The 136,341-nt window shown below is 41.3% G+C and overlaps 4 protein-coding genes across 7 annotated transcripts in view; 1 reads left to right on the top strand and 3 right to left on the bottom strand.

Moving 5' to 3' along the window:
* ERCC3 (ERCC excision repair 3, TFIIH core complex helicase subunit) overlaps nucleotides 1–2,766 on the bottom strand; it is a 26,978-nt gene extending 24,212 nt beyond the window's left edge. Inside the window, exons 1-2 of the mRNA XM_042438067.1 lie at nucleotides 2,625–2,766; nucleotides 880–1,085 (exon numbers count right to left, since the gene is read on the bottom strand). Of these exons, the coding sequence (XP_042294001.1) occupies nucleotides 880–1,085; nucleotides 2,625–2,643 (225 nt within the window). The 5' untranslated portion in view covers nucleotides 2,644–2,766. The remainder of the gene's footprint in view (nucleotides 1–879; nucleotides 1,086–2,624) is intronic.
* Nucleotides 2,767–17,014: 14,248 nt separating this feature from the next.
* MAP3K2 (mitogen-activated protein kinase kinase kinase 2) lies at nucleotides 17,015–73,749 on the bottom strand. The gene is made up of 17 exons (XM_042445433.1): nucleotides 73,523–73,749; nucleotides 58,268–58,341; nucleotides 54,881–54,999; nucleotides 54,489–54,529; nucleotides 53,456–53,555; nucleotides 48,013–48,126; nucleotides 47,176–47,263; nucleotides 38,915–39,045; nucleotides 37,858–37,937; nucleotides 37,672–37,739; nucleotides 33,271–33,363; nucleotides 30,340–30,546; nucleotides 28,801–28,949; nucleotides 27,774–27,905; nucleotides 27,143–27,272; nucleotides 25,437–25,614; nucleotides 17,015–18,460 (listed from the first exon to the last, which is right to left on the bottom strand). Exons 2-17 carry the CDS (start codon nucleotides 58,269–58,271, stop codon nucleotides 18,235–18,237), a joined length of 1,860 nt encoding a protein of 619 aa, XP_042301367.1. The 5' UTR covers nucleotides 58,272–58,341; nucleotides 73,523–73,749; the 3' UTR covers nucleotides 17,015–18,234.
* Nucleotides 73,750–80,932: 7,183 nt separating this feature from the next.
* PECR (peroxisomal trans-2-enoyl-CoA reductase) lies at nucleotides 80,933–109,650 on the bottom strand. The gene is made up of 8 exons (XM_042479714.1): nucleotides 109,472–109,650; nucleotides 98,608–98,741; nucleotides 89,204–89,369; nucleotides 87,793–87,874; nucleotides 87,275–87,371; nucleotides 85,848–85,955; nucleotides 83,469–83,580; nucleotides 80,933–81,392 (listed from the first exon to the last, which is right to left on the bottom strand). The coding sequence occupies exons 1-8, from the start codon at nucleotides 109,605–109,607 to the stop codon at nucleotides 81,304–81,306; spliced, it is 924 nt and encodes a 307-aa protein (XP_042335648.1). The 5' UTR covers nucleotides 109,608–109,650; the 3' UTR covers nucleotides 80,933–81,303.
* Nucleotides 109,651–110,262: 612 nt separating this feature from the next.
* TMEM169 (transmembrane protein 169) lies at nucleotides 110,263–131,373 on the top strand. 4 transcript variants are annotated; one of them, XM_042439796.1, is made up of 4 exons: nucleotides 110,263–110,605; nucleotides 116,433–116,547; nucleotides 126,807–127,242; nucleotides 129,873–131,373. In XM_042439796.1, the coding sequence occupies exons 3-4, from the start codon at nucleotides 126,939–126,941 to the stop codon at nucleotides 130,493–130,495; spliced, it is 927 nt and encodes a 308-aa protein (XP_042295730.1). In that variant the 5' UTR covers nucleotides 110,263–110,605; nucleotides 116,433–116,547; nucleotides 126,807–126,938; the 3' UTR covers nucleotides 130,496–131,373. The 4 variants fall into 4 exon arrangements, with proteins under 4 accessions (XP_042295730.1, XP_042295723.1, XP_042295737.1 ...); XM_042439803.1 differs by lacking the exon at nucleotides 110,263–110,605 and adding an exon at nucleotides 113,969–113,999; XM_042439789.1 differs by lacking the exon at nucleotides 116,433–116,547.
* Nucleotides 131,374–136,341: the final 4,968 nt, after the last annotated feature.

Consider the following 136,341-nt stretch of genomic DNA (forward strand, 5'->3'; position numbering starts at 1 on the left):
ATACTATTTACAGTCGCGTGGGGGGCGCGAAATGTTTTCTTCTTCCTAGGGGGGGCATGACAGAAAATAATTGAGAAGCACTGACTTACAGCAACACCATTAATTTCATAAGGTTGTCTTAGGTCAGAACTACTCAGAGGTTGTTTGCCATTGACTCCTACAGCACCTGGGGGGGGGGGTCTCCCTTCCAAGTACTAACCAAACCTGTTCCTACTTACATTCTATGATCAGACAGTATATGGTGCCTTCAAGGTATTTAGGCACTTGTCAGAAGTGTATTAGTCAACTGATGCTCAGCAGACAGGAAAATATCCACTAGCTTTAGAGTAATTTGTGTTTCTCACCCTGTGACAGAACCTATGCCCTTGTGCCATAAAACAAATAATTTTCAGAATTTAATGAGTCAAAATCAGCTCATAATCTAGCATTTGGAGAAAAGGAAGGAGACAGAAGCTTGATATTCAAAGCATAGGGGGAAGTCTCAAATGTTTCACTAGATACATACAGGCTCTTAGGTATTTCAGAAGCAGCTAACTAGTGTTTATTGAAAGTGCTGGGTTCAACTTTCTCTTCCACTATGAACCAAGAATGAAAGTTGGGAAATGTAGGTGGGATTTCAGCTCTGCAGAAAACTAGAGAATCAATGAGGTAGTGGTTGCAGAGGGTGAGGACCCTTGGGCCCTCCAGCTATTTTGGACTTGAACTTCTAGAAGCCCAAACAATGGTTAGGGATTGTAAAAGCTGTCCCCCAAAATATCTGCAAGGCCAAAGCTTCCTCATTCACTCTCGTAATAAGCTTCAAGGTCCTTCCTTTCAGTTTAGCCACACATCTCTATAGAACAAAGTGCTCTCAAAAACTCTGTGTTTCTTGGGACTTACCACCCACAATGGGCGAGAAGAATGATCGGCCTTGAGCAGCATCTGGCTCCTGTAGTCCTTTGCCCCATATTCATCTACTTTTTTCCCAGAAACTTCCACTTGCTTCCCTGCTGCCGAGGGAACTGCTTCCTGAGAGTCCTTGCCTGAAATATCATACTCTTCTTCGTTCTCCTCTTCATAGTGTCTCTTCTTAGATTTTTTCTTATCTGAAAACCAAGGCAGATGTGTTTCACACATACTCTTCAAAGCTGTATACACTAGAAATATGCAAAATTGCAAAGGATTTTAGATTGTACAACACCATATCACTGGCTATGCTAGTCAGAGCTGATGGGAACCGCAGTTCAACATCGTCTGGGAGGCCACATACTTCCCATGCCTGGTTTACACAACAAACACATCAGAGGCACACATTGTAAATAATTAAAATGCCCCCAAACTACTCACAGCTCTTTCCTAACAAAAATGAGAACAGAGTATCAACACATTTCTATGCTTTAGGGATGATGGCACTTTTTAATTGCTCTAGGAAAATCTTGGGACCAATCTCTCTCTACTCTAATTAGCTTCACTTGGAAGATGATGTTACAGCATCTCCCCAAGAATCTGGAACAACTCCCAATATTTTTAAAAATCATTTTTATTAAACATAAACATAATCACAACAAATTTCATAGATATATCTAAAACATAGTCAACAATAACAGCAGTAACAGGTCAATAGTGTATGTTTCATTTTTGTTTCTTTTAATATTATGAGCCACTCTGGGTCTTAGTTTTGGGAAAAGACTGGGATACAGATGATAATAATAATAATAATAGAATTCAAAGATATAGCCATGTTAGTCTGTATAATCAGTACGTAGAGAGATCTTGTAGCACCATTGAGACTAACTGAAAGCAAGAAATTGGCAGCATGAGTTTTCATAGACTTCAGTCTACTTCCTCAGATGCATTTGGTGGAGTGGAAGACAGGCACAGACATATATGCCATTGGTGTGTCAGGATGTCAATTCAAATTGCAAATCCTTTGTGTATGGAAATGAAGATGCAAGTTCAGTTTTGATGCAATTTTAGGCTGCATCAATAGAAGTATAGTGAATACTTGGTGAAGGGTCTGGAAGCCATGCCCTATGAAGAAAGACTTAGGGAGCTGGGTGTGTTTAGCCTGGAGAAGAGAAGGTTAAGAGGTGATATGATAGCCCTGTTTAAATATTTGAAGGGATGTCATATTGAGGAGGGAGCAAGCTTGTTTTCTGCTGCTCCAGAGACTAGGACCCAATGGAGCAATGGATGCAAGCTCCAGGAAAAGGGATTCCATCTCAACATTAGGAGGAACTTCCTGAGAGTAAGGGCTGTCCGACAGTGGAAGACACTCCTTCCTTGGAGTGTAGTGGAGTCTCCTTCCTTGGAGGCCTTTAAGCAGAGGCTGGATTCCTCCTAATGTCGAGGTGGAATCTCTTTTCCTGGCGCTTGCATCCATAGCTGTCTCTGGAGCAGCAGAAATCAAGCTTGCTCCCTCTGAGCATGGCCCCCCCTCTTAACTGCCTCTTCCCCAGAGAGAGCGCTCTGGGCCCCGGCAGGCTTCCCTAGTAGTGAGCCAGGGCAGGGAAGTGTGTGGTTGTCCTTGAGGAGAGAGAAAGGGGGGAGGTCCCCCCAAATGGCGCCTCTTCAGGGGAGGAAGAGGAGGAGGAGGAGGAGCTCCCTCCCTCCCTCCCTCGGGGGGGGGGGGGGGTGCCACTCACCCCTCTCCTTCTTGCCCATGGCGAAGCCTGCTCCTAGGCCCCAGGGCCAGCCTCCCTCCGCAGGGCCGCTTCCGGAGTAGGGCCAGCAGCAGCAGCAGCAGCCAATCCCCGTTCCCCGCCTTCGCCAACCGAGGAGGAGGAGCCCCGGGGAGGGAGCCTGCTGCTGCTGCTGCTGCTCTCTCTGGCCAAAGGCCTCTCTGGCAAGAGCCCCCTCTCCCTCCCTTCCAGGGCCTGGAGCTCCGGGAGCCGAAGAAGCCCTGGCAAACTGGGTGCTTTCTTCTTCTGCTGCTGCTGCTGCTTCTGCTGCAGTGCGGATGCAGCCGTTGTCTCGGCCTGGTCCCGCCCTCCTTTCCCAGGACGCGGCCTACATCCCCACCCTCAGTTTTTGAAATGCCCAGCGGAACAAAGAAGCAGCACGGCTGATGTCACCGGGGGGGCCTCCGGTGGCCACGTCCTCCATTGTGTAGGACGCTGTGTAGAGATATGTGTGTGTGTGTGTATAATACTCGTGACTATATGGAGTATACTCAGGGTGACCAAATGTCCTCCTCTCCAGCCTTCTCTCAAAATGTCCTCCATTTGGAGCTTGACTAAGAAGCATGGATTGATATTTCTAGGAGCGCATGGAGTTTTTAAGTTATTATTCGTATTAACCTTTATTTACAGAGCGCTGTAGGGTTTGAAATCAAAATGAAATGAGAATAAAAACCTGCCAAACAGCATACACTCGAAAAGCATCAATATTACAAAAGTTTAAAAAAATCACTAAAATAATACATTAGCTTGTCATGTCCTCCATGTTTCTGGAATGCCCTCCATTTTGCGGTGCTTTGCCCTCTTCTTTGCGGCTAATGATGTCTGGGCATCCTGATCACAAGGTTTTCTTGTCATGTTTCTTCCGAGGGAGAAACCTGAAGCTGAGAAAGTGTGACTTGTCCAAGGTCAACCCAGCGAGTTTCCATGGCAGAGCCACAGTTCAAAAGCCCTGGTCTCCTAGGCCGCATCCGCACTGTAGAAATAATCCAGTTTGACACCACTTTAAGTGCCATGGCTCAACGCTGTGGAGTTCTAGGAATGGTGGTTTTGTGAGATATTTGGCCTTCTCTGGCAGAGAGCTCTGGTGCTCCAAACAAACTACAGGTCCCAGGATTTCATAGCATTGATCCATGGCAAATAAAATGGTGTTCAACCAGATTATTTCTGCAGTCTGGCTGCGGCCCAAGTCTTAAAGGTGCTTTACCTGATTCTTGTGCATCGATGGGGAGGTGATCCCTTGTTCTTTAAGCAAGGTAACATGAGCTGCCAGGCTTTCAAACTACCAATCAATGGCAGTCACAATGAAGAGCTTTCTGTCTTAATGAAAAGCTATGCTTGGTTTTTTGGCATGCCTCAGCAGTCCTGAATCAGTTTCAGTCACATTACAACTGCCTGTTTTCGGACACACTTCCTCTCACCACTTGGCCCAATCTGTTCTCAAAATGGCCCCACACCCAAGCAATGGATATTTTGGCATCCCATTCAGTCTATGGAAAAGGACATCCATTCATTCCGTAAGGGACAAGACTTCCAGCTTTCAACATGTGGCATCCCTTGTAATAAGGGACACTTGGCAACTCTACAGAAAGGGAGACCTATACTTGTTTACTTAGAAGTAGGTCCAGTGAGTTCACGGTGTGCCTTCAAGTCACCTGTTGACTTATGGCGACTCCATGAATTTCACACGGTTTTCTTAGGCAAGGAATACTGTGTGAGGTTACATGGGAACATCTGCACCCCCACAAAGCACACCACAAATACTACTCAGCCAATACAGGCTAAGTGTCCCTTATCCAAAACCTTTGGTACCAGAAGTGCTTTGGCTTTCAGATTTTGGAATATTTGCATATACATAATGAGATGTCTTGGAGATGGGACTCTAATTGAAACATTACATTCATTTGTTTCATATACATTGTCCTGAGATGTTTCATGAAAGGCCACACATATAGAAACATGGAGTTATTGATAAAAACACTGGAGAGTAATGTTAATTAATGGAGAATTTTGGGGTAATTTAGACTGAGTAAGTTTGTATTTATAGTCAAAGGCGCGTTACAGACCACCCCTTTGGGGCAGCCTGTAAGTGCACCTTTCCCCGGTGTATCGGGGCCTCAGCGGGCAGAACGGCAGCTGCTGAGGCCCCAATCCGCCGCTTTCCAGGCTGCGGGGAAGCGGCAAAAGGCCACTTCCCAGCAGCCTGGAAAGGGGTGTTCTTGGGGCTTCAAGCTCCAAGGACACCCCATGGCGGCGGGGAGGAGGAGAAAGGGGCTGCTTGGCCCCTTTCTCCCTTGTGTTGCTGGGCACAGCCATCTGAAGGCTGTGCCCAGCGACGCAAACCAGCGACGCAAACCAGGAAGGAGCTCTGAAACGGAGCTCCTTCCTGCTCCATGCAAAGGGCGCATTAAGCACCTTCGCATGGAGCGACATCACATCCACACCACCCTGTATAGAGGCGGCTCGGTCGTGACGTCGTGATGGCGGCCCTCATGTGGAAGGGGCGCTGCCATTTTGTACAGACTCAGTCTGTACTAGGGTTAGGGGGGTGAGGAAGCACCGCCCCTTCCTAACCCTAGTACGGACTGAGTCCGTACTTAAAGGCCCTTTTGTAATGGGCCTATGACTGTATTTATAGTCTAGGGAATTTGTCTTTTAAGTGGAGGGTAGTAGTGGGGTAAGACTAATGGTATATTAGTTTGTTGTTAGTATTTCAGTGGTGTTTCATATGTACACTGTATTATATGCACATGTTTTCTATAAGTGTTATTCGTATATGTAGTTTGCTTGTTTGTTACTTGGATTATGTATGTTCTTTTTTCATATTTCAGGGTTTTGAAAAAAATATATTTTAATCCAATACAAACATTAAAGAAATTTTGGCAGGTTACAAACCGCCATTAGGGACGTCCCAGTTTGGAAAAGGGGCGTCTCTTCTAGACGCCCCTTGCCCTATCATGGACTCAGTCCATACAAAATGGCGGCGCCCTGTTCATACGAGCTCCGCCATTTTGACGTAATGGACGCTTTGCGTCTGCACGTGGTACACCGGAAGTGACGCTGCGAGTGCGCCCTTTGGCACTTGCGGGGCCTCTTCCGGGGCCTGAGAAGGAGCACGATTTCCGCGCTCCTTCTCTGCAGTGTCCGGGAGCCGCGCTGTTTAAAGGCTGCAGCTCCCAGATGCTGCAAGCGGCGACTGAACCAAACCGCTGCTTTTCAATGGTCTATAACCCACCATTATTACTTCCGATTAGTTTTAAATATGCTGTATCAGAGATATATAAAAAAAACAAGAGATGTTTGGCACATTTTACTTGTTGCTTAGGTTTACTTCAAGTGCCAAGTAGATGTGATTTTATTATTTATTATTAGATGATTTTGGTTAAAAAGCAGCGGGAAAACTGCATACTTTAATAATATTCTACATACAACATAAAAGTACAACTGGGAGAATAGAGTTCATAATAAGGTTGAAATCCATTAGACACATCTCAACACTATTTAAGAATTATTGAACTAATAATGGTCATGAAGCACTTTGTATATTAACTATCACTATTTATATACTTTTTTGAATGGAAGAAAACACACACGGGAAATAAATATTTGTTTTATTAACACTTAAAAGTGCTATTATCTATAGTCATTCCATAAGTTCACAAGGTTACATCCAGTAAACCTTTTCACCATAGCCTTTCCAGAATGAATTAAACTTGGAAGAAAAAAAATCTTTCATTGTATTAATTCTTGCAGGTCCTCATGCACAGTCGTCCTAACGAAGATGTGTACCGGCAATATACACATTTCATAAAACAAAGTCATTTGGTCAAACACAGAATATAATATAAACATGGCTTTTTATATTTGATAAAAATCCCAAATAAAATAAAAGCCATTTACCAGCAAGAAAATAACAGATAAATACATAGGTGTTTTTTTTTTAAAAAAAATCAAGATGATTTTATACATTTTGTACAAGCACAGTTTTGAGACTGTAACAAGGTCAAAATGTGCATGAATAATGGAATAAAACCACACCGTTATCCGGCCATTGTGGGCTCTTTTAAAAACAAAACAGGAATACCACTTTCCCAAAATGGATGGTTTTTGATATTCACCAGTGTGCTATTTACCCAACATGATAATTTTTAGTTGGTACGTCTTAAGCATTATACAAAGATCCTTTCAAGCCACAAACTCGGTTGTCAATTTAAAACGTAAGCATTACTAGGTATTCTACTAGTAGCTTCAACATGCTTTAATTTTCCCAGTATCCAAAAACAAAGAAATTGTTACGATTAAGAGAGAGACATTACATTCAATGTAACCAAAAAGAACAGGCAATAAAAAACATCTGACTTCTCTAAGACTGGTTATGTGTCTCAGTTTTCTTAAGCAGCTATAAATTCAAAGATTGCCTTCACCTTTTCAGAACAGTAATATTATTATTTTCCGTATTATGGAAACATTTTTAGCTTTAAAAAAAAGACAGTCCTTATAAGACAAACTGTACCGTTGTCCAGCCCGAGTGTTTTAATATACAATTCATGTCCAATTTTGGAAATACAAATACATTTTGAATGGTTAAAAACAAAAATTAAAAAAATATTTTCTGAACATCAGCCAGCTGAAAATATATTCATCTAGTAAATTATCTCTCAAAGCTTTTAATATATTTATCTAACTAAATGCAGTACCCTTAAAAACAATTGTTTAAAAAATGTAGAAATGAAATTGTGGAATAAGTCTGTGGGATAGAGAGAGAAAGGGAGAGAGAGACAGTACATAGAAGACATTTTTATGTACCTTATATTTGGGTAGCTTTTAGACACATTTGCCACAAGCCAAACTCCACAGAAACTCTGATAAGTACAGGAAGCTTCAGATGAGCGGTGGCTTTCCTATTCTCTTCATACTTACAAAAAGTTCTATATGCACCCTGTTCATACCAGTGTCAAAGGGTCTGGCATTTGGCCACTCGCCCACTCAAGCAATGGTGAAGTTTGAACTGTGGCTTCAAATGGCAGAAGTGATGCTTATGCTAACTGTAGCAGACAACCAAGTCAGTTTACTGCTATTCTGAAATAATGAAATTATGTGGTGGTCATCTGACAATATTTGACTGGTCAATCAGCCAATGTCCCAGCAATATAAAATGAACTGGCAAAACCCTGTTCACACAGAATTCCACATCAAAATTCCTGCAGGTGCAACCAAGTTGCTAGATTACGGTTATTGTGGGGAACTAGTAAGCAAAGCTAATGTCCTGAGTTCCTCAACCAAGATAAAGCCAGAAGCTGACACCCATTTATACTGAAGTAATAAAAAAAACCCTCACACATTCAAGACAGTAGTACATTGCACGCATACATAATTCGGATACACTCATAACAGTTGGTCAAAGTATTAAATCAGTGTACAAATTAAACATTTTCAAAAAATGTGCAAAAGAGTCAACATCAATAGGAAAAAAACACATTGTGTACATACATTACAAACTGTGCCCAGCATTTAAACAGAGTAAAAACATTACATACAGAAACCAAGGGATTCAATAGATAATTTGACAGCTGCATAAAAATGTACATTATTAGATCAAAAGAGTAAGGTTTATACATTATTATTCATAGCTTTTTGAAAAGTAAAAGTCCATTATCAGCTTCAACCAACTCCTCTTCCCCATACCTACAGAGATACTTGCTTTACATTGTAAGATGGCAGGCTGAGCACATTAAGACTGCTATGATCCATTTATACTTTCTCATGAAAATCAAGATTTAAACTGGTGACAGAAAAAAAGGCAAAGCTTCACAAAGTTTACAAAGTTTAGACCCTATTCCAAAAAGAAAGCACAATCCTTTTTGTACATAGTTCATGATTTGTGTCATATATGGAGTGGAAAGGAATCATATGAAATAATTCTGGTGGATAATCCCATCAGCAAGCCAGTTTTGTGAATATGGCCAGCATCTGGAAGCCAACAAAACAGATGGTAATCCACACTGCACTCCTACCCCCAAAATGCAAACTTCCCAGTATTTCACCATCCTTGGCCAAAATGGCTTGAATGTATTACTAGCCAAATGACCAGAGAGAAGTTTAGTAGCTTTCTTTTTATTGTTGCTCCTTGGCTATTTGCAAAAAGCAACTGCATAAAGAGATAAAATATGCCTTTTTCTATAAAGTTTATTTCCACTCAACTCCCCACTCTTTGTTTTGTTTATACTCGTTTGAGATATGACAAAAGCACATACAAAACAAAAAGCTTTAGCTGCCCAGAGTTTCAGTGGCTTAGGAAATGTTCACCAAGATGCAAGTCTTTCACTTCCACTGCATCAAGGGAGTTAAGGGAGAACTATGGTTCAGAAGTGTTTGGAATGAGATGGATTATTTCCTCAACAAACTAAGCTATGGTCTAGTTTGTTATGGCACAAGGAATACTTTGGCCCATTATACTGATTTCAAGACTCACTGTTCAATCCCTTCCTTGCCTTCAGCTGCAAATTTTAAAACTGCAGAAAAGGGCAGTACAATTTTTGATGGTGTATACCCTGGGGGGAAAAAGGTACAGAAAGACATAAATGGAAGGTGAACAAGGAACTGAACAGTAATGAATAATCTATCAAAATCCAATGAAATCAGATGTAATGCCTGATATGACTACACATACAAGCAAAGGGCAAACTATGATGTGAAATATATTTCAAGTATTTTAATGAAATTTTAAAGATCACCCTGTATAATTAAAAGTGTCTGGGAATTCTTTCATACTTATTTTATTCATTATATATTTTAATTCATTGTACGTAAAACCTGCCCTAAGTACCATTGATGTGATTGTTTCTTTGGGACATCCAACAATGGGCTACAGAACTACACATGGCATTTTGTTCATGCAAAAGGATTTCCTGCTACCTTCTCTGTGCTAAACCCTCGGTGTCCCCTGAAAAGCTAAGTCTGAGAGGTAAGGATCCTCAAGAATAATGTACATTGAAGCTGAACTAAACAGAGCATTTCTTCTACTGGTTTAGAATTTTCAAAAAGATTTCAGATGAATTTATAGGGAAACATAATGACAAACATTTTTCATTCCAATCTATTTTTGTTCTAGTTGCCTCATAAAGTACATTTGGGATAGGGTGTTTATATAAATCCACCTTTCATTTGAGCCCTTATTTGCTTCTATAAGTTTTTTCTCTCTTGAGGTATGGATATATTTTTAGTTTCTGGTACAGCCTTAAAACCACCTTGCTGTTTCAATAAGACAAAGTTTTTACATCATTGACACTGAGTACAAGTCAGACAGTGCTCACTGAAAGCACCTGACTAGCACCTGCAGTTATGGGGCCAGTAGGTTTTGTGGACTGTAAAAGGGCTGCACTGTATTATCCCAGGACCCCTGGAATTGTCACTGGGGATACTGGATACAACTCTTGGATTGCACACGGCTTCATTGGCACCTCTAAAAATATTGCTGGCCAAGCAACCACTTGGACTGAATGTGCAACCAGGCCAACCCTGGTAGTTGTTATATTCAGCACAAAGCTTGCAAATAGATGGAAAACTAATTAACAGTCACTAAGCTAGAGAAATATCTCTTTGGGCTTTGTACAGGGGTAGAAAAGCTTTGGTTTTCAGTGATTTGCAAATGCATACACGCCACACTTATGAACAAGGAACTGAACAGTAATTAAGTACTGGTATATTGGCAGTAATACTTTTGCTAATCCAAAAATCATCATGTGGACTTACATTCAAGCACACAAAACCTGTTTTAACCCACAAGTGTGATATATTTGAAAAATTAAAACATGAAAGATAAAAGGAACTATGCTCACCAATTATTTTGAATATCTACCATGGTAAGATGCTGCTGCAAAGTTGGTTGAAAGGATTGCCAGTGCAACTAACTCATTAATGCAACATTAAATCTGGACAATGGCAGGAACAAGGTTTGCCCCTGTTTCGGAACTATGTTCTTTGCAAACCATTTGGCTGTATAGAAATAGTACTGTCCCATGCTTTAAGCAAACACTTTCCTTCAGAACAAGCACCTTCACCGAATAACTAAGGCCCCATACAGACAGGGCAAAATAATGCTGCTTCAGGTCACTTTGGAGGTATGCTATTTAAATGATGCATGTGTCCTTAGAGTCTGGAAGCCGTGCCAAAGCTACACTCCAGTCCTGAGGACTGCAGCGTGGCCTTGGTGTGGCTTCTGGACTCTTAGGACACATGTTGCATTTAAACAGCATACCTCCAAAGTGACCCGAAGCAGATTTATTTTGGCCTGTCTGTATGGGGCCTAAGTAACCATCTGAAACTCATCAGAACTACTGAATATTAAAGGAACATTACTGCTGCACTGGAACAGAATGCAGTCAAAGAGCAGGATTTATTTAGAGATGAACGATGTGATAAGAGAACTTCCTACTTTCCATTCAGATTTAATAACACAGTGAAGGATAAATAAGGAAACTTTCTACTTTCCATTTAGAATTTAGAACAAAGGGGAAACTGTTCTTGATTTTCAATGCAGAGTTAAACATATGTTCAACACTCCTGAAGTCAATGAGAAGCGTAGCTGTGGCAGGACTGTGCCCACATATTATATCTCTTTATAAGATTAATAAAGGCTTTATAAGATTAATATTTGTAAGATTTGTAGTGAACCTGGAGGGAGTGGATGACCCAAATTTTTTTGAAAGCACTTGTAGCTGTAATGCTTGTACTTAATTTAAAAAATAAGACAACTGCAGATCATCAAGCAATATTAACATCTGAGATGTAACTCTCTGTATTTCCAAGAGCATATCTGTCGGTCCTTAACTCCTATTAAAACTGACAGGTGAGTAAATAAGGCAGATCTATAAAGGCACTCAAATTCATTTGAATTCTGTTGAAATAATAACTAAAAGGAGCCAGTTTTACATATCTGAGTGTGTATCCTAAAAAAGGAAGTAGACTACACAAAAATAATAAGCTTTAGAAATGTAAGGAATACTCCCACTTCCTTCCTGCCTTTTAACTTATATTACTGATTCAGATTTCTGCAGATAAAACGTCTATGATTTGAGGATCTATCCCTTTTAATTTTTTTAATCAAGTGAGATAGTTCTCTAATTTTAAATATATTACTTTCTTTTACTTATCACACATTTGAAGACAATAGAATGCAGCCCCTTTCATCATAGTCCTTTTCTTGCATTTACTAACAATTTATCTAGGCAGATGAAGTAATCCTTTTAAAATAACTATGGGGTGAAACAGACTGCCCCAAGAAGGTGGTTTGAAGCCACCCAACAAAGCCGGATTGGGGCTGCAGGAACTGCAAACAGCCACTCCTTTTTGCACCGGCAAAAAGCCGGCTTTTTGGCCCAGCCGTAGCAGCCGTCTTCTGGCATGCATCATGTGTACGCCATGTTCCCAAGCTGGCTGGAAGCCGGCTTTTTATGTTCCGGCTTTAATTTGGAATGCATTTCCGAGACTTGAATGGTGAGCTTCATATATACTATGAACTTTTTTAACAGCTGTCAATGCTACACCAAAGGATTTATCCACAACAGACTTGTCAAATTGGTCTTACTATAGACAGAAGACAGGAAGTGAAGGAATGAATGACTTGAAAGTAAAAGTATTTGTGCCCTTCAACAATCTGTTTTCATGGCTACAGGCTTGATTGAAATCTGAAAAGTTTGTGAAATTGATTCTAATGCAGTTTAGAAGAACAGAAGAAACAGAAACCAGGGAGCATCCAACAAGATCCATGCATGAGACATGTCTTAAAATGCTGTTTTAATATTAAAATGCCTAACACTTTCCTAAAGGAAAATAATTTGCAGAAATTTCTGATAAAAAAAGTCCTCAAAACAATTGCAGGGTTTATCAGAAATTTCTGTAGACATTTTATCAGGGTTATCGGGTATGTAAAATTTCTGCAGATTCCCTACAGAACTTAAAATATTAACAACTGGGCATCACTACAGAATCCGGAGGTGTGTTGTTGTTTTTCCATATGTGAATTCTAATGCAATTTGAGAAACATGCTAAGTTTGTTTCCACTTGACTGAGACTGTTCAAGCTGATATGTGTACAGATTTAACTGTACAAAGATTTAACCAGTTAGACAGATTAAGATAAATGAAGGCACTGTTATTACCACATCAACAGCTTATTCTTGAAGATAAAATTTACTCTGCCATGACAACTATTTTATTCATTTTTTCCTACAAGTTTCTAATTTCATATTAAAATATTGTAATTACATACATTAAACTGATCTTTTTATAATGGTCAATTCCCAGACCATTCTCTCATAATTGTTCCCAACGAAAGTACTTGTGATTCTGATATACTATAAAACAGCCTATGGAAAACTGCAAATCTCTTCATATCCTTGAAATGCTAGAAACACAACTGTTAGAGAGCAGATGCCTATATAAAATAGGGCAAAATTAAAAATAAACTGAGTTTCATAAGGCTGCAAATATGCATCATGCCCAGGTATTAGGATTTTACTTATAACTTCTACATGAAACTGCTCACTACTCGTAATTACTTGTTGGGATAGATACCTGAAAAATAACCTAAGTACTTGTCTGTCCTATTTAGCAAAGGCTTAATTGCAAACAAAATGGCCATTGCCAGACTTGCTGCCAACCCTGTGCCTTTTGGTTCTGCACTTCAATGAGAAGATCACACAGGAACTGTATCTAAAATGTGCATGTTGTTAAAGTCAACACTGCTAGCAATTAAAATACTTTCGATCCACCCAAGGTGTGGCCTGTGACCAAACTAGAAGTTGATAGAAGCTGGGTATATCATAGTAGTCGTACAGCCCAAATGGCATTAAACACAGTTGCTAAGAGGCTGCAACTCCCTAGACATATTTATCTTTTACATCACTTTTTATATTGCCATTGTCAAGACAAAATGCAGTACAGAACAAAGGCACAAAATGCAATCACCTTATTCTGATAAGTTCTCCCCTACTTCCCAGATACAGTAAGAAAAATGGCACTACAGTTTAAAAAAGCAAGCTGCACACAGCAATCTGAGTAGATCATTATAGAATTTGAAAGTTGTCAAGCTTCAGTTAGTTCCTTTTGACCATTCAGAAAGAGATTAAAATTCATATGCCACATTTACATTCCTTTTGGAGTCCATTTTCATACTTTTTTGGTAATTTAAGAATCCTTATTAAAATTACAGAAGCCTTTGCATGTTGTTTAGGCATAAGTATTCAAAGCACAAAAGAGAAATGGTTGCATTCTTTGGCTCTCTGTTGAGTCTCTAACTTTAAACGGGCAGCTGAAGTTCAGTATGTTAAGTCAGTTACAAATAGGCTTAATGCAGCTTTTGGGTTACTATAAGATGTTTCAACTAGTAACAAAATGTGGAAAATATGCAGCAAAGTAAACAATATAACCAAAACCCATAAGGCATTTTCTCACATCTGATTTAGACTGCAGAAAACACTAGAAAGGCAGAATCCAAATCTGTGAAGCCTGCCAGAGGTAAATATCTACTTGTTTTGTCCTAAAGAAATATACTTATCCAGGTATAAAAAAGCCTGGCCACAAAATAACTTTTGCTTGAGTTGCCTGTGAACTCTGAATGCCTGAAGCTGAGGAAGTTTGCATATTTTTTTTCTAAGTGACTAGTGAGAGATATTGTCTCACTCTTTATGTTTCTTGTTCTACACACACACTCCTAATACTTGGATAAATAACCTTTTCAACCTATTAAAGAACAAGCCCTGTCGTACCTATACACTATGAATAACTGTAACGTTTTAAGGAACCTTCTAACTGCTTTAAAGTTTTAGAGGTCTCTATGGGCCTGAATAGACAGGCCAAAATAAAGCAGCTTCGGGTCACTTTGGAGGTATGCTGTTTAACTATTGCATGTGTTCTAAGAGGTCGGAAGCCACACCAAAGCCACTCTCCAGTCCTATGGACTGCAGCACAGCTTTGGCACAGCTTCTGGCCTCTTAAGATGCACGTGTCATCTAAACAGCATACCTCCAAAGTGACCCGAAGCAGCTTTATTTTGGCCTGTCTGTTCGGGCCCTATGTTACACAGTCTCATTAGATTTCACAAGCAACTGGTCTTCGGCCATTTGTCCAGTCTTTCCTCCCCCCCCCCAAAAGGTCTCTCAAGATGGAAACCCTGAACAAAGGGGAAAGAAACACAGCTCTCATATAATCACACCTGCCCTCTGTTCCAAATACCAACATTAATAGCACTGATATTGGTAAATGGGGACCTGCTGGCAATAAACAAGTTAAGGCAGATGCAGACTTCTGAAAGTAATCCTCTAATGCAAGATTTTAATGAATCTTTTTCTCTGTTTCACTTCTTAGGTATAACTCCTGGAATTCTACATTAAGATGCTTGTTTTGAAGTTTACTCTCCCAGCTAACTTGACACATGGTTTTTGTGCATCACAAACTTCTAAAGGCAAGGAGTAATGGAACAAAACCCAATCTTGATGATGTCAGATCAAATTACAAAAGAAAAGCACCAACACACACTGTTCTCTGAACACCTAAAAAGTAATGGTCACTAACCAGTGACTTTATTCCAGTACCATCAAATTTTTGTTCTATAGCTTAAAGAGGGTCCTAGTGGGGGGGTGGAGAGTTCTAACAGCCCAATCCCATGCATGTTTACACAAAAGAAGGCCCTACTTAATTCAGTAGGGCTTACTCTTTAGTGTATTTAGGACTGCTGTTTCAGTTACCATTTGCAGGAGGTTCATTACACATGTTCCTCAAGTCTCTCCTTTGATCAGTCTTCAGCTGACACACTTAGGCCACTTAGAGGCTGCAATGATTGTCTGTCTGCTAGATTTTAAACATTTCAAACACTGATAATTGAACAGAGCAAGGAACTGTGTCAAAATGTTAAACATACATACATAGTTTGGTTTAGCTGGGAGGGAGGCTTCCATTTTCATCTATTATTCTACTAGTGGACCAAACAATGCATATCTGCATGTTTCATGCTCTTTGCATAGTTGCAGCTTAATCGAAGTCTAGCAGAATCTGAAATCTTATGGATTTTCCTATAAGCCTCTGGCTTAAAACCATAGGGAAAATGTACAAGAGAGGAAAGCAAAGATCTGCAATAGAAGACTACATAACTGTGGGCTGATCGCTATGATAGGTGAAAGAAGGCAAAACATTCATCACTTGAATCCCATCCACGCCATTTTACAATACTTCTAGCAAAAGCTGGCTGCTTTCATCTGAAATCACCAAGACTTGCTTCTTCTTTTTTTAAAAGTTAAAAACTGAGATATTTAAAAATCCACTCAAGCTCCTAAATTCCATATCCAAGTTCTACAGAAAATAGTAAGAGACTCTTGCCATTGTGACCTGTCTCAATTTCGGTTTGATTCTGACACTTCAGTGCTTTTAGTACACAGGCAATATTCTCTGACCCCTTAATCATGTTCACAGCATCAGATGATCTTTTCTTAACACCGCCAGCTTCTACACTGTGCAAATGAATGTAACGGTCAGCACTTTCCTCAGCTATGGAGTTGAGAACATGAGTTACTCTTATCTTTAACCAAAGTTAATGTATTGGTAGCATTACATATAGGCCAACTATGTTGTTTTAAACTGGTTCAGGTCTTCAGTATGTTTGGCTTGCCTTTCCTAGCTTTATACAGGAGGACCTCAAGGATTTCCTCAGGAAATATTAAATAGCAGTGTTCAGCAACATCACTTCTGGAATACAGGATCCTTCAGTGACTGTTACTGTCTTGTGACACTAAAGTAGAATTATTTATCTGCAGTTCTTTCAAAATTCCTGAAGAGATAGAAAATATTCAAGCATTCTATAATCATTATATTCAGATGTCCAAATTGGAGTAAATACAGTTCAGATAATTCTATCAAATCTGTTTTTTAAAGATTACTTAAGTCAGTTAAGGCATACATTGTACAGCCTTCATCCCGACTGCAGGGTACCTAATGACAGGAAAAGCACCTGTCTCTTATTTACCCAGCAAAAGCATCTCCTTCTCTGTGCCTTGGTCATAATCAGTGTGTTGAAACTGAACTATATTGTACATATGGAGACTTCTACTGAGATTGCTTTTCCTCTCTTGATTGTAATGAATAATGATCTTCTATGTTCCATATCAAGATAAAGTCCACAATATGGAAAACCCAATTCTGCATGCTTACTATGATGTTTATCACACTATGCTCTTAAAGAGCTACTATTCCAGTGTGACTCCTCTAGCAGCCTCCTGTTGCATGCTGGGATTGGCAGTTTTAAGGAGCTGAACTTCTCTGCCTGAGAATTCTAAATACCCCTCCTTAAAACTGCCAATCCCAGCATGCAACAGGAGGCAGCTAGAGGAGTCACACTGGAATAGTACCTCTTTAAGAGCTCGTCTGATAAACACCTATGATTCAAATTAACAAATCTTGCCCCATATCAAGATTAAGTCCACAATATGGAAAACCCAATTCTGCATGCTTACTATGATTCAAGTTACACAAATCTTGCAAATGCTGTTTGACTAGCAAGTCAAATGCCCACCTTAGACACGGGACTCTGTTCAGTTTCATGAGAAGTGATAACAGCTTATTTTAGACACTGCTTTGCAATCTAGTCTAGACACTCTAAAAAAACGTTTTTAATGCAAGTGTGTTAATAAGAAAGAAAAAATGGGTCTCATGAAATAGTTTAGGCAACAAGCAGGGCAACTAGGACACTATAAAAGACAAGGAATTCTTAATGAAGACAGTCTTTGCCCTAACCACTAAAGCCCCTCCAGACCCAGAGATCTTAACCAAACTAACAAACTAGCTTGTTGTATGGTATGTGTAAACTATTATTTAACTCTAGAAGAGTAAGGATCGACAATAATCTGTTTATCTACAATTTCTGACCTAGGACATTCATGCACCAGAACTACTTGACTTCTCCATCCATGATCCTTAAAACTACTTAGCTAGGGGGTCCATGTGTTTATTCTTTTACAACTATAAATACCTTCGTTTGGTTGCAGTTGATGTGCTAGTCAGATGGTTTCGTTTCCAGAATTCAGCTAGCTTAGCAGTCTGGTTTTTCAGCTTCTGACTCTGTTTCCAATACTGTGGATTAGACTCGTTTTCAAATCTGAAACACAGCCAAGACCCCTATCTACACATTACAAAGCACAATTGAACACATTTTCTTTTTCTACATCTGCTAGCAACATGTACGTTTCCCCTGCATCCTGAGTAAGTCAGCAGTGCTAGGGGAAAAAAACCTTACACACAATTCTTGATGGTTCAAATAAGTTGCCTTTACCCCCTCAAATAAGGAATGAATATGTACTAAAGTGCTTTATGCGAACCACATCAGTACATTATTGAAACAAAAAGATTCTAATCCTAAATGGGAAACATTCTGCATTCTAAATATGCAGAGAGATTATTAACAATCTATAGGAAAACAAGAATCAAGAGAAATAACTTCTCTCTTGTCTTTTCTCAGCGTTGTGTAAAAAAAGAAAAAAGTGCAGTCAGAAAATAAATGCAGTAGGTGAGAAATGGGTTGAGGCAGGCCATCAGTGATAATGTGCAAACGTGTGTCTTAGCAGTTCCTCTGCAGATGGTCGCAATTTAGCCTCAGTAAATATCCGCTTTAGAAAATCCCGCCCGTGGTCTGAGACATGAGGTGGCAGCTGGGGATTGGTTGGCTGTGTGGCAATTTTAAAAATGGCAGCCATTGCTTCAAATTCTGCCCAAGGCGGTTTCTCTGTGAGCATTTCAACCACTGTACAGCCTACGCTCCTGCAACAGGGAAAAATGATCAGTTAATAACTGTCAAGTAGAGAAATAATTTCCACAATATCTGCAGAAGCAAGCAAAGAGCAGCATTGTTTCAATACAACATTTTACACATGTATCTGAATTGTATGCATTAAGTCAACACTTCAATTTAATAAGTGCCTTGCAGATACCAGATACGACAAACCACTGGTGGAACACTATCAGCAACAAAAGCACCTTTTACATCCACAAAGATCTTGGAATGTAGCTATGCAATGTTGTTGTTAGCTGCCTTCCAGTCGACTTTGACTTATGGTGACCCTATGAATGAGAGTCCACCAAGTCAACAGCCATGTTCAGGTCTTGCAGACTGAGGGCTAGGCTTCCCTACTTGAGTCTATCCATCTGATAAGCGGTCTTCCTCTTCCTATTTCCCTCAACCTTAACATGCATTGTTGTCTTTTCTAGTGAGTCATGTCCTCTCATCATATGGCCAAAGTACAACAGCCTCAGTTCAGTCATCTTGGCTTCTAGGGTGATTTCATGCTTTTTTAGTTCTAGGACCCATTTTTATGCATATCCAAGGATTATATCCTTTCCTAAACTCCCACCAATCATTGAATACTAAAGTAATGATTGTCCATACCATCCTATTTCCCATTTCTATGTATGGTTGTGAAAGCTGGACAGTGAAGAAAGTTGATAGGAAGAAAATCAACTCATTTGAAATGTGGTGCTGGAGAAGAGTTTTACAGATACCACAGACTGCCAAAAAAAAAAAAAAAAAAACACCTTAAATGGGTATAAGAGCAAATAAAACTAAAACTTGAACTCTCTCTAGAAGCCAGGATGACTAAGCTAAGGGTGTTATATTTTAGCCGTATCGTAAGAAAACATGACTCACCAGAATAGACTATAATGCTTGGGAAAGTAGAAGGCAGTAGGAATAGAGGGAGACCACATTCTGGTTGGATAGACTCAATCAAAGAAGCCATGGCCCTGAATTTGCAGGACCTAAACAGAGTGGTTGATCATAGGGTGACTTGGAGGTCTCTCATTCACAGGATTGTCATAAGTCGGTTGTTAGCAACAACAAAAACTTCCACCCAAGGATATTCGAGGGGGGTGTTGTCTTGTAATCTTTATATCCTAAAAACCTGCTTGAAAAGACAGGACATCTGCTCCTCACCTGCCATACAGAAAGCTGAAGTGAAACAGGGACACTAGTCTCACACTGGACTCAACCATAAATTTTCCCCTGGATGGATTTAGACTTGTCCTTCCAGAAATGGTAAGTATTTAGTAGAGGATCTCCACTAAATTACCAAATCTCCCTGCAGTTCACAGTGGCACTCCTTGCCATTATTCCCAATGGCCCTCCCCCCACCACAGAGCTGTTTTTTAGAGAGTACAGGGTCCTGCAGGAGAAAGGTGATGACTGCTTCCTTCCCCACCCTACTTTTTCCAAGGGGAGATTCCATTAAGAACAACTCAAGTCACTGGAAGCCTGCTGTGGCATTGTGACAAAGACGACACTGCCAAATCTCTTAAACCGCTTTACACTGTGTACCACCACTGCCACCAATTATATAGAGAGACCCTCGAACACAGATCTCTCATAAAAGACTGCCACACTAGAACTCTCTTCAAATGCCAGCATCTGGGGTTTTAAAATCCCCACAGCTTGGCCCCGATTGTCAATTGATAACTAAACATCCGCCATCTGGATGTTCTAAAAAATAAAAGGACTTTTCTCGCTAAGTAGCATGTATGATGTTACAGTATATTTAAAAACACTTCAGGCAACTTTTTGTTGAAACAAAGAAAAGGACTTTATTTACAAACAAAGCTTATTATTGTATCTTTCTTAGTGGATGTTATTCAAGCTTGTTACAGTGTATGAACTGCTTCAGCAGTTACAAAACTTATCACTTTCTTTCACTTGACACTATATGTACATTTCCTTTCACTCTTGGTTCAAACAGAACCTATACCCAGCTTCTATAACAGTTACAGCTTCAATTTATCAGTTACCCTAACAGTAACTAAAGCTCAGTGATGGCCAAACTCTGGCCTTCCAGGTGTTTTGGACTTCAGCTCCCAGATTCCCAGACCATTATCCAAGATGGCTGAGGCTTCTGGGAGCTGAAGTCCAAAACACCTGGAGGGCCAGAGTTTGGACATCACTGCTACAGCTGAACTTCCTTAGCTTAACTACTATATATACTTGACTATAAGTCAAGATTTTTTTGTGCAAAAAGTGACCCCAAAAAACCCTGGGTAGACATATACAGAGCAATATGGTAATAGGCTTGCCCCTCAAGCTTCTTCCACAGTTGGATGTCCCCTGAAGGGACAGCCGGGCTGGGGAAAGTCCTGGGTGCAAAGGCTTGCTCCCTCCATTTCCCTGGTCCCTGTGTCATGCAGAGGCTGGAGGATGCTAGGATTGGGGAAAGTCTTGGGGGCCAAAGGCTTGCTCCCTCCTTTTGCCCAGTGCCTGTGTCCTCCAAAGGAACAACAGAGCTGCAGAGGAGGAGGAGGAGCGATCACTAGCCTCTAAAGCTTCCTCCCCAGCTTGGCTGTCTCCCAAAGGGACAGCTGGGCTTGAAGAGGGAAAGGAAGGGCACTGAAACCCAAATTATACCCTCAATTTATCTAGGGGTTATATCAAGTATATATGGTACAGTTAATTTCATCTGTTCCTCAGGTGGCTCCTAATAGCTTCCACAGCCCTCCTAGTTGTAATCCCACAGAATATCAACAGACCTTAATTCTGGTCTTCCCTTGTCCCTAACTTGGGTAACTAAAACTCCTCAAACTGCACCTCACATCAGTCCCACTCAGCCTCCTACAGGGTCTTCTCCAACAAGATTCCTCCTCACTACTTATACTCAGTCCTGGGAGCAGCCACCACCTTTTCCTATCTTAACTCCAACTGGCTATTCCTAACATTCCAAACTGCTTGTTTTCTCCACACCTGCATACTACCCTAAACCAGTAGCAAAATTCTGTGTTACTGCTGAAGAGGTACTCTCCTCTAAGTTAGTGGGACACTGGGGAGGGGATTACAAGCTCAGGACTGCACTAATTCTTTTGAAGTCCTCCTTCAGTTTAAAAGTGGTCCTCTCTAGTTTGTGTGTTTTGGTTTTATTTTAAGCTCCAAGTTGAGACAGAAAAACTGACTTAACACTGAGACAGAATTTTTTTAAAATGGCTAAACTAAAAATAGATTTATATTCTCCTTCTGAACATGGAAGGGGGGCATGTCTGAAACAATCACTAAAAAAAAAGCAAGTGATGGCTTTCATTTAGCTTAACCCAGTGATTAAGCAGCTTCTAGCAGAAGAATGAGAGAGCCCCGCTATAACCTCAAAATCTGTTCAAAAAAGTTGGATGCACATTTCAAAGCAGATTTTAGTACATGCAGGAAATGCAGGGGAGAACGCAAGTAGCAAGTCTCATCACACAGGCAGAAATCCATTTGTGCAAAACTGGGTTCTACCCCAGGTTGAATTAATTAACAACTTCTGAAGTCAAAATAGTCAGAAGCCTATTGTTACACTCTCTCTGAGAAATGCGTGAAAAAAAGAGGACTTCCAGAAGAAAAAGATGAAGACTTGATTTGCAAACTTATACCGGTCTTGACATATTTTTTTTTGGACAAAGATAATGTGATGATGGAATATGAGATCGATAGGCTGTTTCGAATTAACTCTCCAATAGCTACACAGAGAGAATTCCCAAGGGAAGTTATAGTTTATTTTTTGCGTTGACATGTGAGAGGTATGTTACTCCAAAGACACAATGAGAATCCGATGGAATTCCAAGGGATAAAGTTGAAAATATTTCACACATTACAAAAGCAAAAATTGGACATCATCTGTCTTGAAGAAACAAGAATAAAGGAAAAAGATATTAAACATCTAAGAAATCCCAAACTGAGTCTTGAATTTATTTCTGCATCCGAGTCAAAGAAGAAAGGGGTGACAATATACGTAAACGCCAAATATGAAGCCAAAGAAATTAAATGTGATGTAAAAGGGAATTTTATAATGACTGAAGTGGAAATACAAGGAAAAATATATACTTGTGTGGGAATATATGGACCATTGGAAAGAAAGGGATGTTTCTATAAAAAATTGTTGAATGAGTGAAAAGAAATTAACCAAGAAAATCTAATTTTGATGGGAGACCAGAATGGAGTAATAGACCCTCTACAAGATAGACACTCAGATACTAAAATTAAGAAGAATCAGGGAAAACTTCCCAAAGAATTTTTTGAATTATTAGAAATCATGGAAATTCAAGATACATGACGCTTTAAATATGGGAATTCAAAGGATTTTACCTTTTTTTCTAATCGGCACAAATCCTGGTCAAGAATTGACTTTTTAAAAACATCTTCTCATTTATGTCCAAAGATTAAGAAAATTGAGGTATTACCCAGAATTTCGTCGGATCATAACCTGGTGATGATGTGGATGGAATGAGGTAAAAAAGAATTTCATTGGAGATTAAATGTGAATTTATTGAAAAATCAGAAATTGGTAAAAGAAGTATCAGAAGAAATTAACTTTTTTTTCAAGGAGAATATGGAGAATGAAGTATTGACCCAATAGTATGGGATAGTTTCAAGGCAGTGATGAGAGGATATTTGATTTTAAAAAAGCTCAGAATTAAAAAAGAACAAAGGGAATCTGATTAACAATGAAATTTTAAACAGAGAAAATTCTCTCAAGATTAACCCTAGAGATGAAGAAAAAATAAAGATGGGAGATCAATTATTTATAGAAACAAGTAAAATTAAACAAGTATTTCATCGTTGTTGTTGTTTTCAAATTTATACAAGGATCAATTAATTGATTAGGAGAAAATCGTGAATTTCTTGGAAAGATGCAAGATTCCAAAATTATCTAATGTACAGAAAGAAAGTTTAAATAAACCAATAACAGTGGAAGAACTAATATTGGCAATTAAAAGAGGAAAACCAAGAAAAGCTCCAGGCCCTGATGGATTTTCCATTGAATTCTATAAAACTTTCTTGCACCAAATACTAAAACCGCTACTTAAAACAATGAATGGAATTATAGAAGAAGATATACCCCTTACATGGGTTTTTTCAAATATAACAATTATACCAAAAGAAAATACAGACACAACGGAACCAGCAAGAAATTCTCTGCGAATACATTCATGAAGACCAAAATGGATTTTTACCGAAAAGATTAATTAAAGGAAATATAGGGACCATTTTAAATTTAATTGAATTTCATGAAAAAAATATTGACAAGCAATTATTGTTAATTTTTTTAGACGCCGAAAGGCATTTGATAAAGTTAATTGGATTTTCATGAAAGAAGTGTTGAAGAGAATGGACATTGGTCGAAATTTCTTAACATGGCTAGACAAAATATATAACAATCAAGAATCTAATATAATAATAAATGGAACCAAAACAAAAGATTTTAAAATACAGACAGGAGTCCGCCAAGGATGCCAGCTATCTCCGCTATTGTTCTTGATAACTTTCGAAATAATACTAACACAGATAAGAGAAGAAAATTAAAGGAGTAAAAATAAAAGGATGGGAATATAAAATAAGTGCATTTGCGGACAATTTAGCGATCTCTGAGTAATCCTGTGGAAGACATTGATTTGCTTATAAGGAAACTAGAAGAATATGGTGAAGTCTCAGACCTCTTTCGGCAAGAAGGAAATTCACTGGCTTGAAGAGAATGTCCTGTAAGGAGCGTAGGCAGGAACAAGACTGAGGCCCGGGGGGGCTAGCTCCTCCCTATATAGGGCCGGTCTTTTGTTTCTATTGTCCCTGACTACAGGAGCAAATTGGGAGGAGATAACCCAGTATACAAGATGGTAGGACCGTGTCTGCTGTGAAATCTGTGATGTAGAACATTCATTAATCAGAGCTCTTATTTGCACTATGAAACTATACAAACCTACACATGGTTACTCAAACAAAGGTTTTAGGATCTGACATGCTGGAAGGTCTGGATTATATCAAAAAGTCTGGATCACCCTATATCACCTGTATCAAAATTGTTTAGCCCACTGAACACATTTGATCAATAACACTGTTCTGCCTACTTATGCCTGTCTATAGCTTTCCAATGAGAGCAAGCATGGTGTAGTGGTTTAAACATTGGACTAAGACTTTGAAGACCAGGATTTGGATCAGCCTTGTAAACCCACTGGGTGACTGTGGGCAAGTCACTCTCTCTTAGCCTCAGAGCATGGTAATGGCAAACCCTCTCTGAGGAAACTTACCAAGAAAACCCCATGATAGGTTCGGCTGAGGGTCGCCATAAATTGGAAACGACTTGCAGGCACACAACAACAGCTTTCCAATATGTGAATGATGGGATCAATCAAGTTGCCAGCCTCAACTAGAGCAAACTCACTGAATCATTGGGATTTACAGAAGTGCTGGCTTATCATTCATCAGCTAACTTAATAAGTCTACCCCTTCTGGGATCACCAAGCAGACTTAGGCTTGTTTAAGTGTATACACCAGGGTAGACAACCTTTTTGAGCTGGGGGCCGGGTTGCTGTCCCTCAGACAACTGGGGGGGTCAAAGCCAAAAAATAAATAATTAAATAATTTTTAAAAATTAATTAAATAAATAAACCGGGACAAATGTAGGATAAAATTTTCAAATGGTGGACACTTTTTTAAAAAAAGTGGAGGACATGCGAAAAAATTTGCTGACTTTTTAAAAAATGTTAATATAAATGCATGTTTCCGAGGCTTCTGTAGACAATTGCCCCCCAAAGGCCCCGGCGGCAATCGGCGGCAGGACTGGGCTGGTCCCAAGGCCTCGCCGGGCCGCATCTGGCCCACGGGCCGCAGGTTGCCTACCCCTGGTATACACAAACATAAAACAAGTGTTTAGTAGAACAGGATGGAATCCACTCAGCATTTTTTGGTAGAGGAACCAAATGGGCAATTGTTTTTTTTGGTAGAACAGAACAAACATACCAGATATCGGCTTTTCTCCCATAGCCTTCTCCGCTAATAACTTCTGGACTCATCCAGTATGGAGTTCCTGTGGCAGATTTCATTCCTGTACCAGACAGGCAAATTGTCTGAAGCCGCTTGCTGGCACCAAAATCACCCAACTTTACATTGCCGGCAGAGTCCCGGAGAATATTTGCTCCTGGAAAATATATAAAGGTACATTGTGCTGTATATGTCTGATAGTAACCTGTTACCACTCAGGACTGATAGCAATTATAGATTAAGTAATTTATGGAATCAAAAAAATTAAACTGAAAATCATATGTGATTTTTTTTTCAATGTGCAGTTTTATTAAGTGTGCCTTGATTCTAAGAAAATACTGTAGATTTACAATTAGATACTGTATATAAAATACTTTAGATCTCCTGAAGAATGATCTAGTAGTAGCTGTCTTGGGATGCAACCCACACAAGTAGGCCAAGCCAGAGGAAACAGGATGAGGAAAAGATCTGAAATCAGTGAAGTCCTTTTTGTTTGCTTTGTAAAACACTATGTCATTGGTTCCCAACCTGTGGGTCGGGACCCCTTTGGGGGTCCAATGACCCTTTCATGGGGGTCACCTAAGACCATTGGAAAACACCTATTTAATTATAGTTATGAAATAGCAACAAAACTAATTTCATGGGTTTGGGTCACCACAACATGAGGAACTGTACTAAAGGGTTGCGGCATTAGGAAGGTTGGGAATCACTGCACTATGTGCTCATGCCATTTGATGTTCAGCTTGTCTAGACATTTCCAAAAATACTCCAGGAGGGAGTCACTAATAGTTTGTAAGTGTGATATTTTATGTATGTAAAGACTATGAGCTGGGGGCCAGAACATCCCTACTAAAAAGTTATCTCAACCATGTAATCCATCCTTTCAAGATTTAGACCAGCCAGTATTCTTTCACCCTTGTTTCCCTATCTGCAATGTGGGAATAATACTAAACTCTGTCTCAGTTACAGGATACTTTTAAAAACCATTACAGTAAGTAAGGTGTTAAATGCATGTAACATACCTGGAACAATTTAACCACTTAGAAAAACCTTATATAATAATTATTTGCCTCTATTTTTAGGCAGTTTTTTTTTCCTGCATCATCTTTACTTTTTATACACTGCTCAGGAGCAAAATACCTGATATTCCAAAAATGCAAAGAATAAAAAAGGGGAAGGAATAATCTATTGTAAATGTAATTAATATTCCTGAACAACTTTTTCTGAACACTGGAGGTGGTTTAAGATTGAATTTCTATTTCTATTTACAAAGCAGCAGGAAAGAAAAAATATTAGTGATTCTAAGTGAGCTTGCTTATAACAAAGTGTTTTTTTGTAGTTGTTGTTAAACTTGAAACACTGGCCATGACTGAGATACTTTTAACTGAAGAGGAGTTTGATAGAATCACTGATAACAATCCATCAGTGATACCTTTATTAGCCAACTGAAATGCACAATATACTTATGCATTTTCAGTTGGCCAATAAAGGTATCACTGATGGATTTTTGTTTGTATTTGGTAAATGGCCAACACATCTACCTCTGCATGTTTTCTGACAACAATCCAGTATTTTATCATAAAAATTCAAGTCACCCAGGCATTTCACAATAGAGCTTCACAAGAAAACCATATTTTATATCTACAGTTCATCATGTAGATTCCTGATAATTCTTTCTTCATTACCTTTAATGTCTCTGTGTACAATCATATTACTGTGCAAATAGTGAACTCCTTCCAAAATCTGCCGGGTGTACTTCCGAGTCACATTTTCTGTGAGCGCACCATATGCCTTCAACTGATCTTTTATTGAGCCCTTCAGACAAAGAAAAGGTGAAATACTGTAAAACCATATCATAGTAGTAAAATTATTCTTCTAGCAGATACGAAAAGTGCTGCATTTAAAAACAATTGTCAACTGTATGGATCAAGGCAGTCATAACTGCCAGGGTTTGACAATGGCACCGTACACAAATCTAGAAGGATGCACTTTCTCTACTGTGCTCAAACCAATTTTTGGAACTTTGGGGAAAGGCTCTCCCTCACCCTAAAACAGGTTAGAAGATCACAAAATGTGGCAACATTTCGCCTGCCCGCCCGTCCCCGTCCCCTCACAAGAGTGACTTTTCCACAAAAACATGTATTAAAAAGTTTTTCCCCTAATTTTTTTTAAAAAGGGGGTGGGGTTTTTTTTGGTTTGTTTGTTTGTTTGTTTTTTGGAAGGGGGGAATACCTTGCCAATCCTGGTATGTAAATGTATGAGTGTACATAATTAACAGAAAAGAAATTACTGACTACCTGACCATCTCTGCCTTACCCCTGGCATATATTCCATGAATATAGAGAGTGTTCTTTCAGGTGGATCCCTCAGGCAACCATAGTACTGGACAATTCTCTCATGTAGCAGGTTTTTCAGCAGCTGGATCTCACATTCAAGAGCATTTACCTCCTGAAAAGCAAGAGCACAATCGTAAACAATTCAGTAGATTCTAACAGAAAGAACATACTGCACTGAGTCATACTGACACACACAAAAAGAGACACTCAACTTGCATTTCATAAAATCATGGAGTTGGAAGAGACCACAATAACCATCCAGTCCAAACTTCTGCCATGCAAAAATATGCCACTAAAGCACTCCTGAAAGATGGCCATACAGTCTTTGTTTTTAAAACTGCAAAGGAGACTCCACCACCCTCTGATGATCTGTCGAACAGACCTTATAACTTCCCTCCCCTAATGTTTAGCTGGAACTTCTTTGAACGTGAAGACAAACAGGTGCCCATCATCTAGTTAACTATACCAATCTAGCTAACTATACCTCATTATATGTCATTATGGAACTTGGAGTCCACATTAAAACACAAAATCATTACAGATTTGAGGTCATGATTTGTTCAGCAACTCGCCAATACCCACCTTTAGGGTTATGGATTATTGTCATGCACAAAAACACTCAATGACTCTACTCTCAAAATCTCTGTTAGGCATCCTTGCAAATGTGTGTGTATGCACGCTCATACTAATGATACATTAAAATATGGACAGAAATATATATAAACATATGAAATAAATAATTATCAATGAAGCTAGCATATGAGCCTGGTACTTTAGGAGAGAGGCAAGCCAGAATATGAAATTTGGATGTCAAAACCAATTTACTAACCAATTATAGGAGGCTCATGGTAACAAACTATGAATCTTCACCATTTGCAGCAGGAATGGCCAAACAGCATATTGATGAACAATAAACCAGCTTATGGTAAAACGTGAGGCTCCCATTTCACTTTAGACCACCCAAGAAGTGTGACAAAATTCTGAAAAATCAATTCCAGTTCTCTTACCTTACTGGTTTCTGGGCTGTCAGGATCAAACTGAACTTGTTTAACAGCTAGCTCTCGTCCTGTGTCCGCATCGTAACACAGATAAACTCTACCAAATGCACCCTGGCCCAGCAGTTTACCAAGTCTCCAGTTAGTTGGAGCTCGTGGGGCTGAAAACAGAATAATAAAAATTTAATATACACTTGTCCCTCCACATTTGAGCCTTTGACTTTTGCAGATTTGATTATTCACAGGTTTTGTTAATATGCTCTCTCTAGGAATACCTAGGTCCTCCAGAGCAACTCTATGGTCAACTTTAACCAAAAGTCACTGAATGACATGGAGATTCCTTCATAGACACATAGACATAGAGAGGACATGCCACTAGACATTTGTAGCTACTTCAGCGCAATTCTATAGTCAATGTCTAACAGATTTTGACCACAGAGTTGTACTGGAGGACCTAGAAATTCCTAGAGAGGTATTCTCTCAGGTAAAAACATAAGCGCGTTACAAAACGCCATAAGGGACGTCCTCAGGACGTCGTAGATTTAAAAAGGGGCGTCACTTCTTGACACCCCCAAGCCTAATACTTCCTGAGGATGTACAAGATGGCGGCGCCCCATCTACATGGGGGCCGCCATGATGGCGTCACGAACGTGCCGCCTCCAAACAAGGTGCTGCGGATGTGACGCTGCCGTGCGAGGGCGCTTAGTGCACCCTTTCGTCTGAGCAGGAAGGAGCTCCAAAACAGAGCTCCTTCCTGGTCTTGCGTCGCTGGGCGCAACCTTTAGATGGCTGCGCCCAGCGACACAAGGGAGAAAGGGGCCAAGCGGCCCCTTTCTCCTCATCCCTGCCACCGCGGGGTGTCCTTGGGGCTTGAAGCCCCAAGGACACCCCTTTCCAGGCCTCGGGGAAGGGGCCTTTTGCCGCTTCCCCGCGGCCTGGAAAGCAGCGGATCGGGGCCTCAGTGGCTGCCGCTCTGACTGCCAAGGCCCCGATCTGGCAGGGAAAGGGGCAGGTGCATGCCACCGCTTTTCAGCGGTCTGTAACGTGACATAGTGTTTTTGTTATTTGCTGTTTTTCCACATTCATGGGGGTCCTGTGCCCCTAACTCCAGCAAATGTGGATGGATGAGTGTATTCTATTATTCAAGGAAAAGTATCAAAAGAACAAGCAATTCAGAAGATTTTCAGGTAAACAGACCTACTTGCATACCTTCCCCCCACTATGTTGGAGTTTAATTCATTTGTAGTTGGAGAAGAAAATAACAAAACATAAGCACATTTTGCTGTGAAGAACTCAATAGTAAATATTACCACAACGTGCCACAAAGCAAATACCAACACAGTGTTTCCTTAAGCGTAGCACAATGTCATCAAAGCACAGACCATGAATGGTTCTTGCTATTTATCCATAACAAAGCATTACATTATCCATAACAAACTGCTCGGATTCCCAGTGATTGGGCGGTATATAAATAAATCCTATTATTATTATTATTATTATTATTATTATTATTATTATTATTATTACATGGAGTATCATTTATTTCCTTACAGCGGCTAGGTGGGCTGATATCCATTACTGTCAAAGTAGGATTGTCTATGTCACTTCCTCTTCTCCGCATCCTTCCATCTTCATATTCTGGAGTGAAAATGCTGCTCCCACTGCTAGTGCTCAAGGAGTGATCAGTTGGGCTGAAGCTAACTGGAGAGCGTAAGCTGTTTCCCTGTGTCCTTCTAGCCCTCGGGAAAGTTTTACGACCTGCAGGAATGAGTGAGGAAATCCTGCAGTACAGTATCATGAAAAATAACTTTGTTTATTTTATTCATTTGCAATATTGACATACCACTTGATATCATTGAAAGCAAATAACAACTGAATGTTGAACAGATCAGGAGCCATATTACAAATCTCAGTGGCAATCACAATTGAACACTGGTTCCTCCTCTAACTACAAAGGAATGTAACTGAAGAAAGACATATCTCTCAGAAGGGAGAGAGAACTGAAGACATATCTCCCAGGAGGACCATATCTGACACTGTATCTTCAAACGCTGTCCTTGCATTTAGTATACCAAACTCTAGCTCTTAAAATCTAATGTACCGTATATTTTTGACTCTAAGCCCAGAAACCTATGCCTCAAAATTGACCCTAAAATCCTGGGTTGACTTATATACAGGTCAATACACTCATATTGCTTAAAAAGGGCCTGAAACATGCACCGCTGTCTGTTCCCCACTCCTTGTGCCTGGAGGCAGGGGAGAGAGAGAGAGAGAGTTTCCCAATCTGATTTTAAACCCTCCCTTTCCTATCCGATTTTAAAGCCTTCCCTTCCTGTCAAAGAAACACCCCGTTTAACTTCTTTCCTTTCCCAATCCGATTTTAAAGCCTACTCTTCCCATCAAAGAAACCCCCCTTTAACTCCAATTCCTTTCCTCCCCTATCTGATTTTCACACCTCATGTCCAGAACCTGGAAAGTAGTGTCAGGTGGTCAGGAGAAGTCCAGAGAAGGAGAAGGAGGACAGAAGTGGTGTTTTCCCCTTTGCATCTTTTGTTATAGCCCCTTAAGTTTTATCCTCAACTTATACACAGATCATATCAAAATCCATGATTTTTACCCTTAACCCTTCCCTCGACTTATGCATGAAGTGTACTTTTATACAAGTAGATACGGTAATTCTGATAATAGAGACAATGAGAATAATCTGAGTTATATTGTGACTTATATTGGGTGAGAGAAAGGATATAAATTACACAAAGAAACACTCTGGAAGCTTGACAGCTTGATTTTCTGCATACAGAGTCATCTATTTCTTTTCCATCCATTTGTTTAACAACTAGCTCTTGTCCAGTGTCTGTACCATATCACAGATAAACTCCTACCAGAACATGGTTATTATCCTTACCAAAACTATAAATATATTAACAAGGGAATGTACGGAAAAATAGCTCTGGAGCCAAACCATAATAACGATGATTCAGGGAATTACACATTCCAATTTATGTTCCGTAACAGAGAGAATTCTGCTATCTTTATTAAAGCTGGGGACTGAATTGAGATTCAGATGTTGTACTGGTAAATAGCCAGAAGTAAGTGAAAAATATTCCAGATATCTTAACCGGAAAGTCATATGTCAAGTCATCAGCTATGACAGTTTTAAGATAGATAGAAAACTCAGCTTTTTGCACAATTTGTATTATTATGTCTAAAGATCTATTGCCCAGCCAATATATTTTAAAAGTAAATTCAAATTCAATTTGTTTCACCGACAAAATGATTTTGAAAGAGCAGAGGCTTCTATTAATTGAACAGTGATGCAGGTTATTTTCTGTAATTTTCCCCTGCTCCTGCAGTCTCTCATGTCATCTCACACACCGTTTCAAAAGGTTACCCAATTGGAAGAGCACAAGAGGCTTCTGGAAGTGAGTTCACTGAATGTCACCTCCTTCCTTGTTCTAATGGAAGCCTTCAATAGAGCAAAAAGTCTTTCTTCACAAGAATTGCATCTGTTGGATACACAACACTAATTTCAGAAGCAAAAGTGTAGCTTATGCTCAAGTTTTGGTGATCATCATCATCAATTTTTGTGTGCAGGGCAACCCCAAGAATCATGGCAATCAATTCTGTTCTTAAATCTGCTGCCCTTGGTTGAAATATGTAAGTCAGACCAGAAATTAAGAATCATGACTGTTCAGACAAGAAAAAATCCTAATGCCAGAATAAACACAAATGACGATAAAGCCAATGTCCCAGGTCCTATTCAGCACTTGTGCAGTATAAATACACACCCATGTGATTACACTAAGTGGTGACGACACGAGTAATTACACAACAACAAACTCAAGACAGTGATCCCCACCGCATGGCCACTTACTGTTAACAACACATGCTAGTTAAGGTTTGAACACATACACACTTAGGGAAAGTGCAACTATTTGGAAATCCTTTGAGCAAGAAGGGGCCTTACTTGTACAAACATGTTCTGGACACTGCCCTTCCATCAGAACCAAAAAAGTGCAACTGTTACCACAAAAAGAGTTATGCGAACAGGATTCTAGCTTTTCTCTCTAAAAGTAAAGGTAGTACCTTGACATGTCTAGTCGTAATCAACTGTAGGGAGCAGTGTTCCTTTCTGTTTCTAAACCGAAGAGCCAGCGGTCTCCGAGGGCTGTTCTAGTGGTCATGTGGCCAGCATGACTGCACCAAATGTTGTTACCTTCCCATTGAGAAGTGGTACCTACCTACTTGCATTTGCATGCTTTCAAACTGCTAGGTTGGCAGAAGTGGGACTAGTGGCAGGCACTCACTGTGGCCCCTAACTGCACACGGGCCTCTAAATGCCAATCTTCCGATCATCAGAACTGGCGTCTTAACCACTAAGACACTGCATCCCTCTCCTTTTATCTCTAGTTTTACTCTATAATATAGTTTTGAACAAAAAGGTATTTACCAAGGAGGGCACAAACTGGAAGCAAGACTTACCATCACTGTAGTCTTGATGGTGGTAAGAAATATGATATCTTCGAGGGTAAGTTCCACCTTTTCCAAATTTCTCAAATATTGGGAGGTCATAATCTAAAGAAAAAATAATACCATCATTGTTTTCCATTCAGTTTGTCAGAGGAAAAAGATGACTGAGCTGGTCAAGGTTGCATAGAAACTTACAATTTCCAATCTGAAAGCAGCACATATATTGCAACATAGCAAAATTCACATCTCTTAGCCTGGGTTAGTACATTATTTATTATGTACAGAACTTTGGACAAAGAGGATTTCACACACTACAAAGTATTTTCCTATTTCAGCAGCTTTTGGCGGGATACACACCGCCATTTAGTACGTATAGGATACGTACTAGGGTTAGGAAGGGGCGGTGCTTCCGCACCCCCCTAACCCTAGTATGTATCCTATACGTACAAGATGGCGGCGCCCCTTCTACATGGGCGCCGCCATCTTTACGTACTGGACGCACAGCGTCCAGACGTGTCGCGGCGCCTATGACGTCGCGAGTCCGCGCCAGGCGCCTCGCGACGTCATAGATGCGCCGCAGAAAGAAGCTCCGAAATGGAGCTTCTTTTTTGCTCCGCGCGGGAGTCGCGCGGTTTGGCTGCTGCGGCTCCCGCACGGAGCAAATGGCGGCGGTGGGAAGCGCCGCAAAGCGGCGGTTTGTACCCCGCCATAGTTCATATCTATGTTGTATTCTTATATCTTTACTACTAGTCAGTGATTCTGACATTTAGGATATTTTCTCCCACACAAATACTCTATCACTAAATTACCAGATTGCTTCAGATATACTATTTAAATAGCACTTCACCTTTGACAGTAAGATGAGACTTTTGATTTGTTGTTCTGCCCTCAAGTTAGCCACGACTCATGCTGACCCTGTGGATGAAGCATCTTCGAGACCTCCTGTCCTCCACTGCTCTACTTAGGTCCTGTAAATCCAGGCCTCTGAACTCCCTGATTGAGTCTAACCATATGCCATGCAGTCTTCCTCTCTTTTTACTACCTTCTACCTTTCCTAGCATTATTATCTTTTCCACTGAGTCATGCCTTCTCATGATGTAGCCAAAGTACGAAAGCCTCAGTTTCATCATTTTGGCTTCCAGAGTGAGTTCTGGCTTGATCTGCTGAAGGACCCATTTGTTTCTCTTTTTGCTGTCCATGGTATCCTTAGCACTCTTCTCCAGCACCACATCTCAAATGAGTTGATTTTCTTTTTATCTGCTTTCTTCAGCTCTCATCCATAGATGGCTTGTATGATTTTAACTTTAGCGCTTCTGAGTCTAAACCTGCTCTTCATATGATATATTCTAAATACAAGTTGAACAGGTAGGATTTGTGAGTACTCATCTTTAAATTCAGGACAGCAATATACAATGACTGCAACTACCATCAGTCCCAGCAAGCACAATCAATGGTGAGGAATGTTGGGAACTCATTTCCAACAATATCTGGACAGCTATGCTTTGCTAGCTGAATTTAGCTGAATAAACTATTCAAAATCTAGAGGAACTAAGCAGAATAAACTATCATCTAATGTAAAGTCCATGTTCTATTCCCTATTGTATTAAATTTTAACATCCACTTTTCAAAATTATGTTTAAATGTACATTCAAAGATGTAGAAGTGTAAATAGACATTTTACAGTATCTAGCTTTTGTGGAAGTCTACGTAAGATCTGATGCACCTTTAAAGCTGAAGTACCAACAGATATAAAATCATCAAAGTCATAGAACTATAAAATCAACAAAAGCTCATGCTACCAGTTTTTTTCTTTCAGTTAGTTTCAAAGCTGCTACAAGGTCCCTTTGCATACAGATAAAATATTTAACTACTCAGGTTAACATACAGTGGGCCCATGATTCTATACAGAGTTGAGACTGTCCTGGTCGCTTTGTTGATTATCTCTATCTGTGCATCGAAAGGGGAAGTGTGGCCCTATTGGTGCTCTTGGACCTCTCAGCAGCTTTCGATACCATAGACCATGGTATCCTTCTGGAGCGCTTGAGGAAACTAGGAATTGGAGGCACTGCTTTGCAATGCTTCTGGTCCTATCTCTTGGGCAGGTTCCAGATGGTGTCGCCTGGTGACAGTTGTTCGGCCAAGAGGGAGCTCAGTTCGGCACGATACTGTCGCCAATGCTATTCAACATTTACATGAAGCCACTGGGTGAGATCATCCGGAGACATGGGGCGGGTGTTATCAGTACACTGATGACACCCAAATCTATTTCTCTATGTCTCAGACTGTTTCAGTGACCAAGGAGGGCATCTCTCTTCTGAATGACTGCCTGAGGTCGGTAATGGATTGGATGAGGGAAAATAGACTTCAATTGAATCCAAACAAAATGGAGGTACTTGTGATAGCTAACCCCAACCTGGGTATGGAGATATGTTCGCCGGCCCTAGATGGGGTCACACTTCCCCTGAAGGACTGCATTGGGGGTGCTCCTGGATTCGTTGCTTCATCTGTCCTCTCAGATAGATGCGGCAGCCAGGAGCACCTGTTATCAGCTTCGGCTGATATGTCAGTTGCACCCCTACCTGGAGCAGTGGGACCTAGAAATGGTTGTACATGCCCTGGTAATCTCTCGTCTTGATTTCTGTAATGCACTCTACATGTGGCAACCAGAAGCTTCAATTGATACAAAACATGGCAGCCAGACTGGTCACCGGAAAATCTAGGTTTGACCGAATTACACCTATTCTAAAGTCATGGTGGCGCAGTGGGTAAATGCCTGTACTGCAGCCATTCACTCAAGACCACAAGGTTGCGAGTTCAAGACCAGCAAAAGGGCCCAAGCTCGACTCAGGCTTGCATCCTTCCGAGGTCGCTAAAATTAGTACCCAGACTGTTGGGGGCAAATTAGCTTACTTGCTAATTAGCTTACTTGCTGTTCACCGCTATGATCTTTGGAATAGCGGTATATAAAAAAAAAACAAATAAAAAAACAAATTATACTGGCTGCCTATTAGCTTCTGGGCTCAGTACAAGGTGTTGGTTATTACCTACAAAGCCCTACATGGCCTGGGTCCAGTCTACTTGAAGGAACGCCTCCTCTCATATAATCCTTCTGTTCCTCAGGGAAAAATCTTTTACATCCAAAAAAGACCAGATTGGTGGTGACCTCCTGGAGGTCTTTTTCTGCTATGGCTCTTAAAGCTTGGAATGACCTGCCGGAAGAGATTCGCCAATTATCCTCATTGGAAATTTTTTAAAAAGCAACAAAAACCTTTCTCTTCTGGCAGGCCTTCCCTGAGTGATAACCGCCCAGAACTGATCCTTCCTATATATCTCTTCATCATTCGCGGATTGTAAAATAATCCTGTAGTGTTGTATTGTATTCTTATATATTTTAATCATGTTTTATGTTAATTTTATAGTTTGGGAGGAAGGGCTGGGTCAGGGTTTTGCAGGTTTTATTGTTTTTATATAGTGTATCATAAACTCTGTTGTTACCTACCTCGATCCCCAAACGGAAGAGGCGGGATATAATTAAATATTTTATATTATTATTATTATTATACAAGAGAAAGGTGACTGAGCTGGTCAAGACTGCATGGAAACATACAATTTCCAGTCTGAAAGCAGCACATAAATTGCAACATAGCAAAATTCACATCTCTTTGTCTAGGTTAGTATCCACTGGACTTTGGTTCCAGGACCCCCCATGGATACCAAAACCTATGGGTGATCAAATCCCATTAAATATAACAGCACAATAAAATGATGTCTCTTATATAAAATGGCAAAATCAAGCTTTGCTTTTTGAAATTTATATATTTTTAAAATATTTCCAAACTGTGGGTATTTGAATCCATTGATAAAAAATCCATGGATATGGAGGGCTGATTGCAATACCTACAGGACACACTTAGTAAATTATAACGTGGCTTTCCACAGGACACAATTACATTAAACAATTGGAAGATTAACACATTTACTGACTTGTATTTCTTATCAATGTATAAAACATACTGTGTATTTGCAGAGTTCCAATTATTTGTTAGCCATTCACTTCAACATGTAAAACACTAGTTAAAATCAGCATCTGGAGCTATAAATGTATACACTTTGTTCCATTTAAATCTGATCTGATACTAGCAAAAGCAAAAATTTGCAACACTGATTATCTTTTGTATGGAAGAATTCAAGATTTATAAATATATGCTTTATCTCTTTCAAAAAATGTTGCACTTTAAATTATTGTATGATCACACAGCTGTATAATTGCATTTCTATCTGCAGCTGTCTTGACTATGATAAATAAATTAGGACTAAGCTACACTTCATGCAGTCATCCAGAGACACATTAAAGTTACAATAGAAAAGTTCAGAAGAACAATTGTGGACACTACACTCCTCTGTTTTACCCACCAGAAAACTCCTGGTGATTATCAGGATAGCTCTGTGCTCTTGGCATTCGGGACTTGGGGTAGTTGTCTCTGGAACATAAAACAAGGGTCTGTTACAAAAGAGCCACTTGAATGCAGTTACAACTTTTGTGACTATCAGCCTTCAAGCACATAGTACAAAGAAGTGCGAGTTTTAAGTATTTCCTACCCATCTAAAGGGCTGTCGAGTGAAGGACAGCTTCCTGAGCCTGAGTTTTCGGGACTACTCAGTGATAATGGATCCAACATCTGGGGAGGAAACATACAAGAGATTGGCTAAAACCCTGTCATGTTGATAGCTCATAGTGATTTCAATAACATATTAAAACTATTTAAAATTAATAGAAAACATATAAGGCAATGTCAGGCAAGCAAAAATTATCTCAAACTCTGCTAATATCCTGAACAAATCTTGCCAAGAAAACCCAATGATAGGGTCGCCATATGTCACAATCGACTTGAAGGCACACAATAACCATGAAGTACCAATCTTTTAGCAGTCAAAGGGGAAAAAAAAAACACCCAACACTTCTGTTAGCCATTTATTAATTTCCAAGAAATGGGCACATAATTCAAAAGAACATGCATGTCTCTGAGTATCAAAGAACTTTCTAATACCAAATTTACTTATGTGTTACTTCCTCCCAAAATGTAGCTACCATCAGAGAACTCCTAAACATATGACCAAAGGAAGCATTAACAGTATTACATATCTAACAATCTGCTGATTTAGAAAGTCTTTTCTTGAACAAACATTATGGTAACGGATGTGCCTGAAAGAGCACATTTTGCTGTATAAAGACATAGTCAGAACTCTACAATGACACTAGTTATAACTGTTAAAACCAATGGCTATTGATTAGTCAGAATTGGATATTCCAGTTCTCTATTCCATTCTTGCTGTAAATCCCAACTGTCGTATTTATTTATAGATAACAAAAATTTATATATATATATATATGCATGCATCAGTTTTTGACTTGGTTGGTCTCAATTCGTGTCTCTAATATTAAGGTAATCTCAAATGCCCTTAAAACTGTATGGCCAAATCTGTATTATAACAAACTGTATTTGTAACACTGTAATATTCTTGTTGGTTCCCTTCCTATGAGCTATAAAGCATGTCAAGACAATGAAGAAGCAAGGTGGCAAAAGGTCGTAATCTGCAAAATCTGCAAAGTGTTACCCCTCTTTCCTCCCAAGAGCAACATGAAATCATTTCTTACTTGATCCATGCTTTCTGGAATGAACTCGCCTTCACTGTTGATACTCGTGAATGATCCATTCCGTGCCACCTGGTGAAGCTCATCAGGAATGTATCCTGGAGGAGGAGAGCTTCTGTCCCGCGTATAATAACCTGTTCATTTTTAAATGCAAGTAAGCAGATCATTAAAATCCCTTTCTCTCCAAGAACCATCTATTTGCACAATTTTGAAATAAAAAAGTGACTCTTCTTTGAACTTCAAAATATTGTTTGCAGAGCACATACATGATCTATCAATACAGCAATAATAAACATTGGCTTACCTGGTGAGATGTTTGTTTTAAGCGATGAAGACGAAGGCATCCTTGATGTATGGGTTAGACCCTGTGGCTCGCTCTAGGTCAGTCAGGAAGTACACAAAACTTTAGAGGCGTGTCCACAGGATAGGACTAACCCCCAAAGCAAGCTTCAGTTAATGTAACAGCCTAGAGAAGGAAGGTTTATAAGAACTCTCAAACAACTAAGAACCAAATTTTAGGGCATCTGAAAAAAGGCCCAGTAACCAAAAAACTGTAAACGTCCAACGGGACGAGAAAAAACACTAATGGTTGACCTCAAAAGCTGGGTGCCAGGAGATCAAGACCAATCAGAGGGAGGGAAGGATGCCTTCGTCTCCATCCCTTAAAACAAACATCTCACCAGGTAAGCCAATGTTTATTTTTCCAGCGATGGAGAGAAGGCAACCTTGATGTATGGGATATGGCATAGCTCCCCAAAAATAAGGGTGGGTAGAAGGAGATTGAGTTACTGAGGTACTACAGCCTGTAGTACCCTTCTTCCAAAAGCTGCCTCAGATGACTGGAAGGAGTCCAGGCGGTAATGTCGGACAAAGGTAGATGTTGAGGACCATGTAGCTGCCCTGCAGATCTCTTTTAGAGAGGCATTAGTGGAGAGTGCCGCCGAGGTTGAAGCACTACGCATAGAATGAGCGAAAACAGTTCCAGGAAGAGGCTTTGCAGCATCTGTATAACACATGGATATGCAGGACCTGATCCATCGAGAAAGTGTAGAAACAGACACCTTTTTGCCCATGGAATTTTTGTGGAATGAGACAAAAAGGCTGTCAGTCAAACGGAACCTTTTAGTTCTATTAATATAAGTGCGGAGAGCCCTCCGAACATCCAGTGTATGCCAGGTCTTTTCCAAGTCTTTTTTGGGTTGAGGGCAAAAAGAAGGTAGGATGATATCTTGGGACCTGTGGAATGTAGAGTTTATCTTGGTTATAAAAGCTGGATCTAGTCTTAGCAACACAGAGTCTTCTCTGAACACGCAGAGCTCTTTGCGTATGGACAGGGCGCCAAGTTCTGAGACTCTCTTGGCCCAGGTGATGGCTGTGAGGAATAGAACCTTCCAGGTAAGGAATTTTAAGTCTATGTCTTTTAGTGGTTCAAACGGAGTTTTGGTAAGAGCCGAAAGTACCTTGTGTAAGTCCCAGTTAGGGTATCTGTGTACTGTGGGAGGTCGGATGAGAGTGGCTGCTCGAAGAAACCTTCTGACACAGTAGTTGTTGGACAGTTTGTTAGCGTGTTTGTGAGGAAAAGCAGAAGTGATGGCAGAGACCTGTCTTTTGAGAGTGTTGGGCTTAAGACCTTTATCAAGTCCTTCTTGGAGGTAAGAAAGTAGAGAGCTCACAGATGCCTTGAGTGGGTTAAGTTTGTTTAGCTTACACCAACGGGCAAATGATCTGAAAGAATATTCGTATATTCGTCTGGTGGAAGGTCGTCTAGCATTAATGATGGTGTCTATCACCCTAGACGTGAGCCCTTCTTTTATCATATTTTGGCGTTCAACCTCCAAGTGTGAAAGTTGAGCCAGGCTGGATCTGGATGGTGAAACTGACCCTGGGATAGAAGGTCTGGGCGAAGCGGGAGCTTGAGAGACTCTTGAGCCATTGTCAGGATCTCTGAGAACCATGGTCTTCTTGGCCAGTATGGGGCTATTAGAATTATTGTCGCTCTTTCTTTTCTTGCCTTTTTTTAGGCACTTGTTGATCATGGACGTTGGAGGGAAGGCATATAGAGTCCCGTCTGGCCATGGGGCATGTAGAGCGTCCATTTGTTCCGCTCCTTGAGTTAGGAACCGAGAGAAGAAGCGTGGCAGTTGATTGTTTATGGGTGATGCGAAGAGATCTACCAGGGGCATTCCGAGCTTGTGTGTCACCATGTGAAAGACTTGGAGATGTAGCTGCCACTCTGACTGGTCTATGTCCTGTCTGCTGAGCCAGTCGGCTCTCGTATTTAGAGTCCTCTTGATGTGTTCTGATCTTATCGAGAGGAGATTTGTTTGTGACCACTTGAAAAGAAGCTCTGTCTCACTCATTAGAAACTTTGATCTTGTGCCTCCTTGTCGATTTATGTGGGCTTTTGTTGACATGTTGTCTGTCCGAATCAACACTGGTTGTCCTTTGACCAGGGATGAGAATTGTAGAAGAGCCAGGCGCACCGCTCTGAGTTCTAGGAGATTTATGTTGTGGCTTTGTTCTTGGACGGACCATCTTCCCTGTGTATAGGAGTTGTTGAGTGTGGCTCCCCAGCCCCGCAGACTGGCATCTGTCGTCAGTTGTAGTTCTTGAGGAGGCCAGAGTGGCCAACCTGTTTTGAGATTGGGAGAAGTCCACCAAAGGAGGGAGTGTCTGACCCTGTGAGGGAGTATCAGTCGTTTGTTGATCTTTGACGAATTGTGTTTTTGATGAGAAAGGAGAAACCACTGGAGAGGCCTTGAGTGAAATCGGGCCCAGGGTGTGCAGTCTATCGTTGATATCATTAAGCCTTGTAATCTCGCCAGGAGCAAAAGGTTTGTCGAGTGAGAGCGGGACATGAGGTTGATGGTCTGACGAAGTTTGTTTATTCTTTCTGGTGAGAAGTATACCTTGCCTTGTAGGGTATCGATGATCGCCCCGAGGTGGAGAATATGTTGGCAAGGCTCTAGGTGGCTCTTCCCACAATTGACCAGAAAACCATGTCTTGTCAATGAAATAGGACCAGATGGACATCCTGACGGTTGGAGTGATGGTGAGCGAATTAAGATGTCGTCCAAATAAGGATGGACGTGGATTTCCTGTAGTCTCCAATGGGCCACCAGCGATATCATGATCTTTGTAAAAAACCCGAGGAGCTGATGAGAGGCCAAATGGAAGGGCCTTGTATTGGTAATGGTTGTGGTGGTAGGAGAACCTCAGAAATCGGCAGCGGAGAGGGTGAACAGGAACATGAAGGTAGGCTTGAGTTAAATCCAGAGAACAAAGAAAGTCGTGAGGTCTGATGGCCTCTAGGATGGTCTTTAGAGTTTCCATACGGAAACGACGTTTTCTGACAAATTTGTTGACCCATTTTAGGTCCAGTACAGCCCTCCATGACCCGTCCTTTTTTGGCACTATGAACAAAATAGAGTAGCAACCTTTGTACATTTTCTGAAGATGGAACTTGTTCTATCGCTCCAATTTGTAGTAGGTGGTCTATGGCTTGTAACATCAACTTGTGTTTTTTGTGACGTTGGGACATCGGTGATGGAACAAAGTGGTCGTGAGGAAGGTTGTAAAAGTCTATCAGATAACCGTGTCTCAGTGTGGTGAGAACACATTTGTCTGCAGTTGAGGCTTCCCAAATGTGGGCGAAGTGTAGAAGTCTGCCGCCCACTAGGTGTGGCGGCCAGTCATTCTCTGGGGGAATTACGGTTTTGTTTGGAGATAGATGGCCCCTGTTGTTGGTTGGAAGAGTTGTTAGGCCTTCCGAATCTTCGGGAGTGGTATTGTTGTCGGCCATATGGCTTTCGGTCAGACCACTGATTTTTGTTGGACCTAGGGTCTCTGGAACGAAAGGAAGATTGATTGTTTTTGTATGAGCGAAAGGAACCCTGTCCCTGGCGAAAGGATCGCTTTTCATCTCTTTTGGGTAGTGAAGGTAAGGCTTTTTTCTTGTCCTTGGTTTCTACGAGGACGGGTTCGAGTGCGTCTCCAAATAGTTTTTGTCCGCTGAATGGGGCCATGGTGAGGTTTTGTTTGGACTTGGCATCAACCATCCAATTTTTTTAGCCAAATCTGTCTCCTTACTGGGACAGATGCTGCTTGAGCCCTGGCACTCAGTTGCATGATGTCAAGAGAAGCATCAGAAGAAAAAGCCAACACCTTGAGAAGTTTATTGATGCCCTGGCGTAATTTAATGTTGTCCTTAGGTACCTCTTGGATAAGGTCTCTAACCCAAGTAAAAGTGGCCCTGGAGAGAATGGAGACTGTAGATGCAGCCCTGATGACTGTGGAGGAGGTGTCAAATGATTTTCTTAAGGCCAAACGGCTCTTTTGTCTTCGTGGTTTTTTAGGGCATCATCTCCATCTTTGCAGTAGACCGCGGATGTGGTCAAAGCTGCAACGGGAGCATCAACCAAGGGGACTTGGAGCTTTGACATGACCGATTGGGGAAGGTTATAAAATTTTTTGAATGATTGAGGATTTGGTCTGGCTGTGGCTGGCTTAGACCACTCTTCCCTAATAACCTTCATAAGTAAAGGGGATCTCGATAGAAGGGGGCCCAGGTTGTGGGAAGGAGTCGCCCTTTCCTGGGGAAGGTCTGTGTCTTGAGTTTGAGGGATGGTAGCATTTATAGGCAACTCAAGAGTTTTTATTGCTTTTTTCAACAGGATTTGAAAGTCCTCTTGGGGGAAAAGTCTGCTGGAGGAGGGTGTGGGATCTTCTCCATCATCATCATCAACAGATAATTCGTCAAGGGTGAGTAAGCCCTCTTCACTGTGAGATAATTTGTTTGAAAGGTCCTCTGCATCATCCTCATCATCAGAAGAATGCAGAATAATGGAGGCTTTGGGCTTTTTTTATTTGTGTTGTTGGCCAGTAGGTGGCACTGGTCGCTTAGTTTTTGTCTTAGCAGCAGCTGAAGAGGAGCCCGGGAGACTTTTCCCACCCTTTTTGTAAGGCTTAATGGCAGTTTTCCTGGGGGTGAATTTTCCCCTTTCAGAGGGAGGGATGGAATCCAGGGAGGAGCGGGCAACTGGAGAGGAGGAAGAGGAAGACCTTGTCCTGGTTGGGGCTCTCTGGGCTGAGGCAGGGACGCACTGGGCTGGAGCTGGCTGAGAGGTAGGGAGGGAAGGCTGTCTCCGGTGTTCTGAAATGGTGCAGTCTTCCCCAGGGAGAGGTGAAGGGCTGCAGGACAGGGCTGTTGGCCAGATAAAGCTGCAGCTTGGAAGGAGATGAGGGAAGCGATTATGGAGGAGAGCTCCGGTGGCAATGCTTGCAGCGGGGGGGGGGGGGGGGGGGGGGGGAGTAGTACTCACACCCTGTTCTGAGTCCTCCAATGTGGCCCGGGTCCGGTCTTTTTGCTGGAGGGTGCAGTGGGGCCCTGTAGGTTCGGAGACGAGGGTTCTCCCTCCTCCGACCTGGCCCTGGCAGTCCTAGCAGCAGGCTCCTTGTCTTCATAGGGGCTGAGAGAGTGACTGGGTTGCTCTCTAGCCAAGTTTAGGGAATCACAGGACATGCCTCCTGATCCCCAGCCCCTGACATCGTTGTTGGTCCCTTGGCAGTCCAAAGAGACAGGAGAGGCGACAGATAGGAGGCAGAGGCAAAAGGAGCAGGAGAGAAATAAAGTTGTTGTTGTTGCTGAAAGAAATAGAGGAGGAAAAGCAGCAGAGCTGATCTGAAAGCATCTGACCAGAGCAGAGGCAGAAACGAAACTGAAACTTGCTTTGGGGGTTAGTCCTATCCTGTGGACACGCCTCTAAAGTTTTGTCTTCGCTCTCTTTAATTTTGTTGTATTTTATTTATTTATTGTATTGTATTTTATTATCTTTATTTTTACTGTTGTAACCCGCCTGGATTCCTTGTGATTGGGCGGGCTATAAATAAATCATTATTATTATTATTATTATTATTATTATTATTATTTGTCTACTTCCTGCCTGACCTAGAGCGAGCCACAGGGTCTAACCCATACATCAAGGATGCCTTCTCTCCATTGCTGGAAAATATTTGAGCCACAGGAGAAAATAATTGCAAATATTAAATAATTCAAAGTGTATTTCAACATGTTTGTCTCACAGTGTGCATACAGGTCTTTGTAGGAAGCTGTTCAGGACCCTCCACAGACAGACAGACAGAGCAACTGATGGTGCTTGTGCTACATCTAGCTGGTAATGTTTAGCAAATTAACCTTTTTTAAAAAAAAGACCTCATTCTTTCAGATAAAATTTCAGCCACTGAAACTGCATTTTCACAGAGCACAGCCCATAAGCTGTTGCCATTGGGTATATGCAATTTACCCTTCATCCAGTTCAGTTGTGGAATGCCAGGTTGTACGTATGACACAGAAAGCAACAATATCAGTAATCAGTAACATATTTCCCCATCACTAGCCTATTGTGAAAGTCAAGATTTAAATGTACCCTTCCTATTCTTTGTTCAGGGTAAAATAGCTCCCTATTGTATCACTCCAACTGAAACATAAGGGGAAAAAAACCAAACACACCAATACTAACTAGTCCTATGGCAGTCTGCCACTATATGAAATTTTTCACTGGTTTTAATAGTCTTTTCTGCACCATCTTCCTAGATTTGGAGTACATATATTCCTTTCTAAAGTGACAGAATATAGAGCAGGCAAACCCTCTCTTCTGCAACTAGCCCAACTGACAGCAGTTCCATAGCCCACACCTGATACCCATTTTGATGCTGAAAGGGCAACACCAGCCATTTTTTTAACTGTCCAGTTCCAGGAGCTGAATCTTTTCCCCTTGCACCATCTATAGCCTTTTCTATTTCTCCTAGTTAAAAAAATATACTGAAGAAATAATCCAGTTTGAGACTGCTTTAACTCGCCTGGCTCAGTTCTAGAAACTCCCAATTCTGGGAACTGTAGTTTTGTGAGATATTTAGCCTTCTCTATCAGCCACAATGAACTACAATTCCCAGGATTCCCCAGCACTGATCCAGGGCAGTTAAAGTGGTCTCAAACTGAATTATTTCTGCTGTCTGTTTTGGGCATAAGACTCCTTGTTCTTTTTCACATTTGGTCGTTTCAAGCCAGGTGTCACCCATCCTATATTTGTGCATTTCCTTTTTACTGCTTTACCCCTGGTGCAAATTCGTTTTATTAGTTTTGGCTCAGCTTTCCAATCTGTTAAAATCTGTCCCTCTGGGATATTAACTGGGCCTCCAGGAAAGCCCCATGCTTTAACTGCCCTGGCTCAATGCTGGGGAATTCAGGGAACTGCAGTTTTGTGAGACATTTAGCCTTCTCTGTCAGTGAGCTCTAGTGCCACAATAAACTACAATTCCCAAAATTCCCTAGCACTGAATCAGGGCAATTAAAGTGGTTCTGGATTATTTCTACAGTGTGTTTTGGACCTTAGATAGTTAAAATGAAAGGCAAGGCATGATTTTAAAAAATCCATTCTGCAGGACTGTAATTAAAAGCTATAAAGTCAATTTCAGATATGAATCCATCTTTTAAAATGCCTAAATTGCAGTATGTTGATGATATAAAAACAATGGGCATTATGTTCTTCATACTTAGAACATCCTGTATCATAGATGAGAAAGCATATAATGAAATCTCTCAGGTTTTGAAGTTTGAGAAACCCCTTTGTGAATGTTCACATATTTAATCAGAGAAGATGCCAGCCACAGATGCTGGTGAAACGTCAGGAAGAAAAGCTTGTAGAACATGGCCACATAGCCCGAAAAACCCACAAAAAACCATGGATGCTAGCCATGAAAGCCTCTGACTTCACAATTCATAGACACTTTTGCTGGTCTGAAAAAAAAATTGATGTACAACCTCCATTGCATGATGTTAATTTTGTCAACCATTTCAGATAATTTAAAAACATTGATGCATTATGCAGACAATGATCTTCTGTCAGCTAGGAGAATGTGAGACTTTCTGAAGCACACAATGAAATGGAAAATATATGTTCAAAGGAAAGCTATAGAACATTTTGTGTACAAAAATTATGCATAATTTTTACAGACATATTTTCCAACTAAATATTTGTTACATTGCTATGTTTCATCAAATGGGGTCCTCTCCTGACTAGCAGAAATCTAATGTAACAAATCTCTTTGCAGACTTTTAAATAATAATAATAATAATAATAATAATAATAATAATAATAATAATCAACATCAGTTAAAAACACAGATCAACATAAATGAACCTATGATTTACATAACATTTCCTGGAACCCAACAACTTCAAAAATGGAAATAGAAAGTTCTATTACCTATCACAGAAAGCCTGTTTTTCCTTTCCGTCACTCTGAAAACCGTATTATCCAAATCTTCCAGTGATGGCAGAGGCTCCAAGTTACTCTGGAGGTGAAAGCACAGAGTTGTTTATTCGTTTAAAAATAAGAAATCCTTCACTCTTATAAAAGGAAGTTACTTTTTGCCAAGAATAGGCCTGATGCAACTTTTCAGTCTGTAATGTAGTTTAGTTCCCAGTTTGCAAAGAACAGAAACCCTATGCAAGATATTTCAAATTTACATGCATTGAAATAACTCTTTATCAGTGATGGCAGGTAACAGCAAAAGCAGTCTGTGGAGTTGGGGGTGGGGGATGAATTTTTCTAGGGGGTTCCACTTGACATCATAACTAATGCTTCACTAAAGAATGCTGTTGTGCAACAGACCAAAGGATTTGGACTCAGGTGGATGTTCATTAAGATGGCATTAACAATCATGTTAATACAAGAGATTTGTATCTGTAATATTTTGTTGGTTGGATCCATGTGAAAGATGGAACTGTGAACATAAAAACTTCTACCGTTCACTGAGGAAACTGGGATCCAGCTGTTTCTCTCTTTAGAGAAAATGGGAGGGGCAGCAACATTCACCAATTTCCCATTCAACCTCCTCCACCACCTTTCACATGGCATTTTGGAAGGCCCATCTATCCTCCAAGCCACCGTTTTAGAGGGTAGCAAACGTAAGAAGAAATTGGTAAAAACCACCACAACTCTTTCCCTAGCATGAATAGGACACCACTCAATGCAGGCAGGGATCCAGCTCTAACTGTAATTATAGAAGTGTATTACATGTTGACATGATAATCTACATACCTGTGTGTTTCCATGGGCAACAAGCAAAATCTTGAGGCTCTTCATGTGAATGCTTCGATCAAGGAGCTCTACAGCTTTGTCCAAATCATCCTGTGTAGTTAACGGGATTACCAACTACATGAGGAAAAACAGACAAAGAGCAAAATTACAATGAAGCCCATTTATAGATAGTATGTGCGGTTAAAGCACAACAGTTTCTCCAGTCTAAACAACTGAGTTAACCAGAGCAAGGACCAAGTGCTTTCCACGACTGTTTGTCAGAATGTGGGTTAGCAGCAAGATACAAAGAGGAAAGAAAATACCCAGTCCGTGTAATCACAGTATGCATCCATGTTTCCAAGCTTCCCACAAGTATAAAATGTGTTGTTTTGTTTTTGCAACTCTGTGGACTATAGTATTTTTAAATATCCCAAAGCTGCAGAAAATCACGTTCTGCATATAATTGTACATGTTAGATGCTCAAAAGGCAACACAGAGATTAAATGTAGAATTTTCTTCTGGATACAAATAACCAAAAGAATTTTACCAAGACAAAATGCAGGCAAATTAGAAACAAGCAGCATCACACAATACATTTTAGCTTTCTTACAAAGTACATTAATACTCCAATCTAGTTGACTACATATCACATACTAAGACTGACTGACATCATGACTAAACTATGATAGTCTGTGCAGCTGCCATTTTAGAGTAGACTGGCTCAGATACACTGCCTAGGGGCAAGGTACAACACTTAAAGAGTCACTGAAAGAGACTGTGCCATCCACAATAATGCCATCATGCACAAACTGAGCACATAAACATAGGTACAATTTGCCACTGACTGCAATCCATGTCTATGTAAAAAAAGAGTAGCAGAGTCACACTCATGTCTGTAACACCTGTTCCAGATGACCTTGCATTCCCCATGAAGGAGCAAGTTCATAGCTTGAGGGCTTCCCTAGATGCATTACTGCCACACTTGAGGCACAGTTGACCTCATTGAACAGAGGTTCTTCTACCAGATTTGGCTGTACAAAGATATTCAAGTTCTAGTGGTTTATATCCTTTGCCCTGGTTAGATTACCGCTATGTAGTGTGTACTTCAACACAGGGGAGTGAATTTGATAGTTCTGATGAGTAATTTGTGCTCAGGACACGAGAACACTATTAGAACAGAATATGGAGAATCAGAAGTGTCCTAATTGAAAAAGGGGTCAGGCAAGGCTGCAGTCTAACACCCTTCTTTTTCAACTTGTATGCATAAAACATCATACGAAGAGCAGGATTAGACTCAAAAGAAAGAGTGAAGACAGGAGGAAGGAACATCAACAATCTAAGATATGCAGATGCCTTTATATTACTAGAGGAAAATATCGTAGACTTGGAACAATTACTAAAGAGGGTCAAGGAAGAAAGTGCAATGTCAGGATTAATGTTGAATATAAAGAAAACAAAAATAATTACCACAGAGAACCTACATACGTTCAAACTAGACAATGAGGAAATCAAAATAGTTAAAAATTCTTATACCTTGGATCAAACATTTATCAGAATGGAGACTGCAATCAAGAGATAAAAAGGAGACTAGGAATGGGAAGAGCAGCCATGAAAGAACTAGACAAGATATTAAAAAGCAAAGATATACAATTGAGCACTAAAGTTGAACTCATCCTAGCCATGCTATTCCTCATCACTAATTATGGATGTGAGAGCTGGACAGTGAAAAAAGGAGATAAAAAGAAAATCAACTCATCTGAGATGTGGTGCTGAAGAAGAGTGCTAGGGATACCACGGACAGCAAAAAGACAAACAAGTGGGTCCTTGAAAAGCCCAAATTCCCCTTGGGGAATAATCAAACTGAGGCTGTCATAGTTTGACCACATTATGAGAAGGCATGACTCACTGGAAAAGACAATAATGCTAGGAAAGGCTGAGGGAAGTAGAAAGAGAAGAAGCCTGCACATCAGATGCACAGACTCAGTTAGGGAGGTCATGGGCATGAGTCTGCAAGACTTAAGTAGAGCAGTGGAAGAGTGGGGGTCTTGGAAATGTCTCATCCACAGGGTCATGAGTCAAGGTCAACACATGGGCAATTAACAACAAGACTGTATCCAGATGATGAGCTGGAAAATGCAGTTTGTGCAGAATTTAGTGGACAGGTTGCTCATAGATACCCATCTGAAAGTCTAATCTGATCCGGTCCAGCTGCACTGGCTGCCAAAACACATCTGGAACAAATTCAAAGTGCTGGGTATAATCTATAAAGTCTTGAGGTTTTGAGACCCTAACACCTGATAAGAATGACTCTCCTGCTATGACCAAGACCATAATCTGAGATTATTATCTGAGGCTTTCTATAAAGTACCTTCTCCAAGAGGAACTTAAAGGTTGATGAGAGGGGAGACAGCCATTTCAACTGTGCTCCCTTAAAGCCCTCCTCTACAGAATACTCTTCCCCAGGGAGGCCTCCAGCATTATCCTCCCAAATTCTTAACGGGATGTGAACAGTGAACCATAAACACTGGCAGCAGCCTGACAACAACAACAACAACAACAACAACAACAACAACAACAACAGCTCTTTTAACTTATTCTTGCAGGAAAGCATTGTCTTCTATTATGTATTGTTTTTAACTTCCTTATACTTTATTTGTGAGATGATCAGAAGCTTTTTTAGAAAAGGGTATCCAAGAAACTGAGACAATAATGATGAAGGACATAACATTTGCATACTGGAAAGTAAATTTATTTCTAAAGTTCAGGTCTTTTCTGAACTGTACACAGCCCTCTAGAGACTATGTGCAGAGTCTGACCCATGGGAGAATGTTTTTTACTTGCAATGAGCTCATCATATGTGAATGCATCTTTCAACTCCAATCTTGCCATATAAGTTCCTTTGGCAAGATTGTCTCCCTTTTCAATATTTTTAACATTCCCCATCACATACTATTACATTTTTAAAACCAGTTTTTTGGCTGCACATGATATAGGCCTAAAAACAAGGGTGCTCAACATCGCACACATCTGTTAACTATTTTAAATTGTAAAGTTGTTTGGTTTCCTCTCCTTTTCCACAAGCTAAACACAAAATTTTAAAGTCAGTGGGGTTATATTTAGAATAGGGTTGTTGCATGGGAAGAGTGTCTAAACTAGTACCAACATTTGTTTATATATGGCTATTTATCTCATGGAACAAAAGTTCAGAGGTTTAACACATCTTAACTTTAATAGCCAGAGTGACAAATAACACTAAGTAGGGAGAATCAATCCTCCGGAGGTAGATTCCACTGAGCTGTCCAAAACTCTTGAAGGGCAGATGCCATGTCTGTGTAATCTGAGTCTGACCTATCACAGACAGCAAGTTTTTTTAAAAAAAAAGCTGCTACTACTGGTGAGTTTGTTCCAAACTTTAACCATAATAAAATACCAGTGGAAGAGTTCTCATCTGATGCAGATTTTGTAATAGTGCAATGTGGCACATGTGCAGCTGCCTTAACTGGGACTAGCTGTAAGGACCACACCACTGCCTTGTTGCAACAGCTCTACTGCCTGTCAGTTTGTTTCTGGGTACAATTCAAAGTGCTGGCTATGATCTACAAAGCCCTATTTGGCTCAAACCCAGGTTAACTGAAAGACCTATCCTCCCATATAAGCTTGCCCCTGTTTTGAAATCTCAGGAGGCCAGTCTCTCTAGCCCACCACCCTCACAGGTACATCGGTGGGAAGACGGAAGAGAGTCTTCTCAGTGGCTGCTCCCAGGGTCTGGAACTCCCTTCTCCTACAGAGGTTAGACTGGTGCCTTCATTATTATCTTTCTATAGACTGATGAAGACCTTTTTGTTTTTGCAAGCCGGCTGAGGGGAAAAGGGCCTTTCAGAATGTTCTGTATGATTTATTTCTTTTTATTATTATTGTTTCTTTTTTTAAAGGTCTTGTTTTTAATGGCTTTCAATTATGTTGACTTATATTTTTAGTTTTTGTGATATGAATTTTAAAGCTGTATTTTTAACCTTTGTAAGGGGCTCGACAGACCGGCGGGAAAAAGGCTGATGCATGCCCCAACTCTGCCCCCAGGCCGGCATGACACTGTGCATCGCTCCACACAGTATGCAGCATCATGGTGCTCCTCTAGTGCTGCATCTACATGATGCACTGCCAAGGGAGAGCGGAAAAGCCTTGCACTGGCAGTTGTGGTGCTCTTTCCAGGGCACAAAAAGGTGCCACTTTTTGCGGCTCCTTTTTGTGTTGTGGAAAGCAGAGATCAGAGCCGTGGCATATAGTTGCTGCGGCCCTGATCTGGCACTAAAAGATGCAGCCTGTTGAGCCCCTAAATTGTCTAGCGTCCTGAACTGGGGAAAAGGCAGAATATCAATATAACTGTTGTTGTCTTGCTTGCAAGACATTTGCTGCTTCACTTTTACACAGTGGACATGTCTGCACAGCATAGTATATCTGGATTCTGGCAAATCCAAACTTAGCATGAAAAGCTGGGTGATGGTTGTTTCACTTGGCCCCTACCATATCCAACTAAACTAACCAGAAAGAGAAAGCTTACTGTAAAGTCCAAGTCTATGTTCCTGGTTTGTTGTTCTCTTGTAAACCGAATTTGTACTTTGTTTGCAAAACATGGCTCATTTGGGAGCAACAAGCCAGGATTTGAAGTTCAGATGTTATGGTGAATTTTCTATTTCTTATTATTCAGCTGCTTGCGGGCATAGCCAAGTTGGTACCTTTTTCACAGTAAGCCAGGATTTGCCAGAATCTGGTTTACCACTATAAAGCAAACATTGGCAGTATACTCACACTTATTATTATGCAGGATCAAGTAAATCCAGTATATGTTTTATATTTAGAAATATAAACATTTTAGTTCTTACTCATGCCTTTTAAATGAGCTGTGTTCTCTTTCTTTAAATATGAGGACAGAGGACCACAAATGGCATTTAACTACTTATGGTGAGCTCCCTGTTTCCTTGACAGTTGTGAAGAATACTTTTGTATCACCAACTGGGTGTATATTCTCAACAGATGAGAAAACCATGTTCTGACTCTCTTCACTGCATAGCAAATCTGGCACTAGAATAAAATATGGTGTCTTGGCAAAACTGAATGCAAAGTATTTGCCGAAAGTCATGTTGCTTCCATAACTATTTGAGAAGGCCATCTGAAGGTGGAAGACTAAGGTTATGTAAGCAACAAAAAAAAATACATATGGCATAGATTGTATTGCATCTTATTAGCAAGCTTTGAAAGTGCACCCTACTTTCTTTCTTTATTTAAAAGATGTATAAATCAACCTATTATAACAAGTTTATGAGACTGCTACATGTTTAAGTATATGTATGTATTATGAGTTGACTTATCACTTTAATAATTTATAAGCACTTCACCCACAAGTTTTGCTGTCAAGCTTTCCAAGTGTGGTGTACCATGAACAGCAATTCAGGAGCCATTATCTTACCTCATTATTGCTGTAATGCAAATTCATGGGCTGTCCAAAGGCCACTTTAGCTTTTGAAGCAAGATCTTCTAACTTGACAGGTCTGGAAAACTGCAAAATTCTGAAATACACAGTATGGTTTGATGAAGAAAAAATCTACTAACATGAAAGCAAGTGGTTTTTAACTACAATTATCGCACTTCAACTTTTATTCATCCGATAGGGACATCTAGATAAAAAATGCAAACTGAAGTAAAATTTAGTATTTTGTCTTAATAACTGGTTGTGTGAATGGAAGGTACTTCATAAATTCTTTCATAAGAAGGAGGTTAATGATCTAACCTCCAGCAAAAGTAAGAATTCATAAAGGATACACAGATTTTCTCGTATTAGAAAGCCATGCTCAGAAGTTGTCCATTTATGACTTGGGATACTGAACTGTGTAAGTCAGTACTGTATATCATTCAGTAGAACTGTCCTGATTTGTGATATTTAAAATCAAGCATGTTGGAGCTCTGAAGCTCTTAAACACATGCTACGTTATCATTTCAGGTGAAACACAGGATACTGCCCTTTGTTAAGTGGTTCCACAAAATAAGTTTGTCGTTGGAAGAAAAAAAAACTAGCTAGTTTGAGATTTGTTCTCTCTAAGCATTAATAATTTACTCAGCTAATGTGTACTCCAACCACCTTCTTGTTCATGAAGTTCACCAAACTCTTTATCTTCTTTGATATTACTTGGGGAGTGGCTGAACAGCATGACATAACCATCCCAGGTTAACATTTACATTTCTGGGGAAGGGGGGACAACGAGTAAGAATTAAAAAGACACCTTTAACATATATTCCAACCAAATGGCTTCCTCCACACATGTCTAGGCATTTCTGTCAAATTCTCATGCTTCTGAATATCTAAGTTGTTTAGGCATTTCAAACTAAATCAATGAACTAAAAACCTATAAAATAATCTGGAATTCTGAGGAGTTAAAAAATAGTGTTCAACTGAAGTCTTAAAAGACCAACGGGAAAATGGTAAAATTGAAAATAATTTTTACCTTTTTTCGCCTCGATGTTCAAATTTGACACGAATATCATTCTGTAAGGGAAAGGCATATTTATCAAAAACACAAAACAGGTAACAAAGATCATTTGTGAAGGAGAATTTGTGAGTACCTCTCTCTAGATTACTGAGGGTTAACAAATTTGAAACAAAATCCTTTGGTAATGGAAAAAACAATTAGGAAGTGGGAATTCGGGAAATGCCTTGGTCTAGTACACAGCACACATCTGTTTAAGATCTGTTCTGCAACACTATACTCCTTTCATTTCCCTCCTAATTTTAAAAATATGTACACCACAAGGTGGAACATTCCTAGGAAGCGAAAATCACTCACATCAAATGCACACAGATTCATCTTTGTGTAAGGCAAACATATTGCAAGTTTACCTGTTTTTTTGGCGAAGATGATTTCGCTTTTCCTGTTTCTTGTAGAGGCAATGCAGGACGACTTGCCCTATGAAGGACAGCTAAATCCTGCATGATTGAATTCAAAGCTTGCTGCTCATCTGTTTAGAAATAAAATATCCATATTCACTAAATGTAAAAAATCTATATTCACTAAAAATAAAACATGATGTTTAACATAATTAAATGATCAAATTATCACAATACCTTCAATAAAACAAGCCAGATAAAAATGGTTCATATGGCATGGCAGGTTTTAAGACCATACAAAAAGTGTATGTTCAAAACTTGTCTGGCAATCTATTGGGTACTTTGAATTCTAACTTTTTGCTGTTAGGATAACAAGGTTCTGAATGTCACAAATCTTAATTTACTGCATAAGAGTATGTTATAAAGCAAGATACACTGCCATAACAATACAGTTGTCCGATAAAAGCTTCTAGATGATTTGTCTATCTCTGGAAGCAAACTAGCAGTCAATCCTATAATGTTAGGGGGGGAAAAGAGTGGGAACCTGTGACTAAATTCCATGTTAGTCATAGAATCATAGAGTTGGAAGAGACCACAAGGGACTTCCAGTCCAACCTCCAGTCATGCAGGAACTCTCAATCAAAGCATACCTGACAGATGGCCATCCAGCCTCTGCTTAAAGACCTCTACCACTCTCCGAGGGAGTGTGTTCCCCTGTCAAACAGCCCTTACTGTCAGGAAGTTCCTCCTAATGTTGAGCTGGAATCTCTTTTTGTCAGAGCTCCAAAGCCAATAACTAATCAATATTCCCATCCACTGTAGTTACTGTTCATATTATTGTTGTAATGGCTTAAAATTGTAGTCTGCCAGCTTGCTTTGCTATGGGGGTTGGGATGCTTTGGCGGGATAATTGCATAGGTCTGGAATGCACTGTTTAATTAGTAAGAGACATCTGCAGAGCTTCTCCAAGGTCACCCTGCTTTCTCTAGCCTGGGAAGCAAACGGGAGGGAGAGGTGTGGGGAGTAGAAGGCGGGAGAGTAAAAAAGGTGGGGGCCAGCCAGGAGTGCTTTTAACTTGAGGCTTGAGATTTGCTTTTCAGAGTTCACTAAAAAGTCTGTCTGATCACTTTCATTCATATCTCAATAAACTTCACTGCTTTTAAGCAAGTTGCTGTTGGAGATTATTGGTGAGGGTTGTTGGATCTTACACTTTTCCTGTAGCTTGCATCCATTGCTATGGGTCCTAGTTTCTGGAGCAGCAGAAAACAAGCTGGCTTCCTCCTCAATATGACATCCCTTCAAATATTTAAACAGGGCTATCATATCAGCTCTTATCATTCTCTTCTCCAGGCTGAACATCCCCAGCTCCCTGAGTCGTTCCTCATAGGGCTTGGTTTCCAGACCTTTCACCATTTTAGTTGCCCTCCTTTGGACACGCTCCAGTTTCTCAACATCCTTTTTAAATTGTGGTGCCCAGAACTGGACACAATATTCCAGGTGAGGTCTGACTAAAGCAAAATAGAGTGGCACTATTACCTCCCTTGATTTAGACACTATACTTCTATTGATGCAGCCTAAAATCGCATTGGCCTTTTTAGCTGCCACATTGCACTGTTGACTAGTCCTGACTAGTCCTACCTAGAAAGTCCTACCTAGAAAAGCTCCACTGAAATCAGTGGAACTTAAGATAGTTGTGGGGAGGGGAAAATGCAGTCCATGACATCCATGAGTGGCCAAAACTGGTTTTTTGTACTCTGAAGCTTCTTGACATGTCCCATAAAACCGATTTTTTTGCCAGAAGTATAGGAATAACTCAATAAGCTGCCTCCAGAATCCCTTACTGTATGAGCAACAAAAACAGTCCTCCAGCATGTGAAAAAAGTCTAAATCTGTAAGTTTCCCCCCACTCCCCAAATCATAAGAAAAGTGGAGACCGGTGAAAGAAAAAAACATTCTTGGCTGCAGACTCTAGAAGGTTCAAAATGTTATTGTTTACTTCTACAATGTTTATCTGACCTGGCTGTTTCATTTCACATGTGCATTATGTTAGTTTTGAATAAAAGGTTTGCTGAAATATGTTGAATTTATCTTTTTTTTTCAGGCGCAGGTTCTTTCCATGTTATTTTTGCCTCTGGTACCAAATGTTCTGTTAAAGTACTAATGCCCAGGAACATATCTACTTTGTTAACTGAGGTATACCTGTACTATGTAATACACTTTAGGGAGCACAAGGGGAATACTGACACATTTGAGTCCTCTTAGGAGTTATTTTAGGCCTGGGAGACCTTTTTTCTAAGGCCTAATTTCTAGGAAGCAACCTAGAAATTAACCTTCTTGTTGCTTCCTGATGAATATAAGTCCTCTCCTGAGATAAAAATTATGCCAAACATGGCAAAACTGTCCCAAAGCCAACTAGGGAACATTTCAGACATTTTGGTATAAAAATTGAAGGGATTTTTGTTTCGAAGTGGGAGGGGGGGTGCAGAAGATATGCAACTCCCAATGCCACCCTCCAGCCCAAACCCTCCCGTAGTCTACATTGTGTAGGATTACCACTGGATTTAGCCCTAAAGCTCCAACTGATCCCAGCTAGTCTGACCAACTGTCAAGGATGATAGAAGTTCAATATTATCCAAAATTAAAGATGTGAACAAACATGTAAGGAAAAAATAGAGAAGACATTATTTTAAAACGGGTGTTCCCTCCATTCCCTCCCCCTCCCCAAGATAAATTTTCCATTTTTCAATTGAATTTTAAATTTTCTCAGTGAAAAAATTGCCAATGGAGAGGGAGGGAGCTATGATGAATATTTTCTCTTTTGAAACAGTCTCACTCAAAATACAATGAATTACGTTGCATGAAGATCTGCTTGTAAAATAGTCTATGGGATTAGAGAACAACAGTTCCTGTGCATCATTTTAACACAGAGAACACTTAAACCTGTGAACCTAGCAAGTACTGTATGTCCAATTTATGTAAACTTCATTTTTCTCTAAAATTCATGAAGACAAAAATAACGGCTCAAATACAGAAACTAACCTCTCAGAAACTGATTCTTAGGAGAGACCTATGATCCTAGTATTTTCAAACTTGATTTTGATATTTTATATAAGGGACACCATTTTACTAATTCACTGTATATAATGGGATCTGGGCGTTCACAGGTTTTGGTATCGCCGGGTGGTCCTCAACGAACCTAACCCCACTGGATACCAAGGGACTTAAAAGATGCTCACAAGGTCCCCCACGTTTACCATTCCAGGACTAAGACATGCTGAAGTATATTTCCAAACTGTAATGCATACACCTGAACATTCCCAGCCTTTTCTATATTTTGTAACTTTCACACTGTGAACAACAAAAGCTGTTTGAAGTGCTTTATTAAATTCAGGAACTCACCCATAATGGCAGCCTGCCAGCCAGCCAGCCTGAATTTCAGAAGAATGGTTCTCCCATTAGCATCCTTTTACTGCCTAAACAAAAAACAAAAGAGGAAAAGGCAAATGACAACACTGAAGAAAATTAGTGAGTTCAGAAGGAACTACAATGATAAAATTTTTTTAAAAAGCCATTGCCCAGACACTAAATATAATGAGCCACAAATGAAGAAAAATGGAGATGGTACGGATGCTTAAAATTAGCTGCACCTCAATCCAATAGCTTCATCATAATGCAGTATGAGTAAAATCTATTACACAGAAATATCATGTACATTGCATATAATGTAGCAGAATGGTGCCAAACACAAAGTTCTCAACTCAGGTGCAGCTTTTGCTGGACATTTCTGAAAACCACAGTGCCATCCAGATAAGTCTAATGTTCACTAAACAGAGAAGCATTTTGTGAACTACACTAATATCATTCAGGTTTGTTCCGTTTTTAGTGTCTTTTGTATCTTAAAGAATACATTGACTTAAAAAAAAACAACCACCACAGAATCTGGTAACAGACCACCATAGAACAGATTGATATCCTGAGACTGAGTCAGTTGTCCAAGTGTGAATCCTTATATGAAACAAATGTCAGTTCAACTATTTCCAGGAAGCCAAGAAAAAAGGCCACTTAGGCTGCATCCACACTCCACAAACAATCCGGTTTGACACCACTTGAACTGCCATGGCTCAATGTTATGGAATTCTGGGAATTGTAGTTTGATGTGGCACCAAAGCAAAGCAACCTTAGAGGTAAATAAACTGCTGAGTAGATATTTATCTCAAACAACCCGCTAACTATCTTACTACTTGCCAGAAATGTTTGTTATCATCAACAATTTTGTTAATAGCCAGTGTCAACAATATACTTACAGTCTTTAGTTTCACTTTAATTCTACTCCCAACCATGTTTGTTGTGTATTTGTATCTGAATTTCTAAGATTATAGCTCATGCATCTAACAAAAGTGGATTGTAATCCATAAAAGCTAATGCTATAATAAGTTACTCTTAAAAATGCCACATGACTCTATGTTGCCTTACTCTAACATCAACTCACACAACTACGTCTTTGAAAAGTATAACCATGCTGTGACTGTGATTAGAGATATCTGATGAATTTACCAGAATCTATCTATGTGAGAAGGTCAGCTCAACCTTTCTCCTGATAAAACTGATTCATGTAGGCCTCATTCCCACTACGATATAAATCGCAGCAGGATTCGAGGTGTATGACCCTAGTTCCCATTTGAAATCGATCCTGATCCTTATCAGATCAATTTCAAAGAGGAAAATGTGGGGTAAACCCAGAGGTTTCCTGACACCACTTCCAAAGTGGTGTTTTTTGGGATGAATCATTTTATTGTAAAATAGATTCATCCCAGTGGAAACCACTGGCAGATTCACAATGGCCCCTGCCATCTCCCTGTCACCAGCCTTCCCTCCCTCCTCCTCTTCCTTCCCTCCTTTCCTTTCTGCCAACCTCCACACTCCCAGCCTGCCTCCAGACCCCCGCAAAGGAGAGGGAGAGGCAGGCTGGGAGTACAGATGCATGCATGCACATGCATCCTCCATCCTCCAGGCCTGCTGCTTCTCTCCTTCCGTCCCGGCCTCCTTGTAAGGTAGTTCTATGGGACAGAGAAGGAGGCCAGGCAGTGGGGAATGGTCCAGATGATGGAGGAGGGGGGGTCAGCCCGCCACCGCCACCATGCCCTGCACCAGCAACCATGTAGGTAGGGAGGCTGGCTGGTGGAGGGAAGGAATGAGAGAAGGAGGAGGAGGAGGCAGCGATCCAAGGGTGGCAGTGAAGAGGGAGACCCATGGGGTAGGAAGCGGGACAGGGAGAAGTAAAGAGATGTCTGCTTGTCTTCCCCAATAGGGAAGCCTTGGCACAGCTGTCCACTCCAGAATATTTCTACATCTAACTCAGCAGTTTTCAAAGTATAACCCAAGATGAAACAAGCAAACTCTATACAACTTTCTAATAGAGATCTTCCATGGGAATCTTTTGTACAAGTATTTCCATTTTGCATCTAGCTACCCATCATTACACACAGTGCATTAGAGCAATCGTGCCTTAAGAAATTCAAATATTTAACAATCACAACATGAATTTTATATGCCTCTGTCACATGTGTCCACATCACCACATTTTCTAAAAGGAACAATTTTATAATATGGTCTCAACCTGTTCAACAGTGAAATAGATTCCATTCAGTCCTGGGAAACCTGGGCATACAGAACACACAGAAGAGTCACTCAGCACAGACAATTCTCTGCAGCAATCCCTTAAAATATAGACAGGTACCTGTATGCTGCAGCTCACTACAGGCATCCTTCCATACCTCTGCAAACGATGGTATACAAACAATGGTGTGTGGGGAAAATTTTTCTGATTTGTACAGAAAGAAATTATTTATGTATACTTTGCACTAAACAGATAAACCAACTGATCCAAAATGCAAGAAAAGAAATTCCACCTAAAAATTAGAAAGAACTTCTTCACTGTGAGAGATATTCAAGAGTAGAACATATTTCCTTGGAGGGAGGTGCAATCTTCTTTGGAGCTTTCTTTCAGGAATGCTCTAGTTGTGTACTCCTGCATGGCAGGAGGTTGAACATGAATGCCTTTGTGGTCTTTTCCAGCTCTAAGATTCCATGATTCTATCTGCCATGGAGAAAAACTTAAATCAGTTTCCACATGAAGGGTACTTTTACAGGCACATTTCATTAAGTGCCTGGAAGCAAGGAGCAACAAAAGAATTTTTGTAACAAAGGCATAAAGAAAAGAAATTGGGCAAGTGGTGGAGCTACTTTACTGGTGTAATGAGACTCTTCATTAGTTACTTTTAAAGGGAATTTGTAGGCATTTTTACAAGAATCTCAAGTTTTATGTCATGCCCTTATCAAAAGGTCATATATATATATATATACATACACATATATATATATAGCGAGAGAGAGAGAGAGAGGAAGAAACAGAAATGTAGCAAGTAATTTACTGATCAACAGAACAAATTACTTTCCTTACCCAGAAGTAACAGCAACAATTATTTTTTAAATACCATAACAAGTTATGGTGATTAATTAATTTAAAAAGGAACTTTCTATGCTCCACGCCTTTCATGTTTCTGGTTAGGCCTATCCCTAAATGTGTGCAGTGTTCAACTACTTGATGAATGTGTAATTTTCACATCTCACAAGGAAGATCCTTCCCACTCTTTCCCAGCCCTACCTAGAGATCCCTCATGAACTTTCATCCAAGTACTAAGCAGGCCCAACCCTACTTAGCTTACAACATCAGATAAGATCATGTGCGTTTATGGTGGTATGATAAGTGCATCCTTATAGAAATGTTTCCTTTGGTATGATAGTAATCATAATAAAGCAGACAAGAGGAGTGTCAAACTATGCAACCAAGAGTACAACTAAGTACAGTATAATTAATACTTTGACCATTAAGGTGCATAATTCAAAGCTTCTCCTCATCCCAGATTTGAGGAAGACAAAAATTTACTTCACTCTATGTAGTCTGAGCAAATTTAATTTCTCTCCCACTTTCACCCTTTCTTTCACCTGTGCTACTATTGCTAAGACAGTTAAGAGGTGATATGACAGTCTTGTTTTTTAAGTATATGAAGGGGTGTCATATTGAGGATGGAGCAAGCTTGATTTCTGCTGCTCCAGAACAATGGATACAAGCTACAGGAAAGAGATTCCACCACAACATTAGGAGGAACTTCCTGGTAGTAAAAACTGTTTGACAGTGGAACACACTCCCTTGGAGAGTGATGGAGTCTCCTTCTATGGAGGTCTTTAAACAGAGGCTGGATGACCATCTGTCAGGGATGCTTTGATTGAGAGTTCCTGCATGGCAGGGGTTGGACTGGATGGCCCTTGTGGTCTCTCCCAACTCTATGTTTCTGTAGTAGAGGAAGGCAAATGAGATTTGGGAGTGACATAATAATTATACAGAGGCAATCACATACATCATGTCACATTGGACACAGTAGGCAATTTGGCAGACATAATGAGGAAGATATAAAGTCAAGCTTTGCTCAGAAAATGTATGGGGAGTCTCTGAGAAAAGCAATTTCAGTTATCTGCTAGAGATAGTACAGTCACCCCTCCATATCCACAGATTCTTTATCCATGAATTCAACCATCCATGACTTGAAAATACATTTTTTAAAAATTTAACTTCTCAAAAGCAAGTTTTGATTTTGCCATTTTATATAAGGGGCACCATTTTACTATGCCACTGTATATAATGGGACTTGAACAGCCATGGAGCTTGGTATTAGGGCAGGAGGGAAGTGTCCTGGAACCAAGCTCCATCAGATACCAAGGTCCAACTGTATTTTGGTCCTCATCCTGCTCAGACAAGATATCATTAACCATCTTTTCTTCCTATTCTGCAATTACAATGTATTTTCTTTCAAACCGAAATCCTGTCAATATATAGATAGAATCAATTTGCTTTTGTTATTAACTGCTTTTGGGTGGTCCCTGACTCATGGAGACCCAGCATATAGCAGATCTCCAAGACTCCCCATCTTCCACTGCTCTGCTTAGATCCTGTCATTTCATACCCTGTGACTTCCTTGAGTCTATCCATCTAGTATGCAATATACCTCTTTTTCTACTTCCTTCCACACTTCCTAGCATTATTGTCTTTTCAAATGAGTCATGCTTTCTCATGATGTGGCCAAAATTCGAGAGCCTTGGTTTTGTCATCCTGGCTTCCAGGAAGATTTCAGGTTTGATCTGTTAGGGAGGAGGGTTGGGGATTATGTAGAATTGGTTTTATACTAATTATTATTATTATTATTATTATTATTATTATTATTATTATTATTATTATTAATATTTTCCCGCCTCTCCCAGATGGATCAAGGCGGTATTATGTATTTTATTGTTACTTTTGTGTTACTGCAACCCGCCTTGATCCATAGGGAGAGGTGGGATATAAATAAAAAATATTATTATTATTCAAGGACCCATTTGTTTGTCTTTTTGGCCATCCATGGTATCCTCAGGACTCTTCTCCAGCACCACTTCTCAAAATAATTTTCTTCTTATCCACTTTCTTCATTGTCCAGCTCCCACATCCGTACATGGTAACAGGGAATATAATGACTTGGATGGTTCTACTTTTCATGCTCAGTTGTTTATCTTCACTCTTTAGAATCTTTTCTAGTTCTTTCATAGCAGACCTTCCCATTTCTAGTTTTCTTCTGATTTATTGACAGCAGTCTCCTCCCTGATGAAGTTTGATCCAAGGTACAGGAACTCTTTTACTGTTTTGATTTCCTCATCATCTAGGTCGAATGTATTGGTCCTCTGTGGCCATTATTTTTGTTTTCTTCATGTTTAGCATTAAGCCTGCCTTTGCACTTTCTTCCGTGATCTTCCTTAATAACTGTTTCAAGTCTATGATGTTTTCTGCTAGTACTATGGTGTCATCCACATATCTTACATTGTTAATATTCCTTTCTCCTATCTTCATTCCTCCCTCATCTGAGTCTAAACCTGCTCTTGAAAATATCATCTACCTATGATATTTTCTGCATACAAGTTGAAAAACCAAGGTGATAGAATGTAGCCTTGTTAGACTCCTTTGCCAACTGGGACCCATTCTGTTTCTCCATATTCTGTTCTAACAGTAGCCTCTTGTCGTAAGTACAGATTTCTCAACTTAAATCCTTGCATTTGGTTAAATACATCATTTACAGAAATCAGATGTGACACAGGAGCCTCCTAATGCCACAGTTCAGAGATATGGATTTGCCAAGTAACCAAACCTGCAGCCATGACTCCAAGATCTTCTCTGCAACACCTGCTGCCAGCAAAGGAAACTGTTTTCCAGTTTCAAAAATACCTCACCTTACCAGCCGTAACAAGTGGAATGGCTAAACATCCCGAGGCCACATTCCAAAAGCTAATTAAACTTTACAGAAGGAGACCCACAAATCTTCAAAGGAGGCCCTTTCCACAAAGGAGATAGACATGACATCAACCATTGAAGCCCTTATTTCCAGAATGAATTACTGTAATTGCACAATGCCCTGTTCATGGGGCTGTCCTGGACTGCAGCCAGCACACACAGACACGCGCCGATAAGAATGGCTTAGCCCAGCAAGTGGAAGCAGGACACAGACCTTGCAAGGAGTAAGAGTGAGAGCAGTCCGAAAGCCAAGCTGAAGTCAGGATACCGAGAGTCAGAGTAGTCAAAGCAGCCAGAAGATAACAAGGGCCCAGTCCAAGGTCAAAGCAACAAGGAGTCAAGATACAAGGAGCCAGTGCCAGCAGCAATCACACCAAGGGATCATGCAATTAACTCTGGCAATGAGTGGAGGCCTCTCTACAGCTTAAGTAAGGGAAACTCTCCCCTGTGCCACCTGAGGCTGGTTGGCTAATTGCCTCTCTGCAATCCTCTTGGATCTGCGCCTTCATGAACTCTCAGCCCTTCTCTCTTTGTAAGTAGGCACCTCCAGGCAAGCTTCCTCCCCAGAGTCACCACTAGGCTGTTGCACCACAGGAGGCCTCTCACTAGCACTAGGACCTGGTTGGGCCTCCTCCTCTGGGGCTGGGAGAGCACAGCTGGGACCTGGCAGAGCAAGATTACCACCTGGTGTAGCCTCAATTAGCTCTTGCTCTGGAGGAGGCTCCTCCTCGAGCTGCTCTTGGCTGGCCATGACAGGGGCTGCCTTTACAGCCAAACAGGAATCTTCAATTGGTTAAAAAGAAGTGTGTCTGCCAGCTAATGTCTGGTGCCAGGAGATCAGAACACATTTCTGTAATCCTTCATCATCAACATTTGCCATTTGCTTCAATTTAAACTGTGGTTTCTGATGGTTAAAGCCCCAAATAATTTAGGTTGGTTAACTTCTGGAATTGTCTGCTCCCAAAGGTACCTAGACAGGTACCAGCTTAAGAGGCCCTGCTCTGTGTTCTATTACGTGTGATGATGAGGTGGGCGGGCACAAGTGATACACAGCCTGTGTACTAGGAAGGGCCTGGCTTTCCAGAAGTGGTGTGTGGCTTTACTAAGATCTTTTTTTGGCTATCTTTATTTATTACTAGTGTTGATATTTTTAACTGTGTGATTTTAGTATAATGTTTACTGTTTTATATTATTTTAAAATACTCCATTGTTCAGCAGTTCATTGCATTTTTGGACCAAACAATAACTTAGCTTTTTGTGGGTTTTTTGGGCTTCGTGGCCATGTTCTATACGAGTTGATTCCTGACGTTTCATATAGAACATGGCCACGTAGCCCGAAAAACCCACAAAAAATTATGGTTGCCGGACATAAAAGCCTTCGACTTCACAATAACTGAGCTGTTTATTTCAGCACCAAGTAAAAACATGGCTGTTGCTTTGGCTTAGTATATTTATCTCAAAATGCTTAGGCACATAGTTTTAAACTGCTTTAACTTTTTAATCTTGCTTTGATTTATAGCATATTTTATATGCTTTTAATCTATTTAAAGTATTTTTTATTGTTTTAAATTGCTTTATCCTGTTCATATTGATTTTACTTAAACACCACACCAAGATATTGTGATATACGTTGGAAATGAAACATTTTAATATTTTTAAAATAAAGCAAATAACTTTTCACTGCCATGCACTGATACACTAAAAACATGGAATGCGCACTAAGAAAACAAGGGCAATAGAACAGAATCTAGACACTACGGTACATCAGGATTCATCGAGGAGTAACTATTTTATTCCACACAAGCAGAGAGGGCTCCAAAGAATAACATCTCAATGAATTGTCCTTTCACTAATGAAACTCTGCTAAAATATTCCAAATAGGTAAAAGAGAAATCTGTTTCCGATTTTTCCCTTCATGTGCATGATGAATAATTACAGTCAGGCATCAAAGACTCTGAATTAAAAAATCTCACATTCCTAGCACTTCTGAAACCAGCCAACTACCTCTAAATGGGGGTGCAGCAATGTAGATAAGCAGAAAATTAGTGGCTTTACTTTGGATCCAAAATACACTGCAGAAATAATCCAGTTTGAGACCGCTTTAAACCGCCCTGGCTCAGTGCTGGGGGATCCTGGCAATTGTAGTCTGTTGTGGCACCAGAGCTCTCTGACAAAGAAGGCTAAATGTCTCAAAAAACTACAGTTCCCTGAATTCCCTAGCATTGAGCCAGGGCAGTTCAAGCAGTCTCAAACTGGGTTATTTCTGCAGTTGGCTCTGGACCTTTGTCTATGTCACTGTGTGCTAAATTGAAACCGTCTTCTTTTGAAGTGTTAGCCTAGTATTTCAGATCTGCAATACTATTTTGTCAGAGAGGCAGATGTACGAGCAGCATCCTCTCTGAAAGTTGTTCTTAGCACAGGTAAGGAAAAAGGTGACCTTGAGGAAGCTGCTTATTGGCAAATACTTTACACTAAATTTCTCTATAAAAAGAAGATGGAAATTTTTACAGTTTACAAAAACTGAAGTGGATGAAGGTGAACATCATAAGGACACACTGAGAGTAAGTGTAGCGCATATACCAGAGATGTGTATTCTAACTGCATCTCCATTAAACACTTTAGTAACAAGTACCAGTTTAAATCCAAAAAAATCCAACAGAATTCCACCAAATGCAAACAAAGTGCAATGTCACCTGGAGGGCCAGTTTCTTATTTTACTGTAAACCGCCCCCCCCCCCCCAAAAAAGAACAACATCATCTGCCTTGCTGACCTTTTTTTGTCACTTTCTGGAAATGAGCTAATTGGGTTTTATATGCTTCTTTATAAGTGTTATTTTCTAGCCAAGTGATAATTAAATCCTGTTATTTTACAGTTTCTAGAACAAGTCTGTAACAGCACTAGTGCTGAGAATATTCTGAACCCAACCCTATTTGCAAGGTTTTAACACTGTATCATTAAAAAGCAAGGGGTGCAAGAATTTATGAAACTGTTGTTTCTCTTCCCCAAAAAGTACTGCTACATATTTCTCCTACATGCTTCCTCTATGATAAGAACATTCCTCGGCATAACGGCTACTGTTCTGTGAAAGTTGTAATGTATTTTCCCCAAAACGTATGTGATTTCTCATCCCCTCCAATTGGTGTGAATGCCCAATTAGGAACTTAAACACCTTGAACTATATTGCATGATTTATAGCCGGGTGGGAAAGGTGTGTATCCTCAGGTTCCCCCTCAAAATGGCAACAGGAAGTGACAAAACATCACACTTGGCTGCCATTTTGAGAATGAAGAAAAAAGAAGATATGGGCCTATAGGGGTGGTTGGCAGGGAGGTAATTGGCCTCTGGCCCCCATGCATTTGTCTAATCTGGGTTTATGCCCTGCCCTTGCCAAAAGCTCACATATGTCATATTCCAACAACAATAATGCTTTTTTTTTTGGGGGGGGGGCTCTGTGTCATGCTATATAGTTTAGCACATGAAGAAGCTAGAATGAGCTTTCAGCGCTGGTGCTTCCCTTCACTCCTGACAAGCCAGGAGGAGTATGGAAACTTCTACTTCACCCAGTTTGCCATGTTACCTGGATTAAGACTCGGTTTAGATTTAAGTGCAACCAGTTCAAGCCAGCCAGCTTCATAAACCATGGTCTGAAGTTATCCTTTTTAAAAAAAAAAAAAAACTAAACACAATTAATGGAAATACCAGTTTGTTGGTAAATCCAATGGATTACAAAATGATCAAATGAAACTCAGGACGAACATAAGGAGAGAAACAAACAGAAGGGAAGTCCAAAGCTCACTCCAATTAATTTGGGTCACACTAAATCATTATGTCTCTTGGCTACTTTGTGTCAAATGAGCTCCTATACAAGAATTATTATTGTATACTGGTGTGACTTTACTGTTTCTCCACACAGACACATGTCATGCTTAAGTCAAATCCCTTGATACTCTAATGACAGTCACACTATGTATGAGCCTGAAGTCTCAGCTTTTAAGCAATTCAACAGTGCTAGAAGATTTGTTATTTTTAAAAGATGGATAATCTAAGATTAATAATAATGTGCATACTGAGTGGAGAGTAAATCCCAAGCTCCATTTAGTAGAGATTATTTCCAAGTATATACACACAGGATCAGCCTGCAAAGTCGCAATACTGAGTACTTTTGTCCAACTCAATATGCTCAATATGCTCACATTATGAATATATACTTATGCAGAGCAAACCTGGACCAGAAAAAAAAATGGAGGGAAAAAATTAGAAGGCACTGAGAAGGAGAAAGTGATATACAAAAAAAGTACAAACTGTACCTATTAATTTTAAAGATAACTGTTTTTGAAGGCTGATAGTAAAACATTCCTTAAGTCAAGATCACTTATTCTGCTTCACAAATGTAAGGTAACACAAGAAAATACACATATTTAACTTCAAGTGATAACTTTACAGATTACAATTCTAGATAGCATCAAATATTGGCTGCATTTAACTGATTGCAAATACAAAAGAGAACATGTCTGGATATTGACAAGGGCCAATAAGCTGAAGCTGAATCCTGATAAGATGTGATTCTCTGCGAACTGATGTTTAAGACATCTGGAAATTGGTTAGGCAGCATGCCTTGGATGGGGTTGCAATGCCCTTAAAGGAGCTGGTATATAAACTGGGAGTATTCCTGTACCAACTACTGTCACTAAAGGCCTAGAGAGAAAGTGAATAGCCACTTAGAGCACCCAGAGCCATTTCTGACTAGACTGCCAGCTACAGCCTTAGTCAAGGTTAACCTTTTCATAGTGGTTCATGCGTTGGAAATATCCTAGTTACACCACAGTGGTGCTTACTATTTGGACTGCCCAGAGTCTGAAGCTTAGTGCAATATGCAGCAGTTCAGCTAGATTGCCAGCAAGAACACATTACAGCACAAGGAATTGCACCGGCTGCAAATAAGCATCTGGTGTGAATTCAAGGTGGTGGTAATGCTATTTAAAACCCTAAATGGAGTGACATTTCAATACTTCTATGAATCTCTTTCCTTTTATATATCATCCTGGGAGTGGATATCTGCTGCTGAGAATCTCCTATTAGCGGGAGCAAAACACTGTCCAGTTATCTTATGAGACAGGTTGGGATGCAAACGTTTTAACAAATGAATAAACCTCACAGGTAGGACCTGCACACACACACACAGTAAATCACCTAAGGATAAATGAGGGTGCTCAATGGATATGGATTGTGAACTGGGAGGAATGGAAAATTGAGGTGGAGATGGAATGAAGTACTGTAGACAAGACAGGCCTGGCTGATTGGAAGAGTGAACACAGGCATGACACACTACAACATTTTGTTGCAGGTTTCACTTGTCAGATATAATGCAAAAAACATCAAGAATCTGATGGCACCTTAAGAACTAATAGATTTATTGTAGCATAGTTTTTATGGATGCAGGTCCAATCATCATCTAGAGCAGTAGTTCCCAAACTTTGGTCCTCCAGGTGTTTTGGACTTCAGCTCCCAGAAGCCTCAGCCCTCTTAGCTAATGGCCTGGGATTCTGGGAGCTGAAGTCCGTAAGCCCTGGAAGGCCAGAGTTTGGGAACCACTGATCTAGATGCATGAAGCTGGTATGTGCAGAGAGAGAGAGAGTAGAGAGATTTGAGGAGGGAGACTGAGGCCAAACAGCAAGGAAACACAACAGGTCAAATGGTCTCCATACAACGTAAACCTTTATATACAATTACAGCGACTTATCATGAAAGAAAGAAAGTTATAGTAAAGCTATACAGTGGTACCCCGGGTTACGAAATTAATTCGTTCCGCGGTTAATTTCGTAACCCGAAATACCTTCGTAAGCCGAATTGCCATAGGCGCTAATGGAAAAATAGCTCTCTGCTGCCCTCCGGTGGCGGAAAATAGCGCCGCGGTTTTTTCGTAACCCGAAGAAACCTTCGTAAGCCGAAGCAATAAATCCCTATGGGATTTTTTCGTATCCCGAAAAATTCGTAACCCGGCGCATTCGTATCCCGGGGTACCACTGTAGTGGTTACACTGTCACAGACTAAGCTTTTATAAATACATAATAAGTTATTCAGCTGTGCCCTTCACTAGTTCAAGAAAATAACATTATATCATGCATTTTTCTAGATATGGTTAATGTACTAAGAGATTTCATTTAAACTATAATTTCCAACCTGTACTGTAAAAACTCATTATTCTAGAAGTGAACTTCCACTAGCCTTTTCATTCCTTCTCCTAAAACATTCCTGAAACATAAACATCCCTGAGATGCGGTCAGCATCTCTAAGCTTTGATCTTCCAACCAACAATGTTGTGGCAAACTCTGAGGAATTTGCTTGCCAAGTAAGAGCAGAAGCCAGAGGAATTCCTTGCATGTATTTCCACACTTTACAACTCTGCGCAAAAGGACCGTAGTGTTCAGTTTCTCCTTTGTGACACCCAATGATATGCAACTCTCATAACCCCACAAATGAACAGTTATTACCAGATGGTCAAGGTTTCCCAAACCATATGTCCACTCACTACCACTACTGTGTCAGTACAACTTACTTAACCGGTTGCCTTCTCTGCCTAGGCTCTCTTTTAAACAACCAGGCATTGAGATCTCATTTATTTATGTGGAAAAACCTATTACATGAGATTTCCATAAAACACGCACACACAAAAAATCCTGCTAAAATGCTTCTGAAGATGCCTTTAAAAGGAAAGTTGTTAAAGTAACTCTGATTTCTCTTCAGGGCGTACAAATCTTTCAGTAACCAGAAGTTGTTAGTTATTATACATATGTTACATTGTTTATTTGCTGTGTTGCTTTTGAAAGACACAGATTGCTACTCAGAAGAGAGGGTGCAATTCTTGCAGTTCCTTATTTCTAATCTCTCTAGCTCCTTCTCTTCATAAACTCTGATTTTTAACAGTGATTCTGATCTCTATCTATACATTCCCACATCACTCTGTGCCGTTCTACAACAAATTCATAGGTTTTCCCCTTACTTCTAATTCAAATATGATTCTTTGACTCCATTGTTTACAATCCTTGGTTGACACATGCGGCAGAGGAAGGTGGAACACAGGGCCACATTTTATGTAACATATTCAGATATGTTAATATACACTTACAAGCACTATTATCTGTGGCTGGCACTTCATAGCCTGGGCCCAATGGGTTTCCCCACCACTTCACAGAAAACGAACTCTGAACTTCAATGGACTGAACTGTTGACCCAAATAGGGCTGGAAGTCTTAAGCATCATTTGCTTTGCAAGAACACAATGGAAGCTAAATTCATTTTTAAAAACACACACACAACGTAAGAGGAATCCCATCCAGCACACTGGGACTTGCTTCTGAATAGAAACACAGATGAAGACAGCCTTATTTATCCCTCCTCTTTCTTCCTACAGCAGCTGTACTACTTGGGGGTCTTGGTGTTTATGGGCCTCCAAGTCACTTGTCAACCTATGGCCATTCCATGTATCTCATAGGGTTTTGTTAGGCAAGGATTCCTCAGAGGTGCTTTTGCCAGTTCCTTCCTCTGAAATATAGCCTACAGCACTTGGTGCTTGTGGGTGGTCTCCTATTGAAGTAGTAGCCAAGGCTGACCCTGCTTAGCTTCCAAGATCAGACAGGAGAGTATTTAGGCCTTGAGAGACACTAGCCTGAGCATAAAAACCTAGGCCCTCAAACTCAGTTGGGGATGGCCATCCTTTCTGCCATTTAGGGCAAACCTGCCAGTTGGGTCTGACATAAGTAGATGGCTGTGACATGGACAGCGTCCACTGTATTTTAATACACTTTCAGTATTGAAGCCTATGTCTATTTCTCTCCCCATGTGGATAATGCAGGAGTGATATAAACTCTATCGTTCTGTGTTAGTTTGGTCCCTTTTTTAATCAGAAACTGAAGTCGGTTTGGCACTGAATTTAGAGTAGGTTCCAAACAGCACTACATAACATCTCTGAAGGGGATGGAGAGAGGCTTGTTACCAGCATATAATGAAGCCAGGGTTGAAATGAGCTAACTTGCCAAGGAGCAAAGATGAATTATTATTAAGACAAATGTCTATCCCCCCAAATGCAGAGAGTGTAGTGTGATAACCTGGGTCCTTACTACACTTCTCCCTCCACATCTGCTAAGGTTTGGGGCACAAGACCCCTGTAAATATGGGGAAAATGCAAATAACAAAATCTCTAGGTCCTCCAGGGCAACTCTGTTGTCAACGTCCGACAGACACTGACCCTGGGACCGCCCTGGAGGAGCTACACAGGCCTAGTAAAGTGTTCTCTCCAGGGATCTCTAGGTCCTCCAGTGTGACTTTTAGTTAAAGCTGACCATAGAGTTTCACTGGAGGAGGACCTAGAGATTCCTAGAGAGAACGTGTTAATCAAATCTGTGAATAATCAAAGCTGCAAATATGGAGGGATGAGTGTAGTGTGCATCTCAGTTAAGGGTAAAGTAAGGAGTGTATTCCACAATGGCAACTCAAGGGTGGCTCCTCCGGTTCTTTTGGCCTCTGCTTTTGCTTGGTTTTCAAACACAACGAGGAAGAGGAGAACACAATATAACCTGCTAAACTAAAGCTACAGGAAGAGAAGAAGAGGGCTGGGGTTGGCAAAGCCCAGCCTCAAGAGCACCATATACACTCATCCCTTGATATTTGTGGATTGGATAATTCATGGGTTTGACTCATATATTCTGTCTAGGAATGTCTAGGCCTTCCAGTGCAACTCTATGGTCAACCTTAAATACAAGTTGCCCTGAGAGGCCTAGAGAAGGCTCCTCCAGGGAGCCCTAGGGCCAGTGCCTGACAGATGCTGCACTGAAAGACCTAGAGATCCCTAGAGAGGTGTTTTCCACATTCACGGGGGCCTTGTGCCCTGGACCCAGAAGATGCCGGTTATAACACCAGCATTGCTCTGCTGCTGCTGCTCCTCCCGTGGGTCCTGGGCTTTGCAGTTCCAGGGAGGAGTGTTTGGAAGTACCTCCCGGAGGCTGCCATAAGGAACAACTACTATCATCATTAATTAGCGAATTAATTAATTAGGGGAGTGCATTCAGGAGCACCTACCAGAGGCTGCTGCAAAGAACAGTAATGTCATGTATTTGTTTATTATTACTAATGAAGATGATGATGATGATGATGATGGCAACCTCTGGAAAGCCATTATAGCCATGCTTCCTTCCTGAGGGAGGGCAGGGAGCCACAGAATAAATAAGCCTCCGAGAGGCCCCTCTCCCGCCCACAACCAGCGCGCAATGCCCACCACGTACCCGCAGAGACGCCGTGCCTCTCGGGGGAAGAGGGGGGCTCCTCCCCCGAGGGCTCCAGGATCCCTGCTTCCCCGGAGGCCCTTCCGCAAACCAGCTGGGCGAAGGAAGGAAGGAAGGCACCCCCTCCTTCCCTCCCTCCGCGACGTCACTCGGCCTCGCGCCACGGAGAAGACCCTTCGAACCAAGGCGGCGGCGGCGGCGGCGGACCCTTTCCGGCGCGAACTCCCTCCTCTTCCCACTGTTCTTTTTCCTCCTCTCTCTGGCCCGCTTTTAGCTCCGCCCCATACGCAAAAAAAGCCCGGTGACGCACGGCACGTCGACGTGACGTCACGGCGCGCTGCGTCGCCTGGCGCTCCTTGATTTCCGCTTCCCTGCGGGATCCTTGGGAAGTGTAGTTCAAAGAAGCGTTATGATAGGATAACGTCGCGCCTCTCTCGCTAGCCTGTTGTTTAAACGTCATGGCTCCCTCTCGTGTGGGATCTTGGGAAGTGTAGTCTTCCGCGAAGGCGTTTAAAGGCAGCAACAGAGAGCCCTCTCAAGCCTCACTCAACTACAAGCCCCAGAATGCAACAGGAGGCAGGCACGGAAGTGGGACGGGGAGGGTGGCTGTGCGAGAACTGGGAATGGACCTAAAATGCAAAGACATACAACTCAGCACAAAAGTCAGAATCATATAAGCCATATATTCCCTATTACCATGTATGGATGTGAGAACTGGACAGTTAAGGAAGAAGATAGGAGGAAAATCAACTCATTTGAGATGTGGCGCTGGAGAAGACATCTTAGGATCCCATGGATAGCCAAAGGACAAACAAATGGGTCCTAGAGCAGATCAAGCCAGAAATATCCCTAGAAGTCAAGATGAAAAAACTTAGACTTTCATACTTTGGACACATCATGAGAAGGCATGAATCGTTAGAAAAAACAATAATGTTGGGAAAAGTAGAAGGAACTAGAAAGAAAGGAAGGCCACATGCTTAGATGGATGGACTTTATTAAAGAGACCACGAATATAGGTTTGCAGGAGCTGGGCAGAGCAGTAAAGGACGGGGGTGGGGGGGGCTAGAAATGTCTCATCCGTAGGGTCGCCAAGGGTCGAGATCAAAGCAAAGGCAGTTGACAACAGCAAGAAGTGCTATAACAGTGTAGTGGGGTGCTGTCCTGTATAGCAAGCCCTGGTGGCACAGTGGTTCAATACTGGCACTGCAGCCACAACATTGTAGGTCCGATCCCAGAGAGAGGAGGGCTCTCAGGTCCACTCAGGCATCCCTTCTTGTGTAGGTCGGTAGTGCAGTGGCTTAGTGGTTAAGACACCAATTCAAGGCCCAGGTGCTGCCTGATGGGTGGGCTCCCGTCACTAGTCCCAGCTTCTGCCAACCTAGCAGTTCAAAAGAATACAAATGCAAGTAGATAGATAGGTACCACTTCAGTGGGAAGGTAAGTGTTGGGTGCAGTCATGCTAGGCACATGGCCACCAGAGCAGTCCTTGGACAACGCTGGCTCTTCGTCTTAGAAACGGAGATGAGCACCGGCCCCTTCAGTCGGTTATGGCTAGACATTCATGTCAAAGGACTGCCTTTACCTTTTAAAATGAGTACCCAGCTTGTTGGGGGCAATTGGTGTATACACTGTAAACCACGTGTGGCATGCTAGTTCACTGGTAAGCAGTATAGAAACGTACTGGCAGAAGGTGAGAGAACTGCTCACCTTCTGATATTCCAATCATCAGAATTGGCATCTTAACCACTAAGGCAGAGAATTTGGAATTCCTTCAACTTGTTGGGTGCCTTAAAGCTGTTGCTGACTTACAGTAACCCTAAGGCAAATCTATCACAGGGAGTCCTTGGCAAGATTTGTTCAGAGTAGACTTTCCTCAGAGGCTGAGAGAGCATGACTTGCCCAAGGCCACCCAGTGGGTTTTGGACAGGGATTGAAACACTACAGAAATAAAGCAATCTGACACCATTTTAACAGTCATGGTCCCATCCTGTGGTATCCTGGGCTTTGTAGTTTGGAGACCTAATAGATGAGAGCCAACGTGGTCTAGTGGTTTTAGTGTTGGACTGTGACTCTGGAGAACAGAGTTCAAATCTCTGCTTGGCCACTGAAACCCACTGGGCGACCTTTGGCAAATCACTTAGCCTCAGAGAATAGCAATGGCAAACCCCTTCTGAAGAAACTTGCCAAAAAATCCCTGTGAAAGGTTAGCCTCAGGGTCTCCATAAATCAGAAATGACTTGAAGTCACACAACAACAACAGGACATAACAGAGCTCTCTGACAGACCAGGCTGAACACCTCACCAAATTACAAATCCAAGGCTACCACAGGATGAAGCCATGACAGTTAAAATGGTGTCTGGAGTGTGGCAACTCAGCTTCCAAACTGAGTTAAAGACAATACCATTCAGGGAAGCATTACCTGACTGTTATCCAATGTTATTTTAATTTGTTGTACGCTATATTTTATTGTTTGAATGTTGTATTAATATGTATTATGTTTAATTATTTTCGTAGAATGTATGCCATAGGCAGGCTTATTGTATCTATTTTCATTGATTGTTTGTACAGCGCTTTGTAAATTTACAGCGTTTTATAAAAAAAGCTTAACAACAACAGCAGCAACAACAACACTGGCCTAGTCCAACACTCAAACCACTACAGCACAGTGGCTGCAAATTGCAAAGCCTAGGATTCAGCGGGATAATATAACTATGACAGTTATAATGATATCAAAGCACTGTAACTGCAATAAGGAAATGTCTTTTATGGTTTCAAGCAGGTTTTAAAAGTTTTCCACAGATATAGAAATGACGGAAGGGATTTTAGAGGGGTTCACAGCTTAAACCTTGCTTGACAAAGAAGTAGGCCTTTTATAATTTTTGCTCAGCAGCACTCTAACATTTAACATCAGTATGTTGTAAATCCTATTTATGTTTGCTCATAGAAATAAAAATAGAAATAAATAAGAGTAGATAAAAATTCTGTCTTCTGGACAGAAGCAGTATTTTAGATTCCTTTGAGTTGCAATCCTACTTGAAAGTCAGCCCTTAAACCTTCTCTTCTCCAGGCTAATCCTGCCAGGTTCCCTAAGTTGCTCCTCATAGGGCATGGTTTCCAGACCTTTCACCATTTTTGTCACCCTCCCCTGGACACACTTGTTTATCAACATCCTTCTTGAATGTGGTGCCCAGAACTAGACACAATATTTAAGGCAAGGTCTGACAAAAGCAGAAGAGAGCAGTAGTATTACTTCCATTTGTTACGGTGACATACAGTCACCCAACTCTTTTATCTTGGATGGCAGCACAATGGGTTTTGTTATCCCACCGCTGCCACCAATTTGTCACAACCACTTTAACAAAGCTATGTTTCTCTGAGCTCAGCACCATGGGCCTTTTCCAGCCACATTTGTTACTCCTTTTATTAACACTCTTGGATATGGCTTATATTGTGTAAGGTTTAGTAGCGTGTTTCTGTTTTAAAACTCCAGCCAAATATTTCTTGAAACAATAACAGAAGTTTATTTGAAGACAGAATTGTACAATGGATCACTGATATGAAGTTGTTATTATAGTTTTCTCTTGTGTTACTTAGGGGCTGTACAAACATGCAGCCACCCCTTTACTGACTGGATTGGGGCCACGGCCACTGCATGCAGTGGCCCTGATCCAGACTCTGGAGGGCGGAAAAAGGAGTCGCAAAATGAAGCTCTTTTTGCACCCTCTAAAGGGTGTCACAGCCGCAGCGGCGCAGCTTTATGACACTCTTTTGGCGCTGCATCATCTAGATGCAGCACCAGGGTTGCGCCATGATGCCGCATGCTATGTAGAATGGTGTGCGGCATGTGGGGGCGGAGTCACATCATCGAGTGTGCATACAATCTGCCGTGACTCCATCCACAGGCCGGCACTTTGTGCCTGTTTGTACCGGGCTTTAGTTACATTTGCATTCTTTTATTCTTAGACTTAGTAATACTGTATTTCTTAGGAAACAACTGTTTTCTACCATGTTTTCCTGGTTAGTAATACCCTTCTCTTTCACATATACTCTTTAACCACCCAGGACTTCCCTGTTTCTCTTTGGGCAATTTTTTTTACTAACTCAGCCACCATGGCTATTGTATCCCACAGGACAATAAAAAACCATTCCTATTGGTTGTCTCTAGGGCCAGCTGAATTCTGCCATCTCTTCACACCATTAATCTAGACATTATAATTCTATTGATACAGCCTAGAATCATAATGGCTTTTTTAGCTGCCACACCGTACTGCTAACTCATGTTCAGCATATGGTTCACACAGATTACCACACGTGGCATTTGAACCACAAGAACACTGGGGAGGAAAAGGCTTTGGTGATACTGATCACATGATGCCACCTGCTGTCATTGATGCATCCCTTTTCATTCAAGGGGGAAATTTATGAAGGTCCAGACAATGATGCAACTCCGCAGGTGTAAATGTCACTCCCAGGGCAATTGTGGGATTGTCAGTCACGTTGTGTCAGTGTCCCCTCCTCCTTCTCTTCCAAATTTACCCTTTCCCCCTCCCCTCAATTTCCCCCTCCCCCCAGTTCTTTTGCACAATTCTAGAGCTCTGCAACCTCAATTGAAATTTTAAAAACCTTTAAAGCTTAAATCACAGCTGCAGAGCTCCAGAACTGCATCAAATAATAATAATACTTTTATTTCTATCCTGCTGTTGTTGAGACAATCAAAATGGCGTACGAAGATTAAAATACCTCAATATATATATATATATAATATCTCCCCCCTTTAAAAAGGATTTAAAAAAGTTGATTTTAAAAAAAAAAAACACCTAAAGGCATGCTGGATATGGCATAAAAGAGGAGGTGGAGTTAAGAGAAAGGCCAGGAAGAGAGTTTGATGGGGACAACAGCCCTGGCCACACAAATGAGAGGGGTGCGACGATGGCTGTCTGCAAAACAGTATATTCCCATTATATTATTACAAGCATAACTGCAGCGAGAAATGGGCTGGTGTGATAATCTTTTAAGTCTCCTATATTCCCTTTGCATGCACTGCTGTCAAGCCAGGTGTTGCCCATCTTATAGCTGTGCATTTTTATTGCCCAAGTGAAGTACCTGTTTAAATTCATTCTGTTACTTTTGGCCCTGCTTCCAAATCTCTTAATGCCATTTTTAATTATGATCCTGTCCTCTGGGATATTAGCTACCCCTACTCAATTTGCAAATTTAATAAGTATGCCCTTTATTCTTACATCCAAGCCACTGTAAGCCCTGTAAGCACTGTAAGCCCTGGTGGCGCAGTGGTTAAATGCCTGTACTGCAGCCATTCACTCGAAACCACAAGGTTGCGAGTTCAAGACCAGCAAAAGGGCCCAAGCTCGACTCAGGCTTGCATCCTTCCGAGGTGGCTAAAATGAGGACCCAAACTGTTGGGGGCAAATTAGCTTACTTGCTAATTAGCTTACTTGATGTTCACCGCTATGATCTTTGGAATAGCGGTATATAAATAAAACAAATTATTATTATTATTATGATAAAGATGTTGAATAGCACTGGGCCCAAGACAGAACCCTGTGGCACCCCACTGGTCACTTTCTCCGGGATTAAAAGGAGCCACTGGTGAGCACCCTTTGGGTTTATTCTGTCAACAAATTCACCTAATAGTTGCATTGTCTAACCCACATTTTATGGGCTTTTTTGCAAGAATATCATAGGGGACCTTATCAAGATATGCTATACCCACAACATTCCCTTCATCTACCAAGGCTGTAATTCCATTAAAGAAAGAGAGATAAGATTAGTCTGACATGACTTGTTTTTGAGAAACCCATACTGACTTTTAGTGATCATGGCATTCTTTTCTAAGTGCTTACTGTCTTTTCATTATCTGCTCTAGAATCTTTGCTGGTATTGATGTCAGCCTAACTGTGGGTCCTCTTTTTTCCTTTTTTGAAGATGGGGACAACATTTGCCCTCCTCCAGTCTGCTGGGACCTCTCCTGTACTCCAAGAATTTTCAAGCACTATTGATAGTGGTTCTGAGATTACTTCTGCCATTTCTTTTAATACTCTTGTTTGAGGTTCATCTGGATTTGGATACTTGTATTCATTTAGAGTAGCCAGGTGCTACCTGTACTACCTCTTAATGTGTTCTGTTCCCCTACTGCATCATCCACTTAATTTTCCTCAGGCTGAGCACTTTCTCCTTTTCAGAGATGCCTGAGCCAAAGGTGTTGAATAGTTCTGCTTTTTCTCGGTTCCCTGTTAGCATTTCGCCATCTTCTCCATGCAATTTCTCTGTGTTTCCTTTTGTTACGGATATAATCAAAAACTCTTTTTTATTGTTTTAAACCTCTCTAGCAAGCCTGAGCTCATTCTGCAATTTAGTTTTTATGACTTACTCTCTACATGAGCTGGTTATTTGCTTGAATCCTTCTTGGTGATTTCCCCCATAACCATTTCTTGTGCATATCATTGTTAAAACTTAGCTCAGTTGAAAGTTCTTTAGAAATCCATCCTAGTTTCTTTAGGTACCTCCCAGTTTTCCTTCTCATTGGAACTGTTTGAAATTGAGCCTTGAATATTTTACTTTTAAGAAACTCTCATCCATCATGAATCCTCTTTTCTTTTAGTATTACTGGCTATGGGATCACCTCTAGTATTTCCCTAAGTTTACTTAAATCAGCTTTCTTGAAAGTCTGTAATGCATATCTGACTACACTTGGCTTCCCCTTTCTGCTGTATAACAAACTCCAGGAGAACATGGTCACTCCTATCTAAGGATGCTGCCACTTTACACCCCATTAACCAGGTCATCACTGTTGGCTAGGATCAGCTCTAAAACAGCTGATCACCTTGTTGTCTCTTCCACTTTCTGTCTGCTAGGAAAGTGAGGAATTTCTTACACCTCATATTCTTATCTATTATTTCCTTCTTGGGTACAAGATGGAAGTACACTACTCCCTTCCCTTACATGGGGGATCCGTTCCAGACCCCCGCGTAAGGGGAAAATCGTGTATGCTCGCACCCCATTGAAAATAATGGGGTGCGTGCACGCAGCACGCACACCATTCATTATATTGTGCCAAGGCTTCAGTGTATGCGGATAGCCGCAGATGGGGAGCCCACATATGGTGCGGGCTCACTGTATTTCACCTTCTCTCAACTTTAAAAGTTTACTTCCTTGACCTGGCAAACCCCAGAAGCTGTGGGCCATATTTCCAGCCAACAAGGCTCAGTACAGCACAGACAAGATGTTCTCAAGCTTCATGTTAAATATTTTTACTGAACATGGAAGGCAACTTGAAAACAGACAAAAGTGATCAGTTTACTGTACTCTAACATGTGTCTTTTTTAGGAGTTCTGGTATGCACAGGAATAATCAATGCAAAGCAATCAGAAAGCAGAGGATAACGAACTGTAGACCTTTGACCTTATTCTCTTTAATTCCTTGCCAATAAAACATACTATAAACAACTTTGTTGTTGCAGCAGGAAGAGTTTAGAGTTCAAATTGCAAACAGAAAGATTATAAGACACATCTGCATTTTCAGATCAAAGCAAGTTAACAGCACGTTAACAAATGGTGGCTCCTTGGATGATTTTCCTGAGACAGAGTTTCTACAAGGCATTTATTTTGTGTGTGTGTGCATGTGTGTGTGTGTGTGTGTATTATAAAAGTACAGATTGGTATCCCAATGAGCTAGTGTTCCTGAAGAAAACTGCAATAAATTATAGAAAGGCAGAAACTATCTACTGACAATAATGGAAAGGTACTAATCCCAATTCATTGATTTATAGCTTTGACAGAGATTTTCCTGAAAGCATCTTTTTTAATGCTTTCCAATTGTCTCCATCTGGAGCAGGTGACCACCTGTTATGATCTGTGAAAGAATAAAACACAGTTTGTTATCTTGGAAAGCAAACCACTGATAAACCTAAGTTCCATGTTCCTTAAAGGGGAAAAAGGCTTTATTAAACCTAGATTAAGCAAAGGCATTAATATACTCAAATATTTTATCAAATGCCAGAAAATATATATTGAATGTTCACAAACTGACTTTTCGAGAACAGAGATTAGGTTGAGACAAACAAGCAATACGACTGAGAGGACTGAGTTGAGTAGTCATAAGGAAGGGGCAGGGTGAGAGTGGAACTATAAGAACAGTGAAAAAGTTGAAGCGGGCGCAGAAACACTTGTGCTTTCTGAGATGTCTCTAAGCTAGTTATTTCTTCAGTATACACAATAGCCCTATTGATATACTACAATAAAAGTCACAGGAGGGTTCAGGCACCTCAGGCTGTGCCTGTATCAGCAGGGTTTTTTCTCAATTGTCTAGTGTTACTCACATGAGTAACAGCCCATCACTCATTGTGCTCCATTTCCTAAGGTTTTTGTACCGAAGTCACGTTTCTCATTTTAAGTGGTAAAAGTTCAAACATGATTCAGATGGATAATTTTTAGTTGATTTTGTGCCACTGCATCTGTGTCCCCATTCATCTAAATATAACATTAATTTTGCAGCAATACTTTAAAATCCTATCAACTTTAAAATCTCTGCATTTTACTAACAAAATGGCTCTTTCCTTTACCAGCTAAACCAAGTGTGGACAACTTCCAGGCTGAGAGGACCACACTGCTTCCTTGAACTCTCAACCTCTACCTTCACATTGTTGAAGTTGAGCAGTGCATTGGCTAAATAAGACAATTCCCCTTTAAAGGATTTTGCTTTTCAGGTTAATAATGTTTCCAGGTGTGTTATTGACCTTGAATACAAGGTTGTCAAGGATTTTTTGCTGCTGTAGTATTGTATAGCAGGATGGGAGCTTGTTGGTGAGGACTAGTATCACATGCACCCACATGTTGTCCTTCTCTGAACTGAACAAATAAATGGTTTTCTAGTATGCTGTGCTAACTGGAGATCTTGGCTTTTTGTTCCTGAACAAGCCAGGATTCCCAACCAAGAACAAATACTGATTTGTGATCCTAGTTCAGCTAGTTGTGCCATCACGAAAAGTGGGAGAAGTTGGGCTGTGTGTACCAGAATACATCTGTTTTCGCAGTAAGCCAGGGTTCTCCAAGATAATAATAATAATAATAATAATAATAATAAGAAGAAGAAGAAGAAGAAGAAGAAGAAGATTTATTTATATTTCCCACCTCTCCCTGTGGATCGAGGTGGGATTACAGCATAAAAAATTACAAAAACACAATGAAAAGTTACACTAACCCTCCCACCATTAAAATTAATAAAAATTCAACAATTAAAATAATTACATCAGTAACTTAATCTACCAATAATCAAAATGGAATGGACTGTTAAAGGCAGATGGGGCTATCCTTTTTTGGGAGGTCAGTCTGGGAAGGCCCGCCGTAAGAGATCCGTCTTGACAGCCTTCTTGAAGGCATCGAAGGTAGTAATAAGATGGATCTCCTCCAGCAGGTCATTTCACAGTTTCAGAGCAGCAGAAAAGAAAGTCCTATGGGAAATTACAGCTAATCTGGTTTTCTGTGGATGGAGTAAATTCTAGTGTGCTATTCCATTGGAGCTTCATTTGTACTAAAAAACCTATCAAAGAACTACAGTGTTCCAATGCAAATTCATCATTTAGTAGGAAAAATTAAAATTCTGAGTCAGCCATTTTTAAAGAAAGCACATATAATTGTAAAATATAAAATGATAACTTTCTGGGCCACTCTCTTAAATGAAATGAAACTTGATTAAGTTGGTCACAGCCTAACAGATTAAGTTGATCACAGCCCTATCATGCATTGTACTAAAAAGGTAATTTCTAGCATGTGTGAGTGTGTGTGATAGAGAGAGAGAGACTCAGCGGCTTCTGTACCAGTTTCCATATATCACACTACATGAAAACCTCTTTTGAGATAATACACCATCCTTTGAATGTCTGAGTGGCTAATTTCTTTTTTTAAGAAAAGTGTGTGTGTGTGTGTTTACCTGGAACTTCCCAAGGAGAACCATATAAGCTCTGTCCACCATCAATCTTCACTGTTTCACCAGTTATAAAGGAGGCCGCCGGAGAGAGCAGGAAACACACCAAGGGAGATACCTTGAAAGGACATTTATTCATTATTAGACCAACACTGTCTGCTATATCATACCTCCTTCATAGAATCATAGAATCGTAGAGTTGGAAGAGACCACTAGGGCCATCCAGTCCATAAGTGAAATTGGTGCTTAACACATTCAATAACTGTTCATGGGGCAAGGGTGTGATTGTGGAATCAGGCTTCATCACTATCTGTTCACAAAATGCATGTTTTGATGCATGTCTGCAACTTGTAAGCACTCATACATGTGCAAGTACAATGCACATATTTAACAATAGCCCTTCTCCTACTTGTTTCTTAAATACACTGTGCCATCCATGCACAGTCTTTAAAGCCTCACATATTCTACCCAGATTGTAGAAGGAATCATATGGATAAACTCTCAGAACTATATTTAAAAATTTGGTAATATCAGTTGTAACAACTACAACTTTGATAGTTCTTTTAAATTGATGTTTTTTCAGATTTAGTTTTACAGAACTGTTATAAAATTACGTACAGTGGTACCCCGGGATACGAATTGATCGCGTTACGAAATTTCCGGGATACGAAAAAGTTCCATTGGAAAAAACTGTTCCGGGATACGAAGGTTTTTTCGGGTTACGAATTTTTTTTCGGCGCGAAATTCAAACGCGCGGCTTGCCAGCGCTAACGGAAAGCCCTTTTCGGCTTGCGAAATGCATCAGGTTACGAACGGCGCGGCGGAACGAATTAATTTTGTAACCCGAGGGAGCACTGTAACTCAGTTATTTCCTGTGATAGCTTTTCTCTTGCAGAGTAACTGCATCCCTCCCTTGTGCACCCTTGTGACACTGCAAGTGTGCCATTGGTGCCTTGTGGCATCACAACTGTGCTGCAGAAAGAACCCGCTTTTTGCGGATTCTTTTTGCTACACAAGGGGGCTGCGCAGTTTGTCTGCTGCGGCTCCCTCGCGCAGCAAACCAGAGCAGCGGGAGACCGCCCTTTTTGGGCAGTCTGTATCCTGTCTATAATACCAAGTGCTGTGTAAACAATGGCTGCATGAGTGCCGTGGGTACATAGAGCATTCAGAGAACACCTATGACAGAATGATAAAATATAACAGTTTCCCACATTTTAGCTTTGTGAATACACATCTTGATTTAAAATTCTTTACAGGCAAGTGTTCCTCTCCTTCTATCACTCATGCATGTGAGAATGCATGTAAGCTTAGGGATGGGCAAATCCAAGGGCTATCTAGAATAATGAGTGACAAGTTCCATCATGTTGAAGATAGTTATACTTGCACCTTATTCTCCTCCCCAGTGTAACTATGGAGCAACATTGCAGGGAGAAGGGATGTAACAGCCCACCCAAGCAGCTGCCTAGAGTTTCAGGTGGGTCATTGTTTGCCAATTTGTCATGTGCTACTTGAAAGCAAAAGGCCTTTTGTCGTAATTTCTTATCATTCTTTTAATGTCTTGCCTTGTAAGTATGGTGCATGTTGGATTTTTAATGCTGAGAGTTCCCTTTCCAGTACTGCAGCACAAGTTCCTCACAATGCAATACATATTCCACATATGAGCACATACCAGCATTTGGAAGTAACATATTCAAAGGTAACAACACTACTGGGCAACACTGTTATTTTTCAAGAGAAATGTAATAATAAAGTAGAATATCTTCTTTTAAACACAACAAGTAACATTCAGTCACCATTATTTGTTTACTTATATTTTAAAGTAAAATATAACCTTCCTATGTAAAATGTCACTCCAACAACCTTCTTTACCACAGATCAGATCACATTTCTTATACCACCTAGTGTTCTCTTGACAGAGTAATGGAGTTTTCTATGTACTACACGAAATAGCAGACTGCTGCCTTCTCACTTCCTGAACTGTGAAAAAGAGAGTTGTTGCAGGAGCAAAGAGTTTCCCTACTGCTCTGACTAGTGTGGGATCATTATATTCAAGGTAAAAATAGAGTCCTTTCCTGGGCTATCTTACATTAGGAACATAAGTGGTAACAAGTAAGATAACATCCAAAATTGCACATAATGTAGCATGCTGCTTTGATGGCCAAGGTAATAACAAGTACTTTCAGTTCCAGACTCCAGTTCTTTTTGAAAGACACATTTTAAACAGACACAGCCTCACATGCACTGGGTCAATACCATGTATCAATAGGTATCTTTCACTATGAAGATTGTTTGTGCTCAACTGGGGACAAATCAAGTTTTCTGAAGATTTGCAAAATCACTTAGAATGAACCTTGGTGCCAAAAGATCACATTGATACCACTGTACCTCTTCAGGAAGTCCTAATCTCTTTGCAGGAATCTTTTCAATGCACTGTTTAAACATTTCTTCACCACTGTTGTAATTTGCAACAGCAGTTTCTGAAAATATCACTCCCTGTAGAAAGGACAGGTTTACAGTTAGATTCCTTTATTATGTTTTACAATAATATAAACTCCAATAATTTTTTGGAACTAATGATCATCTTTTAGAACAATATGACAAATACTGAATAGCCCAGGAGACCAAACATGGATTTATCTAACAATTAACAGATTCCACAATAAAAGTTATCCCTTCACTGCTGAACACTAGCAGTAATCTCTGCTGTTATCCACAAGCATTCATATTTGGCTAAATCCCGACTTGCATTAATTTGCGTATATTTTACCAATAAACAGGGCTCTACTTGTGCCACAGTTCCTAATGACACTTTGTATTTGTGCAGTACAGTATTCACCTGAAGAACTTTTTTTTAATGAGCATGAACACCCCCATAGTACAAATTGTGGGTCTAGTCTGCCAGCTATGAATATAAGCTTCAGGTATGCAGACATATTATTTTGAAAAAACTCAGAAGTCTCAGCAAAGATAGAAAACAATGCTCACAGGACAAGGCTCAATATCTTAAGTAGTGTCTTCTTCCTTCCCATGACATGTCAGAGCATGGATCATATTTTTGCCACTCGCTTCTATGCCAATAAATGCCACCTACTCACCACAAAACAATAATTTTATTTAGACTTTAAACTGCTCTCTCATTTATTTGAGGGCAGTTAATATTTAATACTACTTTATAAACCACTAGATGGCTGCCAGAGCTTGAAAGCTCCCTTGAGTTCCAGCTTTGGGAGATAGACAAGATATAAATCAAAGTTAAACATAACACTACTACCTTTTGTTATGTGGCAAGAGCCAAGACTACTTTTACACATTTTAATGGCAATGTATATAATTTTTGTATTGTTGTTGCTGTGTGCCTTCCAGTCCTTTCTAACCTATGGCAACCCTAAGGCGAACCTATTACAGGGGTTTCTTGGTAAGGTTTGTTCAGAGGGGGTTTGTCTTTACCTTCCTCTCAGGCTGAGAAAGTGTGACTTGACCAAGGCCACCCAGTAGGTTTCAATGGCTGAGTGAGGATTCAAACCCTGGTCTCCAAAATCATTGTCCAATGCTCAAGCCACTTCACCATGCTGGCTCTCAGAATTTTTAAATACTGTACTGAGTAACATTCACTCATTTCAGAAATGTGTTTCTGGGTTTGGTTTGGTTTTTTTTGCAATTTAGTGGTTTGAGTTCATAGAATTATAGAACACACATATCTGCTCCATTTCAGCAAAAATAAATTATTGTCAAATAATAATTTGGCAATTATCGTGTGCATATGACTCCACTCTCTCAGACACTAACGTCTGTCACATATTTTCATCACCTACCGGAGCAACTGCATTAATTCTCACTCCACTAGAGGCCCACTCGATGGCTAAACTTTTGGTCAGGTTATCAACTGCAGCTCTTGCTGCACCACTGTGCCTGTGATGAAAGACAATAAAAAGGCAGAATCAGCTTCCATCACAATGGAGAATATGGCAACTTTATTAAGAATTGATATTATACAATCATGAGGCCAGTGTAATAAAACTGTGACAAAGCAGTCCTGAAGATGTTAGCCATAGCTGCTGGCGAAACATCAGGAATTAAACTCTTCCAGTACATGGCCACATAGTCCGAAAAACCCACAAAAAACTATAGTCCTCAGAAATTTCCCTGCTTAAGAATCATAACAGGGCAGTCAATTCTGGAGTATTTATTGTTCCAGAAGTACTTATTATCCCTAACAATCACTTGAAAACACACTTATTCAGAGCTTCAGCTCATATCAGTGTCCTTAATATATACACAAGTATTTGTAAGAATAGCATCTTAAGCAAAAAGAAAAAAGCAATAGCCTTACGACATGCCAGGCATCCCTTTCCACATGTCAGCCACAATGTTGACAATTGCACCTCCATGGTCTCGCATCCAAGCATTGTACACTGTATGGAAACAGAAAAGAAAATTAAGTATGAATATTTTTACATTCAGAAGTGAATGGTATCCAATGGCTAAAACACGCAGGTGCACTGAATGAAATCTTGGACTAGTGCTGGGTTTACGAAATTTGAAAAAAATCATTGGTTAAGGCTATGAAAATAAGTCTAATCAACATGGCCATAGCTTTCTCATGTAAACATATATTCAGTAACAACAACGGTGCTGATTGCAGACATTCAACAGAGGATTCACATAATCTTTATATCTGCATAACACAAAGGATAAAAATGTAACTTGCTGCCTTTCTGGTCTGGTGATTTTAGAAGGAAAAAAAGTATGTATGGTGTTCCTACTAATAGCTAGATCTGCAATCAGTTAAGCCTAACTGTTCAAGGCAAGAATGAGGAATCAGAACAAAAATGACTCTCTTTGGAAAATCAGAAAAAAGTAAGCTATTTTCTCCAGCTCTGCTTGTCCCTCTTTCTTAAACCTCACCAAATTAGGGTCTTTATCCTAAGCTAAGGCAATAGCAATCAAGCACTATTTTAAAGTGTCAAAATTAATAAATTAATAGTGTGTTGTTTTTGGCCACTTTAGTTGATCTTAATGTTTCCAATAGATTTGTTTTAATTTCTATGGATAATTTAATTGTAGCTTGTATGTCACTGGGGTTGATCATGGGCAAGTCACATGTTCTCAGCCTCAAGAGGAAGGCAATGATAAACCTCATCTGAACAAATTACCAAGAAAACCCCAGGACAGGTTCACTATAAGTCAGAAACCTAACTGGAAGGTACAGAACAACATAAGCCATTTTGGAAAAGGCAGGATATAAATGATATAAATGAATTACCCAGTAACAATAAATAAGCCCAGTGGTTCAGGTATACATGTACAGCACAGACAAATATCAAAGGGCATAGAGATGCTACATAGCCTTGAGTCTTCCATCTTCAGATTATTCTCGGGAAGAAACTATTGATCAGCTCTGAGGGTCTGAGGACTGGGTCAGGGGATAGCTTTTTTCTTTCATTCTCAAGGGCAAAGAAGGAGAATTTCAGCATGAAAGACAAAAATAAAAGCAGCAGTCTATTTTATCTTTGGATTGAGAGCCTTTGCATTTGTTTCACCTTACCACACTATACCTCTATGAACTAGGTTCTTCAGTTAAAAACTCTTTGGCTCTGGCATCCTGCAATAAATGGTCTCCAAATGGAGAATGCACCAGCTAGAATGTGTGAGAGAAGAAGTCAAACTATTACACAAAGAAAGCAGAGAAAAAGTTCTTCCAAAGCTTATTTGCTAAATTTAGAATTTACATTACTGATTACCAGCTTTACAGCAGTAAAAGGTCCCAGTCAAGTTGGTTTCTATCACAGCATGCCATCCTTTTGAACTGATTGCTTCTAATGGGCTAGGAAATTGGCCTCCTCCATTGTTGACCAAGAAATCTATTCTGCCATGAAGATCCAATGTTGATTTCACCAGTTCTTCTACCTACAAGAAACACTGCATGTAGTTTGCTCTGAGTGTTGGACTACAGTTCTGCCTTAATACATTCTGCATTTGAATATTCAGTGTTATGAAAACTTTAACAATGCATTTAAAACAGAAGCCATCCTCTTTCAGGGATGTGTCACCACAGAAAATTACATTCATGACTCCCCGAACCATCTCTAGAAGTACAGTGCAATTATACGCACTGTAAGACTACCCAAAGTACTTAGTACATACATAACCACAGTAACAGACAAAAAGAGTGTGCTTGTTTATGCAGAATAACTATTAAGGTATTATGGGAAAATGGTATGTTAAGGAGAGTTAAAAGGTGCATACGCTCAACTACTAAAAACACAATCCTGCGCATGACTACCCAGAACTCTACCAACCTCCATGGGACTTGTTGCCCCGTAAGCACATATAAATCAAAATTGTTTTGTTCAGGAAGGAAGGATTTCCTATCCCGAGAATGAGATCAGCTTTTTGAATTTTAAAAAAAGTCTCCCCAAACCAGGATTTGAGAGAGGATTATGAGCTACAATTCAGCAACATACTACATGTTTACATTCAACTACAGTTCAAGAATATATATCAGATTTCAGATGGCAGTCACTCATTTGAGCTGAAGATTGTACTTCCATGCCAAGCTATTCAAGGAACTACAAGAGAACTAAATAAAGCTGTTATATCAGGATTCAGAAGTTTGGAATCAGCTTATGGAGAGGCTGACTCAGCTGCAATATTTTACTTACATCATCTACAGATTTGTGCCTGCAAAGGCTTATGCACAATGATGCTTCTTAAGCTATCTGAATGCATACCCTCCAACTGTTTGGATCTGGCAAGGACAACCCCAATTAATCCTCTATCCTCCTACTTTTTCAGATGCTTTAAAAATGTCTCCCAGTTTATTTTTTCCCCTCCTCCTTTCTTTGTCCTTAGTTTGTTTCTGCTGATGGAAAATAAGTTCAAAATACAAAAGCAGTTTGCACCCAATTAATTGGGGTGGGGGTGGGGGCAGAGAAGGGACAAAATTTCACCCTTCCAGCTAGGCCCAAGCAAGGCAAGCTATTGCAGCCTCTCCTAGCTCATATGTTCTCTTATTAATAGCTTTTGCCATCTTGATCACACTTGCCATATATGTTACACTTTCATCTTTGAAATGTTGGAGGGTATGGGGCTGCCAGCATTCCCCCCCCCCCCCCCCCCCCCGTGTACAATTGGTACAATTCTCGTGACCACAACTTTCTTTCCTGGAAGCTCATCATGGGCTGACAGCCTACAACTCCCAGGGACACTGGCCCATGGACCACTACTTTGAGTAACACTGTGATACAGCACATTGGATAGTGTTTAACACAAGAATCTTTCTTGTTCTGGGGACAGGAGATTAACAGTTACATTTCTGGAACACTACCTCAGAACTGAGTGTGTTTGCAGAGGGATTTGAACCAGCTATTGCAAGATTGTTATTTACCCCCAAAGAAAGGAAGACATTTCCAGCTTTGTAATGCAGGACAGAAAAGATCTGCAGAGAATTGATATACTGAATAATTCACTTTGATCATGGAAGAAAAAGTACAGAGATGTATCTAAATCCCTAAAGGTTAATATTTGAAAGGAAAGAAATGAAGAATACAGTATAATGAATTGCCAACTGAGCCATTATTTTAACAATCTTTAAACTACTAGTTTTAGTTTATTTAAAAACCATTAGTATTTCAATTAGGTCATTTAGTTGAACAACCCAATTCCCCAGGCCTTTTAAATTTTTATTTTTTTTCTTACTGCCTAAGTTACTGTCAACAACAAAAAAGAAAGGCTTGAGTATTCATTTGCCAAAGTGAATGGCCTAGCATTCCCATGACCCTGTTTTACATCTTTTCCCCCTGAATAATTCACTATCAACATAATTTCAGGTTCTGGTTTTTCCTGGATTTCACAGACTACAGTAGGTCAAGAGTTCATAGGGGAAAGGGCCTTGATATTTTTCCTGAAATACACTATGCCTATACTGGCTCCCACTTTATCAGAGTTTGTGTGTCACCCCACATTTTGACCCTGTTATAAGGACTATGAACCTAAAACACAGACTTAGATTCCACATTATATAACATGGGTGGAAATTCTGCAGCCCTTTAAATTTTGCTGGACTGCTACTCCTAGCAGCTGGAGACTTTTCTGGACATGGATAACACAGGCACCAAAGTCCATGCACTAGTAACTTCTCAAATAGATTACTGCAATGTACTCTAATTGATGCTCTTTGAAAATGACTCAAAAGCTGTAACAAGAGCAAAATGTAACAGCTAGTCTCCTGATGGGAACACCATATAAACCACTGAACACTGGTTTGAAAGGAACTGAAGTGGATGCCAATATGCTTCCAGTATGAATTAAAGGTGCTGATAACACTTAAAACCCTCAACAGCTTGGGACTGCAACACATGAAGGAGCACCTCTCTTTCTATACACTTACCTAAGAACGGAAGTTTGTTGGAGGGGTGCTCCTCTGTGTCCCCCATCAGTCGGAGCAATACACTGTGGGAGGGCATGGAAGAGGCTCTTCTCTGCTGTGACACCCTTAAAAACCTGATTTGCGCAAATGTAGGTGTCATTCCAGTATCAAGACAAAAACATGGCTTTTTGTTTACACTTTGAGACTGCACTGATTTTATTCAGTTTCAATATGTACTATGGTTTACATTATTATATGTCATTTTACCTGGTTTTAAATTGCCTTGTTTTGAGTGATAAACGGTTTCACTTGCTTTTCCTAAAAATTACTGTTATTGTTTTAAACTCATAAACTGATTTTATTGTACACTGCTGTCAAGTCCTTGAGTACAGGATGGAATATGAAGCACAAGTATATTTTAATACAGTATATGTGTTCCTAGGAATTGCTCCTTTTAACAGAAAATTTAGTACAAGAAACAGAAATAACATAAAAAGAATAGGAATAGGTTCCTACGCCACAGAAAAGAGCAGTTCAACATACCTCAGACATCTTTTAATCAAAATTAACAATATGTACATGTCAAATGAAACCACAAGGTTAGGTACATGTTGCATAAGTTTACAAAACATTTAGAACCTTCTAGAGATCACTTGAAAGCTTCTCCCAAAATATAGCCAGGCTTGATTTTTTTTTTCTTTTCTTTTTGAAGCTTCCACACTGATTTCCATTTTTGTAGCCAAACTTATGGGTCTATGTTTTTGCTTTGTATGTTTGTACCATTGCTATTATTTTTTTACATGTTGGGCATAGCTGGAGAGGCAGGTGTAGTTGCATTCCCCTTTTCTATTATGCTATTTGCGATTGCTCAGTAAGACATTCTAGAGGCAGCTGCTCTTTACCTTGCCTGTTGTAGGCAGGGACATACATCAACAGTAGGATCAGCCACCCTTTCTCAGCTCTAGCTTTACTGTACTGTTTACTGCACGCACTTCTGCAACGTGTCTGTATTTCCTCAGCCTTTCTTCACCAGTCTTATAATGCTGATTCCTCAGAAAAAGGTCCAGCTAGACAGAGGAAGAAGAGGAAAACAGGGGGGCTGCTGTAAAAACTCTGTAAATAAGAAGCTTCTTTTTCAGTCTTTCTGAAGTGAGGTATGTAAATTTTAATAAATGGAAATATTTTAATAAATACCCTGCACACAAGGGCTGCTGGAAATACAGTCCAACCACTAGAGGGCCACATGGCTATTACTCCTGCTGTAAAGAATGTGACAAGCAGAACTCAGGCAGACAATCCCATATTTCCTTATCAGTACAGAACTGTAGCATACTTTAAAATAAGGTTTATTCCTATTTATCTCACTAGGACTCCTCCTTCTAATAGTATGAGACTAGGCTGCAGGTACAGTAGTTCAATATCCTACATCCAACGTAGGGCAATCAGATTACATTCTTCAATTAAAAGCGGGGCATTTTCTGCTTCACAATTAGCATATAAACACCACGATGGATGTAGGCAGTTTCCTTCTGGTTATCTTCCAGGTCTACCAACTTTCATATTGGAGCGGGCTACTGTGGCAAATACAATTTTCAACTCTCGATATCCTCATGGAGTCATATGGTCTCCCATATATAAAACAAGTGGCTAAAAATCTACTTTTTCTTTTGATAGATAGGGTTTTGTGGGGAAGCTGTGTATAGTCTCTGCAGCCTCTTTAAAAGGTGAATTTCTGTCCCTAAAGGATCCCAGGAAAGGGATTCACTCTTTTGGCGGGCAGAGCAACGTACGTCTAGATAGGCAAAGGGCTAAGAACAACTCCAAGAGCCACACAAGGTCCCTCCCCCTACTCTATACAATAATCTCTGGGAGCAAGGTTAGAGGCATTTACCACAGAATACCAGATGTTGGAAACAACTGGAATTGGGTTGTTACATTCATAGCTTCCTTGCAAGCTTATCTGAAACATCTTGCATGTCCATGGCTGGAAGCAGAATGCTGGAAACAAGGACTGAACTTGAGTCAATTCAGCAAGACTCCTATTCTGAGCCTTCCACAACACAAAGCGCTTCAGATCCTCTGGACAACTCCCACTGTAACCAGCCACTGGTCCCAATTTATTTACTTATATCCCATTTTTCAGTATACAAGTCATTTCAGGGTAGCTCACAAATAGGAACCATTAGCATCAACTATAGTACTTCTAAAAAGTGATCAGGAACATTACCAGAAGACAAGTGACAATAAGAGGCCTTTTGGGTGGTAGAACTACAAAGAATTGGCTTGTAAGCAGAAACGACATGCCTGTCTCTCTCTCTCTTGCAGAAGCTTTGTCACAAACTATCTGGTGGTGGACTATCCTGTAGCGTGAGGGATAATCCACCTGTATTATAATCACCTGCCTCCCTTTTCTTTTTGGAAGTTGCACTCCAAGTATCAGGGCTCTATTTAGTCACTCCAACTGGAGTTCAGTAAATATACATAGCTTTGCTCACACAAAAGACAGAGAGACTGAAGAGCCTTTTCTCTGATCCTCCATGATTCTCCATGCAAGTCATAATGCTGGACAGTCAGCAATCAAAAGCACATGGGGAGCCTCTATGAATGTATCAGGTGGTCCTCTTAAAATCTGCTACTTTTTCACATGAGCAAAATGACAGAACCAGAGGAGCTAACAAGCTTTCCTCTCCATATGTTTACTTGAAACCAAGAGGTCATCAGATTGGAGAAAGCTGCCTTATGAAAGCCACTGCTTATTCACCAGTGCTTGGCAACATGGTACAGATTTTGCTGAACTGGCCTATCATTCTAATCACTCCACTAAAACCAGGAAGCATAGCACTGAAAGATAACCAGCACCAGTTGTTCAATAATTGTGGGGAGGTCATCCTGTTACTACAACTGCCCATGCCAGATAAAACCTATAGGGTGGGGGAAGAAGCAAAGAAAATTGAGGTCATTTTCATGCATGACAGCTCCCAATAGCTCCATGTTTCCCTTTCTTAGGAAAGACAGGGAAGCTTAATTGGACTAGCTAAATATGCATGCTACTAGATGGAGAACATTCAAGAGCTACAGATACTATAATGTAGCACCAGTGTCTTCTGAACAAAGGAAACTGGCAAGTTTTATGCAGTTTGAGAGCCCTGTGCTAAACAAGCAGAATTATTTATGGCACAATAGTGGAAAAGATCTCTTTGTTAGAAGGCAAGGAGGCCCCTGGGTGTATGAATGGAGACTCTGCAACTTGCATTCAATACATTATTCCCTAGATGCATTACATGAGTTTCCTGTTGCAGATCACCTGGGGAAATGGTAGAACTCCAGAAGTCCATTTATGATATAAATACAAGAGAAAAAACAGGCACTTAGGAAGCATGACATTAAAGCATAGCTCGGAAAAGTTATTGGCCATGCTAGATGAGGCATTTCTGGAACTATTTTTCAAAGAAGTAACTAGAATGGGTTAAAAGAAGGCTCACTATTCACCTTTAGAAAAGGAGACTATTTGGAGACCCACCCTGAGGCAGAGAAAGTAAAAAGTGGGAACCCCAGTTTCTGATCAAACATGAAATATTACTGCCTTACCCCAAATTAGACCACACTGACCCATTTAGCTCCATAGAGTATATGCTGACTGGTAACTGTTCCATTTTATTCAAAATTTATACCAGCAACCTCCAGGGATTGAAACTGCGACCCTTTGCAAAGCACACGTGCTACCTCTGGCCAATCCCCTGAACACAGCTGGAAATTTTCTGCAAACAAGAAAAAACTGCTTGCCCAGTTTTTTAGTAGTATGCTATCAGTTCCTGGTGACTTATTTCTCTGAAGTGCTCTGAGTGTAGCTTTCACTTCACTTTTTAAATTGGAAGTTCTCATATGGTTCTTCTTTAAATGAATCTGTACAAGAATCATTTGTACAATATTATATTTTTCTTACCCGAAATAATTATGTATTCTCGACAATTCATATCATTCACATATAACAAACCACTGAATTTTTTTGTTGACTAAATTCATGTAGATTTGTATTTATTTTTTATTACTGACACTGAAATATATATCAATATTATTTATTATTTTGCTGTGTTTGTTGCTTTATAGTTTTTGAGTGAGGTCTTCAGTTTTCTCTTTTGCATTTTGCTTTAAAGCAATCACTGGTCAGCATGCAAGTTTTCTGCTTCACTAAGGCTTTTTCTATGTTGCACTAAGCTATGGCTAAGCATTATACAAGTCAATCTGTCATCTTGATCTATTGAAGAACAAACAAATTTCCGACTTCAATTTCAGAAGAGCTGATATAGTTAGAAACCAGTGTGTTGTAATGGCTTGAACCAATGACTAGGGCAGGGATAGGCAACCTTTTTGAGCCGGGGGCCGGGTTGCTGTCCCTCAGGCAACAGGGGGGCCGAAGCCGGGGGTGGAGCTTCTACCCTCCGGGGGCGGGGCCTCATGCTGGGGTGGAGCTTCCACCCTCCGGGGGCGGAGCTTCCACCCTCTGGGGGCCAGGCCTCCTCCTCTTTGCCGGCCCCTGACAGGGCCCCAGGCACCGTCAGAGCCCAGCAAAAAAGCCAGTGGGGGCCGCCAGCGCTGGAGGCCTCCTCCTCTTTGCTGGCCCTTTTGCCATCGCTGGGGCCCTCCAAGAGGGCTCCGGTGGCGGCAGCGGGCCTCTGGGAAGCCCTTTTGCCATTGCCGAGGCTCTCTTGGAGGGCCCCAGCGCAGGCAACCGGCCTCCCAGAGAACCCCTGCCGCCGCCGGGGCTCTCCTGGAGGGCGCCGGCATTGGGCCTCCCAAAGGGCTCCAGTGGCAACAGCGGGCCTCTGGGAGGCCCTTTTGCCATTGCCGGGGCCCTCTTGGAGGGCCCCAGTGAAGGCAACCGACCTCCCAGAGGCTCCCTGCCCTCTCCGGGGCCCACCTGGAAGCCCCCGGAGACGGCAGCGGGCCTCCCAGAGGCCCCCTGCTGCCGCCGAAGCCCTCCTGGAGGCCCCCGGAGATGGCAGCGGGCCTTACAGAGGTCTGCTGCCACTGCCGGAGGCCTCCTGGAGGCCCCTGGCGAGGGCAGCGGGGGCCGCTGCCACTATCGGAGCCCTGTTTGAGGGCTCCGGCAGCCGCAGCGGGCCACCTAGAGGCCGTCGCCAATGGCGGCAAAGTCTTGCGCAACCTTCCCCCGAGGTTGCGCGAGACTTCACCTTTAGGCCACCGTCATTTCCCCCCAAAAAATGGTGGCGAAGTCTCGCGTGACCTCAGGAAGGTTGTACGAGACTTCGCCGCCATTTTGGGGGAGGGAAATGGCAGCGCCCGGAGCAGCGAATAGCCGCAATCGGTGGTGGCGGCAGCGGCAGCCAGGGGCCAGCCGAAAGGCCTCCACGGGCCGCATCCGGCCCGTGGGCCGGAGGTTGCCGACCCCTGGACTAGGGCTTTGGAGATCAGGGTTCAACTCCCTGCTTGGCTATGAAGACTGGGCAAGTGGCATTCTCTCAGCCCCAGAAGAAGGCAAAGATAAATCTCCTCAGAATAAATCTTGCCAAGAAAATGCCATGATAAGTTTGCTTTAGAGTCACGATATGAGAAATTACTTAAAGGCACAACAACAGCAAGATACAGTTGAGCACGGCTTTGAAAGCCAAGCAGAAACCACCACCTTGGATTTGAAAAAACAAATGTCAGGTACCAAAGAACAGCAGGAAAAGACTGAGACTTCATGTTTTAAAAATTTATTAATGAATGCAAGATCAATGCATTTCAGGCTTCAGACAGAACTAAACAAAGCAGATCACTCTTGGCTAATTAACATTGTTTTCACTGACACACAATGGTTGAAACGAAGCCAAACACACATAGACCAATTAGGGAACATATTAAAAGTGAAATTTACTTTTTGTAGCTGCTCTTTTACATGGTTCTATATGGCTGTAAAAAAAGTGCTAGTTCATGTGCGTGCATGTATCTTCAAGTTGCCTGTCAACTTATGACAACCTATGAATTGCATAAGGTTTTCTTGGTCAAGGAATCCTCAGAAGTGGTTTTGCCAGTTCCTTCCACTGAAACATAGCCTACAGCACCTAGTATTCATTGGTCTTCTCCCATCCAATGAATACACGGTGCTGTAGAATACATTAATTAGTATAAATAAATATTTTTTCCATTATCAGCCAGACTGGATAGTCAACACCACACTAAATAAAACTTGTAATATTAAATATCTTTCTCAGAGAGTGCATCCCAATTATATTTCTCTTCCTAATAAAAGGAAAACCACAGAAAATGATTTTCCTTAATTGCATACATTCCCCATGACAGCTTTAAAAAAAATAGTAATTAGAGAGCTTAAGATGTACAGCTCAGTCAAAAGTCACTTCTAGATTCCCAATTGCAAGGGCCAGCATTTGCATTTCTCAGGACCTGAAAATCATACACAGATAAAACCGAATGATCAGGAGTGATTTCACTATGAATCAAGGAGGCTGCTACAGGGTGGAAAAACAGTGACACAAAATGATTTGTGAGAAATCTTTTCCAAGAGCTGATAGAGCACTGCAGCACCCTAACAATCACCTCTGTGAAGACAACAGAAGTTAGCACATCCTTCAAGAACAGAGGGGGACAGTGTTTCATTTTATCCTTTCAAATAGATAGGGGTGTTTTTTTTGGGGGGGGGGGAGAAATACTATTTATTTCACAAATACAGAAGACACCCAAAGTCAATACACTCCAGCAGTGTATATACCATCAGTAGACCTCTGTAGACCTGCACAAAAATAAAGTATTTTTTACCTCTTCTTCTTTGCGAATGTTGCACTGTACAGGGGTCACCTGAGCAGGATTTGAGGATGGAATTTTGGCAGCTAGCTCTTTTGCCGCAGCTTTTAATCTGTCAAGTTTCCGAGAGGCTATGACTACATTGCAACCTGTCAAGACAAAACCAGATTGATATTGGACATTAATAGTAATTGCACTGTGCTTTGGATAGGACAAATGAGGTCTCTTCCTAAAGAATTGACTGCATACTGATTGAAATAAGCCTCCTCCATCATCATTTTCCAAGTCATCAAACATTTTCAATAGCTTTAAAAATTTATGAACATGGTTGAATGGGATCAAAAAGCTTCTACAACCAGATACTCAGTTTGCAAATTGTACAATCTCAACTCGTGGACTGGAAAATTACCTGACAATTTCTGCACCAGTGGTGGAATTTGATTGATAGGAAACAAAACTAGTTTTAGTGGCAACAGGAAAAGATGCTAGATCCTCTTGCCATCATTACTTATTGGCTAACAAGGACATTTTTTGTCTCCTAGGTCTAGACAATTTGATGAAATAATACAACAATAAACCTCATACCATCCTACTTTCGAGGAACTGAACCAGCCATTACAAAAGAATGCTAGGAAATCATAGATCACACCAAAATGTACGTAGTGGAATTATCATAAGATACCTATCAGTTGTGCCTTGGCATCCAAGGTTTACGCATAGGTTAAAACGAGCTTATCTTGTACCAAATAGCATTCAGTGGCAAAGAAACTGCACACCTCTAGTTTAGAACTTTGTTTGCTTTCCATAAGTGTACACCAAATTATCATTGGGGTAGAATTCAGAGACACAGCCACGTTAGTCTGGAATATCAGTACACAAGGGGATCTTGTAGCACATTTGAGACTATGTAGAATAAATTGTAGCATAAACTTTCCTCCATGAAAGCTTATGATACAACTTATTCTACATAGTTAGTCTCAAAAGTGCTACAAGATCCCTTTGCATGTCAAATCTTCAGTAAAATACAAACACATTAGTCTTATCACATGCTCAAATTAACACACAAGCACAATGGACTTCTATTCCCTGATTTGATCTATTCATGCTGATAGGCTTTGAGAATCATTACATAGTTCAAACTTGTGATACAAAATTGTTCAAGCTGCCAAGATGCCAGTTATATATCAACCATGAATACAGCTTTAAAAAAATCAGAGTTTACAATCTGTGGCCTGTTACAGACTGCCAAAATAAAGCTGCTTTGGGTCTCTCTGGAGGTATGCTATTTAAATGATGCATGCATCCCAAGAATCCGGAAGCTGCACCAAAGCTGCACTCCGGTGCTTAGGAATGGAGTGTGGCTTTGGTGCGACCTCCGGACTCTTAGGACCCATGCATCATTTAAATAGCATACCTCTAAAGAGACCCAAAGCAGCTTTATTTTGGCAGTCTGTAACAGGCCTGTCTTCTTAGAATTGTGTATAGGAATACCTCAGTTAACAAAGCCTCTGAAAATGAAGCTGTTTTTAACAAAGCCTTTTTATGCTAGCATAGCCACACTGGTTCTTCCTTGTCCTGTTTAGCTCAGGAATGGACAACATGGGGCCTGCAGCCCACATTCCCCCATCTGTGCCATTCATGGCCCCATCATGGGTGACAAAAATTTGTTCTACAATTATATAGACCCACATTTTCCAGGCAAGCATTCTTTGAAGATGCCAGCCACAAATGCCTGCCACGTCAGGAAGAAAATCTTCTAGAACATGGTGGCCACATAGCCTGAAAAAACCACAAAAAACATGTTCCAAAATGACGTGCTCTGTAACCACAGGGGTGAGAGTCTTTGACAGCAAAAAATATGGGTGTTATTTAATTAATGGAACAATAAATTCCCCTCCAAGATCTCCAGATGGATTACTGCAGTCCCCTAGCCTTCCACAGTTTCCTACCCCAATCCTAGGTGGAGGTTTTTGTGTGGTTTTTAAACAGCATTGGCATTGGGAGTATAGTGGAGGGCTGTAGAAACACAAACTATCAGTATCAGGTTGTAGCAGCACATCTACAGTGAACAGTGACATAAAAACTTGAGCTGCAAAAGAGCAGAATTCTGTTCCCGTTGACCCCACTGTAGTTGTGCATGCCTGTCTACAACAGGCAAGTTAGCTGCCTTCCAAATCCCTTACTGAACATATGTGGACAGCACAACGGAGAGAAAGGAGGAACCAGATGAACCTGCCTCAACAGGTACCTATTTTGGCAACCAAAATAGAAATAATTAGACAAATGGAGGTTGAAGAAAGAAAAAATATCAGCCCAGGTGCATTTTGGGAAAAGCTTTCAAATGAACTCTAGAAAGTTCATAGAATCATAGAATCATAGAGTTGGAAGAGACCACTAGGGCCATCTAGTCCAACCCCCTGCCATGCAGGAAATCCAAATCAAAGCATCCCCAACAGATGGCCATCTAGCCTCTACTTAAAGACCTCCAAGGAAGGAGACTCCACTACACTCCGGGGGAGTTTGTTCCACTGTCGAAGAGCCCTTACTGTCAGGAAGTTCTTCCTAATGTTGAGGTGGAATCTCTTTTCCTGTAGCTTGCATCCATTGTTCCGGGTCCAGTTCTCTGGAGCAGCAGAAAACAAGCTTGCTTCCTCCTCAATGTGACATCCTTTCAAATATTTAAACAGGGCTATCATATCACCTCTTAACCTTCTCTTCTCCAGGCTAAACATCCCCAGCCCCCCGAGTCGTTCCTCATAGGGCAAGGTTTCCAGACCTTTCACCATTTTAGTCGCCCTCCTCTGGAAACGCTCCAGTTTCTCCGTGCCCAGAACTGGACACAATATTCCAGGTGGGGCCTGACCAAAGCAGAATACAGTGGACTATTACTTCACTTCATCTAGACACTATACTTTTATTGATGCAGCCTAGAATTGCATTGGCCTTTTTAGCTGCTGCATGACCCGTTGACTCATGTTCAGCTTATGGTCTACTTGGACTCCTAGTCTCTTTCACATGTACTTTCATTCGCCAATGTGTCTCCCATCCTATATCTGTGCATTTCATTTTTCTGCCCTAAGTGCCGTACCTTACATTTCTCTGTGTTGAATTTCACTTTTTTAGCTTTGGCCCCGCTTTCTAGTCTATTCAGATCATTTTGAATGTTGGTCCTGTTCTCTGGAATATTAACTATTCCTACTAATTTGGTGTCATCTGCAAATTTGATAAGGTGCTCCCAATTCTGTCATCCAGGTCATTGATAAAGATGTTGAATAACACTGGGCCCAGACACAGCCCTGTGGGACCCCACTGGTCACTTCCCTCCAGGAGGAAAAAGAGCCATTGTTGAGCATCTTTTGGGTTCGGCCAGTCAACCAATTACAGATCCATTTAACAGTTACTTTGTCTAGCCCACATTTTACAAGCTTGTTTGCAAGAATATCATGGGAAACCTTGTCAAAGACCTTCTGAAATCAATATACTATATCCACAGCATTCCCTTCATCTACTAACTGGTAATTTTATCAAAGAAAGAGATCCGATTTGTCTGGCATGACTTGTTTCTCTGAAACCCATGTTGACTATTTGTGATTATGGCATTGCTTTCTAGTTTCACAGACTCTTTTTTTTGATCTGCTCTAGAATCTTTCCTGGTATAGATGTCAGACTAACTGGATGTAATTGTTGGGATCCTCTTTTTCCCCTTTTTGAAGATGGGGACAAACGTTTGCCCTCCTCCAGTCTGCTGGGCTTCTCCTGTTCTCCAGGAGTACTCCAAAGTTATTGCCAATGGCTCGATATTACATTTGCCAGTTCTTTTAATACTCTTGGATGTAGTTCATCTGGTCCTGGAGACTATATTCATTTAGATTAACAATGTATTCCTCTACTATCTCTTACTTATTCGTGCTGAAATTCTCCTGTTCTGTCCTCTGCTCCATTATCTTCAGGTTGAGCACCCTTTGCCTTTTCTGAGAAGACTGAGGCAAAGAGGTGTTGAGTAGTTCTGCCTTTTTTTGTCTTCTGTTGCATTTTGCCATCTTCTCCCCGCAGTGGCCCTATTGTTTCCTTCTTCTTCCTTTTGCTGCGGACATATCCAAAAAAGCCCTTTTTGTTGTTCTTAACCTCCTAGCAAGCCTGAGTTCATTCTGTGCCTTAGCTTTTCTGACTTTACCCCTACACATGCCTGCTATTTCTTTTAATTCCTTTTTTGTGATTTCCCTCTTTTTCCATTTCTTATACATGTTCCATTTCAAACTTAGTCTAGTTGAAAGTTCCTTAGTCATCCATCCTGGTTTCTTGAGACACCTCCCGTTTTTCTTTCTCACTGGAACTGTTTGAAATTGTGCCTTCAGTATCTCTCTTTTGAGAACTCCCATCCGGTCTGAACTCCTTTCTCTTTAGTATTTCTGACCATGGGATCACCCTCATACTTCTCTAAGTTTACTGAAATCCGCTCTCATAAGTCTAGAATGCGTGTTTGACTATGCCTGGCTTCTCCTCTCCATTGTATAACAAACTCCAGGAGAACATGGTCACTTCCACCTAGGGATCCCACCACTTGCACCTCATTAACCAAGTCATCCTTGTTGGTTAGGATCAGATCCAAAATAGCGACCCCCTTGTTGCCTCTTCCACCTTTTGGACCATGAATAGTCTTCCAGGCAAGTTAGGAATTTGCTAGACCTGAGGATCTGGCTGAGTTTGACTTCCAACAAATTCGGGTAGTTGAAGTCGCCCATCACTACTACATCTTCTTTTCTGACTGTGTGTCATCTGTTCTAGAAAGGCCTCATCCAATTCCTCCGTCTGACTTGGGGTCTGTAGTAGACTCCCACCATAAACTCCTTGTTGTTTCCCTCCCTTTGATTCTTATCCAGATGCTCTCCACCTGGCTTCCATGATTGATGTCCTGGATCTCTTCACTGGTGTAAATATCTCTGACATATAGTGCTATCCTCCTCCTTTCCTGTTTGGCCTATTTCTCTAAAAAGGTTATACCCCTCTATTTCCACATTCCAATCATGAGACTCATCCCACCAGGTTTCAGTGATGCCTATTATATCATATTTGCTTTGCTGTACTAGGGGATTCAAGTTCATTTGCTTATTTCCCATGCTCTGTGCATTAGTGTGAGGCATCGCAGACCACGGGTCACATTTTTTGCTTGTGCAAGTTTTTTTGCCCTCCATGTTGGATCTTGCACTTTTTTTCTTGTTTCCTCTATGTCTGTTGACTATTTTCTCCAGCCCTTTCGCCTTCCCTAATATTGTCTCCCTTCCCCCTCGGAACTCAGTTTAAACCCTCCTGATCAAGTTCTTGAGACTGTTGGCAAAACATTTCTTCCAACTGGTGTGAGATGCAACCCGTCCGTTGCAAGAAGTCCCTCCTCATGGAACCGCAGCCCATGATCAAAGAATCCAAATTGTTCTTGGCGCACCATCTGCAAAGCCAGTTGTTCACATCCGCTTATTTCCTCTCTTCCTGGACCATGCCCTTCAACGGCAGAAGAGATGCGATGACAACCTGTACATCCATTCCTTTCAGCTTCCTACCAAGCGCCTCGTAATCCCTTTTGATGTTCTGCAGGCTGTGTCTTTCAGTATCATTGGTTCCCACGTGGGCCAAGAGGAAGGGGTTTGGTCAGTAGGCTTGACCAGTCTTGTCAGCCTCTCTGTCACATCCGGATCTTTGCCCCTGGGAGACAACACACCTCTCGAGACATCTTGTCAGGCCTACAAATCACCTGCTTCTGTACCCCTCAGCAGGAGTCTCCCACTACGACCACACACCTCCTACGAGATTTAGCAGCAGCTGTTCCCTTGGGTGGGACGCTCAGCTTGCCTGCTCTGTCCCTGAAGTCTGTCCATGCTGCTCTTCTTCATCCTCCTTGTAAGGGAAAGAGCTTTGAATCGATTCTCTAGCTACAAGCTCCCCGAACAAATCCTTCTTGGCCTACTTCTCTGTGTGACATTCCTCCAGCTATCTTCCTCCTGTGTATGTGAAGTGACCTCCTCAGCTCTAGCATCTTCCTCTGCATGGTATTCATCCAGGATTGTTGTTCTGTTCTGTCCAGGAAATCCTCCTGCTCCCTAACTGCTGCACTTTCTCCTCCAAGAGTGCTACCAACTTGCACTTGGTGCATGTGAAGTTCTCCACTTCTTTAGGCAAGAAACAAACATCCCCAAGTGTTGCAGGTAACTGCCGTGGATCCGTCAGTGTCACACTGAAAAGTCTTAGGAATTACTGGAACCGGACTGTGGGCTTCCTCCTGAAAAAAGAATCCTTCAGAAAACACCAACGCTAAGCCCCTGATGCTTCAACAATTGTGGCAGTGAGCTCGATCAATTCTGCCTTTGCTGTGATTTCCTTGGATTAAAAAAAAATGAAATAAAATGAAATAAAATATGGCGCCGCTCTGGGAGAAGAATAAAGAGCTAGTCTGCTGCTCCGCCCCTAGTGACTCACAGGTGTGACTCACTGAAGATGTGACTACAAGCACACTCTTCCTAGAGTTTAAAAAAACAAACAGTCATCACTAAAATGGCTGCCAGTACTTCTCTCCTCCTTTCTCTGTAGCGGAACTGCTCTGCAGAGGCTCTGGGGAAGAAGAAATAAAGAGCTAGTCTGCTAGCTCCGCCCCCTAGTGACTCACAGGTGTGACTCACTGAGTGTGACTACAAGCACACTCTTCCTAGAGTTTTAAAAAAAAAACAGTCATCACTTAAAATGGCTGCCCAGTACTTCTCTCTCCTCTTCTCTGTAGCAGGAACTGTCTGCAGAGGCCTGGGAGAAGAAATAAAGAGCTAGTCTGCTACTCCGCCCCTAGTGACTCACAGGTGTGACTCACTGAAGATGTGACTACAAGCACCACTCTTCCTAGAGTTTTAAAAAACAACAGTCTCATTAAAATGGCTGCCCAGCTACTTCTCCTCCTCTTCTCTGTAGCAGGAACTGCTCTGCAGAGGCTCTGGGAGAAGAATAAAAGCTAGTCTGCTAGCTCCGCCCCTAGTGACTCACAGGTGTGCTCACTGAAGATGTGACTACAGCACACTATAATGTACTGTTACCATCGATTGTTGTTTTTTTAAAGTATGCATGTGCATTTTGTTGTTTTCAGTAAAACATGCTGAAATAGGTTGAAGTGCTCTTTTTGTAGCCTAGGAACCCTATTCTTTTCATGCTATTTGGTACTTGGTACCAAATTTTCTATTTAAAGTAGTAATGATCAGAAAACATATACGTTGTTAACCAAGGTATAACTTTATATTACTGATTAACACGAAGCATTAATTCTGTAACTGAGCTACCAAGGTACTGGCAGAACCACAGCCTATCCAGATACAGTAAAACATGAGAGGCCATGGCCTTCTAGATAGCCTACAATTTCCATTAGCCCTAGCAATTAGCTAACGATGAGAAGTTATGGGAAACTATGGTCCAAAAAGATCAGTAGAGCCACGATTCCCTCTTCTGCAGTAAACCAGACCACACTACATACTCCAGAAAGACAGCATATGTCAGCTAAACCACTTGTAAGTGGTTGGAGAGCCATCTAGATTCCCTGTGCTTCACTAATGGTTTGACAGACCTACCGGGATATGTGTTTTGTTCACGGGTGTGTGACACATGTATTTGCCTGTGTAATTGTGGTCTTGTATAGCAAAAGACATAGAAAACAAGGAACTAATAGCATGCCTGAAAGCAGGATGTGAAGTAGGCATTTGTCAAGTGAATTCCTTCAGAGGTGTTATACTATCTGCCACAAACTGATCTCCCAAGATTTTTGAACTACACAAGCAGGGTTCAAACAAAGAGATGTGAATTCAAATGCAGAGATCCGAAGCTTGCATCACTTCAATCACACAAACTGGGCAACGTTTATAGCTATCACTACTTCAGTCAAGGATTGTTGCAAGAACAAATGCCTGTCTACCCCTGCTTTTTAAAAAAGATATTAAATACACAAGCTGGTAGCTCTTGAGCTAGAAAAAGAACATCTTTTGTTGTATAAAAACCTTTACACAATTATGTTCTAACAGAAGGATTCTGCAGTGAAGTCATGCAAGTAACTTGGAATATTCTTTTCTGTGGAGAGATGCATTTTTTCCTAAACTTTCATCTTTACTGAGTCCTATCCCCTGCCAGCCCACATTACAAAAGTTGCAAAATCTATCAGTTGGTTCTGGCACTATTCAGAACCTTATTCAGTAAGTGTTCAAAACTAGAAGAAACATATTTCAGATCAGAGGACTCTCTGAGGTTTCCCCAGTTTTCTTTGAGCTACAGCAAAACTTGTAGTATCAGCTTAATTACATTCTTCTGAAGACAGAGGTGGATGCATTTTGCAATGTGAACAATGGTTCCTTCCGCTTATAAAAAGTTATCTGCCTGTCAGACAAAGCAGTGTTGGAGGGGGGCAGCATTAAAGGCAAGTTTTGACTGAGTCACAGTGCCCCAGAATTCAGCAAATGGTAACAGTCAGACAACAGAGTAGAATTAAAGCTAGAAAGAAAGATCCAATATCTGGACATTTATGTGCAGTCTTCAATTAAGAGCACAATTTTCACCTGCTATGCAGTGAACATTTTCCAGACTACTAGTGTTTTGCAACAATCATGCTTTACATTTGCCTTTCTCATGCCTGCTGGATAGGGAATTGAGAGAGCTGTAGATATCAATGATCAAAGTTCAAGATTCAAACATGGTTGAAAGTCCAGTGCATTTTACATTAGGGAAAGAGGAAAGCAGGATCCCAAGTAGTTGAAGGACAAGGCAATAAAACTGTCTCTTTGTTTCTTTCAAAGCCATCATTACACTTTCCCACTTGTTTTATGCAAGTGGGCCTCTGTGCACCCATAAAACTTCAGCCTCCTGCTGAATTACATGGCGCAGAACACTGTTAAAAGAAGCATGTTCTCCCTTCACTAAAGTGAACTCATCCCTCCGCTTCTGTCTAGAAGGAACCCTTTCTCCTTAAGGTTCATTGGCTGTGGTCCAAACTGCAGTAATAAGGCAGTTTGATACTGTTTTAACTGATATGGCTCCATGCTGCGGAATTCTGGAGGTTGTAGTTTGCTGTGGCCCCAGAGTCTGACCGGGAAGGCTAAAAATGTCTCACAAAACTACAATTCCCATAATTCCAACGCACTTAGCTGTGGCAGTAAAAGTGGTGTCAAACTAGATTATTTCTACAGTGCAGATTCAACTGATGTAAATTACCCATCACCACCAGTTTCTGGACTCACTGTTAATCCCATATAAAATGTCCTGTTTCATCCATAATGATATGTTTGGAAAGGAGGAGACCATCAGATGGATCTCCCTCCCCAAGTATCACTCCAGCATCTACAAAGTGCTTTTCCACAGAGGATTTCACAATGACCTCAGGCTACTCTCTTGTAAATTTCCCCATTTCCTACTGTATATACTCATGTATAGTTGAAATTGACCCCAAAACCTAGGTCGACTTATCTTGGGCCAATGTAACAATACTTTAACTCTTTAAAGAGAGAACCATCCCTGGTGAAAGGCAAGATGGTATCTGTCTCGGAAGCACTGCCCTCTCTCTGTTCTCTCTTCCATTATCCTTTAGTGTGAGCCAACACATATGCCTGCCAGAGTTTTGTAGATTCTTTGGCATTGTTTTCCTTTGCTTCATCATTGGATCCTTTGTTGCTTGCCCTAAGTTTTACCCTCGACTTATCCAAGGGTGATTACAAAATCCATCATTTGCCCTCGACTTTATCATGAGGTCGACTTATAGGTGGGGTACGACTGCCGCTTTGCGGCGGTCTGCCGTCACCGCCGTAGGTCCGCGGGGGAGCCGGAGCCTTCAGACGGCGTGGCCCGCGTGGACTGAAAAAGAAGCTCCAAAATGGAGCTTCTTTTTGAGTCGCGTTTGTGACGTAGCGAGGTGCCAGGGGCGCACTCACTACGTCATGAAGGCTGCGACACGTATGGACGCTCAGCATCCGATACGTAAAGATGGCGGCGCCCGTATGAACAGGGCGCCGCCATCTTGTACGTATTCAATACGTATTAGGGTTAGGGGGGTGCGGAAGCACCGCCCCTTCCTAACCCTAGTACGTATTGTATACGTACTATTTGGCGGTCTGTAACCCGCCATAGACAAGTATATACCGTATTTGGTTTTCTTTGTTTGACACCAACACAGTGGAAGGTCCAAAACACACTGCAAAAAGAATCCCCTTTGAGGCCGCTTTAGCTGCCCTGGCTCAAGGCTATGGAGTCCTGGGAACTGTGGTTTTGTGAGACATTTGGCCTTCTCTGTCAGAGAGCTCTGGGGCCACAAGGAACTACAAGATACTGATTTTACAGACTAACACGGCTACGGCCTCTCTCTCTCTCTCTCTCTTTCTCTCTCTCGCCTGGAGACAAAGAAAGAGAGGGCCAAGGGCAAACTGTTTCTGAAGAAACTTGGCCAAGAACAAAAAAACAACCTTGAGAGGGTGCCATGTCAGAAGAGACCTGAAGGGACACATCCTAAAACAGATGGCAGCACTTGCCCACAGAGGAACCATACTTGCCCATAGGGAACTATTAGGGATTCCCCAATGTCTCCCTGTGGGCAAGTACAGCACTCTCAGCCTCCAAAGCATTATTATGTTTCTACCTGAGAGGCCATCTCCCTAAGACCCCCAGGGCAACTCTGGGGTCCACATATGCTAGGCACTGACCATAGAGTTGCGCTGGAGGAGCCACAGATGCCCAGCGGAGCGTTCTCTCTAGGAATCGCTAGAGTCTCCAGGGCAGCTTTTGGTTAAATCTGACCATAGAGATGCTATGGAGGACCCAGAGATTCCTAGAGAGGACACGTTTCCCCAGGTCCCCCCTCTGGTCCGCCTTCTTTCCCCACCGAGTTGCAAGAGATCGGCGGTGATGGCCTTGCCGATGCCGGTGCCCCCGCCGGTCACGATGGCCACCCGGCTGCGGAACAACCCAGCGGCCAAAACCAGCCCTCCTCCCGCTCCTCCGGACAGCGCCGCCGCCATCTTGGGACTCCGCCTTCCTTCGAGATCCTGAGAGGAAGAAGAGGAGGGAAAGTGGAGGGAGCCACGTGACCTACCCACCTCCTTCAGGCCCCGCCCCCTCTGCCCCGCCCCTTCCATTCCTGCTGCTGCAAAAAGGAAAGAGGCGCCTTCTGTGGCAGAGGAAGTCTCCCTCTCTCTGCAGCCCAATGGGAGGCGAAGTGTACCGCTCCCTTCATTTGGGCTGCCTAGCAGAGGACACAGGCCCCGTAAAATGTAGGACGCGACACAACAACAAAGCCAAACAGACTCACGCTGGCGCTTTGCCACGCCCCAAATGGAGGACATTTCCGAATTCCTCCTCTGGGCAGAAGGTGGAAATGTAGGGCTTGTCCTGGGAAAGGAGGACGACGCCTGGCCACCCTCATCGATCCTCATCGTCACCATTATTGTTATTATTACTCATCCTGGTTTGGGGGGAAGAGAGGCAATGTCCTGGAAAAGGAGGACGACGCCTGGCCATTCCTGAACTATCATCATCACCATCACTATTATTAATCCTGATCTGGGGGAGAGGAGGGAGGGGGAGGGCAATGGCGTCCCTCCTTCCCTCCCCAGAAACACAAAGGCCCCCTCCTCCTCCTGGAGGGCTCTCCCACCGACCCACCTCCTTTAAAGAGCGGGGAGGAGGAGGAGGAGAGAGTGGGCGAGAGAGACCCTCCCCTCAGCCTCAGCAGTCCTCCTCCTCCTCCTCTTCTTCTTCCAGGGAGCGCCACTGAGGCTGCCTCCTTCCTTCCTTCCCTGAATCCTGAGGAGCTTCTCTGTCCCAGTGCCTCAACCTCAAGGTTGAGCGATGAGGGTCTTCCTTCCCTGTGAAGAAGCCCCTCCGCCTTGGAAAGGCTGAGGCCAGAAGGGAGAGGCCCCCTTCCTTCCTCCCTTTCATTCCTCCCTTTCCCTTCAGGACGACATTGTTCTCCTCAGCCAGCCCTCCTTCAGGTGTGCTCCTTTCCCCCACTGAGCAGGTAAGCCCCACCCAGAAGAGTCTCCATCACCCTCCCTTGTTGTTGTTGTTGTTGTTGTGTGCCTCCTAGTCGTTTCTGACTCATGGCGACCCTATCATGGGTTTCTTCCCCCCCCCCTTGGCAACATTCTTCTCCAGAATGGGTTTGAGGCTGAGAGAGTGTGAAATCTTGCCCAAGGTCACCCAGTGGGTTTGCGTGGCTGAGCCAGGATTCACAAAGCTCCAGAGTCATAGTGGTTTCCACCCAACCCTATCCTATGGGTTTTTCTTCTGGGCAAGGTTCTTCCTCAGAGGGGGGGTTTGCCATGTCTTTTCCCTCTGAGGCTGAGAGAGTGTGTCTTGCCAGGTGCAGCAAGGGAAGTATTTTTTGGAATAAACGTGCTTTACAGAGTGCCCTCCTCTGAGGCTGAGAGAGTGTGACTTGCCCAACAATGGGGTTTACATGGGGATTCAGATCTTGTTCTCCAGAGTCATGGCCCCATGCTTCTCAAACCACTACCTTGTGCTGGCTCTCTCAGTTTTACATAGCCAGGGATGGACACAAGTCTTGGCGGGTGCAGTGGAAGCATCCTTTGGAATAACCATGCTTTGCAAAGTGCCCTCCTCTGAGGCTGAGAGTGTGTGACTCGGCCAAGTAGGTTTCCACAGGGAATCAATCATCAGAGCCTGGTCTCCAGAGAGTCTGCCTGTCTTCCTTCGCTCCCTGTCTTGTACATCACAAGTGGCTTGAGCATTGGGCTACAACTCTGGGGAACAGGGTTTGAATGCCCACTCAGTCATGGAAACCCACTGGAGACCCTGGGCAGTCACACTCTCTCAGCCTCAGAGGATGGCAAGGGCAAACCCCCTCTGAACCAGTCTTGCCAAGGAAACCCCATGATAGGTTTGCCTCAGGGTCATGGAAACAACTTGAAGGCACACAAGGACAATATGGAAACAGAGAGAAACCAAGTGCATCTCTCTCCTCTCACCCCTCTGCCTTTGTAAAGGGGGTTGTGCTTTCCAAAGGCGCCCCAGCAGGGCTAGTTTTAGGCAACAAGAGCTCTCTACCCCTTCACTAGGAAATCATTTTTTAAAAACCAACACTGTTCTCAACATAGGTATCCTAAAGAAAGAAGCGGTCACTGGTACCCCAGCAATACACAGATTGAATCTTTAGGATGACATAGATGCATATGGGATGTTTTGGGCATATAGGTAAATTTCTTATTCTCATGTGTATCTCAACATGGAAGTGAAGATTATTATTATTATTATTATCCCACCTCTCCAAAATGATTGAGGCGGTCTACAATATTAATAACAAAATTCATCTTCATCCTTAAACAGAAGGTGGATAAGCATGTCTCAGGAGTGCTTTAGATGTGTGTTCCTTGTAGATGGTGCTAGCAGTCCCTTCCAGGCTATGATTCTGCAAATCTCCTTTGCGTTGTAATGGGGCTGGAGGATTGGGATGTGACTGCAGGTGACGTTTGAGCTGTGAGGCTCCTCTTTAAGGCAATTGTGGTCAATTAAGTAAATGGAATTTACTCACTCTGCAGTTAGGTGAGATCATTTTGTAAGAGGAAACTAGCAACAGACTTTAATGCTTTTCTGGGCTTGAAATTGCCCTGTGTGTTTAGTCCTGCTCTTTGAGCATCAAGGGTGGAGAGGAAGTCATTTTCATGGAAAAGAAACTTCTAATGGGGGGAAGGGGGGGTGAAGGCAGACCCAAAGCATAATGCTGTCTGAAGCAAAAGGCAAGATAGCACCTTCCCTATTTCATGTTCATGGTGCTGAAGAGTGGGGTATAAATACTCTAAATAAATAAATAAATGTTCAAGAGCAAGCCAGAGTGGCAACTGAATCTTGCCTCAACACTGATGACGGGACAGCATTTCCCACAAAATCTGTGGGCAGTTTAGGAAAGTGTAAAACCAGTCACACGGCACATGCAGATGCATCTATTTTGTATCTATTCTGTGCCCATCAACCTTTGTTTGCTAATACTGTATCGCTACCTCATTTTAGGACCAGCCTGTGAGGTCATAGTCTTGTACATGTCTAGCTGTGGATAAGCCCCTCCATTGAACTCTATGGGACTCACATCTTAGTAGTACAGTAATTCCACTTACCTGAGTGTACGTTTTGTTGAATATAATGTGACTTACTGGTGAATCAATGGGAGAGGATGTTAATTCTTTAAATATTTTACTGCTCATGTGTTGCGATGTTTTAAAATGGTTTTAAGCCATGGTTTAACAGCATCATTAGCTTATGTTGCAAGCCATGTTGCCTTCCAAACCTGAAAGAAAAGTGGCATCTAACTCTAATTCATAAATTCAGGAAATTGCTATTAAAATACCAAATAGGAGAAGATGGCTGCAGCAGTAAAAATAGTTGGTTGTGTGAGTGTCCCTCATGACATACAGCCACTGAGTTTGATACACGCCAGTGTGGTGTAGTGGTTTAAGCATTGGACCAGTGTTCAAATACTGGCTCGGCCATGTAAACTCACTCAGTGACCTTGGGCAAGTCTCATTCAGCCTCAGAGCATGGCAATGGCAAACCCTGTCTGAAGAAATTTACCAAGAAAACCCCATCATAGGGTAGGTAGCCTTACAGCTGCCATAAGTGGGAAACTACTTGAAGGCACACAACAGCAACAACACATGCTAGGGCCCTAGGATACACTGCAGGACTTTGATCAGTGTCATGCTGACTCTATAGCCCTATTAGCCACTTCAGTTGGCAATGGTGTTAGGGTAACAGACTACACACACTACTTCTGTGGATAAATTCCTTTATCCTGGCCTCTTCTTCCTGGAGAAGAGTAACAAGTGGGGTGTGTCAGGGTCCTATCCAGGGCCCAGTATTGTTCATCATCTTTATAAATGACTTGGATGGTGGAAGAGAGAGCATGCTTATCATAAATTTACAGATGACTCCAAGTTAAGTGAGGTAACTAAAATCGCAATTCAAACTTGACAGATTGGAGCCCTAAACTAACAACATTAATTTCAACAGGAATAAACATAAAGTACTACATTTAGGCAGGAAAGGAGCAAATATAGAATGGATGACACATCGTTTGATAATACTTAGCAAATGTAAGAAGTAGCTAGGGCTCTTAGTAGACTGCAGGTTAAACATGAGTGAAAAGTATAATGCAGCAGTGTAAAAAAAACAACCAATGCAATTCTGGGCTGCATCAATATGGAGTGCTGTGTCCAGATTAGTCCGGTGCCATTTTATGCTGCTTTGGTCAGATCCCACCTGGAATACTGTATAAAATTTTGTGCACCACAGGTCCAAGAAGGATACTGCCAGACTAGAATCTGAGGTCCTGAGGAAGATGAGCAAGATGACAAATGGCCTGGAAACTAGGCTCTGTGATAAATGGCTTAAGGTGCTAGGTATGTTTAGCTTGAGGAAAAGAAGACTGAGTGGTGCTGTGCTAGCCTTTTAAAAATATCTTAAAGGATGTGATGTGGGAGATGGAACAAGCTTATTTACTGTTACTTCAAAGGCTAGAGCGTGGAGCAGTGGATTCAAATGGGGAAAAAGAGATTTGACCTAAACATTAAGAAAAACTGATGGCAAGAGTGCTTTGATAGTTGAATAGACTGCATTAGAAGGTAGTGAACTGTCCTTCTTGGAAGATCTTTAAGTAGAAGTTGGATGGCCATCTCTCAAGAGTGCTCTAGCTGTGAATTCCTGCATGGCAGATGATTGGATTAAATGGCCCTTGTCATCCATTCCATCTCTTATTATTCTAGTTCTGTTTGGAGTCTAATGTTTCCTAGATTTGAAATAGGGTTCTTACATGATGCAGAAAAATAATACCACACTGTGCTCAAATAATCACCCTTTTTACAAACAAGAATTTTAAGAAGTTGTATTTCATCAGAATTGTATTCTCAAATGCCATCACCTGTTTGGGTTGGTAGTGTACAAATCAGTCTCAACCTACGAATTCAAATTGTGGTTTTGGAGCAGTGGGACAAAAATTTTGTGGCCATATTCTTGCTCTTTTTGCAGTGTTCCCTTTTCATAGCTTCAATTTCTTTGGAACACCGAGTAACTCGAAAAATAAAATGAGATTCTTTCTGTATGTGTGCATGTGCACACCTGTACACATGCATGTGTATATATTCCTTCTAAAAGTTTGCACAAGATTTTAATATGTCATCACAAGTGTTTTAAGGGTAGCAGTAAGTCACCTGTAACTCCTGTACCAGGGGAAGTATGAATATCCCTTAACATTGCAGTTTTAACTATTGTTGTGTGCCTTCAAGTCATTTCCAACTTATGGCAAGCCTAAGGCAAACCTATTGGCAGGGGGGGGGCGGGTTCTTGGAACGATTTGTTCAGAGGGTATTTTACTTTGCTTTCTCTGAAGCTGAGAGTATAATTTGCCAAAGATCACCCAGTATGTTTCCATGGTTTTGTGGGGATTCAAACCCTCTTCTCCAGAGTCACAGTCCCATGCTTAAACCACTACATCAATACTCTCTCAGTTTTAAGTATATTGGGATAGACATAAGTCTTGCTGGGTGCAATGGAAGTATCTTTTTGAATAAACAAGCTTTACAAAGTGCTGCTGGTCCTACTGGAATCAGTGAAATGGAGCAGATTTAAATACACAGTTTGCCATCCAAACTGATTTGTAGACTGCAGCCTTCGATCTAATTCCCAAAAGCATCACCCTAATGGAACCCAGTTGAGTTAACCACCAGTCTGAATCATCCATAAATCATCTAACATAATATGCTTCCTGACAGCATAAGTCCTATACATATCTATTCAGAATCAGTAGGAGGGTTACTCCAATGGAAGAGTACCACAGAAGAAAACATCCCTTTCTTTCACTTATGCTTCCTTATTTGTATGGTATCAACTCTTGCCTTCAAAGGCTTTAGTCTATCTCTCTTTAAGTACTGATTCTCATTCTTTATGACCTTTCAATATGGGTGTGTTTCTGATAGATGTGTACAGTCTAAAACTAGAACCCGGATAGAACAACAAAATAATTGGAAAATTCATATGGGTAGTGTTGATTATGATCATCTTCCTTCTGGGACAAAAATAGGTTTTACAGTTGACAGGGTTTACAACCTATTACACACTGAATGAAAAAGGTCACAGAAGCCTTAGTTTATTTCAAATTGGGGAAGGTTAATGGGGTATACTCACTATATTACTAAAACCTAGCTATGGACTAGGTGTGGTTTGTGCCTGTGCAGAAATAAGTGCTGCATGGTGTAAAATGTGTTAGATGTGTCACTGCACATAGGAAGGAGCAGAGATGGTGCCTAACTCACCAGGCCTCTTTCCTGAGTTGATTATTCTCACATTTCTTGCATTCAGCAATCATCATTCTGTCTACTCTGCTTGTTTCTTTTCAAACACCATATTCCTTTAGGATTTGTTGATTCCTTGCCTGTCATGTTGCTATGACAAAGCCATATAAAGATCCCTTTGTTTCCCTAGGATGCCCTACATATCTCAAATGGACTATATAAATACAGTTCTTTAATCCCTGGAAAAGCACTAATCTGAACTAGGAAAACTAGGTCTTCATCATTCAGAGTGCTAGTTCTGCTGGTGAGCCAGCTCGGATATAAATGATGCAAAGATGCTTTTATATCTCAGAAGCATTCCATCAAGAGTAATTGGGATGTTGTTGACTTCCTGTTAGGATTTTTTTTTTAAAAAAAAATATCTTTTACTATTCTCAGAACCTTTGGAATATAGTCTTATTGAGGGGCTGCTTAAACATGCATCTCCATTCTTTTGGCTGTTTATTTTGACCTGTATTTAATTCCAAACTTCTCCATTTTTGACAGTGCTAATTCCTCAAATAACAAAGTTGAAAGGGACCACAAGGGTTTAAGCCAATCTCCAGCGATTTAGTACAGAACTAAAATTTTCTCTGAACAAGAAGAGTCTTCCACCCTCCAGGTTAGTCTAGTCCACTGTCCAACACCTCCTATGATAAAGAAGTTATTCATAATATTTGCACAGCGATTGATTTGTTTCTGGGAGTTTGTCTACATGGATTATTTATTCTGAATTTCTACTAGGCTCACTGCATCCTGTTTATACAACACAGGTTCAAACCCCCAAATGTCTTTGTGACATCCGCACCTGATTCAGCCTTTACTCCCCTTAACCTGAATGTTAAAACCTTATCTTTTGCTTGGGTTTTCACCTCTCTGTAGTGATGATGGGTGTCTGCCTTCCCACATGATCCCTGTGAGCTGCCTGGTGCTACTGCTGCAGGTGCAAGTTGCTGTGAGGTGAGAACGAGGCACCCAGCATCAATAACATGGCTGAGCACCTTGTTGTGATCTCAGCAGTGGTGCTGGGTGATGAACGATGATCATGTAGGAAAACAGATGCCCATTGTCTCTGTGGAGAGCACAAGTAATGGGTTGGGGGGGATTCACAGAGAATTCAGGGCCAGATAAGTCCAGGGGCAGCCCAGAATATTCTGGCTGGTGAAGAAAAGCCCTTCATCTCTGGGAAAGCAGGAAACAAGTTTGCTCCATCTTCTACATTCCTTCCCTGCAGATATTTCAAGATGCCACCTCTCAGTCTTCTCTTTTCCATGCTATATATATACACACACACACACACATATATATACATACACAACTCCATCAGCTATTCCTCATATGGTGTGGTTTCCAGATTAGCTTTCTTTAACCTGGTGCCCCCTTCCAAACATGTTTGGATTATAACTCCCAGAATTCCCCACCCTGATGACTAGAATATTCTAGGAGCTGTAACCTTGGCAGAGGTTATGGAAATTGTAATCCAATACATCTGGAAGTCACCAGTTTGAGGAAGACAAGTGCAAATTGACTCAACTGAAAAGTATTGTTTCGAGTGATGGGAGGTAATATTGAAGTTCTGTTGTGTGATCTGTATAGTAGCTTATTGACACATATGTATCATTTAATGTTATGGTGGTAAGGCACAATGCACTGAAGGTTTTCTCAAAGTGATCTTGAAATCCTCTAACTTCTCTGGGCCTGCATCCCCCCCTTTTTTTTTTTTACAGTAGAGAAATGAAAATAGTTTTTTGTGGGTTTTTCGGGCTATGTGGCCATGTTCTAGAAGTGTTTATTCCTGATATTTCGCCAGCATCTGTGGCTGCCATCTTCAGAGAATGTTGGCATAGAAGAGAGCTGGACACACACACACACACACACACACACACACACACACACACAGTGTGACCCTTGGTAGGGAGGAAATTCTATGTTAATCTGTGTATTGTTCTGTTGGTTGATGGCAGGGCCTCAGGGTGGGAGGATATGCAAAGGAGGATCAGTGTCTGCTAATTGGTGATCATTATCTGCTGGGAAAGCCCTTGACGCTGGGTGATTTCTCATTTGCATTTGCTGAGTCCTCATTTTGCTATTCTTCAGGACTGGTAGCCAAACTTTGGCGGGATACGGACCACCCAAAAAGGGCGGTCTGCCCACGCCTTGTTTTGCTGTGCAAGGGAGCCGCAGCGGACAAACTGTGCGGCTCCCTCACACAACAAAAAGGATCCGCAAAAAGTGGGTCCTTCTTGTGGTGCCATAAGGACATCGCAGTGCACCAATGGCACATTTGTGATGTCCTTATGATGCCAGGATGTGCGGACACTAAGCGTCTATCACGTCAAAATGGCGGCGCCCGTGTGTACAGGGCACCGCCATTTTGACACCCCTGTCATGTGCTAGGGGTGAGGCCAATATGGGCGGTACGCCCTCGGCCAACCCCTAACATGTGACGGGGGCACTGCAAAGGCCCGTTTGGAGAGGGCCTTTGTTCACTTTAAGGGTTTCTGGATTTCAGTTGTTTCCCTGTGCATTCTGACCTGATAATTGTTGGCATGGTCCAGGATTTCAGTGTTATCAAACAGTATTTTATGCCCTGGATGGTTTATAACATGTTCTGCTAGTGCTGATTTTTCCAGCTGACAGAAATGAAAATGTTCGTCACCTGCCTTTTAGGTATTCTCACTCTGCTCTCTCAGCTTCTTCCCTGTGGGCACATTAGTTGGTGGTGACTTAAGTATGCACTGTCCCATATTCTTTTGCTCTTTCTGTTAGTTTATTTAACAATTCTTAACACAAATTGCAGTATATTGTAAGTGGGTAAGAACAGATTGGGAATGTGGGGAATGTGGCCTCCCAGCTTTGTTTTTGAGGCTCCTAGCAGCATGCCAGCCCTCACAAGAATTGGGAAAAATAACTAAAAATCACCAAGTACACCTTCATGTATTTGTCATTGTTGTATGCCTTCAAAGTGACTCTGACCTAGAGTTTTCTTGGCAATATTTGTTTAGAAGAGGTTTGGTCTTCCTCTGAGGCTGAGAGAGAGAGTATACTTAAGGTCTCCCAGTGAGTTTACAGTGGCTGTGTGGGTATTCAAGGCCTGTTCTTGCAGACTCCTAGTCCATCTTTCAAACCACTGTACCATGCAATGTGTATAGTGCTGTCTCCAGATCAGTTCACTTTATCGATCTGGGGCTGGTAAAGTGTAGTGGAAAATAAAAGCCAAATTCATAAAAACAAAACAGGAAGATTCTCACAGCAGAAAGATTTATACATATAAGAAACCATACTATTTATTATTATAATAATTTATTAGTAGCCAGGGCAAGAAACCATACATTCTCTGAAGATGCCAGCCACAGATATTGGTGAAACATCAGGAATAAACTCTTCTAGAACATGGCCACATAGCCCAAAAAACCCACAAAAAACTATGGATGCTGGCCATGAAAGCCTTCCACTTCACAAACCTGAATCTGCTTGGAGTGTTGTATTATTATTATTATTATTATCATCATCATCATCATCATCATCATCATCATTATCATCCTTTATTTATGAAGCGCTGTAAATTTACACAGCGCTGTACATGCAATCTTTTTAGTTAGACGATTCCCTGCCCTCGGTCTTACAATCTAAAAATACATGACACAGAAGGAGAAGGGAGAGGTGGCGGGAAAGGGTAAGAGGTCCAACAGTTCCTCTCTACCTCCAAGGCCTGGACCAAGGCAAATGGACTGGAGGGAGGGCTTGGCTTTTTAGATTGCTTTTAGGAGTCTTTAAAGAGTATTTTACTGCATTTTAAAAATGTTTTTATCTTTACATTATTTTAATTGGTTTTTATTTGTTTATTGCCTGGGGAGTCCTTGTGGGTTGGGAGGCAATAAGAGAAATACTTATATAAAATGAAACTAAATTCCCTTTTTTCTTCTTCCTGGTCACATGGAGGAAGAGGAAGGAAGGAAGGGACATCCTGCAAGTCTGTGCAGCCTTTTCTGTTTGTACACATATCATTAATCAGGAGTGAGGAATATGTGGCCTGTGGACTGCATTTAATCCTCTTTTTTAATTTTTAAAACAGCGCTATCAGGACAAATTACACTCTTAACTTTCACCAGGGGATGGTTCCTTTAAAAAAGAAAAAAGAAAAGAATGGATGCATAGTACTTACAATGACCCATGGATAATCAACTCAAGGTTTTTTGGGGTAAATTTTTTGACTAAAATTTGTAGACTTATACATGAGTATATACAGTAAGTCATGATTGGAGCAGACTCACTGAAATTAATAGCACTTACCTTGCCCAGGACTTTTATTTTATCTTAAAGGGACTACTCAAAGCTAAGATAGGACACACTACTGTAGGAATAACGTGCCTTCAAACCTCCTGTTGACTAATGATGACCCCAAGAATTCAAGGTTTTTTTTAAGGCAGTGAATATCCAGAGGTGGTTTGCCATTGCCCTCCTCTGTAGAAAGCCTACAACACTTGGTATACCTTGCTGGTCTTTCTTCTAAATACAAACTGGGCCTGATCCTGCTTTGTTGCCAAGTTCAGACAGGATCTGGTGCCTTCAAAGTATCCAGGCCCTCATATGCACTACTATATCTATATATATATTTTATAGTGCTTAAGATGCAGACTCTGACGATGGCAAGGTCAGCAGATCAGCAGTTCAAGGCCCAAGTGCCTCATGATGGAATGAGCTCCTGTCACTAGTCCCAGCTTCTGCCAACCTAGCAGTTCAAAAGCATGTAAAAGTGCAAGTAGACAAATAGGTACCACTTCGGTGGGAAGGTAACCAAGTTCTGTATGCCTTGGCATCTACCACATTATGGCATTACATTCTTATAGTGTTGCTATCAGAGCTGGGGAGTAGGAGTAAGGAGTAAGAGGTTTTTACAGGAGTAGGAGTAGGAATAAGGAGTCAAAATATATATTTGTTCTTATTCCTGTTATTATATTGTACGTGTAAACAGCATTTTTATTTTTTACATTAGGAGTAGGAGGAGTAACATTAAGAAAAAATATCTTACTCTGGAGTAGGACAAGAAGTAACCCCAAAACCACTACTACTCCCCAGCCCTGGTGGCTATTCTACTTTTACTCTTCTGACTGCCTTCTACTGCATTCTGGGGTTTGTAGTTCAGTGAGACCTAAGAGCTCTCTGGCTGAGAATTCTAAATACCCCAATTTAAACTGAAAATCCCAGAATGCAACAGGAGCCAGCCAGAGCAGTTAAAGCAGAATAGCAGCACTATAAGAGAGTAGTGCGGTAATCCAGTTAGTCATGCTGGCCGCGTGACCACAGAGAGTCATCTTTGACAACGCTGGCTCCTTTGGCTTTGTAACGGAGATGAGTACTGCCTCCTACAGCCAGACAAAACTAGACAATCATGTCAAAGGGGAAACCTTTACCTTTTTTTTTTTAAAAAAATGGTGCAAAACCAAATTAGAACAGCTTTACTTTTGTACAATTCTTTTTGATTCACTCTGTACTGAGGTCTTTCCATATGTGCTGGTGGATGAGTGTCATTAAGGTATAGAAACACCCTTATATTCATGTGTACATTCCTGTGGTCAGCTGTTTAACCTTCTTGATATAAGAGTATGTGGGAAGCTAATTCAAGTAGCAGACTTTCCAACTATTCTAGCAGTAAGCATATCCTCACACAGCCATACCCACATTCTCATATATATATATATATTCCTTTATGCAAGTATGAATCTGTATCTTACAAAGTAAGGAGAATTAGGGCATTATCAGCAATGAGTGGGAAGAAAAGAAAATCAGAATGCAGAAAATATGTTTAAAAGTCTGCAAAAAGTAGCAGCTGTTAACAGTAGCCCATCTGCAGCAAAACCCCCAAGGAGTGGTTCATTGGAAAAACATGGGGAATTTTTTAGAACTAAGGAATCGACTGTTACTATGCAGAATGCTATCGCTGTGCTTTTCAAAGATTTTCAGGGCTTCATGCTGAAGCTGTGGAGTTCACTGAAGTCCTCACAATTTCTTTAAAAGAATTCTTACTGTACAAAGGAAAGGGAAAATGTGGACAGTTTTATTCAACGCTGAAGTCTCAGTATATCAGAGCAGCAGAACAGCGCCTAATTAACATACATTATTAGAAACACACTGGCAAATTACAATCATGTCTGAACAGGGGACATGCTGCTATTCCTCCCCATCTCACTGGGGACAGTTTTCACTGTGGCAATTAACATGTTTTCATTAATGAACGATCATCACTTAAATCAGTATCTCAATTTATACCAATTAAAATTAAATATATATTTTTTTGCTATTGAGAGGTGACTCTTCAGAAAAGCTTAAATTGCCAAATGAAAAATATTCACAAATACATATTACACCTAATGGATCTCTACAACATCCAACTACCAATAAAGGCTTAGCCTTAGACCAAACATCCCAAGGAAGGCCTTTCGATGACACCTAACCAGAATATAGAAAAACTGTCACGGCGCCTGTGACGTCGCGAATGCGCCCCTGGCGCCTCGCGATGTCACAGAGGCGCCGCAGAAAGAAGCTCCATTTTGGAGCTTCTTTTTTGCTTCGTAAGGGAGTCGCGCGGTGTGGCTGCGAAGGCTCCCGTACGGAGTAAACGGCGGCGGCGGCAGACCGCCTCAAAGCGGCGGTCTATAACCCGCCCCCATTACTATAACATATGAAGGATACTTTATAATGCACGAAACATGCATTTATTGTATATATGGAAAATAGGGTAGTTATTCTCACTACAGGTGTAAATATTACACTTCACTTACTACATTTTGTTTAACTATTTAAAAATATTTCTAGATCATATTACAAATGGATTACAGGGAAAGGCAGAAAGACATGGATAAATATAATCACAAAATATAAATGCAATACAGTAAAATATTTACAGGCTGCCAAATCTGTTTACAGGCAACAGGGAAGAAAAACAGTAGCAATCAAATCGTACCTTGTAGAACACTATACATGCTTATTTTTCTATATGGTAGTACTTCCAGCATAAATGGGTCCTAAAATGTATTTATCACATGTACACACATTGAATGAAATGACAGTGCCTGAAAAAAGGGGTGATGCACAGAAGGGCCCCTTGTTTCCAAAAGGAGAAATATATATATATATTATTATTCTTAAAGTGCCCATTCTAAATATATCTTCTCAGGGTGTATCCACACTGCAGAAATAAAGTAGTTTGACACCACTTTAACTGATGTGGCTCAGCTCTGTGGAATTCTGGGACTTGTAGCTTTGTGAGATATTTTGCCTTCCCTATCAGAGAGCTCTGGTGCTACAACAAACTACAGACCCCAGTATTTCATAGCATTGAACTATGGCAGTTAAAGTGGTGTGAAGCTGCATTAATTCTGCTGTGTGGCAGCAGCCCAAAATACAACATAATAATTTTCATAAAGTTAATTTCTTCTGTGCGGATGCTTAGGACTATACCCGTGTTGACTTACAGTTAGGGTTGCCATAAGTGAGGACCTCCAAACCGGGACAAATGTAGGACAAATGCAGGACAACATTTTCAAATGTAGGACACATTTTATAAAAATGGAGGACACGCAAAAAATTGAGGCTTTTTTTGAAATGTTAATATAAATGCATGTTTCTTAGGCATGATCAAAATGGAGGACATTTTGACATTATTCGTAGACAGATCACGGAAATGTACTTCCCTTTCTGGCCACCCCCCTCCCCCCATTCCAAACAGCACATTTGAGCATTGAACATGGCTTTATTTTAACATTGCCTCTTGCATATTTCAGAGGCTTATTCCACAACCAAACCCTTTGGTCAAGGGACTTTGGTTTTTCTTCATTTTGGCTTGTTTTGTCTGTATTCCTCCCCACTAAATAAAGGAGACATGAAATGGAGTTAATGGGTACAAGTTGTTAAACAAAAAAGTCTTGTGAGACTCTGTAGGCAAGAGGTGCACCATCTTAAGAACTGCATTAAGCACACTTAGGCTGCTGCCACACTGCTTTCACTCTCATCACTCCATCCTATGGAATCCTGGGATTTGTAGTTTGTTGTGGTGCCAAGGCTGGGCTTTGAAATCTCAGGCATAAGAGAGGCAAAAGGCTTGGGCTGCATCTACACTGGAGAAATAATCTGGTTTGAGACCACTTTAACTGTCTTGGCTTAATGCTATGGTTTGTTCCAGCACCACAGCAGAATGGCAGTTAACCCCTGGAAAGCTCTCTGACCAAGGTGACCAATGCCCTCACCCCAAAATGTAGGGCACCCAAGCAAAAATATGTAGGACATGGCCAAAAATAAAAGCTAAAAACACCCATGTAATTATAAATCCATGCTTCTTAGCCATGATCCAAATGGAGGACATTTTGAAATGTGACAGAAGAGGACGTGTCCTGGAAAAGGAGGAGGATGCCTGGTCACCTTGTCTCTGGTCCAAAATGCACTGCAGAAATAAAACAATGCTGGACTGAAATGCCCAGAGTTCCTCACCAAAGCTGCATCCACACTGAAGAAAGAATCCAGTTTGAGAGTGACTTAACTGTCCTGGGTTAGTGCTGGGGAATGCTGGGAATTGTAGTACATTGTGGCCCCAGAGCTATCTCTGACAGGGAGTCCCATAACCCTCCAAACGTAGTTGAACTGCAGTGCCCAGAATGCCTCACCAGTTGCATCCACACTGAGGAAATGGTCCAGTTTGAGATGGCTCAGTGCTGGGGAATCCTGGGAATTGTAGTCTATTGTGGCCTCAGAGCCATCACTGACAAAGAAGTCTCAATGTCTCCCAAACACTAGCATTCCCAGGATTCCCTAGCACTGAGTTAAAGCAGTCTCAAAGTAGGTTATTATTCCTGCAGTGTGTGAGAGAGATATAAAAGCTAGGGACTGGATTCACTTGGAGGATCTCTGTGTCCAAAACACTCTGCTTGGACTGCCAGGGCTCAGTGCTACGGAATCCTGGGAATTGTAGTTTATTGTGGCACCAGAGCTCTCTGACAGAGAAGGCCAAATGCCTCACACAGACCCCAGAATTCCAGAGCATTGAGCTTTGGCAGTTAAAGGGGTCTCAAAGTGCAGGGGGGGGAGAGAAAAGCCAGGGAGAGTGAATGAGAAGCTCACCTCGGCTGGAGGAGGAGGAGGAGGGAGGGAGCCAAGGGAAGTGGCCAGGACCATCAGCCTCCTCTCTTCCACCGAAGACTGCTGGCAAGAGGCTCTGCCCCCACCTCCTCTGTGGACCATTCAGCTTCCTTTTGTCAAAAGAGCTCTGGTGCCACAAGAAACTACAATTCCCAGAATCCCATAGCACTGAGCCATGGATGTTTAAGGGGGGGGTCAAACTATTTCTTCAGCCTTTTGCTACCCTAAAGCCCTTCCTATTTACAAGCAAGGCAAAATCTCTTCCTTCCAAGCCATTGAAAACCAACCCAAGGGGAGGGGGGCTGACTGCTTCTTTCCCATTGGTCAGCTTCGGGAGAAATTTGCATATTACAAGGAAAGGTGTTTAGGGCCTCAAAAATGACCCTGTGATAAAGAATTACAAGAATACTGACCTGGTAGACATTTAAAAGATGAAGCTTTTAGGCTCCCAGTGAAACAGGAACGATTGATGGCCTTTTTTTTTCTTTGCTCACTGTAACCTGGAAGGTCAGGCCTTTTGCAAGACATATATACCAAGTGGGCTGGCAATAGCTCTGAGTGGCAGATGTTTTGAAGCCCTGCTCTCTAGGCTAAGCTAGGCAGGGAGGGAGGGAGGGTGGCACACAGCCATGGGGAGGGAGGGGTGGAGCTGCCTCCAGGGCCTTGCTGGGGGGGAGGTCCCGGGGGAGGGGCTAAACTGGGGCAGGACCATGTGGCCCCGCCCCAAACCGGGAAAGTCCCGCCCCCAGGCGGGATATGGCAAGCCTACTTACAGTTGATGATTTGGTCACTTTGAGTAAGGAAAGTGTCCTTCCTTCAAGTAACCACAAGGGTCAAGGGGTGGGAGGAAATTTGTTTGGGGGAGAGGGCTGTGTCCCTCATCTTCTCCTGGTACTGCCTATGAGTGAAAGTTATCCCCCCTCCCCTGGTACTCCCTGTTTCATGTCTGTGTAGGTAGTATGAAGGTCAATGCTTTCCCTTCATGTGCGTGGTTGGCAATTACTGTTTTTCCCCCCAGTATGCCAGTGACTGGTACCATATTTATTCCTTTTGGCTACAAGTCCTTCTTGGGACCAGCAGCCAAGGGCTTGGAAGCTGGCACCACCATTTTGAGTAGCACTGGTGTAGATAGCATATAAAAAATAACCCTCATTTCCTGCCACCTGATAAATAGAAGTCTTAGGCACAACCTTAGGAGATTTGACAAACTTACAGTAACTGAATTTGAATTAATTTATCCTAGGTCAAATATCCTTTTTACTAGGCAACAATAAAAGAGAGTATAAATTATATTTAAGCTTTTATCTCTCTCTTCTCTTTAAATTTGAAATGTATAACTATAGAGCTTTAAATGATTTCCTCTTGCCTTAATATAGCCATGGGCCTTTGTGACCCTCTAAATATTTTAGGTTTACAATTTCCAGCAGTCCTTGCCAGCATACCCAATCATGAAGGATAATGAGAGGTGCAACTGAAAATATCTGGAGGGACACAGATGCCCATTCAGGCCTAACAGAAAGTTAAATTTGAACCTTAAAGACATACTTGCAAAATTCCTGTTCACTAGCTTGTTTGTGTTAGTTTGTTGCCTTTATTTGTGTTGCTTGATTATTTTTTTATTTTAGCTATTTTTGTTGTAATTTGTATAGTAAGCTGCTTTGATTGTGAGAATTGTGTGTGAAAGGATAAAAATTAAATAATACTGTGTTCTTTTCCTTCTTTCTTTCTCTCCCCCCCCCCCTCTCTCAGAGCTAAGGGTGGAATGTGTTAGTTCAATACTATGAAATGGTCACTCTGGATACATGGAGTGCATCTACTGGCAAATCACTTTAATGGCTCTGAAGTACCGAAGAAGCTGATCTAAAACAAAGTACCACCAAGATGCCCAGTGAGAGCCTCCAGACCAACAGTGGGCTGGAAGAGCCTGCGTTGAAGGAAAGCAGGGCTGGGACGCAAAGCCCTCACTGCAACTCCTTACGCAGGGCAGTGGCCACTGCAGTGACCTTTGATGGAGAAGCCACCACTGAGAGGAGAAAGAAGAGAAAGAAAGAGCCCCGCCCAGAATCTATCATAGTTTATAGGTCGGGGAATGAAAACAAGGTGGAGGAAGAACAGGCAGATGAGGAAGGGGGTGAGAGAAGTTCTGAGGAAGGCTCCAAATTCTTGGGACATGCCATAGGAGATGGTAAGTAACTTGCAATAAAAATGGTTTGCTGTTAATAATGCTTGCTTCATTTCCTCCTAAAAGTGGGTTAGGGAAGAGGTTAATGTGTGTTTTTTTCTTTCACATTAGACCATGGTTGTCAAATGATGATTTAAGGTTTCTGGGGTTTTTTTTGAAACATCTGTTTTATGTGCCCAATATTTCTCTAGTTTTGTTGCCTGACATATGTAACTCTTCGTAGTTGCACTAGCACTGATTGCATATAAATGCATACTTTCATTTTGATTTTCAGGGCCTTTGCTAGCAGTTTCTAGCACTATTTTATTTTCCCTATCATATTGAATTGACACTTTCACTGTACACAACAATCCATTTATTTTTCTTTGCTAGACTCCCAGTTTGACCCCACCATTCTCACTTACTGGACAGCAGCTGTTGCAATTAACAGGGGTCAATTCCCCTATCACCAATGCAATTTTAGGCTGCATCAATAAAAGTATAGTGTCTAGATCAAGAGAAGTAATAGTGCCACTGTACTCTGCTTTGGTCAGGCCCCACCTGTAATATTGTGTCCAGTCCTGGGCACCACAATTCAAAAAGGACATTGAGAAACTGGAGCGTGTCCAAAGGAGGGCAACTAAAATGGTGAAGGGTCTGGAAACCATGCCCTATAAGGAACGACTTAGGGAGCTGGGAATGTTTAGCCTGGAGAAAAGAAGTTTAAGAGGTGATATGATAGCCCTGTTTAAATATTTGTAAGGGTGTCACATTGAGGAGGGAACAAGCTTGTTTTCTGCTGCTCCAGAGAACAGGACCAGGAACAATGGATCCAAGCTGCAGGAAAAGAGATTCCACCTCAACATTAGGAGGAACTTCCTGACAGTAAGGGCTGTTTGACAGAGGAACAAACTCCCTCAGAGTGTAGTGGAGTCTCCTTCTTTGGAGGTCTTTAAGCAGAGGCTGGATGGCCATCTGTTGGGGATGCTTTGATTTGGATATCCTGCATGGCAGGTGGTTGGACTGGATGGCCCTAGTGGTCCCTTCCAACTCTACGATTCTATGATTCTATCCTTGGGAAACAGCTGACTGACATTCCCACATCTCCTCCCTTGAGTGATCTACATTGTGACAGGCAAAAGTGGGGTCCCTGTAACAATTCTCCCTCATACCAGAAATCACTTGTGAAAAAGAGGGTGGAAACAGCCCAAACAACAGGAAAACAGACTACTATCAGTCACAGTGGCTGCTTCCTGGTAAATGGGGATTGGGATTTTCATGGTCCCAAGATATCCCCTGAACTACATAGGGATTGTAAATTCAAAAAAGTCACAAATGTGTAGCTCTAGGACACATAGTAATAATTGCCCAAGTGGATTGCAGCCAATATATTACATTATATTATTATATTTTGTGTATGTATGTGTATTAAATATATATATTGAGGAGTCATTGCTCTCTTTGTGAAATATCTTTGATGCTATCACTCTTAATATTCTGTTTTTGGTGGCAGGCAAGGATATTTCTATTTAAACAAGGCTTCAGCCTTTAGCTGGCTGGGATAAAAGGATATGCAATGAGTTTTTAAATATGTTAGTATGTATTTTATGTGTTTTTAATTGTTTTAAGGTAATATCTTTAAAGTATTATTTTTATTGGGACAATAATTTAATGTTTTTTTTTTAATTTTATACCACAGATTATTTTAGCTATTTTGTGTTAACTCATATTGTAAGCTATTTTGAATCCCATTTTAGGAGAAAGGCAAGATCAAATTAAATAAATAAATAAATACTTGTATTCATATATTATTGGGAATTGCCATTCTGCATATGAGTTGTAAGGCTTAGGTTCATGAAATGGACCAGACACAAGGTTTCTCCAGTTTAGCTCTTTTTCATAAGTAAAATCAGTTAGAATGGAATGAAGTTGTGGTCATGTCATGATGACAGGGCTGGGTTATCAATAGTTCAGCTGATGCAATTACTGAAAAATTCTCCCTGGTTTGGGAGCCAAAGGTTGAAGGAGAAACATATAATTTGTTTTCTGTCTTCAGTAATTTCCAAAAATTCCTGATGCTTCTGTTATCATCAGCATTTTGTGTGTTACTCGAGTAACTGAGGAAAATTGTATTGGATCAGGCTGTTCATCTCACTGAAGCTGCAGGTGGCCTGTGTGATGCTTAAAATTCATAGCCTTCCAACATTACCCTCTGACCAACTGAGTATATTGCTTTGTGTTGGGACTTGCATATGAGTCTAAAATGAGTCAGTACCAGTTATACGAATTATGAAAATGTCCCAAGTTAAAATTTATCCTATATCTGTACCTCCTATTATTATTATTACTATTATTATTATTATTATTATTATTATTGCATATATATTATTAGTTGATAAGGTTCAATGTGTTTTAAGTAATTATAATTAAGTGTATTTCAAATAATTATAAATAGGTTTACAAGTTGAGTCCCATTTATTTGAAATACTCAGAAGTGTTTTGGATTTTTTAATATTTGCATATACATAATGAGGTATCTTGGAGATAAGTCGGAAATGACTTGAAAGCACACAACAGCAACATCAACCTCATTGTGCACAAATTAAAAATCTAGATTGCTTTTTGCCTTTAATAACTTTTCTTTGTATTCCTAGGTTCTTGGGCTATGCCTTTAGACAGCAGGTATGTCACTTTAACTGGGACCATCACAAGAGGAAAGAAGAAAGGCCAGATGGTAGATATCCATGTTACTCTCACTGACAAAGAGCTGCAGGAGCTGGCTAGATCAAAAGAGCCTCCAAAACCAGAAATGCCTGAAGGAAAAAAAGCTTGTCAGATTGGGCTGGATAAGGGCCCTCATGTCCTCCTCTGGAGCTTTGCTTGTCTCCCTGTCATCTTTATCATGTCCTTTGTGGTTTCTTTTTACTATGGGACTATCACTTGGTACAATGTCTTCCTAGTGTATAATGAAGAGAGAACCTTTTGGCACAAGATAACCTTCTGTCCATTTCTAATTATCTTCTACCCTATCATCATCATGGTGGTTTCCCTCTCCTTGGGCCTCTACACAGCACTGACCCAGATCTCTTGGGCCTTTGGGGATTGGTGGCATGCTGTGAGGGATATGGAAAAAGGATTCTGTGGCTGGCTATGCAGCAAGATAGGCTTGGAAGACTGTTCTCCCTATAGCATTGTTGAGTTGCTAGATTCTGACAATATCTCAGGTAGCATGTCAGCTAAGGGTTCAGCTCAAGGTGAAGAGATTTCAGCTGTCTGATCCTTCCCTTGAGTGAAGCTTGACTGTTCATGTTCACAAATGGAATGACTTGAGGAAGCACACACAGACATTTAGTCTTTGGGAATAAAATTCTCCCAGCCAACTAGAACATTCAGGAAAGCCACAGCGTTCTTCATGGAAAGTGCCACTTTCAAAATACAGGGAAGGGGATGACGCTATACTCCTCCTCTTCAAAAAGTACCTTTTTGTAGAAAGCAAGAATGTCCATGGAGAGCCAGCCTGGTTTAGTGGTATGAGTATTGACCAGGACTCGGGGAAAGTAATGTTCAAATTCCCACTCAGCCTGGAAACACACTGGATGACCCTAGGCAAGTCATGCTTTCAGCCTGAGAAGGAAAGCAATGGCAAATGTCCTCTGAATAAATCTTGCCAAGAAAAACCCATGATAGGTTTGCCATAAGTCATAGATGACTTGAAGGTACATAACAACAACAACAAGCATGTCCAGGAGTTGAGCTCTATCTGGTTGTATTTTTAAATACTTGCTTGTGTTCAACATGAACTAGTGCAGGGCTTGACCTGCCATTTCAAGATGCAGGTGAAGGAACCTATGTTTACATGAACCAAATATATCACACATAACCAAGAAGACCAGGCTGGAACTTCTTTTTCCTGCCATACTTGTTTCCTATGTGCCGATTTTTTTTTAATGTATCTTTCTTTAATGAAGAACTTTCAGACATTCAACCCCTGCTTCCCATCCCACAGCCTGGTATGATTTAGTCCAAGAACAGTTTTAGTATCCAGTTCTCCGGACTGCACGAAGTTTACAGTCATCCCTCCATATTCACCTATTTTTTTATCCATGGATTCAAGCATCCACAGATTGAAAATATTCTAAAAAATATAAATTTCAAAAAGCAAACCTTGATGTTTTATATAAGCTTTGCCATTTTATATAAGGGACACAATTCTACTATGCCATTGTATTTAATAGGACTTGAGCATCCATGGATTTTGGTATCCACTGGGGGACCTGGAACCAAACCTCAGTGGGTACCAAGGGCCCTCTGTACTTTGTGATTCTTAAATGAACAAGAAGTACCCAATATGCTGGGCAATAAATTCTCATTCCTTGTAACATAAACACTAAAAACTGGTTTATAATGCTGCTGATCTGATTGGCATTTTTTGTTGCAGTTTATTAAAGCACATTGTTGATTGCTGAAGATTCTGTTTGATACGGGTTTCTTGGTGGGGAGGAAAGAATGCAAAGAGAACAGCCCTGCAAAATAGATCTTCCAGTGTAAATCTGCTGATGTGCATCTTACTGGTTGATGCCTGCCTCTCATTTTGCTGAAAATCAGAGGCTGCCAGATGCTGACAGTTGCAGTCTATAATGTGCTTACCTGGTAGTAAGTCCCATTAAGGCAGTCCTTCCAATGCAGTTAACCGTCGTGATGCAGGCACTGTTGAAAAAATAAGAAATACCTTTGCTTGGGTGAAAAAGTGGGGAAACTGTGGACCATGTTAGGCTTTCTCCATTTCATCCCACCTCTTCTATTTTCTCTGTGGTCCTTATATGATTGCCACAAATTTAAAATATGAATAACATTTGTTAAAAGATGCTGACTCTAGCATCTGGTGTAATCTGTGAGTACAAAGCCAAAATAAATTGAGAACTGGGGGTGAAGAGAGAACTTGTACAAAAATAGAAAATGCACTAGTGAAAATGAATGTGTGTTTGTATAGATTGTTAGCACGAGCCTTATTGTTTCACAGAATATACAATGGTTGGGGGAAGGGAGATTATGCCATAAATTGTACATTAGAATGCCCCATGTGACCATTTATATGGGACAAATACTGAAGTATTTTTGAGTGGGTAGTAACACATCATCTACAGAAATCATTCATTTTCATATGAGAGATGTATTAGGGAGTGTTCTTTGTAGTCTTCTGACTATGGGTTTCTGTGAAGTAAACAAGACTCAGCCCAATTACTGGTGCTAGTTGTATTGCCTTCTGGTGCTATAGTATTTGCCTTTCTCCTTAAATATTATAGATTATTTTCTCTTATGATGCAGCTTAAGTTGCCTACTATTGCAAAGTTTCTGTAAAGCCTACTGACTTTCATAGAATCATGGAGTTGGAAGAGACTTTGTTAAAAGCCATGCTGTAGTTGAAAAGCACAATGTTCCTTCTTTATTCAGTTCACAAACAATTGCTGATTGTATGCCATTGAGTGCATAAAAAGGTAATATTATTTAAGAAATGGAACCTCTCTTCAAGTGCACTCATCGTTTTTTTCTCCTGATCAACCTTGAAGAGGGAGATAGAGAAATAGTTTTGCAAGTTTGCAGAAGAAGTCGTCGGTTCGTTGCCTGTGCTAACTGGACACTTAAAGAACATGTGTGTATACAGTGTTCTGATACATTTTTCCTTGGAAAGATGTATACCCTGGCTGAAGTATAGTGAGTGGAGTTGGCTGTGCAAGGTGGATGACTTAGTAAGTATTTCTGTAGTATATAGACGAACCAGTTTCGTCCAGTGGTCTTGGTTTCGTCCTATGGAATCCTGGGACTTGTAGTATGGTGAGGTACTTGGTATTCTCTATTTCAGGGGTATGGACTAGAGCTCTCTAGCAGACTACAGGTATAATTCAGTTGCTAAAGTTGGTGTGCTCCCTGACATTACCTCTTTAACAGAAAATTTGGTACCAGAGACAGAAATAACATGGAAAGATGGACTGTTCAACATGTTTCAGCAGACTTTTAAATTAGAACTAGCAGTATATATACATATACGTGAAACGGAACAACACTGTCAGATAAGCCTTGCATAAAAAACATTCTGAATCTTCTAGAGGTCACCTGAAGGCTATTTTCGAAATATATCCAGAGATGGCATTTTCTTTCATTATTTTTTCTTAGGATTTCTTATGGAAAAAACTATTATGTTTCTAATGAAAGCTGTATATGTTTTAACATGCTGGGCTTAGCTGCCGAAGCATGGTTGCTATCCCCTTTTCTTTGTTTAGCTGTTCCTACATGCTCAGTAAGTATTCCAAAGGCAGCAGCTATTTACCTTACGTATTGTAAGCAGGCCCACACAGCTACATTAGGATCAGCTAGAACAGAATCCTGCACTTTTCCCAGCTCAAGCTTTCAAGCCTGTGTTTCTCCAACCCTCCTTCCCTCCTCTTAATGCTGATGTTGCTAAAAAATAAAAACAACTTCCAGCTAGACAGAGGACAAGGTGGGAAAGGGGTGGCTGAGCAGAAATAAAAAAGACTTTGTAAAAAGGAACTTCTTTACCAAATTGCAACAAAATTAAGAATATACAAGCAGTGACACCTTTATTGACCCAACTCCAAAACATAAAATACATTATGCAGGCTTTTGAAGCTTCACTGGCTTCTTTGTCAGGCACAGATATTAAAAACCAGATGGGAAGAATGGTGGCAGTGTCAGTCACAGGTGTATATTCTGCCTCAGATCTCAGTTAAGATGATATTGAAGGATTTTAGTGCAGACAGAGGCTATACGTCGTATTGGCCGTGGAAGGACTAGGCCAAAGAACAATAAAAGAGATAATACATGTTCAGCTCTATTAGATACAGAAAAGTAACTTATGAGATACAGTTGTCCATGTCCTGTGTGAAGCTGTCTGCTCCTTTCTTAGGCTCTGCGTGGCTCCTTTTTTGTGGTGTCATAAGGGCTGCGATGCAACCCTATGATGTTGCTTCTGCCGAGAGGTGCCTGTGTGCGGCGCCACAGCTGTGCAGCTGTGGCGCCCGCTGTGTGGACAGGCGCACACAACTGTGATGTCACTAGGGCTAGGTGCATCTGGATGCCCAGCCCTATTGAGCCCTAATATCACCGCAACATGTCTGTCTATACCAGGCCTAAGGCAGAGCAGATTGAGTTTCTCAAGGTGTCTCTATACTGTTACATCTGGATAAACTTAAATGAAATTGTTTCTGCTGCTAATGGGAGTTTAACTTGTACTACCTGCCTATTGTTTTGTTGCACGGCCAACACAGGCAGCTACCCCTGAATATATATTTTTCTTAGATGACAGCACTACACTGTTATAGTGCTGCTATTCCACTGTTACTGCTCTGATTGCCTCCTATTGCATTCTGGGGTTTGTAGTTCAGCTCTCTGGCTGAGAATTCTAAATGCCCCTCCCTAAATTGCAAATCCCAGAATGCAACAGGAGACAGCCAGAGTAATAAAAGTGGAATAGCACTTTTATTAGAATAGAGGGACTAGTGTGGTAATCTCCTATATGAAACACTTTATTAACTGAGACATGCTTGCATGCCAAATATTTCACCAAACTAGAAAATGCAGGAAGGATGCCATAGGATGGAACCGTGGCAGTTAAAGCAGGATCACCTGTGGATAGGGTTGCCATAAGTCAGGACCTCCAAACCAGGACAAATGTAGGACAACATTTTAAAATTTAGGACACTTTTTTAATGGAGGACACGCGAAAAAAATGGGTGATTTTTTAAAAAATTGTCAATATAAATGCGGAGGGGAACAGGCAGGGTGAAGCAGCCTCGCTGAAGCAAGGCTCCTTGGCCCTGTCAGGAGGGGAGGGGGCCAGGCAGGGTGAAGCAGCCTCGCTGACTGTCAGAAGGGGAGGGGGCCCAGCAGGGCCAAGGAGCTTTGCTGAAGTGAGGCTCCTTGGCCCTGCCTGTCCACCGGCGGAGGGGGCCAGGCGGGGAAGGAATCCTTCCCCCAGAGAGGCTTTCTTTCCCCGCCTGGGCTCCGTCACTGCCGGCGGAGTCCAGGTGGGGAAAGAATCCTCGCTGAGGGGAGGATTCCTTCTCTGCTTGGGTCCGTTCTCAGCAAAGACGGAGCCCAGGTGGAGAAGGAATCCTCCCCTCAGGGAGGCTTTCTTTTCCTGCCTGGGCTCCGTTTTTGCCAGCGGAGCTCAGGTGGGGAAAGAAGTTTGGCCTCGGCCGGCGAGGCTTCTTTCCCTCCCTTGGCTCCAGCGGAGCCAAAGAAGGGAGGGAAGCCCCCCCGCCAAAGGAGAGAGGCCTACACAGGCCTCTCTCTTTCCCCTGCCCCCGCTGTTGCAGACTTTGTGACAAAGCCTGGGGGCGGGGGAAATCCCAGGGGCGGGGGCAACCCAGGGCGGGACCGTGTGGACCCGCCCCAAACCGGGAAAGTCCCGCCCACAGGCAGGATATGGCAACCCTACCTGTGGACATAGTCTGTTTGATTCACTGGTTTGCCTGTCCTTTACACTGTGAAGGAGGTAAGTAGGGCCAGCCCTGCAGTTCAACAGACGGGAGCAATCACCTCAGGCTGCTGACTGTAGGTGACACAAAAGAACAGCAAATTTTGTTTATCAGCAATTATTTATTTTTTGGTGGCAGGGGGAGTGGGATTTCAGGGATGTTTCTGCCTCATAGGTCAAAACTTGACCAGTCATGTGCACTGTGCACCTTGGCCAGTGAGATTGGGATTGGCCTCTCCACCTTATGCAACAAAATGCTTTGGGACAGTCCTGGTGGGACAAAGTTGGAGAAAAATTCACCACGGCTCCAGTATTAATGCTACATCTGTATGTATCCATTGTTACCTTGTATTTCCCCAAAGACGTTTACTAACTGAATATGTATAGTTATTCTTCCTTTTGTACTGAGAGATATAAAGGTGCTTTTCTTAATATTTATTTGATTTCCACCTCTCTGTCCTTGATCTCCAGCCTCAAAGTGTACCATAGTTCTACCTTGCTCTATTCGTATTAAAGTGCTGTTGATAGTATCTTTGTATCTATTGCTGCTTTATTCTTTCACATGTTTCCCTTCAGTTTTCTTCTTTTTCCTTCATTCTCTCTCTTTCCTCTATACACTAAGTATTCCT

Source organism: Sceloporus undulatus, chromosome 1 (genome assembly GCF_019175285.1).
Source record: "Sceloporus undulatus isolate JIND9_A2432 ecotype Alabama chromosome 1, SceUnd_v1.1, whole genome shotgun sequence".
NCBI lineage: Eukaryota > Metazoa > Chordata > Lepidosauria > Squamata > Phrynosomatidae > Sceloporus > Sceloporus undulatus.

What these genes read in the sequence shown, in the direction of transcription:
- PECR (XM_042479714.1), bottom strand. Translation starts at nt 109,607, where the DNA reads ATGGCGGCGGCGCTGTCCGGAGGAGCGGGAGGAGGGCTGGTTTTGGCC. An exon ending in ACATTCGCAAAGAAGAAGAG is followed by an intron (nt 89,370 to 98,607) that starts GTAAAAAATACT and finishes TGTTTCTTGTAG; the next exon opens with GTAGAAGAACTGGTGAAATC. An exon ending in TTCTCCTTGGGAAGTTCCAG is followed by an intron (nt 81,393 to 83,468) that starts GTAAACACACAC and finishes ATTCTTTCACAG; the next exon opens with ATCATAACAGGTGGTCACCT.
- TMEM169 (XM_042439796.1), top strand. Translation starts at nt 126,939, where the DNA reads ATGCCCAGTGAGAGCCTCCAGACCAACAGTGGGCTGGAAGAGCCTGCG. An exon ending in GGGACATGCCATAGGAGATG is followed by an intron (nt 127,243 to 129,872) that starts GTAAGTAACTTG and finishes TTGTATTCCTAG; the next exon opens with GTTCTTGGGCTATGCCTTTA.
- MAP3K2 (XM_042445433.1), bottom strand. An exon ending in TATCAGCCCACCTAGCCGCT is followed by an intron (nt 28,950 to 30,339) that starts GTAAGGAAATAA and finishes TTCTGTTTTCAG; the next exon opens with CCCCACGAGCTCCAACTAAC. An exon ending in TCATGGAATATATGCCAGGG is followed by an intron (nt 27,273 to 27,773) that starts GTAAGGCAGAGA and finishes CTTTGTCTGAAG; the next exon opens with GGCTCAATAAAAGATCAGTT.